General features: G+C 41.7%; 1 protein-coding gene and 1 long non-coding RNA gene across 3 annotated transcripts; one reads left to right on the top strand and one right to left on the bottom strand.

Moving 5' to 3' along the window:
• Positions 1–47841: 47841 nt before the first annotated feature.
• On the top strand, positions 47842–51949 carry LOC129207240 (uncharacterized). Its single transcript, XR_008577412.1, has 3 exons — positions 47842–47949; positions 48618–48678; positions 50874–51949. It is a non-coding gene; the product is annotated as an uncharacterized LOC129207240 (long non-coding RNA).
• Positions 51950–58518: 6569 nt separating this feature from the next.
• Positions 58519–140394, bottom strand: ANO6 (anoctamin 6). 2 transcript variants are annotated; one of them, XM_054846347.1, is made up of 20 exons: positions 140256–140394; positions 110069–110145; positions 99273–99401; positions 90552–90617; positions 88639–88917; positions 88168–88281; positions 86160–86275; positions 85555–85689; positions 84128–84233; positions 82803–82863; positions 79339–79484; positions 77854–77931; positions 76163–76388; positions 75106–75275; positions 74444–74541; positions 71464–71594; positions 70465–70670; positions 64417–64616; positions 63826–63931; positions 58519–62878 (listed from the first exon to the last, which is right to left on the bottom strand). In XM_054846347.1, exons 1-20 carry the CDS (start codon positions 140344–140346, stop codon positions 62672–62674), a joined length of 2742 nt encoding a protein of 913 aa, XP_054702322.1. In that variant the 5' UTR covers positions 140347–140394; the 3' UTR covers positions 58519–62671. The 2 variants fall into 2 exon arrangements, with proteins under 2 accessions (XP_054702322.1, XP_054702331.1); XM_054846356.1 differs by having other exon boundaries at positions 58519–58894.
• Between the last annotated feature and the right edge of the window lie 3785 nt (positions 140395–144179).

Genomic DNA, 144179 nt, shown 5'->3' with positions numbered 1-144179 from the left:
TTCCCAAGCAGAATATTATCCTCCCAGCACCCCGGCAAGCTCATTAATAGTCCCGTTATCCTGTTCAGTGGGACTAATCCATCAGCCCCTGAAGTTGGTGAGGACATTCAAGTTGCCTTTAGGATGCTTTGAATAAAGCCTTAGATGAAGTTTGCATAATTTAAGTCACACCGGTGGAATTATTTTCTAAAGTTATAAATGTTAGTTTATTTGCCACTTTCTTTATTCCAAGCTACCTGTTTTCTTCGATCTTATCAACAGCAGTGATGTGAAATGGAAAAAGGAATATGGTCTTATAGAAAGATTTGAATTGTGTACGTTACTGTGTTTTTCCAGAGGACAGGAATAAGCTTGCATCGGCATTCCCTATAATAATAACTCAAATGGAAATTTATACGTTGATCTGGACTTTCCTCCATGATCAGTTCATGGGAAAAACTGTGGAAATTTTAAAGTTGATGTGGGTAAAGGAAGCACCAGATTAAACTATTGTAGTTCTCAGTCAATTCTGATCATTCTTTATGGCTTTCTGGTCACACAACAAATTTAATAGAAAAATCATCTTTTGCAAAATAACTTATTATATGTACGAGAAGAAGAATTGGGCTTTGCAAAAAGACACCACCCCCCACCAGATCCCAATATTTTTCCTGACTGTATTTCTTTATATGCTGGAAATTTTTCTTTTCACTCTCATTCATTTTAACAGCAGATTTTAGTTTTTCTTTTGGGAAAAGAAAAGAAAAGAAAAGAGAAAACAGAAAACAGAAAACAAAAGAATAGGATGTGTGGGGAGTGAGGAAGAATAAAACTACAAACTAAACAGACAAAAGACACTATTTCAGATGAGTATATTTATCATAGTGGGAGGGAAACTTAGACCAAACAAGAAGAAAAGACTAGAGAGGACCTCTGGATTCCACTGATGTGGTAACAGCTGTTATTACAGTATCTGGCTTTTTTAATTAAATATTGATAGAAATAAATGAATAAAAAACCAAGTAAACTGAAATGTGTGTTCTGCCTTCCTAAAGCTCTTTTTCAGCATCTAGAGTACCAGAATCGACACCCTTTTATACAATTAATAGTATTAAATAATGACATCAGCTGACAGGAAATAAGAAAGTTCCTATGGCAACTAAAAATAAGCACAGGAGGAAAAACGCATCAAATGCTGTCAGCAGACAGCATAAAAGGTGGCTGTATGTAGATAATAGAACAAGAGCATACACAGAAATATCCCTTGTAAGCATATGCATTTTGATAGCTTTTACTAGTAGTTTTTTTGGTTTGTTGCATTTTTTTTCCCCAAAATGGGAACGTGATACCTTGGTTACAGCATCTACTTATCAATATCCCAAACTGTTTTGCTGGGATCAGCTCCTGGCTTATGGCCTGTGAAAGGTGGGGACAGAACCCCACATCTTCCGGAGAGGAGATGTATCCTCTCGGATTCGTACACTGTTTAGAAAGCCTTTGGGTGCTTCAAATCTTGTGCGCATCTGCTGCTTTCTCTCAAGGTTACTTTTTGCTCCCTGCATGCAAAATGTTTGAGAGAAGCTTTTGAGAGAAGCAGAAGCGCAAAATGTCTGGTAGAAATGTGGCTTGTGGAAGAAATAGAGCTGTACACGTCATGTAGACACTACTTACACGTGCAGCTGTGTTCATTTAAAGTTATACTTAGCTTGAGAAGGTGTAGAAGATAAAATCCCTGGTGGAGGGGAAACCGGAGTGTGCAGCTGCACCGCTGAGGCTACAGCTGGGCCACATGCGAGCTGCTCCTTTCATCTCAGTGGGAGAACTAGTTTTGAAGACAATTCAACTCTTGAAATTCCTGGGTTATCTGCTTTTCCTACCTATCTGATCTTCCTACCTTCACCTCTCTCGTAAAAAGCAAAACCAACCCCCCTCCCTCCCCCACCAGACCTGCGAAGGGCAGAGAGCGCTGCACCATTTCCCCTTCGCTCTCCGTGCTCTGAAGTTGTCGTGGCCTCTGCAGACCCACCTAGGCTACAATAGATGTTGCTGTTTTCATAGTAATACTTCTCTGCTGAGCAGTGCTGCATCTCCACGCAGGACCACGCTGGAGTGGCTCTGCTCGCCAGGGCTCGGTGAGGAGACAAACCCGCTGTCGGTGTCTTGGCCAGCTCAGGAAACTTGGTCTCTTCTTGCAGGAGAGCATTCAGCCCTGCAGATAGCAATGGGGTTGTATTTCTCTCCTGTTAATTCTGTCCTGTTAAGTGATAAAGATGAGTTTATTAATGTCAACTCTGACATTATGAGGTGGTGTGGGAGAATGCCAAAGCAGGACCAAAAGCCAGGCTGGGAGAAATGTGGTCAGACTGCCCTGATGCCAGTAGGGGCTTTTATGTTTACTCAATTTCTGCTTTTTTTATGTGTCTATGCTGATTGCTGACCCAAATTTTGAATTCACCACTCCAATTGAAAAAGGCAACTCCATTGTTCCAAGGACAACTTCATTTTCAGTCTTAATATTACACAGATGAGAGGACCTCCTGGAGCAAGAAGCCCACTGCTCAGCTATGGTGGGCAACTATATCATATAGTTGCTTCCATAAAATTAATTTGGATGTGTTCATATATATATATTTCTATTCATATATTTATATATCCTTACCACTCCTGTTGTGCCATGCTTATATGATACTGTATTGCAGATGTAACCCATCATTATGTGACTCAGGCTGCAAGTCAACACATGTAACCACAGGCATGCGGAGTATGAATAGATATCAGCCACTGATACGATTATAGCTGACTCTGCAGTTTGGGTATGTACAGGCTGTTGTGAACAGTACCCCATCCCTGCGTGGACTATACTTGCACTGCCTGCGAGTAACCACGTGCACAAGTCCAGAGAAATTTAGGAACTGATCGTTAGGTAGTCCACAGCGAAACATCAGAAACTAGGTGACAGAGTCACTGCAAGAGAACCACTTTCTCAAACTGGCTGACAAGAACAGGCGTAAACATGTTGTGTTTTGCTCTGACATAATTAGCACAGCAAAGAAATTAGCTGTCTTCTGATTGAGTAAAGGTGTATACTACACATAAGTACTCCAGCAAACAAAATGCTTCTGAAATTATCTGAACCAGGATGTCACTGTAAAGGGAAATTGCACATTATATTGTAACAGAAATTCAGGGGATGGCAGCTGAGCGTTGGCAATTACCTCTGGATCCATAACAAACTAATTCTCATTCGTGTCTTGGCTACAGGAGCAGAGCAGCCTGCGTCCGTGGGAGCCGCGGGTCTCGCGTTAGGGAACATTTGGTCTCTGAGCTGTGAGTTCCCAGCAGCGGCGTTGGGCAGGTACAGCCCGGAATAGGAAGGCAAAGTGGATGGCACAACTCGTTCTGTCCTTCCCTCTGTCTGTGAGCACCCCGTGCTCTTCAGCAGCTAGAGGAACTTACTGACCACTTCCCCGGTGCTGCTACAGAGCTGGGTAATTACAGTGATTACAGTGATTAGATTACAATGCAGTTTTTCCTACTCTGCTGGTGAAATGCTGCAGCTCATCCCACCTTTTATTCATGGCAGATGGTAGTAGATTTGCAGACTGTATGAATGGGTGCTGCAGGAGTAATCCTCTTTCCCCCACCCCCCGGCTAGGATATATTCTTCACCTTGTGTGAAGTATCAGGGCAGTAAAATAGACAGCACGTCTACTTTGTGCCAGTCAAACTTGACATTTAATTTACCCTCTCATATTCAATAACTCTCTCTGATAACTGAGTTGAAAAAAAAAAACCAACAACCAACGACAAGCAAACAGAGCATCAGTGACCTCGTAATTTTTGTTTCTTGGGTGAACAGATATTCTGGATTTGTTGAAGTATTAAGAAAGAAATAGAAGGAAGTAAATATATGGTTTGAATGTTCGTACCAAACAAGCTTTAAAGAAGACATTGGGATTAAAAAATTTAGGTTAGGTTTTGTTTGTGGGGGTTTTTTCAAATACATTTTTTAAAGTAGAAAATGCCAATGTATCTCTTAAAAAAATTAGTTTAGATGTAACACGAAGGCATTGTACCTAACACCTGTAAGACCTGTACTAAAGCCTGCTTATAGTGGCTCAGAACGTGACTGCTGAAATGCTAGCTGCTCAAAATGCTGAAATTTATGGAGGTTTAGATTTTTAAAATATCTGCAAAGCACAAAAATCAGTTTTCATTTGGAAAATGTGCTTCAAACAATGCAAATGCTCAAAGAATTTCAGAAGTTTCGTTTGTGGAACCGAGAAATGAAAGGTCATTTTTCTCTCCTGTGACATTTGTCATCTTTTGCTCTAATAAAGTCTAGCTCTGTTGAACCTAGTGAACGACAAAAGTATTTGGCTTACCTGCTCTGATGTAAAAACCTTTCCTCCAGCAACAGCGACAACTTTTTCTGCAAGTGCAACTCGCTCAGATTGCTCGATCCAACACTGGCCGCTGGGTAGACCCGAAAGCTGAGAGGGAGCCGGTGCTGATCATCACTATTTCAACAAAGTCAGTTGTTGAAACTGTGTGTCTGGTGTAGGCTAGAGGAGGCAGAGGCACTCACACAGGGTCTGAAGCTCAAGTAACTCCTGTTGACCAAGTACGTGAGCAAATTCCTAAAAGGAAAACACTTTTCAGCTGGAGTGAAGAAGTGAAAATGGGAAAAAGAAAGAGAAAATGGGAATGCCTTTGCAATATTAATGTGTAGTGTAATGGATTTTTCCTTCATAGAATGACTTACAAAGTGCAAGCACTCAGAACAAAAACTTCAGAAACAAAATAAAATTGGGCAGCGTACATACAGCAAGGCAGTCTCTCTCTATATGGGAGATGTCTCAGAAACTGAAGGAAATTCTGACATCAGTGGGTCAATTGTTCAGTTGGTGTAGCTGTCCTATTCTGTTGGAAAAAAACTTTACTCATGAAAACAAAATGTAAAAAACAAATGTAAAATTTCACATCAACCTAGTTTCTCAGCTAATTTAGAGCAGGCTTTTTCATGCATTTATTCCTAAGGGATGCAAAACATTCTTGGCTACTACTGAAATGAAAGATGAAATTGTTTAGTACCTTGCAGGACTGGGCCACCAGTAATCAAGGCTGATTGCACATTCTTAGGACCTCAGGCAATGCAGTAATGCCATCTACTCAGTGACCTGCTATACTTAATAAATATAACCGTCTCACTGGAAAGTCAATGCATGGGTTTAACCTGAAAATAATCAGAAATATTTTATTTTATTAGTGACTTAAAAATATTAATTCATTGCACTTTCAAAATTGAGAGTACATTTCTTTTCGCTTTGAGTACATAGTTTTTTTCCTTGTTCAGTACGTTTCTGTTTCTTCATCAAGTGTAATTTGGAAGAGGAAGAGAAATATATGACTGATGCATTAAAATCAATCATGGTAGCAAATTTAATATACAAAAAGTTCTTCAGATATTCTGGAAAAAATGTTGAAGTGATGAAAAAATGTAGTGTGATGGTTAGTACTATATTAAAGTCAGAAATGCACTGTAGGTTAATTTTTCTCATGATTATAAATGGCTCTTAACTTTACTGGCAAGCCCAAACAATACCACAGCTTTTGAGATAACCAGGTTATCTTGCACATGCAGCTTAAAACGCATGTGGCAGAAGGGTATATGACGTGCATAAGTCACTGTCCAGAGCCCAGTGCAGTGCATAAATATTGTTCACATAGAACAGAACATAGTTATAATTTTATGCTAATGTACGATAAGGAAATGTTTCGAAAAATCTAGCAGGAGTGTTTGAAATCTTCTCATTGTAAGTCACAGGATTAATTTATTAAGTGTGGACTCCAAATCCCTGTTCCGAGTTGAGGCCCTTCAAGGCTAGGCACGCAGGGATGCCTAGTGCCCGGGAATCTCCTGATCACAAAGGACACACGGCAGAGGGGAAGCTGCCAGAAACCTCCTTTTTGTGGAAGGCTGTGGTGGTAAGAAGAATGAAAACCTTCGAGACTTGTATCCATAATGAACTGATGATGGTTTGAGCTGAGGAATGGAGATGCCAAGGGCCAGCTTGCCCAGTGAGAGGCTTGAACTGGAGGAGAGGAGCTAGGAAGCCCTCAGAGGAGCAGTCTGGTCCCTCAGACAGGACAGGTCCCTTGGGCTACCCCTGCACTGCTAAGCAAAGCGAGACCAGAGAGGCTTCTCAGCGCTTTGCCACGAGGCACAGGCAGCCCACGTCTGCCCTACACAGCCCTTGGCCCTGCATCTCTTCCAGATGTCCTGTGGCATCCCCATGACCCTAGTGCAGAGCTGGCTTGCATTTGTGAGGTGGAAATGATACCGTTACAGTGGTGTGAAGCTGAAGGTACGCCTCGGGTTCCCCAAGCCACGGCGCGGGGCAGGTGGGGACACCCGGGGGTGCAGAGTGTGCTGGGATGGCCGTGTTGGGTGGAGGCAGGGCTGGGGGACATCATTGGAAAAATTCAATAGTATGGATGATCTCCAGCCTGGAACCTTGGCCCTCTTATTTACCAGGCGAGAGACTCTAAACCAAAGTGACTTCCTCAGGTAAAGGCTGAGCCTGACCTTTTTTCCAGCTGTCGCTCTGTTCAAAGAAAACCTGCTGTTAAAGAGGACTGCTTTGTAAAATTGCATCAAAGATGGATTTTTACTGTTTGTCATTGGATTGTGTTTCAGTGCTAAATCACATCAACCTCAGAAAGATGTCAGGAAAAAATGGAAGACATGTTGCTGCTGTCGTCCCGAGTTTTGTTTACATTTCTTTAGATTAAAGCTCTGATTTCTGTAGGAGTTTTGAGGTTGATTTTGTTCTTGTCTTTTCTAGGTTTCAAGAATATATTGTTAGGTACTAAATCAGGTCTCGGTGTTGTTTGTATTATGTTTACATATTGTAAAATCATATGGTCTAAATGATGCTTCTAGGAAAGCATATCAGCACTTAAAGCCATAAGTTTATAACTTTCAGTTTAGCATTGTGTTATTACTTGCATGTGTTAACATTATATAGTAAAAAAATGTTAAAAGGACACAAAGCTTTGAAAGTCAAGCAGTAAAACATAATTCTGGGTTTTTTTTCCTGGCTTCAATCTGTGCAATTTTAACTAGCTTCCTTTGAGTTTGTGCATTGTGATCAGTCTTTAATTAAGGGAACACGTACTATTTTTTTTGCCCTTGCTGATGGACCTCTTCTGCTGAAACTCTTTAAAGTCAGACACCTGGCATGGAAACATGCTTCATATAGATGGCCCGTTAATGAAGTCGGTATTAGATTTTATCCTTGTGTCCACTGAGCATCCAATGCGTTATTCATTTCACATTGTGCAAACCTGCTGTAATACAGAATTATTTGTTTCCTTATGACTATTTCTCTCATGTTCATCATTAGTGTACCCAGCTGTTTTGCAAGCAGTAATGAACTTATTGCCATATTCCTCTGCTGCAATGAAGAGTATTACTAGTCCCATTTTTCAGATAATAAGCTGAAGAGGAAGAATATAAATAATAACTTTAACTACAAATTTTGGACATTGAGTAAGAACAACTATTACTCAGACTTTATTTGTTCACAGTACAGCCCTCCCTGATGCCAGATGTGGGTGTGAGGGCTCCGCGCTCCTGCAGGACAAATGCAGCTTCCTGCTCGAGGCGGGTGCAGAGGGAAGGCTTTGGGGGAATGGTTTTGTGAGGTTAGCTAGGTAAAAGGGCTTGAAAGGAGACCGACGCCTTTCCCCTTCTGATTGCAGGGATCCACGCAGCCACAGTGTGTAACCTCCACCTTGGTTTCATGTCTGGCTCCTGGGCCGATGCATCTGGGAAGAACAATTGTAGCGAAAGTCTTGTCTTATCCTCCTTTACCCTGCGGTCAGAAAGAAAATAGGCTTAGCATGGACAGAATCCTTGGAAATGCTATTTATCAACTGCTACTAAGCACATGCAACCAGATATTTTCTCAATTATTTATAACTTGGCTACATTTGAGCATTATACCCCTCCACACACATAGATGCACAACAAAAGGCTTATCCATCACACAGACTATTCAATGCCAAATTTCACTTCCTTGCCTCAAGTCATCATACTGCCAGAAATTATTGACGAAACTGTTGTAGTAATCACTGGTAAATAGTATGATTGGCAAATAATATATTTTCTGCTGACTTTATTATTGGAAACAACTGGACAATTTATGCTGACACTCTTGGAAAACAGACATGGAAAATTTCAGCCCCAACAGTTAAATTCTGGAAGAGTTTTGAACTGAAATGAAGGGTTTCTAATGGGAAGAGTTTGGCAGCATTAACTGCAAAGAGCCTTAGCCATTTCAGTTTATTAATCTCTCTAGAATGAGTAGGAATAGTGTTACCTGTTATTTGCATAGCTGATAACTTCCAGTTGTAGAATCAGTATAAGGTATTTACAGTAGCAGTTTTGTTTTGGTTTTAGTTATGTGAATTTGATGTGAGAAAGATGCAGGCTGTAACATCATATTAACATGAGTCCTGTCCACAGATGGAAAAATCAGTAAGTACTTGTTAGGGCAAATAAGTTAGCGAGTTTGTGATTATGGTACAAATGCTGTTTCTTTGACTTTGCTCAAAGAAATCCCAAGTGTAACAATGCCATAACTTATCTTATAAGCTTATAATTCTGGTAGCATGTGTTAAAAAAAAAAAAAAAAGCCAAAGGGCCTTGTCTTTGAAATGTTTCTTCAGCTTCAAGTAAAGACAATACATTGTAGGATCTGTGCAGGAACGCCTTTAAAAACATAGGGTTAAAATGTGCTTATTTTTACATCTTTGGGAATTGTCAGACATTTTGTACCTGTTTATTTCACAGTCAGATTCCAATTACAACCTGCTGCTAGGAAACCTGGCCATAAAAGTCAGAAAATACAGCATGGAAGACATTATTATATACTGAGGTATCATCAGAATAGTTGGTGTGTGTTTTTGGGAGGAGTGAGGGAGAGCAGCAGCAAGGAGATCTTTTTCATTTCACTTGCTAGGCATGACCCAGTGAACTTCTTGTGACTGGGAAGATTATGCCAGCACATTGCAGAAAACAGGTTTTCACTATGAGCACATTCATTCCCCAACTACATGTGTCAAGGGGAAATAAAAAAGCCATATTGTTATGGTTGATAATACGGAATTGATTGGACATGACAAAACTATAAGAGCCAACACCCCGAGGCATTTTTTACCAATGTGGTGGTAAAATTATTAATATTTAAGACTTGAGAGATCTGGCTAAGAAGTTTATCCTAACTAAAAGAGCAGTGCTTTTGACTAGGAGCTAGCGGGCTCCACCAAGAGCCATCCCTCCACATCCTCACTTTATTTACTGTGTGAGTACTTCTTAGAGCTGTGGCAGCTAGGAAGGTACTGAAGGAGTCTGTCCGTGCTGGAGATGGATACCTGGCTTTGTTAGCATCAAAATGGTTGGTTTTCTTCACCCCTTTTTTTTTTTTTTTCTTTTTTCTGACACAGTTTATAGGCTGAGTCTCTGCAATGACTTGGCAAAGCGTGGGGGAGCAGAGGGGGGCGATCCTGTCCAAATGTTTTCTCCCTGTGATGATGATTAATAAAGCTCCCGTCTGACCTGTCCCACATTGTACCTGTGTTATTACACACTTGGATTCCCCAGATCTCTGACACCAACCTGCAACCCCAAAATCAGATGGTAACAAGGTTCTTATGAGAGGATAACAAGAAAATCACTTGCATATTCAAAGAGAAATCTCCTTTTTTTCCCTTTTTCTCTTCAGTTTTAAGCCTTTTGGAGGTCTTTGCACTGTATTTCAGTAGTCTTATCTTCAAGAATTCAAACAGGTTTTTTAGCCCAAAAGAACAACTTTTTAAGATCCCTATTTTTCTTAGCAAGGCCACATCCACTCTGAACAGAAACATATTACCTGGAATTTATAATGTAATATTGTTTCTCTGAGTCATAATGAATTCACATTAGTTTATTATCACTTACATTCAGCCCCAACACATTATCTAAATGATGTTAGGTAGCTTGCATATCTGAACATTGAAGTCTTATAAATGGTAGCTGCTACTCTGATTTAGAACTTGGATGGGCAGAATGGTCTTTATAATGAGTATTTGTTTATTAAAAGTGATAAAATCTTAGACAAGGCATTAAAGCAAGATTGCGACAATAGAAACACACACTGAAGGACTGTGGGAAATGAATATAATTTCACAAAGGGGCTGAAGATCTGCCCCAGCTTTTGGATGGTGGCGGAGTGCCCACCCGTTCTGCTTGTCCCGCTGCCTTCCCAAAACCTGAGGGCCTGGAGGAGACCCAGCGCCACCATCCGCTCTTTCTACCTGAGGTGCCAGCAAGTCACTGGCTGGCTGTGGCTTTTGTTGGGCTGAGCTCAACAGGGAACGCGCATGCCCTCAGAATCACTTGTTTTAGCCACTGAACGGTGGTCGTCTTTTTATAGTGGTCTACCCCACTGCTTCTGTTGTCATGTCCTGTGTTGCTTAAGGTCATAATTGCTGCTGCTGCTGGACTAGTGCAGTTGTTACTATACATACACCTGTAACTGCATAACATCATCTACTCAGACAGTGTGGAATTGGGCATATTTCAGATTTGTAGGTATTATCACATATGATGGAAATATTTCTAATCTCAAGGTACAATCCATAAACATTACAGTTTATGTTCATGCTTACCAACATAAAAAAAGCATCCTTTCTTCTCTAAATTGGAAGCCTCAATTTAAAATGGATACACTTGTATTGTGGTTCAGCCCCAGCTGGAGCTGGGCACCACACGGCCGCTCACTCACTCCTCCCCCCTCGGTGTGATGGGGAGGAGAATCAGAAGAAAAAGGTAAAACTCGTGGGTTGGGATAAGGACAGTTTACTAGGACAGCAAAGGAAGAGGAAAATAGCAACAATACTAATAAAAGAATATAGAAAGTGAGTGATACAGAATGCAATTTGCTCACCGCCCGTGACACGATGCCCAGCCTGTCCCAAGCAGTGACTCCTCCTCCCCGGCCAGCTCCCCCCGTATAAACTGAGCATGATGTCATGGTATTAAATATCCCTTTGGCTAGTTTGGGTCAGCTATCTTGGCTGTGTGCCCTCCCAGCTTCTTGTGAAAATTAACTCTATCCCAGCTGAAACCCAGGACAACTTGTCTTTAAAAATACTATTTACATTCATGGCAATGACAGCCTGTTCTAAGGCCTAAATTTACTTTGATTATTCTCAGATGTTAATGAGTTCAAAAGTGCTTTTTTCCCGATGGAAAAAATATGTTCTGAATCATTATGGCCAACCTGAGTTAAATAATTTTGTCCAATATTATGTATCACATTATATAAGTCTCCACAATGGATCAAGAGGGGTTTTTTAATTTTCTATTCTTTTTTTTACTTTGGAGCTTTTTCAGTTTCTGCTGTATGGAAGAAGCTTTTCTGAATTACTTTGTTCAGAATTAAGTGGAATTTTTAGTTGTAAGATGCAAACATAATATTTTCTTCATTTGTGCTACTTCATCTAAAACTGAGAGACTGAGTTAAAAAAAGCAGAAAAAAGTTTCTGTCTTCCAGTTTACAAACAAAACTCCAAATGGACAAGAAAACCATCGGCTGAATCTGAAAATTAAAGAATATCTGGATGTATTTACAAAGATATACTTGCACGTATGGCTGCTCTTCAGAAGCGCCTCAGCATCTTAGTGTCACTGGTTTCGACTGAGACGAAGCAGCTGGCCTACTGCAGTATTTCTGAAATCCCAGAAGGTAATGAACTGCTTTATTAGGCACAAAATACCTTTGGAAATCAGGCCCATGATGACCAGAAGCAACCTATCAGTTCACTAACTACAATTAATATTTCTTTTGTATAATAAACTAGTTTTAAATACAAAGCATAGTTTACAAACTTTTTTTCCCTGTAAACAGTAGATAAAAGGTCATTTATTTAACTGCAGAAACAGTTTTAAAAAGCTCTTTTTGTGCATTCTTAAAATTTTAGTTCTAACTTTCGTCTGAATACTGCTCATAAAACACTCAAGACAAAAGTTATCACTAGAATATATGCCCATCACTATCTTCTGACAAATTTATATGTAGAACTAATCATCTGAATAAAAGTATGTGTGACAGATGAAAAAAATATGAACAGGTATTTTAAAAATACCAAATTTAGCATAACTATAGCGAAAGTTGCAAATGATCATGCCAATCAATGAAAATTCAACTTTACTCGGGGAATAACTGAGTGGTCTACCGTGACCGTGCCCATAGGCAGAGCCAGCAGGGCGATGCAGAACGCAGCCCAAGCAGGGCGTGAGCCCAGCTGCGCACCCAGCGAGCCGCCACGCTGCCAGCTGCAAGCCCCTGGGCACGGGGGGCACAGGCTGCCATGTGGAAGGGCTTGGGGGGGGGGTCTGTTCTCTGCCCAGCCAGCGACACTCACCTTCTTCTCAACTGACTGGTTAGCAGAAAGGCGACTGGTGAATGCCACACTTTGTGAAAGGGGTGAAATGAGGCCGTGAGTCAGGGGGATGGCTTGACTCGATGAAATGAAGGCCTAGACCTTTTAACACAGCACCTAGGTTCGTCTTAGCGAGGTTGGGGAAGGGGTACAGAGGGTAAAGCCGGGATCTGCTTGTAATGGAAATACCGTTGAAGTCCTGCTGGTCATTTGCAGCGATGCTGGGGGCTTATCTGACCTGCAGACACTGTGAAAGACAGTCCTCTCGCCTAGAGAGGGGCAACCGCTCTTCAGGGACTGGCACAGCGTGCGGCACGTGAGCAGCCAGGGTGTGATCTTCGGGGAGGGAGCGGCGGCGTTGGAAAGCCTCATCAGGACAAAGGTGGGACCTGCGGGGGTTAGTATCACAGCATGGGTCGCCGTGGCGAGGCAGTTACTGCAGCAGGACTGACCGTGCTAGCTTTAAACTGCCCAGTCTGTAGCTCTGCTTGTTGCTGCCGACCCCTTTTCAGCCCCTGGTGAATGTTCTGTATCACTGTTGCAGGGAAAACTTCCTCTGAGGGAAGAGGAAGAGATGTGTGAATGCTTACGGGGATGGAAAGCGGCACCGACCTGCTGGTGGTTAATGCAGGGAGGTTTCCCACCAAATCCCTGTTTCTCGTCACCTCCTCCCACCTGCCAGCATCCTGGTGCTGTTGTCCCAAAACTGGAGGTTCGTTTACCTGATGTGCAATACATCAATATACACACAGAGCAGAGGTATTTTATTGCATATTTGCGCAGATATGGGTGTCTGTCCCAAGACAGCACACCAAAGCACCAAATCAGTGGTTATTTTTACATGCAACATTAACATATTCATCTTTCTAATATATATGCATTGTTATTCTATTAAATGATTGGTTTAGATTTCTTCATCTAGCATGCAAACTAGAATGCATGCTCAGTTCTTTTCTCCGCCTTTATCTTTTGAGTAGGTGGTATAATTGGGGTGGTCCATGGGTCGGTGGTCACAATTGCCCTTGCCGGAATTACCTTTCCCCTAGTTTCCCAGTACTTTTGGCAAGTCCAAATGGTTCTTCAAGGCTTGTTGGTCAAACTGACCATTTATCAGTTGCGCTTCTACTTCCTGACAATCACATCTTCATTAGTACATTGTTTGGATAAACATTAACTAGGTAGGACTATACAATGGTCATCCTTAGCAGCAATAGGCTTGGTTACATTTGATTTTGCTGTAACAGTGCTGCTCCCAGCGAGTTCTCAGTGCCTCCTCCAAGTCCTTGCCTGATGCTTGCTGAAACCACTGGAAATATTCCTGTCGACTTCAAGAGTCTTTTCCTTCCCCAAGTATGTATCCAAGGGCTGTAGCCTCTGAATCTCTGATTTTATCTATTATCCTGCATCTTTTTTTTAAAGGGATGGGGTAGAAGAGACCCTATATCCTGCATGAAAACCCAAACGGCTGTAAAGAATTATTCTCTTCACCAGGTCATGCCCTGATTTCACTGCCATAAAATCAGCCTTTCTCACACTTCTCCTCTATCAGCTCCGCTACATTTTGGAAAAAAAGATTACTTGCTTCCCTGACATAGCAGAGGCTGTTTATCCCCAAAATGTTTAACACAAAAATGTTTCCATTCATGTAACATGATTTGTATACACACAGGCTATAGTATACACAAGCATGTTGAATATCAGGCCAATTTTCACTTTTTAGCTTCAAAAGAGACTTTCTTGTCAGTAAATCACATTGAATTTTTTTTTCAGTACTTTATTCCTAGTGACATATTTGGAGGGGGGCACAGAAAGGTAAAAATCAAGAGACATTTACTATTTATACAAATACTCCATGCTTATTGCTCATAAGGAGCAATTTAGAATGACAAATCACTATTCTATAAATCAGATATAGACAGACAACTTACTGGACTCCTTCCAAGATACACTGAGACATGTACCAAAATATCAGAGTATAATTACTTTCATTATGTATTCCAATTAATCTGAAAACAACTGAGACTGTAAAGATTGCATTCTGCTAATTTTTACTGACATAAACCCCAATATTATTTATAGAATTGGTTGTCCTCTGTTTACTTGATTAAAATATGGACTAATCAGACACTGCTTTTCTAGAAATAGTTCTTGAGTATGGTAATTTGCCATCTTCTGAAATTTTCTTTATTTAGCCAAAACACAAGTGCATATTTTAATTCTTGGCAATATTTTAAACTTATGTATGTTTTAGAACCAAAACTTAACTAAAAAAATTCCTGAAACTAAAAGACGATTTTTTAACGCGTATCTGAAAGGTATAGTCTCTTGTGTGAACCCGTGTTCTACTTCTGATATTCACAAGGTGTTTTGTTGTTTGACCACAGCCCTTTTCCAATAAGCATAAGCAATTATTTTAAGTTGAAAATTATGTTGATAATGAACTCATCTTCACCTTTGACATTGCTGGGAAGTGGTGGGAAGGATATATGGCAGTTGAGGGCATATAACCACTTCTGACTCTGTATTGTCAACTAATTTAGACATCCTTCTTTGTCTGCAAATACAGTGATTTATCTGTCTTTATTATTTGTTTCAAAACATGCTTCCTTCTTCCTTTACAGTGGAGCTTTATTTTTGCATACTTGGACTTCTCCATTGAAGGAAAAGAAATAGAATGAATCTTAAAATATTGTAAGACATTCCAAACATTAGCTAATTAAATACTATTATATAGCACATTTTAATAAAAAACCCTTTAGCTCTCACAAAAAATTGGGAAGTTAAAGGGAAGAGCTTGATCACAGCTTCCTGGAAGTGCAGCCCATGTTGTGAGTAGATTGAGGAGAAATCTATTGCAAAACCTGAGCCCTGGGATTTGAAGCACCCCAAGTGTCTTGCTGGCTGTCAGTGTCACCTTCGTGGCCTCAGGAGGACCTAGGGCAGGAGGTGGCCTTTCATTACTTCCCTTTTTTCTGACCTTGGGCAACAAGATATATTTGTAGATCAATTAGAGAGAAAGCAAGTTGTCCATGTAGTGGATGAGTATACCATGAGTCCACAGGCCAGGGCTTCCTCCCAGCTCCTGCTGCTTTATTGGTCTGCAAGTTCCCCATCCCGCATTGTGAGGGCACTCCTGCTTCACCCTTGGGTTCCTGCCGCTGGTGGCTACGTGTGTCAGGTCACCCCCTCCTTTTCTCGAGGAGCTCTTCTGGCAAGCTGGCATCCCAGCCCTCTCCCACTATTACTCTAGGCACACCACTCTCTGCATACCAGCCGAAGTTTCAAAACAGCTCCACTACCAGTTTCCTGTACATCTCTGCTTTGCAGATCAGTGAACTTGAATTACATATTCTACATGGTGACGTATCAGATGAGGTGGTTTGGGGTTTTTTGCTAATAATCATAGCGGAGGGAGCAAGTTAAAGAATGAAGGGTTCCTGCTCTGATGCCTGCCTGGGGTGAACATGATGCTGTAGCAAACCAAGAAATTTTCTCGACCCTTGGGGCAGCTCAGCAGGTGCAGACTCGCATGGAAGTTGAATGCAGTGTGAGGGCTCGCGATGGCCAGGCTTTGGTAGGTTGGTTCTTCCTGAACAAGTACTACCTGCACAGAGAAGGCCACTGAAGACAAGGATGTCTTGCCTTGGTGGGCAGTGTGCAACAGGCTCCAGAGCTCTTCTACAGAGAGAGGAAGGATATTGCTGTTGCCTACTCCTAATCCCACAGCTTCCCAAAAACTGAATTAATTATGTTTGTAATCCTCTCTTCCTCTATCAGTTTAAGTCTTCTCTTCTGACCTTGTTCCACCCTCTTGGCCCCTTCTTCATTGGCACCATGCTCCATTCAGGGCTTAATTACTCCACCACTCCACCGCACTTTGTGTTCCCTAGTTTGAAGACACTACTTTTTGTTTTGTCATATTCTGATAATGCGAATAATCCTCTTCCTTTGAAGGTATTTATATTCTATGATCTTGTCTCCCCTGAGCCTTCTCTTTGGCAGACTGTAGAAATTGAGTTTCTTCTGTCCAACCTAACTCACTAGATAGATACCTTTTAATGTTGTTTTCTCTCTGTGTGTTTTCTGTAGTTTCACGGCACTTCCAAGCTGTGGGGAGCAGAGTGGATCCAAACTGAGGTCCCAGTGTGCTTACCCACATAAAGCATGGTATAGCCCATATCACCTTTATGAAAGAACAGTGTACAATCAGCCACCCCTTCTAAACTTTTTCTTCAAATATTTAGGTGAGGGAAAGTATCAAGGAAAAGGGATATCCATTAACCTGTCATCAATTCGTGGATTTAAAAACTGTGCCCAGTCTAAAACCAATAAGGCTATGATTCACCACGCGAGGCTGTACTGAGACTGGATTACAGTTAAGAGCCCTTTTGGCTGAGCCTTATCTAAACTGCACTGGCTGAATACATTGATTCTAATGAAGTTATTCATGGCTTACATTGACTGATTTAAAGCCTTTGTCTTTCATACGTAAATCTATTCTTCCAGATGTAAGGTAGATGGAAGGTCTTGTGATTATCCGCAGTGAGGATACATTAGAGAAGATAACAACCAGAAGTGCGTGGGCTCCCTCATGTCCTGGATCCTTCTCAGCAAGGGACTGTGTAATAATTTACAGAACGACTTAATTGAAGAAGCTATGGATGTACAGTGATCAGAAAATTTACAGCGGTTTCTGATGTACAAAAGTACTGTCAGCAAGCACTAATGCCTCAGCTGGTTTTCCTCCATCATCTTGTCTGTATTATTTATTTTTAGACCCTGATGGTTTAATCAATGCCACTGGGGCTCAAGGATCCACGTACCTGGGGATCATTGAGGGCTACAACTGCAGGTTGCAGGAGCCTCATGGCAATGACTGCCATTCAGCCCTGTGCAATCTCATTTTATTCAAAGTTGTTAGTTAAAGGCAGATATCTTGAATTATCTGACATTTTAAATCCCTCTTGGTCTGAGACATCTCGCATTCGCTAGTCATGCCTCCAAAAATAAAAAGAATAAACCTGTGCACAAAAATACCTCACATTGTTTAGTGAGTATCTCTGGAAAAATAAAAGTAAACTTAAAGCAATGCTTTTTCTAGAATCCTTGTTTATCTCAGGATATTTTCAGTACACCACCTTCTCTTTTGCTTTAATTTAGTAAGTGATAATTGCACCCCTTGGGTGCATCTTGGCTGATGCCTAAAACACGTCTAGAGCTGTTTTCATATTACTATGAAAAACTCTTTGAAATGAGAGGCTACAAGCACTTTAATACCAGGAGCACAAAATGAACCATCAAAACCCCTCCTCTATCATTTAAAAAAGCTAAGGAGGTCTGAGATTTATTAAATACCAAATATAATTGTATTGGCCTACAAAATGCCATAGCCCCATTCTGTTGCATTAAAAACCATGGAGAAAATACAAAATTAATGAGTTTTATGCATTCAGAAATCTCACATAGCCCAGATCATAACTCTGGTCTCGACTTGGCAGGACACAAAAGATCTACCCTGTGCCACAGAATTTCCCCAAAACTCCCTGGTACTAATTGTGCTTAAAGACTTCAGTGGAACTAGAATTTTTCCCTAAGAAAATTACTTTCTCCTGCCATTATTGCAAAGGAAGTCCAAACCAAATAATATAATTACAATTATGTTGTGCTTCCTAGCACAAACAATGCTATATTTTGTAGGCTTCTCCATAAGAGGGAAGCAGCGTGGATCTTGCCTAGTACTTGCATGAGAGACCGCCTGGGAATCCCACAAGGTGCAGTAGGTACGAGAAGTCACGGCTAACCATCTGACAAGCAGAACGCCACAGCAGACAAATAAACTGGAAAACACCGTTTGGCTGTAACATGGGACCTCAGGAGACAGGTAGGGGAAAGACGAAGAGGGCACAGCAGGTAAATATGTGTTTGCAAAACGATCCTCTTCCAAGCCTGGATCTCATGTCGTAAACCAGTTCAGGCTGTCCACAAGCCCCCCATAGGCTTTGCGCAGGCTTTTGCACAAAGATGTGTTTGGTGTGAAGAAGGTACACTAAAATATAGATACCGATAATCATTCTCAGCCTCTTTCTTCTAAAATGATAGACATTTCTAACTAAGCAGAGTTGAAATATTCTTTACATGCTAGTCTAAATAAATTCAGATTTACTATGGAAAAATGTACAGTAGCTTTTCCTTATGTACAAGACCCCCATGGATTCCAAGACAATGGGGATCAAATTCCAGAGCAGTGATCTTTTAATTTCAAGACAACATTAATTTATTAAAACATCTTGCAATAATCTTCCTTCCCATCCTCCTCCTGGCCCAAGAAGAATCTCATGCAAGCAAAGTTTGCAGTTAAATGTATTTGTTGACATGACATTTGTTAATGATTTTTCCACCATCCTTCACTTTGAAGATAGTTTTTTCTTAAGATTTCTGTACTGCCTGGCTTCAATTCCTAATCCTGCACCAAAGGCCCCATGCACAAAAGTGGGTATTTCTGTCAAACGCTACCTGGCACCGTGGACAAGTGCGGAACTGTCAGGTTGTAGGGCTGCGATGGAGAGGAGCACAGGGTCGCAGCTCTACAGACCACATCTCCAAGCTGTCCAGAGTCAAAATGCCTGTTTGTGCTGTGCATGAAAGAGTGGGACAGGGATCCTCGAGCTTTTGCCTGGCCAAGACAAGAGGTTCACGCGGCAGGTGAATGGGCAGAATTACTACCTAATCTCTGGAAGCTGTAGGCTGCGTTTCCCCGGAGCACTGAGCCTGGGGCTCGCAGGCTGCCAGGCAGCTCAGCACTGCCTGGCACCACCCCGCGGTCCCAGCTCAGGGTGCCCACAGGGAGAAAACGTCTCAGCTTTTTACAGCTAGTTTGTGCTCCTGAGGTTGTATTTATTATATATAAAAACCAAAACCAAATGAAACCAAAACCAAACCAAAACAAAACAAAAAAAAGGAGAAAAAAAAAAAGTACCAAAACCAATATTAAGTTTTTAAAACATTAGGGTTTGGTACACTGAATTACCAGGAAATTTGTGGATTCTTGCAACTTATTTCTTATGCAAGAAGATGGAAACTTGCATGTATCTGATGTCAGCCTTTAACAGGTTGCTTGGTGGAACAGGAAAACATCATTGAAAGTGTCCCTAGTCACAAATCTCAAGAATGCAAAGAACAATGCTAACAACCTGCATGTGTGAAGCAATAGCCCGTTATCTGCTTGCTAAATAATTATATGTTTTAGAAACTAATCCCATACAGCATACAGTTCTAAGAGTATGAAAGGAAAGAAACAAAACTGGTACAGTATGAAATGTATGCTACACGGCCTTCTGAGAAGTGGGGAAAAATGTAAAGACAAAATACAGGTTTTTATTCTGTGAATTCCAGTTCTTAAAAGCTATCTGAGCAAAATATCTACTTTTAGCTGCCCTATAGAGAAGAATGGGAAATGGGTAGCTGAAATATATGAAAGGTACAGTAGTCTAAAAGCTAATTGCTCTTGTTTCCATATAATGCAAAAATATGAAATTGCCTGAGCAATATGACAGGAGAAGTAATTTACTCCCAGTCTGTGAATAATCTAAGGTTTACATGTTTCCAGTAAGCTCAGGTATGCATTTCTTTCCAGGGTGAGGTTTGCCATTTAAAGATGGTATGTAGCTCTCCAGCCTGAGCAGGGACAGGTCTAATCCAGAGAAGCACCCTTCCCCTGCACAGGGCTCACGTCCCTCACCACATCTTAAAAATGAGCACACACCCCCTTTTTATACTAGCAAGAACTCCTGCTGTCCCCAAAAGCCTCCGGGAGAGTGTCTTTGTGGTTCATAGTGCCTGACTATTTGTTGTAACTGTCTCCCCACAGGAGGGGGGCATGGGGTAGCTGAGAAGCAGAAGGTTCATAGTGCCAGAGCTGCACTCCGTGCTGGTCCATCAGCCTGACCTGCTGGATCTCTGCTGCCGTGTATTATGAGAGCAGAGGACAGCATCTCCTGCCTTAGCAGTAGACTCCAATAACAGGGAACACTGCTGTAACTGGAAGTAGCAATTAAACTCAATACTGGCAGTGCTATGTAACAGGATTTCAAGTTTAATAGCTCAAAAGTTAGGACAGTAAAAGTAATTATCATTCACACAAAAGCACACATCAAAATGTATTTCTTTGAAAAACTAAAGCAATTAATCTAAAATCACCAGGATAGAAAAAAAATTAAATCCATAGCAGTGAGTGAAAGGAAGTATTGTTACCACTATCATAGTATCATAGGCTCATAGGATAATTCAGACTGAAAAGGACCTCAGGAGGTCACTAGTCCAACCTCCTCCTCAAAGCAGCTCTGAGCCCAGACCAGGTTGCTCAGCGATTTATCCAGTCAGCTCCTGAAATCCTCCAGGGATGGAGACTGCACAGCCTCTCTGGGCAGCCTCTTCCATTGCCTGATGGGGGAAAAGTATTTCCTTTCAACCAGTCTGAATGTCTCATATTTCTATGTATGCCCATTGTCTCTTGTTCTCCTGCCATGCACCACTGTGAAGAGCCGAGCTCCATCTTCTTGCTACCCTCCCCATAGGTACTGGGGGACTGCTGTTGAGTCCCCCCGAAGCTTCCTCTCTTCCAGGCTGACCAAGTTGGTTCCTTCAGCCTCTCCTCACAGGGTAAGTGCTCCAGCCTGGGGGCCTCTGCTGAACTCACTCCAGTTTGTCCACGTTGTTCTTGGCTCAGTATCTAGACGTGGTCTAACAAATGCTGAGAAATGGGGGATAATCTCTTCCCTCAATCTACTGGCTAATGCAGCCCAGGAGTGTTTCCAGTCACCTTCTTCTCCTTCACGTGCCCAGAAGTGTACTCTGAGAGGACTCACTGAATGATTTTCTGAGGGAACAAAGTGAGGCTGACCAGCCTGCAGTTCCCTGGGTTGACCTTTGTGCCTTTTTGAAGATGGATGAAACATTTGCCTTTCTCCAGTTGTTGGGGACCCCACAATGATCTCCATGACATTCCAAAAAAGATAGAGTGCAACCTTGCAAGGGCATCAGCCAGTTCTCCCAGCAACCTTGGATGTAGCCCATCTGGTCCCATGGACTTGTATGGATAAAGTTCTTAAAAGTAATCCCTGACTTGACTCTTATCCACTGCTGGCAGTTCTTCCCTTTGAACCCTGGGAGACCTTGTAACTGAAGACTAGAGCATGAAGACACTGAGAACCTCACCCTTATCTGTGCCTGCTGTCACGATTCACTGACTCAGGCAGCAATGGGCCCTCATTTTCGTTGTTCAGCCTTTATCATTAATGTCGTGCCTGAAGCTCTTCTTGTTGCCCTTGACATCCCTTGCAAGTCTCAATTCCAGCTGAGCTTTGGGTTTCCTGATATCATTGCCTGGGCAATATTTCTAAACTTCTTTTTAGCCTGTCCTTCTTCCACCTCCTGTATGCTGCTTTTCTGCATTGGAGCTCTGCCATGAGCCAGCTCCTGTTACACCCACCTGTCTTCCTGAATATTAAGGTGGGCCACACCTGTGCTTGGAGGATGCTGTCCTTAAAAGCTTGCCAGCTCTTCTGAGCATCTTTCAGAGCTCACCCATGGGATCCCACCTACGAATTCCCTGTTGACCTGAACAAGCAGCAGTCTGCTCACCTGGAGTCCAGGGTCTGTGCTGTGCTGCACTCCTTCCTCTTTCCCCACAGGATCTTGGACCTCACTATTGAGCAGTCACTACAACCACGGATACCACTGACTATGATGTCCCCAGTCAGCTCTTCCTTGTCAGTGAATGGCAGATGCTGGGGAGCAGATTGGATGTTAGGAAAAATTTCTTCACTGAAAGGGTTGTCAACCACTGGAACAGGCTGCCCAGGGAAGTGGTTGAGTCACCGTCCCTGAAGGTATTTAAAATATGCATAGATGTGGTGCTTAGGGACATGGTTTAGTGGTGGACTTGGCAGTGCAAGGTTAACGGTTGGACTTCATGATTTTAAAGGTCTTTTCCAACCTAAACAATTCTATGATCACCCTCCTTGGTCCACCCAGTACCTCTGTCAAGAAGGTCTCGCTTGTTCCAAAGCAAAACGTTAAAAATAGGGATTGAAATTATAAAAATATGAGCACAATTTACAAGTTGGCATTCAATAAACCATCTCCTGTATTTCAAGCCATCTCTGATCACAAACTTATGTATTACGGGAAGAAAGAAAAAATAAAACTTTTATTTTATGTCAAAGGCACAGAGTGGAAGGAATAGAGTAAAAGAATGGACCATTTTAAACTCTGGCTTACTGCATGAGATTTTTCTGCTATTGAAAGGGCAGAAAGAACCCCGAAAGATCCATGGGTTGTCTTCTGGAATGTGAGAGCAACCAATTAGGTCAAATTACATCTCTGTCACATAATGCTGAATCTAATAGTGATCGATATAGGATGCCTAGGGTTTAAGTATTAGAAAGAATACAAATGAAGGATGCTCTTGTGTGAAATGCCATCTGGTACCCCAGGACACCATCTCATCTTCAGCAGTCATTGGGTTTGAACTGTCGGGGCTGCAGATTGCACCTAAACCATGCTGCTAAGTAGTCCTGGTAATCCCATCCTTTACAAACTCATCTAATTTTCTTTAGAGCTCATTTATAACTTTGGTAACAATAAATTACGCGATTAATTTGTGTGTTATGTCAGAAAAATGCTTCCTTTTGTTTGTGTTAAACATACAGTTGAGGCTGTCCCCTAGCTCCTGTGTAACAGGACACAGTGGGAAACAATGAACAATTCCCTGTTCACCTTCTTTCCATAGTTCTCATAGATCCCCATCAAAGCATCTCTCAAGCATTTTCTTTCCTGATGAAATTTCCTTGGGATACATTTCATATGTCCATCTGTCTTTTATCCCCTTCCCATGTGTCTCTCCCACAAACACCAGTTTGAGAACTGTTTACAAAACAGTCCACAGATCTCCTGGCAGACTCTTAAGCAAAACACAGTCTCTAGCCAAAGTCTGTGTTTTGGAAACTGTGTTTCAGAAATTGTGTTTCTTTAGTAGGTATAGTTTCATTTTTATTTGATTATCTCCATTTGCTAAATGTGGTTAGCTAGCATTTTACAACAGCTATATTTCATCAGCTGGAAAGATGGGAGGGACTCTGATGCTGCATTTGGAAATGGGAGTGGGAGAAAGATGTCAGGAATGGCCTTCACCGAGGCCTTTTAAGTTTTATGTGTGCAGAGGGCTCCCTGCAACCCGTGTCAAGGCAACTGCCCCAGGGAGGTCATCTCTGCCATGCAGGAATTCAGGTGGAAGGCTTTGGAGGAGGAATTGGAGACTGCTAGGGAGAGGCAAGACAGGGACGCTGGGGTGTTTAGGCTGTGGCCATCCTACCAGACCGGTGTCCTGGTCACCATCCTGGCTGCCTTGTGCCCTCAGGAGCTGGGTGTGTGCCCTTTGTGCCACCATCGTTTGCCTCCATGTGTGATGTTGGGCAGGGAGCAGCACATCTGCCGTGCCAGCATCAGGACACAACTTTTCCTCTGAGCCAAGGCTCCTTGCAGAGCATAAGGCCATCTTAAAATATTACCCTTGGTGCAGTCAGTGGGATTTTGGGCATTTTTACCTTGGCTTTAGTGACCTTAGGAGCCGTAGTCTTACAAATCAGTGCCAGAAAATTATTTCTTGTCATGGAGGTAGAGCTTCAGCATGCAGCAGATGATGAAGTTGCATGTCACAGACCAAACTCCTCCCACAACTGCTTGATGTGTGAGGCTTTACAATTCTGTATGTGGCAGAGCACCTCCCTCCCATTTTTTCCCTCATGGAGCTGGTTAATCTGCATTTTACCCTTTTATTAGCTAGCCAGCTCCACTAATAATTTTAATTCTCAGGGGAGGACCTTACTTCATCGAATCATAGAATCATAGAATGGTTTGGGTTGGAAGGGACCTCAAAGATCATCTAGTTCCAACCCCCCTGCCATGGGCAGGGACACCCTCCACTAGACCAGGTTGCCCAAAGCTTCATCCAACCTGGTCTTCAACACTTCCAGGGATGGGGCATCCACAGCCTCTCTGGCAACTGGTTCCAGTGCCTCACCACTCTAACAGTAAAGAATTTCTTTCTAACATCTAATCTAAATCGACCCTCCTTCAGCTTAAACCCATTACCCCTTGTCCTGTCACTACACTCCCTGATAAACAGCCCCTCACCATCTTTCCTGTAGGCCCCTTCAGGTACTGGAAGGCCGCCATTAGATCTCCCCAGAGCCTTCTCTTCTCCAGGCTGAACAACCCCAACTCTCTCCGCCTGTCCTCATAGGAGAGGTGCTCCATCCCTCTGATCAGCTTCGTGGCCCTCCTCTGGACTCGCTCCAACAGCTCCATGTCTCTCCTGTACTGGGGCCCCCAGAGCTGGACGCAGTACTCCAGGTGGGGTCTGACAAGAGCGGAGTAGAGGGGCAGTATCACCTCCCTCGACCTGCTGGTCACAGCTCTTTTGATGCAGCCCAGGACACGGTTGGCTTTCTGGGCTGCAAGCGCACACTGCCAGGTCATGCTGAGCTTCTCATCAATCAATACCCCCAAGTCCTTCTCCTCGGGGCTGCTTTCAATCCATTCCTTGCCCAGCCTATAGTCGTGCTTGGGATTGCACCGACCCATGTTCAGGACCTTGCACTTGGCCTTGTTGAACTTCATGCAGTTCGCAATGGCCCACTTCTCCAGCCTGTCAAGGTCCCTCTGGATGGCATCCCTTCCCTCCAGCGTGTCGACCGCACCACACAGCTTGGTGTCATCAGCAAACTTGCTGAGGGCGTGCTCGATCCCACTGTCCATGTTGCCGACAAAGATGTTAAACAGTGCCGGTCCCAGTACCGACCCCTGAGGAACACCACTCGTCACCGTTCTCCACTTGGACATTGAGTCGTTGACCACAACTCTTTGAGTGCGACCATCCAGCCAATTCTTTATCCACCGAGTGGTCCATCCATCGAATCTATGTCTCTCCAATTTAGAGACAAGGATGTCATGCGGAACAGTGTCAAATGCCTTGCACAAGTCCAGGTAAATGACATCAGTTGCCCTGCCCTTATCCACCGATGCTGTAACCCCATCATAGAAGGCCACCAAGTTTGTCAGGCACGATTTGCCCTTAGTGAAGCCATGTTGGCTGTCACCAATCCCCTCCTTATTTTTCATGTGCCTGAGCATAGTCTCCAGGAGGGTCTGCTCCATAATCTTGCCAGGCACAGAGGTGAGACTGACCGGCCTGTAGTTCCCTGGGTCTTCCTTTTTACCCTTCTTAAAAATGGGGGTTATGTTTCCCCTCCTCCAGTTGGCAGGAACTTTGCCAGACTGCCAGGACTTTTCAAATATGATGGAGAGTGGCCTGGCCACTTCATCCGCCACTTCCCTCAAGACCCATGGATGCAATTCATCAGGTCCCATGGACTTGTGCACCTTCAGGTTCCTTAGATAGTCTCAAACTTGATCTTCTCCTACAGTGGGCGGTTCTTCATTCTCCCAGTCCCTGCCTTCTGTGACCTGGGCAGTGTGGCTCAAGCATTTGCCAGTGAAGACTGAGGCAAAGAAGTCATTGAATACTTCAGCCTTCTCCATATCCTGGGTAACCAGGTCACCCGTTTCATTCCGGAGGGGACCCACATTTTCCCTCGTCCTCCTCTTATCACTGACATACCTATAGAAGCTTTTCTTGTTGCCCTTGACATCCCTGGCCAGACTAATTTCTGTCAGGGCTTTGGCTTTCCTAACCTGATCCCTGGCTGCTCAGACAGTTTCTCTGTATTCCTCCCAGGCTACCTGCCCTTGCTTCCACCCTCTGTAGGCTTCCTTTTTGTGTTTGAGTTTGTCCAGGAGCTCGTTGTTCATCCATGCAGGCCTCCTGGTGTTTGTGCCTTACTTCCTCTTTGTTGGGATGCATCGCTCCTGAGCTTGGAGGAGGTGACCCTTGAATATGAACCAGCTGTCTTGGTCCCCCCTTCCTTCCAGGGCTTTGTCCCATGGTATTGTACCAAGCAGATCCCTGAAGAGGACAAAGTCTGCTCTGCTGAAGTCCAGGGAAGTGAGCTTGCTGTGCACCCTCCTCGCTGCCCTGAGGATCCTGAATTCCACCATTTCGTGGTCACTGCAGCCAAGGCTGCCCTTGAGCTTGACGTCCCCTACCAGGTCCTCCTTGTTGGTGAGAGTAAGGTCCAGCATGGCACATCTCCTCGTGGGCTGCTCTATCTCTTGGAGGAGAAAGTTGTCATCGACACATTCCAGGAACTTCCTGGATTGCTTATTGCTTCTTTGGGGGTAACTCTTCTGGTCATTCAGTTCAGAGCCATGCTCTCTCCTGTAAACACAAAACCCACCAACCAAAGATATTATTCTAAATATAGCTGAGACAGGACAATGTCTTTTCTTTTCCTTACAGTGGCCAATAATGCTGATTGAGATTGAAAGAGGAAAGAAAAACAAGGCAAGGCTATTGATTCTTTCCTTGGTGATGTTTGGTTTTGGTCTAGGCTTTGGAAGAGCTAGAGAAGTTTCCTCAAGTCTATAATATTTTATGTCTATCTAACTTTTTTCTCAATTTTGAGTTTGAGCAGAAGTCTTGGCTGCCAGACACACATTGGTAGTTTGTGTATGGACAGAAGTGGTGGGAAACTTCCTCAGTTCCTCTGAATTTTCAGTTTAAAGAAGAGTCACACATTTTTTAACCTTTTTTCTAAGTAGTGTAGTAAAGTAAATCAACACTCATGTTTTCTCTTCCACGAGTAAAGCCTTTTGTTTTCTAGCAGCTCCGTTTCTGTAGCACACCACGCAGCCGGCTAGTTCTTTTTCTAGCTATTTTCACATCACAGTAAAAGTTGCAACCTGAAGGTACTTACCAAAGTTGATGGGCATTTCCTTTGGCAGTAGTGTCAATAATCTCAAGACTTTTTGCTTTCTTTTGGTTTAATCATTTAGCACATTGTTTTAGTTTTCTTTAGTGCCATAATGCGCTAGACCTTTTCCTCTTATCTATCCAGACTTCTCTGCTAATGGCTGCAAGCCTTAATTGGGTAAAGTTAAAAAGAGAAAAACATAAAGCATTAGTTTTGCCAGTACAGATAACATACAGGAGATAACAGCATTTACCTATGACTTTCTCCAGCATAATCTCTTACAGAGTATACTGAAAATGTGCAGACAGGCAATCTGCGTAAGGTTTCTGTGAGTGCTCTGGACAATATTTCTGACTAGATCCTCAGCTGATTTAAGTTGGCATTAGCATGTAGACTACACTTATAAATGATTTCAGTTATGTGCACTGAAATCGTGCACTCAAATTTAAACAAAGTTTAAAGATGGCTGAAAATCACAAGCTCTTCTAACCAAGAGCCCATTTATTTCTACTTGAGTGATGGAAATGTTAAAGCTGGTTAAAACCGCTATGCAGCCAGATGCTTTTCACTGGGCAAACTGAAAATCCTGGTTCAGAAAGGCTTCAGCATATGTTCCATCTCTTCAATACTCTGTAGAAAGAGTTGAGATGGTACAGAAAAGTTCCAGAAGTTTTCAGAGATTTTTTTTCCCCCTATTTATTCCAGGGAACTCATGGGGGGGGGGGGGGAAGATTTAAAATAAATTTTTATGTGAAGCATTAAATTACGAACTTACCAGTGAAAGAACTTGACAAATACTTAAAATGTGCTTTCCACAGGCAGTATTTCAGATTATGATACTTTATTTCAGAACTTATCAGTACAGAGTTACAATTCCTATGTATCACCAACAAAATGTACTGTTACTCTTTAATGTGATTCTATTTTAACTATATTATACTGAATACTAATAGGAACACCATGTGTATTTTGACAAATTTTTTCTATAGATGTCTTTCTTCCATATTTGTATTACAACATCAGGTTAAATTCAGTTAAATTCTGTTTCAGAACACTATAGATGCTCTCATTTTCATTTATGATTCAAAAATATTGATGGATTCTGTTTTTAAAAAAAAATTGAGAAATCAAATTTATATACTTTAGTTCATAGTACATCTTAATCTCTAATACAAATTTGTAAATCATTAATTAGAATTAATTAAACATTTCTTTTATATATTATCTAATTGCATTTACTTTATACTATCCGAATTACACGTGCTACTTTTTTTTCCTCTTCCAGATATACATAACATTTAGTTTCCACTTTGTTTAGGTTTAGTTAGCAAGTAACTATTACAGTTCTTATTGCTTCACTCCTCTTTTTTTTTTTTTTTTTTTTTTTAATGAGGGCATTTTCCTCTCAAAAACATACTCAGCCATTTTTCCATGTGTAGCCGTAGATGGACCTCCACCTCTGGAGAAATTGGAAAAGTTGTGGTGTTCTCCTTCATCGGCGATCTTGGTGGGCATACTTTATTTTTATAGGACTTGTAGGAAATGTGGATATAATTTAATAGGAAACATTCAGTTTAGGATTTAGACTTTCAGGTAGACCTTGAAAAGAGTTTGAGGAAACTACAGTACTTCATCAAAGTGCTTGAAGATCCTATTTCCTAACGCACGAGAAAAAAAAAAAAAATCAATATTTTATTAAATAAGCTGTTAACCACAAAGGTTTAGATCATCCGGCATGAGTTTTTGAACAAGGGACAGGCCAAAAAAAAAAAAAAAGAAAAAAAGAAAAAAAAGAAAAAAAGCAGAGACTTTGTGCTCTGTGTCCCCATGGAGGGGCCGGGCAAATTCCTGCCCATGTGCTGAACGTGTCAATGTCAGCTGCGGCGCGGTGGGATCTGGGGGGAAGCGGAGCCGCGGCGGCCAGTGCCACTGCTGTCCCCCTGCCTCGCCTCTACTGCTGCTCCTGCCCCCAGAACAAGTATTATTGCACGGTTTCATAAGGAAAACTGAGCTTGTGCCTCTTTCCAGCAAGAAGGATTACCTCTGCATTTCTCCAAACACCGCAAAGGTTGTGGTTTAACCACTCTGTTTAACCCCGCATTACTACAGGTCTGTCGATATTGAGTCAGCTCTTTTATTTTCTTTCAAGCAGGACAGAATATCATCTGAAGCATTTCTAAGCGGTTGCAACAGCTGGAAATACATCTGCTTTCTTTCCTGCACGGAGCTGTTGTATACCCATTGTGAAGGACATGGAAGAAGATTTCTATTTCCTTTTCATTTTTCTTCTGTCATTTTTCATAGTCTTATCTGTGTTTGGAAGGTCTCCAACACAGAAACTGCTAATTCACAATTTTTTTTGCATGTTATTGGATTTGCAGTTTTGGCAGTTCTTAAGAATCGATCTTCAATCAGCAGCTTAGACTTTTTCCCAAATGCCTATATTCAGACTGTTAAAAATATTATATATTTATATAATGTATGCTATATATCAAACGTAATTCATTTTTGCAGGGTTTTTCTGAGGTCACTTGCTGTGGAAGACTCACAGTTCTGATCAATCTGTTAGATCTACAGGTATTTCTGTGTTTCCTACCCTCTGACACAGTTTTCTGTTTCATTGTACATTATTAGGACCCTTTTAAACTTTGTCCTCTAAATGATGCTCCAGGTGATTACTCACTGGCCTTGTGCTAAAGGCAGCTCCGGATAATCTACCTATAGCAAGGGGACATGCTTCCCTGGGATTCACAGTCAACAGCCCAGTGAGTATGCCGTCTTTCTACTTAGACACTATGCTGTTAGAGGATTAGGAAAGGTTTAAGAAACCACATGTTTATTTGGCTTATCTTCCATTACGCACGGGGTTTCTTCAAGCTTTATGTTTCTCTCAGCTCTCTGAGACCTTCACTCTGCACAGTGTGTCTCAGCAGTCCCTTCCCTCTCCGTGTCGCATGGTGCGTGATAACCCTTCTTTTAGCTTTTTGTTTGTTCTCTCATCTGTAGTTTCCCCTAAAGGTTGCCCTTGAACACCTTCCCACCCACACACCACCTCGTGGGATCTGGCTGCAGTGCAGTACAGTTTTATGGCTTTCACCTCGTCAGGTTCAGGCTGATGCTGTTGTCAACATGCCTGTGATGACAAGCCTGTTCTGAGACTTAATTTTCTTCCTTCCATTTATGTTGGTAGAATTACGACAAAGAGTGAATAAGCAAGCATCTTCTCCACACCACTCGTGATTTTATTGACCTTAAATGTCTCTTTCCCATATAGTGAGTCCTGCTGATTTAATTTTTCCCCATTCAGAAGGTGTTCCACCCTTTGGACCATCCCCTTTGTCTTTCTCCTACACCTGTACCATTTCTACAATGATTTTTCAAATGATGGGACCTGAACTGTCACCAGTAAGACAGGGTAAATTCACACCATCTGCACAATGCCATCACTTAATTTCTGGTTTGTTTTTATTCCTTTCCTATATACTGACACAGTCTATGTGCTGGGTCTCTGCAATCCATTGGCAGCGTACAGGGGAGCAGAGGGGGCGATGCTGTCCAAATGTTTTCTCCCCGTGATCATGGTTAATAAAGCTCCCGTCTGACCTGTCCTAAATTGTACTTATATTACTGTGCACTTGGAGTCCTCAGATCACTGACACTTGACAAAGCCGTGTGTCTTTCTGACCGCTGTTAGCAGTGAACTGAGAGCTTTCCACAGACCTACCAGCAGTGACTCCTAGTTCTCTTTTCTGAACGGTAATAGCCAATTTAAAATCCATTAAGTTATATATGTCTAGTTAAGGTTGTTTCCCTCCATATTCATTACTTTACATTTATTGACATTGAATTTTGTCTGTTATTTTGCTGCCTGCATACTCAGAGTGTGTCCATCAGACTAAATGTAGATGAACGGCATCTGAACCAGCCACTGTGCTCCTGTTATAGGCAGAGGAGAGAAAGAGGCATCTCTAGGGTTGTGATTCCTCCGATTCTAATGTATATATCCCAAACAGGCCAGGGGAATCTAGCCTTAAAAGTGTCTGTTTCTCTCTACTGAGTACAAAAGGAGTTTAGGTGACTTTTGGTTTCTCTAACAGCTGTGTTGTAGATGGCCGTGGTTAGTTAAATGAATCCCACGTGTGTCGTGTTGCGAGCTGTCTCTGTCACACTGCAGTCAGCTTTTGTTTATATTGCCCCAAACTATTTTGTATCATCAACTAACTCTGCCATGCTGCTATTCACTTTTCTCACATGATTTATGGGTAAATGGAGCACACAGCTTCATAGGTGCTGGTGGGACTCCTCTGGAAATCTCCCTTTTTTTTAAAAAAAATGACCTTTTGTTCCTACCCTTTCTTTTTGACTACAAGAGCTTTATTTATTTAAAAACCTTTTGGGAGGGACCTTGTTAAAACCCTTTTGGAAGCACAAGTATGCTGCATCAACAGCACCACCACAGTCTGTGCTCTCAAGGAGCCTCTTTCCAAGGAGCTCAGAAGATTTATGAGGTAAGATTTTCTCCCCATAGTAGTCGTAGATTTTTTTCCCAATTGTACCGTGTTTGCCTAATGCCTTTTAGTTCTCTTTAGCTTTATCATAAGTTTCCCAGGCCATTGTTCCCAAGTCAGAATTACAGGTCTGTAGATCTCTGGACCTTTTCTAATTTTCTTTTCCAAAACTGGGATCATATCTGCCTTTATATTCCCTTAGCACCTTTTAAGTGGTGGGTTGTGCACTGCAGTTATCAGTTCTTTTACAGTCCTGGGGAAAAACATTACGGTCTTGCTGATTCATTTCTCCCTATTTTATTGATCTGTCCTGAATCTTCCTCTACTACATTTGAACTGCTCCTATTTGTTCTCACCAGGAAAGCCCATGCAATGGGAATCTCCCTGAGATCCTCTTTCGTGGTTACTTAGCTTTTCTCTTTCTGGAAGCCCTGTGGGCCTTATTGATTACCTGGCAGGCTCCCAGCTCACAGCACATTTGAGAAAGGTTTGACTACTTTTTGATTCCTTTAGCCAGTTGTCTCTCAAAATGTTTTTCTGACCTGCCTCCTTATGATTTTGCTTTTTGCTTACCAGAACGTATTCTTTACCCACCTCCTAGTGACTTGTCCTATATGTTGTTTATATCAATCAAATATTTTTTCTTTCTTTTTGTTTGCAAAAGAAGAACAATATTCTGCTCATAGTGGATTAGCTTAAGTGAAGCAATGACCTACATTAGGCACATATTATTTCCCGATTATTGTGGTGAAGAGACAGTTTGCCCATTTCTGCTTACAATCTATACTTTCAGTAATGAGAAGAGAATAATTTCCATTAGTCTGAGATAGCCAAATGTAGGCAGCAGTGGTATTTCTGCTCTGGTACCCTTCCTTTCCATGCCATTTTTAGAATGCTCTCTACTCCATTAAAAAAAAAAGAAGAAACACCTTCCATTTTTAAATTAATTGAGTTAATACTGTTCTCACAAGAGAAGAACTTCCTCAGAGGAAGGTCAATAACATAATTAGCAAAACATAATTAAGAAAGTGGTGTTGAAGAACCAAGTTGCTGCTGGCCACATGCTTCCCTCGGTACGGCTGGTGGACCTGTGGGGCTGTGGGTGAGGTGGGTGTATCCCTGACACCGAAGGCCAAAATCTGCCCTTAGAAAGCACAGCGATGCAGGGTGAGAGGCAGGGTCTGTCCTTTGGCTAGGGTGGTGGAAAAGACAGAATTTGGCAAAAAAAAGCTCTTGGGGCTGAATTTCTGGCACTTGAAATTCAACACATATAGTACAGTTTGATTTTATAAGCACTTGATCTTTTCCAACTTTGCATCACAAGTGTGCACAAAGGCATCACTTATGTTCTTTGTTTCAAAAGTTAGTTTTTCATCATGTATTCATTTGTAATTTTCAGTGTTTTCAATTTGTACTTTGATATTTATTTGCAGATATGAGCCTGTCTGAAGCCTGAAACAACATAGAGCCTACTAATTTAGTCCACACTCTCAAATTCCTGATCTTAATGAACATGCTGATCTCTGGGAGGTTATTATAGAGGGAATCACAACTAATTTAGAATAACAGTCATATTTGAAAGTTTGAATCTTTGTCTGTGACAGTTCATAAAGAAAAAAAATCAACAGTTATCCAATAAATTACTGGTGATGAATTGTTGTCCTTGCTCTATTAAATACCAGAGGAACAGAAGAATTACCGTATTTTAACAGACCACTAGTCTGATGAGTCCATTACCATTTCTTGCACAGTGGCCAATACCATATGTTTCAAAGAAAGAAAGGTTCAACAAATCCTATGAACTTATTATGTAGTAACCCACCCACAGGAGCAGTTCTTAACTTCTGGCAGCTAATGCCTGATTTATGGCCTCAAGCACGGCAACAAAAATCCTGAATAGTTTCACACATCTTTTCCCAAAATGACCCCTGTGAGTACCTGAAGGACTACAGACCAGCACCTGGGTTCCACCTGCACATTATGTTTTTTTAAATTATTATTTGTTTTTTAAAGAAGAGTTAATGGCATTTGTGGTATTTACTTGCTATCTTCAGAAAAAGAACACTTGTATTTATCTCTGTAACAGATACTGGAAAGGCAGTGGAAAAGGACATTTCCCCATACTGTTCTATGGGGACAATTCAACCACAAGATTAACAGAGGGAATGAAGTCTACCTTACCTCCTCATTTTGGCTTCTCAAACTCCAGCCCATGTTCCATCAGAGCACAATAGGATTTAATATTACAGACCCCTTCTCATTTCTGTAACTGGATTAAGACCAACAACTAATTTTACATACAGGAATGTCATTTGCCAATTGCTAAACACTATTATCTTTCAGTCACTACTATGCAGAACCATTTTCATTAACAAGTCAAAATTTCTGGGGATTTTTTATTACTTGTGACCCTTTTCCCTCATATGATTCAATTCTCACCTGGGTACATAATACCGGTGAGACTGTAAACTCTGACCACTTGGTCACACAGAGCGCATCTTTAGGTGTTTGAATGCTCTAAGTATGGTTTTCCTGATGGTCTTTGACTAACATGTGATTCCAGGTTTTCTTTAGCGGCCTGTGATTGTTTCTATAAACACATGTTTGGGCACAGGTTGAATTCATTTGGCAACACTACTTAGGCATGGATGACTGATGGACCATTACAAGTCATTGGCTGTAGAGAAGGTTAATCAGACAAATGTTCTCATTAACCTGATTCTGATTCTCCTCTTCATTATTAAAAGTCAGATCATTTTCATTTTCCCTCTGAAGTTAAGGAATGAGTTATCTTATTATAAAATATGTTTATATACATATTGAGTGTGTGTGTGTAGTTTCTATGAGAGCTTTATAAAATAAAGAATATATTGCACAAAAGCATTTTGTAGTGCTCTGCAATCAGGAAAAAACCCTACAAAAACAGTACATGTAAATGAATAGAAGACTGTTCTCTTCCAGTGCGCAAATGCATGAAAATGCTTTTCAGAGACTTCTTTTATCAGCTGATGACCTTGATGGCGGCTCTTCTTCTTTTCTACATTTTTTCTATTTTCTGTGTGGTTTTTTGGTTTGTTTTTTTTTTATCCTGCCCAATTTTTCTTCATTGTTTTATGTTGATGTTTCTTTTTCCTTGGGCTGCTTCCTTGCTTAAAATACATGATTTGCTATTCTCATCAGTGGTGTTTGTCTTATTATTTTGTCTAGCCTCTTTCCAGTGTTACATACTACCTTAGCAATCTCATAGGTAGCACATATTTGTCTCCTAGTAGTGTATTTATGTTTTTAAACCAGATCTGCTCATTGTGAGCTTTATTTGTCAGACCACTATGTAAAACCCTACTTATTTATCTTATTTGGCAAACATGCTATGCCAATATTCCATGGTGACTGGTATGTAGATAGCAGGTCAACTCATTTCTTGTGTCATTAAAAAATTACACGGTTATTTATATAATTTTGCGTTATTAATGACAGTGGACTACGCGTATGCCTCCATCTACATGTGGGAGAGGGAACAAAACTAAATGAGACCAGGGTGTCATCCTTCTTGGCAGTCATTGGACTTCCCCATAAGATTCATGTTGTAGAGAAAACTGGAAGCAGTAGTCTCTCTAGCACATCCTACAGGCATATGGGGATGTTGGACCATAATTTAAATACTTAAAATCTTGTCTCTGCTGCTAGATGACCCTGGAAGGATCTTAACTCTCTAGGTACCTACATTTCTGAATGATAGGTTGGGAACATGACCGACACTGTCTCACTGCTGAGAGTAACTAGGTATTCTTAGATACCTGCTAAACATCATCATATCTCCAACCAGATCAAGGTTTTGATTTCTTCTCCAATTAATGTTTCATCTCAAATAACTGAATAATCATGAGAGCAGAAACCAGAATGCAGTCCTTTTCCCTCCTACTCCAAGTGCCTAGATTAGAGAGTAATTTTCTGGCTTGCCAGCCCAACAGACATGTAATTCTTTCATAAAAACTGGAACAATTTACCAGGAGAAACTGGGAGAGTGCCATCCAGTTATATGCTGATGGCCACAACAATATCTAGGTTAAAATTGCCTTGGGCAGAGAAGAGCGTGGAGCCAAGGCTCCTACAGACCTGCATGAGTGTCCTCACTGCTCCTAGAAAGTGAGAAGGTTGCATCAAGCAGCTTCCTGGGCCTGAGGGAGAAGAGGCTTTCACCACCCAGCTCCCTAGTGACAGCTAGGTGAGAGGGTTCCCCATTCCTTCTGGTGGCTTTCCTATGTCGTAGTTTAACCCAGCCGGCAGCTAAACCAACCACACAGCTGTTCTCTCACCTCCCTCCCACCCAATGGCTCGGGGGAGAGAATAAAAAATGAAAAAAAAAAGAAAAAAGTAAAACTTGTGGGTTGAGATAAAGACAGTTTAATAGGACAGAAACAAAAATAATCATAATCATAATGATCATAAGGATAATAATAATAAAAAACAAAACCAAGTGATGAACAGCACAATTTCTCATCACCTGAAGTCAATGCTCCACAAGACCCTGAGCTGCTGGTGCTGGGCTGGACGTTCAAAGGGAAGGTCCCCTCTACACATCGTGCCACTGATGCTGCATGGAGTAAGTGGGTTGCACTGATCACACAGCGGGCCCGAATAGGAAACCCCTGTTGCCCAGGAATTCTGGAAGTGATCATGGACTGGCCAGAAGGCAAAGATTTCAGAATATCACCGGAAGAGGAGGTGACCCATGCTGAAGCGGCCCCACCGTAGTATAAACTACCAGAAAATGAGAAGCCATATGCCCTGTTCACTGATGGGTCTTGTTGCATTGTGGGAAAGCATTGGAGGTGGAAGGCTGCTGTATGGAGTCCTACATGATGAGTCACAGAAGCTACCAAAAGACAAGGTCAATCAAGTTAATTTGCAGAGGTGAAAGCCATCCAACTGGCTTTAGATGTTAGTGAACAAGATAAATGGCCAGGGCTCTATTTCCGTACTGAATCATGGATGGTGGTCAATGCCCTGTGGGGGTGGTAACAGCAGTGGAAGCAGAGCAACTGGCAGCACAGAGGCAAACCCATCTGGGTTGCTCCATTATGGCAAGATATTGCTGCCTGGCTAGAGAAGATGGTTGTAGAAGTATGTCATGTAGTTGCCCACATACCCAAGAGTTGGGCCACTTGGTTAGTCAACACTAGAGGGTCTACCAATTCAGCTGCCCTGCCTCCTGGCTCACCCCCAGTTCCACATATGGAACATGATGTCAAATGGTGTGGAATATCCCTTTGGCCAGTTTGGGTCAGCTGTCCTAGCTGTATCCCCTCCCAGCTTCTTGGCACCCCCCACCTTCTTGTTGGCACTTGAGAAGCTGAAAAGTCCTTGGCTGCTTGGCAACAACTAAAACATCAGAGTGTTATCAACATTATTCTCATCCTAAATCCAAAATACAGCACTATACCAGCCACTTGGAAGAAAATTAACTCTATCCCTGCTGAAACCAGGACACCTAGATCCCATTCAGAGGCATGTGGATGTCTTCATATATTTAGCACTGAGCCTAGGTACATAACCCAGGGCTGGTTATTTCTGTGGGTGCCAAGATCTTGGATTCATCCCATGTAACAGTTAGCCTAAATTATTGTCTGGAGTTCTCCATTGACTTCAGAGGACCCTAGCAAGATTTTTCTTCCTGGCTAAGGTTCCCAAAGTTAGTGGGATGAAGCCAGCCAAAAGTGCCAGAAGTTCAGAATTGCAACATTCTATATTGCAACATCTAAAGCCTTTTGTGGATGGATCTACTGGGGAAATTCTGGTTAGGTAAATGCAGTGGTGTTTTACAATTGACTTTAATGGCCCTAGAATTCATTTAAAGAATTCTGTACAAAAGCTAATGCTGCTACTCTAGAAGTAGGTATTAACTGCCTTTGCTCCAATAATATTGAGGGATCAAAGGCATTCCTCCTAGGTCTTGCTGTAATGAAAGATGAGTTTTAACCGTTCTTTAAAAGCAGTGAATCTTTTCAATTCTTTTTTTCCTAAAAGCTCTATCAGATGTATTTTGATAGAGTTAGAATCATGTCCCTGTTTTCTTACTAAATGCTCCTATTTATATTTTAAAAAACCTGGCAGGTTTGCAAGTACTGAAAAAAAATCTCAAGGGGACAGCATTTTTGAAATGGAATAGGATTTAAAGTGAGAATTCATGAATATCCCTTTGGCTGGCTATGACTGCAAATCTTACAGAGATCTGTGACATGCTGTTATTCAGCAGAGGTTGTGTCTGCGCAGCCCTTTGCTCTCTGCCTCGAGCCTAGCTCAGCCCAGCCCCACAGTGGGGAACGATATGGGTGCTCTGGTGCAGGTAGGAGAGGGGGCCAGCGCTTGCATGGTGGCTGTGGCTACAGCTGGAGAGTTGGCTGTCAGCAGGGGTTCATAAAACCTGGATCACTTTCATGAAACTGGGCTACTGTCAGCCTTTTGGTTTGGTTCTTGATGAAGAAATTTAAGATTGTGGAAACCTTTCTGAGCTCAGCACTAACACACGTATCGCTAGACATCTGTTTTGGCTTTTGCTGGTTACTTCTCTTTTAATACTGACTCTACAGACATCAGAATACAAATCACCGTATTGCACCATGCGTCCTTAATATAGGAAGTAATTGTAGTCACTGCCAAGTAGAAAACATCTGCCTGAGGGAAGATCTTGCAGGCCTGGGACATGAAGGTGTTGCTGTTAGACCAGCGAGGAGTTATTCCAGCACTGCCCTGTTAAGTGTCTCAGCTCAGTTCACTTCATCTGATTGTGACTCCGTCTTACTTTTTTTCTACAGTGCCCTTAAACCAATGGATGAAAATGGCCCCAGGAGCTGAGAAGGGCTGGAAGAGCTACTGTCAGCTGGCATGGGATTAGATCAAGCATTGCAAGGGCTATAGGGTGGTAGGAAGGATGGTACTACTCAAGATACTGGTCCAAATTTGTATGCCTTATTGAAAGTTACTAAAAGCCAAGAACATATACAAAGGTAACTCACTATTATACTTAATGGGATGTTGGTTTTATTGCATGAGGTTTCCTTTATGTTACAGAGTAGTTGGACAAAGCAGAGTCTTGCCACACCAACAGGCATCATCCAAAACCCTGAAAATATTTCTGTATAAAGGGAGATGGAGGGACCACAGCTGCTCAATTCAGAAAGTAGATAAAAAAGTAAATGTATGAATAGAGCCAATATAGAGTGGAAGATGCACGAAATAATAAATGTTATAGAAAATCAAGGTCTTCTATTTACTCTTGAGCATAATGCCAAAATAAGGCAATTTGAAATGGAAGTGAAAAGCAGCATATCCTGAGTGGTGTATTATTAATTTATGGTATTGACTCATGCATCAAAATGAAGGATTTAGTAAAAATAAAAACAAGGAAACGTCTCTGTATGGAGAATGAGAAGATCTAAACCCTTTTAGACAGCACTGGACGACACAAGCCATGGGAACAAAAGGCAGGCTCCTAATTAATTTGGTTTCTTGTCCCTTCCTTTTGGCAGAGATCTGAACAGGAGTTAGATCATTTCTCTGGTCAGGTGTTGCAATGCTGTACAGACAGGTTTAACACGCTTGTGCTAAAATGCTCAGCACGGCTTGTGTGTATCCACATTTCCAGCTAAAATATGTTTGACGTGACTTCAGCTGCATGCACTATGGATACCCTGTTGTCAGCAACAGTTGCTTTTCACAGACTAAGCAATACTAAGGAAAATGAATTTGGCAAGAAACTTAACTGAAGAGGAGTACGCTCATTCCTGAGGTAACTCCACTGACCTCACTAGAGCTGCTCCAGAGTTCAGTCTAGCCTTGACCTGTTTTTCTGTAGTTCGCAAGTCGTGCGGCTGGAGAACTGCTTCTGCTGTTCCATCCATCTTTGTTCAAAGTAATAACAAGAGAATTAAAAAGGGTTCAGGGAAGGGTGACAAACATGATTGGAGCAGAGGAAAACTCTCATATCAAGGGAGATTGATAAGGTTGGAGTTTTTTCCCTTAGAGAGGAGAGAAATATAAAGGACACATAAAAAAGGAGACGAAATAATAAATAGTCTAGAAGGACTCATCCACACACCCCTTGTGATTCGCTGAAAGACCTGTAGAGGTTCATGACAACGTAATCAAATTAAGCTGCTGCTACCTGCCTCTCCCCGCTGGCTGGCTGCACACTTGGGATCTCTGTCCTGTGTCTCTTTTGCCTTTTGGGGTGTAAACGCTGAAAACCATTAGTATAGGGAAGGTAGGGCAGGGGCAGCTGGTGTGCCTGTTTCTTACCCATGAAACAGGGGTAGTCACAGAAAGTCAGAGAATATTCCAAACCAGAGGAAAGGGAGGTACTTTTCCACATAATACACAAACTTCCACGGAGCCAGACAATAAATAACGTTTGAAGAGATTGTGCTTTGTAAAAAGACTTTCCTGCATTGTAAGAGTTGCTGGTAAAGCTAGGTGCAGCTGTGCATGCTGGGGGAGGCTGCATGCTGGTTTCTCCATCTGTGAGCCAGGCTGGGTGCCCTGGCGGGTGGTGGTAATGAGAGGGCTACTGCCCTCCCAGCCTCTTGCTGTAAATCTGCCCCTGGCTGCTGCTAACAGGTATGCTAGCATGCTTTCAACAGCTTACAGCAGTTGGGGTTTAGGAGGAGTCCTAATGTGGCACATTCATTATGCCACCCCTGCTTAACGCTGGGGATCTCATCATGTCTCATGCCGACCGGCTGTCAGCTGTCCAGGTGGGATGGACAGGGTGGGATGGACCATGGCTGCCAGCACCAGGGCCATGTGGCCACCTAGTAATTTCTTCCCCAGTCAGGAAATAGATCCTACCTTGACTCCAGAACCAGCTATGTGTTGTTCAGAAGAGAAGCTTTTGCAAATAATTTCAGAGAGGGATCCATGTTTGTAAAAGGGGTCCTCCTTGTGCTCTTTTGAACTTCATCCTTTCATAGTTACATCTCTGGCCAATCCCTTCCTATGGCTGAGAAGACCGTCTAGTACCTTTTTGGATCAGTTAGAGACTAACACAACACCAAAGTCACCAAAGTTTGAAAGCCATAAATGGAAATAGGCTAAAATTACATGACATGCCTTGAACTTTTCTAGCAGCTTGTTGCTTTCAGTAAATGAAGGAGTACTCCATGGCCTGCTGTTCCCACCTCCACCTCGTGCTTACCGCTGGTGTTTGCCTTGGGCTCTGTTGAGCTGATGTGACTTGCCATGCGGGGAAAAACCTAACATGACAAAAACCAGGAACAGTGCTCTGTTGGGATGGTGACTGAACTGGCTGATTGCAGCTCAAGGGAGTGATGGCTGGGTGCTGCTTTTAGTTGCAAGACACTCAGCTTAGGGTTTGGGGTTGTTTGGTTTTTTCTGCTTGAGATAGTTTAAAATATATTTTATATATCTGTCTTCTACAACTGCTTTGATAAGCAGGTAGGTAATAAGGCATTGCGTGATGCAGCTTTCCCAGCTGCAACTAGTCCAGTCTCTTGATTTAAAATATGCATTGATCCCAAAGGAGCACGTACAGCCCAGAGCAGGCTGACTGTACCCGCTGGCTGGGCCACTTGCCTGGGCTGGCAGAGGTCTAGGCTACTGCTTCTGTGCCAATGTTTCAATACTATATAGTAAGCTGCTTTTATTTGGCAGAGCAATTTGATACCTGATGGACTGATTAAGAATCTCTTGCTCTGTTGGCGCTGCTTGCTTTCCAAGAACAAAGTTTGGACTCACTTGCTCTTTTACAGCTAGGAGCACCCCGTTTCATGCTACAGGGTTATAATGCACAGCTGGGAAACAGTAGACCTCCCCTACGCTGCTTTCACTATTAAAGGAAAAGTTCATTTCCCTTAATTGCCTCTCACATACTGAGAGCCTGTGCCAGCACGTGGGAAGATGCCTGGCTGCTCCTGCGGGATGTGCGGTTCCCTGGACAGGAGAGGGGATGCGCAAGAAGAGGCAGCGAACGTGCTTCCCAGGGAAAGGCAAGGCTGAGGTGTCTGAGGCTTCAGCCCCATCGGGGAGTTACCTGCCTGAGTCGAGCCGTTATCCTGCGTCATCTGAGCTGCGAGAGTCAACCTAGCATGTGTACGTACCCTGTGGTCAGCGTCGAAAGCGGTATCTCGCAGAGTGATGAAAGTGGGTCAGGGCGAACGTGGTTTCTCACACATTTGCAGTAGACTGGCAGCAGAAACACATCATCAGTTACCACAGTTCAGCTGGTGTTTGGTAACTCGGAGTGATGGTGAGATATCACGGGACTAAGTCTAGAAACATGCCACCTCGTGCCTCTGTATTTCATAGGAAACAACCATCACTACAATCTCTGAGGACTCACTCAAACGAGTTCCCTAAGCAGTCGATGATAGCGCTGTACTTTCTCAGTAAATTCAATTTTGTGTCAGTGTACTTCGTTCTATGAATTTTTCATTTTTTTGCTGCACGGCTTCAGCAGCAGCAGGGATGGGGAGAGCCACGTCTTTTTGCCTTTTGCTCGGTGGTTCGCTCACCGCACACCTGCGTGTGTAACCCAGCAAGCCCCAGAAAAGGTAAAAATGCCTCTCTCGTGCCTGGGCTGGCCACTCCGGCTGCCTGCAGGGATACACACGGTCATTTGGGAAACGAGAAGGACCAAGGCAGGTGACCTCAGGGACCAAGCCCTGGAGGTCAGCAGCAGATCCCCACTCCCAGCCTCCTGTGGTTTGTGCTGGGATGTCTGAGTCTCTGGGGCTTTTCTTTGTAACTTCTCTTTCTTCTTTAGAAAGTCTTCGAATTCCAGGAGTTTATTCTTGTCTTAATATGAAGGGATTTACACTGATCATTCTTGTTAACAGCTGCTAATGGGAATTTTATTCTTAAATCTCTTGTGTTTTGAAGTATCATTTAGTTTTCAAAGCAAACTCAAATTTGTAAGCGTTCATGTGAAGAAAAAACCTACCCGAACTAGCTTCTGCACTTCCTAGCTGATGTTACACAGCCTTCTCTGACTGGCTTTTAAAAATTGTTTTTATCTTAAGTATGTAGTGTTGAGCCCTAGACACAGAGCTTTACGGTGCTTATCACTTCAAACAAGATATCAACAACCTCCTCCCAAAAAAGAGCAGATTGTAGATGTGTAAGGGACTCCCTTTTTTCCTCCTGCAGAGAGTTTTTACTTTTGATATCAAAAGGCTTGGCTGCAGCGATTCCCCCAGCTATACCAGCCTGACTCCAGCGACGGCTGAGGCTGCAGGTGAGCGCCCTGCAAAAACTGGGGCACCCCCCAAGTTCAAAGAGAAGCAGCTGGAGCTGGATGGGACACACTCTGCAGACTCGTTTCCTTTCATTATTTTTTTTAATTCCTTTTACTATATTATTTTGCTGTATTTCTATTTATTTTCTAATTTTTCTGACCCAATTAATGTCACTTGAAAAGGTTTGTACACTCCTTAGAGGGGATTTGGGGAGAGACAGCAACTGTAAAGTAGATGCTGGGATGCTTTATCTAATAGCCCTCTGTGGCTGCCCCTCTGTGTTCTCCAGGCCTTTGTACATGCTAACCTGACTTAGGTGAGTTTATCTAAGGAATCTAAGCAGTCCTACAGATCTCAGTTTATGGGGGTTGGGTGGATTTGAGATGCTTATGTGAAGATTGAGTATGTATGTGGACAAAAATAATAGTAGAATAGAAGATTCTGTAAAGGAATTGCCTTCCTAACACCCAGACAAAAATAGTAGGTTTGTGTAACCTAAAGCACATAGGATGAGCTCGCTGATGACTGAGTTTAGGAATGCTTATTTAGGCCCCAAATATCAGGTTGCCAGTTTTTTTTCAATTTTAATGTATGTGAAGAAATGAAAGATCATTTGCAAAGTCAAGTGTAAAAGTAATAGCATCATGCAACAATTGCAACATTTTTTCAGGTGAACTTCTGAAATTTAGTTTGTATATTTTTTTTAAAGCTTTTTTTTTTTTTAAAGCTATAATTAAGAATTCCTTTCCCATCCTAACCTCTGGCTCACATCTATTGACCTGATGTCTTGCTTATGTATTCTTTTCTAGAATAAAAGTCACTTGCTTTTAGACTGAGCAAAATTTTCTCAAGGGGTCTTCAGTAGGAAAATGATAGAAAACATGGTATAATCATCTTTGTATCTTGTGAGATTTTCCCAACTTGAAAGATTCCTAAACCACTCTTTAGAATATGGATGCAAAGGTTAATTTATAAAAATATCTGGCAAATTATTTTTATAATGGCATTAGAAAAAGGTCCTGCATTGCTGCAAGTGAGAAGGGATGGCTATTTACCACTCCTGCCATACCAGCCAATCTCTAGAAATGTGTCTGGCCAAAACAAAAGAAGGAAGACAAGTGTAACAATCTGTATTTGTATTTTATTAACATTCAAAGTGGTTGCCTTTTCATGTTAATAGGCTTTTAATGATTTTGCATGGGAGAATGTCCTGTTTAAAGAAAGAGGGAACAGCTGATAAGTTCAAATATAGGAAAAATAATTTAATGTAACTCGTGTAGCATGGCAGCATATTGAAATTTATAATGTAACTTGTGCTGCCTCAGTTGTGAAATGCCCTCATCTTTATTCCACTCCATACAGTTTAGTAGTCAGCTGAAAGACTGTTGCTAATAACTGTTTATCTTTAGTACCTTCACTAACAGCATTATTTTGCAGCCCATTTTCAACATACACTGCATTGTAGAAATAGACCCTATATTAGATCACATCGTAACGGCCTCTATCCCAGAGGGCAGAAATAAGCTGCTTAAATAACTTCATTATTGCCTTTGTGAATGCTCGTACGGGCAGCTCTGAGACTTGTAGCTTGTTGGACGATGGGGCTGGATTGCTGAAGCGTGATCGCAGGCCGCCGTGCCTGCTCACTATTAACAGCAGTGGCGGGGTCTCCGGCGTGGCGGGGGGAGGTTTCCTCCCATACCCCTGGGGAAGACCCACTGTCATGATTTGGGAACGTGTTGATGGTTGATGGCAGGTTTGCCTCTGACGTATAGGCAATTCTGAACTTTATTAAAGCTGCCTTTCACTTGAGCTAAAGTGGAGGAAGGATTGAGAGCTGGGGGGGCTAAATTCACTAAAAAGGAAGCACCTGTAATCAGAAGCATGATAGGTAAATGAGTATAGAAAAAATAATTCAGTTGCTGCCTTGCTCCTGTTTACCCTTTCTTTTGAAAGAGCAGTGCAACTCCATACTGCACCTATAGATGCAAAGCAGAGTGGTATGTGACTTAGGGGCTTTACCTTACACAAGGAGGCATTGCTCTCCTAATCCATCAGACAGGTAAATTGCATTGTATTTAGCCAGTAAAAGGTGGATATTGGAGGAAACAGCCCATTAAATTACCATTTACTAGTCCTAGAGAGATGTTTCTGAAGAAATAGATCACAAAGATGTGAAAGAGCAACCAAGTCTCTCATCAGCTCCTGGGTTTGAGTTTGGAAAAAAGACAGTGGCGCCTGTCTCTGAGTGAGTCACACAGCTTAGAGTAAGTCCCTTTAAAATCTTCTTATTCATTACTGCACAGACGAGAGACATGTGCAAGTGGTAACTTGGATGCTGTAGGGGACTTTTCCACAACTCAACCCCAAAAATTCCTCCTGGTAAGCGGGGTCAGACCCAAGGGCAGAGGAGAAGCTGCCTACACCCCAGGACAGCCCGCGGCAAGTGCATGTGCTCTCAGCCACCCCTGCACCAGCCCTGGAAATAAAGTGGGGTTATCCACTCTTTATTCCTATTTTTGGTTTTGCTGGCATATCAAACCCTAGCACAGGCTGGGTGAGGCGGTGGGGACTTGCACGGCTCGGCAAAGGCTTCGGGCCAGGCGTTGCAGGAGAGCCGGAGCCGGGCTGGCAGCGCGGGGCTGCCTTTGTACCCCAAGAGGTTTCGGTCCCGGGAGCGCCTCGGTCCTCCAACCCACTCTGCCTCTCTCCAGCTCCTTCGGGAACGGCTTAGCTCATTAACACAGCAGAGGACTAATCAAGCAGCAGTGTTGACTACTTTTCCAGCTACAGAAAAAAACCCCAACCCTAATTTGGATTCTGGTTTGAGGACTCAACCTCAGGCTGCCTCCTGCAGATGAAGTTGCACGCTGTGGAGCTGACGGCTGTTGCAGATGAGGGTGGTGTGTGCGGGGCCAGGGCTGTCTGTCTCTCGGGGCTTCAGCAGAAATCCCACCTTCTCAAGAGGAAAAAGAGTTGTGTTTTTTTTCTTTTTCTAATTTCTTCCACTCTGCTCCAACTGACAGATTTCTGCTTGAGGTTTCCCTTTTGATGAACTGGTATTTTTTTCCTGAAGAAAAATAGATGCTGTTGAAAAATTCCCAGTCAGTTGTATCCAGGACAACTTCCCAGAGAGCTGGTACTGTTAGCAGTGCAGCGTGTGGTGAGAAAACCGGCTCGCAAATGGCCCTCGGGACTGGACCAAGCCTTCAGAAACAGCCCAGGGGTGTTGTAGATACAGCGGGTGAGCAGAGGGAAGGAAACCCAAGGGCTGGATGTCAGCGGTGGTGCTGGATGAGGTCCCACCATCTGCCAGCAGGAATGGGGGTCCTGGTGGGTTTCTGGCTCAGGGTGGGAGTGGGGAGGGGCAGTGGCTGTAGGGTGACTTCCAGCGCTGGGTCTTGTGGCGCTGATCCCTCATATGAGCCCATAGTGGCCATAAGCTGGTGATAAAGAGTTTGCAGGGTGGGACCTTAAGTTTGGAAAAAAAAAAAAAAGAGAGAAAGAAAAAAAAGTATTAAAATGAAAGCTTGACTTTGGATGGCCATATCTCATGGAGAGAAAATCCGGCTGCTGGAGCACTGCCCTTCTGCTTTTCCTCATTTAAAATTGCAAGTTGAAGTGGGAGCTGGCGGCTCAGTCCCTCTGCATGCACCCATACTGCTGTTCCCTGTGGTGGGACCACGCTTCACCCTGCGGCTTCCCGAAGCAGTGAGAATACTTCTGCTAGTATTACTAAAAGTAGTCTGGTTTTACAATGAAGAAAGTAGTTTTAAAATAAATCCAGGCTTTAAAAAGCAATGCAAATCAGTACTTTATTTCATGCAGTATCGTACATCTCATTTTATTTCTAAGCTAAAACATCAGTAACAAATGTAAACTAGATATCAGAAAATATTGCATACCTTTGTAACTGAAGTAAATATCCAAGTGGTTTTTTTTTTTTTTAAATTGCAAGATTCGTTGTATATTGTGCTTTTTTCTAATTTACAATCCTGAAAATTTGTTCAGTCACATTTGGTACATACCTAAGATCCAGTTCCAAAAGCACTCAGATGTCTTACCTAAAAATTCCTCTAACACGTTTACGAGTGTGTATCTTAAAAACCTAGCATCTATGTAGGTTTTTTACTGATTGACACAAAAGTGATGGAACTTTTTCTACTCTTCTGCAAGTTATAAAAAAACATATAAAGCACTGATCAGGTTTTCATCAAGCATCCCAGCAAGGATAAAAGCCAAACACACTTGACAGATACACTGAAAATCAGCTGAAAAGCAAAATGAAAACAATCTTAAAATCAACTCTGTTTGACAACTAAAATTTTTAGTCCTAGCCAATATCAGCTTTCTGGCTATAAATGGTCACAAAGCATATGTTAATGTCACTAGTGGGAAAGGGTCACATAAATTCTGGATTTTTTTATTTCAGTCAAATTGCATAACAAAGCTATGAAAAGTTAGGCTTCTGGTGTTACCTACTCTATGTTATGGACTTAGATGTATTTTTGCAGCAATACTTCAGTCTTAGTGCTTTGCAGAATTATGTTAATTTTCATACTGTGAGATCTATAGATCAATATGATCATATACATGTATATATTTGCTCATCGACACACTTTCTATGGAGTGAATAACTTTCACTGTTTTTTGTTATCACTAAGCTGATTAATCTAAATTGAATCTGTTAATGCAAAATAATTTATTTTTTTTTTTCTACTAACACATACAAATCCTTGCAGAAAGGTTCCTGGCTAAAGCATAGTGTTTCTAGTCCAAGCTGGGAGGAAAAAGGAGGAGGGAAAAGAAGATCAAGGAGGAACATTTCTTCTCTTCCTCCCGCAGCGCGTGAGTATCCGGGGCCCATCCTGGGATGCTGAAGGCCTTGATTCCAATCAGACCTCCCTGGCTTCAAACTTGGCTGGAGTGCACCCAAATACTGGATGGTAGCTGGGATAAGAGTTAGCTGGGAAGGACTTTCTGAGTTTCTTCTAATGAAATAATTTTATGCTGTCATTTTAGATAACTGTGCATTGACATAGGGACCCCAATCTGCTTTCCCTAAATCCCAGGTGAAATGCTTTACTCCAGCCTTTTCCAGGCTTTTAAATCTGTTTGTGGAAAACTTCCCAAGGTCATGGGTTTGCCTTGGGTTATGGAATATAAAACAGTTTGGACTCTTAGAAACTCTCTGGGGAGGGAAAGTATTTCCCATTCAGCTCTATTAAAAATAAATTAAAAAAAAAAGATTTCTTTTCTTTTTCACTCAGTTTTAAAAGTAGCTAAGAGATTGATAATTCATTCCTGACAGTTGTCTTTTCATGGAGCAATTGATGTACAAATGTTAGCAGATTAAACAAGCTGGTCTTGCTGTAGTGGAAAGTGCTGCAGACAGCAGGCCCGTAAATAGATTGAAAAGAAAAAAATGCTGGGAAATGCCTGCCATGAAATTAATTATGTGTTTAAATAGGAGTAGATGATTTCTGTAAAACCAAGAGTGCTTTTTAATCTTCCAGAGTGGTTCAGAGATTCAGTCCTCAAGTGGAAGAAGTCCTAGAGGGCAGCTCTAATGTGTTGGTAAGCAAAGGACACGGATCAGTGAATAAGAAGGCAGTATCTGTTTTATAAATACATAGAGACAGCTTCATCTCTGTAATGTATTCATCATGAAGCAGTAAAAGCACTTTGGCACCATGTCTTGAGGAACATTCAAGCTTTACTGTTATTGCAGTGCACTGCATGTCCCGCTTGGTGTTGCTGCACACTCAATGTATCTTTTGGGCTTGTAATTGGGGTGTGTTGGGGGGTTACTTCTTTATACAGACAAGATTTTCACGCAGTGTAAATATATCTGGCTGCAATTGAGTCAAAGGGACCAAACTCCTTTATACCAGCTAAGGATCTGGTCCTGTGTACTTAAAAATAGCCTAATGAGGGAAGGACCTATCTATCTACTGAGAGGTTTCGTGACCTACTTCTGCAGCTCTCCTCGTTGTTCAGGAAGGCTCTGCTTCTTCATCTGCTTGGTATCCCCCAAATCACTCACAAAAGCAAATTCCACCAGAGAGAGAGACAGCTGCTTCTGCATATATTAATAATACGCAGCTCTATAAATGATTAATAAAAGATACCACTGACTTTGAGTTATGGTGCAGTAATTCACACTTGGCTGTTCAGATGGCTCTCAGCCTTCATCCTGGCATTGCACAAGGCACCCGGGATGAATGATTACCCTGTCATGCAGACTGTTGTTTCTAGTTGCTTAAATTGAACATTGCACATGTCAGACGGGATCATACAGCTGATTATGGCACACCAGAGAGACCTTGCCCACCACATGGATGGTCAAAATCGAAATGATCAGTTTTTCAAATTGCTTAATGATTCATCTGTGGGAACGCTGTTAGCCATAGACTGCAAGGCCTCCTCCATCCTTTGGCCTGCTGCGGACCTAAGGCTGGTCCAAAGAGGTGTTTAAACATGTGATCATATTTAATCACATGTGCAGATATTTTGGTGGATCCTATGATGTGCCTAGTGCAGACCAAGGTCCTGCTGCTCCTCCAGTGATGGATGTGGTCATGTTGTCTTTTTCCAGCTGTTCACTCTACAGGAAGTCACTGCACTTTCTGCTGTGCCTCTCTGTGTTCTCCATGACGTTTGTGTTTGTGTGAGACCTATCCCTAAAAAGGGAATACTTCTTTTTTAAAAAGCTTTGCAAAGATGAGATTGTATTAAAAAAAAAAAGAAAAAGAAAACTGAGAAGCTGGGGACTTAGTAAATCAAATTGTCCATGTGTGATAGAGAACAGAAGCAGAAATACAACCTTGCCTGGTCACCTGTAGACAACTGAGCCAGCTCCCACTTACCTCCAGGTGATTCACTACATCCCAATGTCAATCAAAATGGATTAGAAGGATCACACCTGAAAAGTGCCAAGATTTCTTTGTTAATTACAAAGGGATCCTAGGGTGGCTTGCTCAGATATAGATGTCTATGCTCCAGAGCCCTAAAACTTGGGGAAGTGAGGCATAGCCTTTAAATCCCTGTTTTCCCCATCCTCTGTCACATTCTGTGGGGGTGACAGGACACAGGAGTTGTTTTATATGCTGTCTCCTTAGCACTGGTGAGTGAAAGGCTGCAGTCATCACTAACATCCTGTTCACCAAATAATTTTCAGTGTTAAAATGCTGCAGTTAAAAAGTGACTGTGCTGATGTGGAGCTTGTAGGGGTGTAAAATCCCCACAGAAACCTTGTCCCTGATGATGGTCTCAGATGGGAAATGGAAAAATCTGGTTGGGTTGTCCCAGATGGAAGGATAAGCTCCAAAGTATTTAGATCTGCAATTGAAGCCTTGCTCCTCTTCAGAGGAGAAAATGGGGCCTCAGGAAAGAGTTTGGTGCCTTTGTGCTGGTTTCTGAGTAAAAAAAACCGTTCAGGGGAAACAATGCTAATAGAGTCATCGCTTTGGCACATGAGCCCTGCTGGAAAGAAAGTCTGTTAATCCCCTCTATAGTCTCTCTATTTATACCCTTAGGCTGCACATAAACTGGCCAAGTACAAGAACAAAAGCTGACTAGAAATATCTCCTGTGACTGTTGTTCTCATGAGCTATTATCCCCTTTATTAAGGATCAGGCTAAGAACAACCTCTGTTAAGGACAATGTTCTGCGAAGAAATGTGATTATCATGCTGATTTAGGTGAAACTTGGCCCTGTGGCTTGCCTCTCCCTCTGCCCTCACTGCCCATTTTCCTTATTGTGCTTTTAAGTGGTGGTGCCATCAGCCAGGCTGGAGGAATGTCCCGACCCCAGCGAGCCCGAGGATCCCTGGACTTGCACATGCACCCAGATGAGTATCAGCCTAGAAGTACAGTTTGTCTTCTCAGCGACTAAAGACATTCAATAATATGGGGGTTTTTTCAATACAAAGGAAAAAAAATATCTTGGACTATGTATTTGTGTGTCATCTTAGAGACAGGATCTTCTAGAGAAGGGCAAGGCATGGGACTGTTCACCAGATCACTGGTGCCCTTTATCATGTTTCTTTACTTACGATCATTTTAGAAATTAATGTATCTGATATTTCATTTGTTTGTTTAATGTATCTGAAGCTCATTAACAATTGTGATTATCTTGTCTGCAATTTTTATTTCATGAAAATAAAAATCCACGCCAATGTCCTGTTTCACCATGACTGAATGGAGATATACCTTCTTGACCTGGATGGCAGTATAGCCCAGGTTCCTTTGTGTCAGTCATATCCAAAAAGGAAAATAAAAGAAAGATGGCTTTTCTCATCTTTCTGCAAAGTACATTTCCAGAGACTTTTGGAGAACTCTGTGCTTCATGGGAATGCACCATCGATTGGGAAGATGCTTTGGAAATGTAGAGTGCAAACAACCCCAGTGATTTTGCTAGAGAAAAAGGAGGGAAATTCATCATACTCGGCTGTACTGAACATGAGATTTCCTCTTTGGAAAGCTGTTTGTCTGCATCAAGAATAGCTGTGATGTACCTTAGATTCCTGCAGTTAGAATTGTTGAAAAGATTTGATTAGACTTATCTGTAACAGTTTTACAAATGGTGACCAAATGTAATGTTTCCATTCACATATTAGCAGTATGACTGAGGATATATCATTAGGTAATGTGGACTTAAGGAATCTATGAACAGAATGATAGAGATTCTTGAAGTAAAGTAATAATTTACTTTTTCAGACTACGTGGTTACAATTTTCTAACCCTTCCAGTATTGAACAATCAAAAATTTTATCTACAGGATACCCTGACCTTTCAAGTCATAATCCCATTTAAGGCCAGACAACAGGAATAAATTAAATCAATGCAAAGAATGACACATTAATTTGTGGGATTTTTGTACTTGTTGAGCTATGATACTCATTTGTGAAATGAAAGTAAGCTACTCTAACAACAGCTTAATTATATATAGGCCAGATGAGGCTGTTGGTATTGAAAGACAGAGGATGTTTATATTTAAAAAGATAAAACTCCTGTCACAGTGGAAAGATAAAGCAAAAAAGGATAATGAGATGAAGAGTGGTAAGTGTTTAGGCTTATGTCTGAGGCTGACTGGGGCCAGATGTTGGACTTAGATGTGGTGGTGCAGGATTCTTATGAGCATGCTGCTGCTTTAGGATGTCAGCCTGAGAGAGCCCACCAGCATGGGGCAGAGAAGAACTGCCCGGATGCCATTTTGACCATAAGCTACATATTGCAAGTATAGTCAATCCTCATTTTTTTGCAAGACCAAATGAAAACCAGAAGCAACAGGAGAAAGCAAAGATTTGGGAATTTTTTCTCATATGTGACTCATCCTGGGATTTGGATGTTGGTGAATCCGGTAGTCCAAATTTTTTATAATAGCAAGACAAATCAGAGTATGTTTATTAGGTGTGTACAAATCAGGCAATCCTGAATCTGGAGGAAGGAAAAGCAACCCACCTCAGAGTCAAGGTTGAGGCATGCTTTTATCTTATTCCTTGGTGGAGAAGAGGGAAGTTGAAGAGCCTATTGTCCACCCTGCTGAAGATTGTCTCTTTGGGCTTGACTATCTGAATCCACAGCTTATCTCCTGCTCATTAAAACAGGAATGATCTCCAAGGAGGGTGCTGTACAGAGCCACTAACACTCATGTAGGAACTACAGTAGCAAATACAGGAGGAGAACCTTTAGGAGTGTCCTGACTGGTTATTGTAAGAATTCCTTTCTCTAATAAAAAAGTCTACTTAAATACTTCATAAGGGGTTTTTTTGTTTGTTTGTTTGTTTTCTTTTCCTGAGAATTCAGCTTTAACTGAAGAAGATACCTGGAAAATGGAAGTGGTCTTCCTGAGCCAGCTGTTTGCCAGTGTTGTTAGCATCTCTTTGTGAAGCCACTTCTGAGAACAAGCCTTCACAGGTCCTCCAGCATCCTCCTGGTGAAACCTTGGTGGCCGTTCAGCTTCCTCAAGGGGTTTGAATTCAGCACACTTTCACTTTCCTTCTGGCCTTGGCCTTGCATTTTGAAGGTGCGTACTCACAAGTTAAGACATCACATATTGCTCACTCCTGCTCTAGCACAGACAGGGTTTAATATTAATTTTTGTTTACTCAACAATAAAAGTTGTATGTAATCTAATATCTTTTAAATTTAATACTGATAAATCGAGCACTTTCTTAATGTATGTTCACATTCTGTCTTAGTCTATTATACATGTGCTGTACAAATGTGATGCATTAGCTTTGTAAACACACAAATAAAGAGGAGAAAAAAAAGCATTTGCAAACCGAGTTACTTTTCTGTGAAGCAATGAAGCTCTGAGAGCTGCAGTTCATCCCGTGCGAGGCTGAGGATGGCTCTGCTGATCTAATACATCCTTGCCCCTGAAAGGGCAGGTCCGATCCCACAGCTTCTGGCTGTGTGCTCCCTCGCTCCTTGCACTGGTTCTGGTGCAAAAAGCCAGTTTGACTCGCTGATCCAGAATAAAAGTGAACAGGTAAAAATGGGAGTAAAATTTCTGCTGGGTTGGTAAGTTGAGTCGACTTCACGAAGGGTGTGAAGAATGCTGTGCAGAAGTGCACGGTGAAGGTTGATGGAGAGGGGGAGCGAGGACCCTTTTGGTAGCAGGATCTGTTAGATCCACTCAGTTGCCTTTTCCACCTTCCCAGCCAGGACATGGATCCATGTTTAAAGCAATCCAGGTGGGTCCTGCTGTCCTGCCCTGCTGTGCCGTGACGCGATACCCCGCTCTTTCCGTGCACCAGCAATTGGGTCCATCTGGCCCCACAATGAGCTGGTTTGGTGTGTTAGACTGGCAGAAAAATATTCAGTATTTATGTGATTTTAGTTAGGTCTATCCCAGTTTTGCATTTTGAGCTGGTTCTCCAGGATATCAAATGAACACAAGCGATAGCAGAGAAATGTGCAGGAAAGTTTGCTTGGGGACACAGGAGGTGGTTGAACTATGGCAGAGGTGGCTTCGATTAGTTGAAACTGTAGGCTGCAGTTCTACAACATATCTGTTTTCTGCATTTCTGTTTCCCCTTTGCTTGGATGAATTTCAGAGGCACAGTTACATTTTCTGTCTGACTGATTTTTCATCTGTACAAAGCCCTGGGTATACAATGGACCTAACTCTGATACCTGGTTTGCAAAAATCTCTTCTTACCCACAGGACACTGAGAGAGGCCTACAAGAAGGAGAATCTACCTAAAGAACAAAGGTACATTAATAATTTTAATAAGATCATACACAGACATGAAAACCAAAACCTGAATCACCAACTCATGTTTGCTTGTCAAAAATGTCCACAGCCGCTCCAATTAATTTGATGAGGTAGGGAAATTAGCAAATAACTTACCTTAGACTCTGATAAGGCTAAACTGGGTTGTAAGAAATGGATGGACCAGTATTTCCATCAAGTACAGCAGTGAGAAAAAGTTCCAGCACCATTCCCATATGTACCATAGATCATACTTTAACTGCTTGCTACTTTGGGCATCCTTCTCATAGTAACGTCCTTGTACGTGATTGAGTTTGTAGTGCAGGTGATACCTCGGTGAGCTGTGCACACCTTCCGTGTGCCTGGGACTGCTAAAGGCCATTGGAGAAGTAGAACAGTCATTGCCTTTGATTTAGCAGCAAAACCTGTTTTCATTACTTGGTCTCAAGTCCTGAGGACAGCCCAAATCCTCCAGCACTGGAGCTTTCAATAAGACATTGTTTGTCCTGCCTCGCTGTCAATAAGATGTCATTACTTTAGCTGCAAGATAAGAAAGGATTTGTTAATGGCTCCTCTTGGGGGATGGTGACATTTTTTTCCCCTTACACATCACTGGGGAAAAAATATGGGAGCAGGCTGACAAGGAAAGAAAATCAGTTTGGCTTATTTTTTGTATTTATGCCTCCCAGTTAAAGCTTTAAGTTATGAAGAGCACAAAGACAGCCTTTTTCTTTTATTTGTAGTCATGTGTGAAAACAGTGGTATAATATGCAATGTGCATATTGTATATACCTTTTTAAGAGAAAAAAAAAGATATTTTCATGTGTCTTTAAAAGAAAACTGCTGTGAGCTGTAATAGTTGTACAATCTACCGCTAATCTGGAAGTGCAATACTGTATGAGAGACAGATCAGTTTTTGCCTTTCCCAGATCTAAGTAGTTACTAATTAACAGCAGATACGGCAAGAATTTTTCAGCTCTTGCTTTGGCACAGCCGTCAGCACCGGAACCCGGGGGCTGCGTGGCTGGGGATGGAGCTGCTCTCGCCCTTGCCCCTCGACCTCTGCCTCTGGCCGAAACCTCCTGCAAATAGTCCTGTCTGGTGTCACCTCTGCCCCCAACTGCACAGCAGGCCTCTGCAGGCTGCCATCACAAAATTCCCTGCTCGTCCTGGGGTTTTCAGAGACCAGGTGACATTTTGGCAATCTCAGAAATAACAATGCCATATTCTTTGCATTTAAGACAATGGTTAAGGGCCTGATTCTGCTGATTTTTAGCCGCCTGTGTAGTCTTCTATGTAGTTAAAAGACATGAGCACCCAGAGGGCATGTCTGAACTTGAAAAATTGACTCGGCTTCAGGTGAAGCATGAGCTCAGGGCAAGATATCTACCCCTGAATAGGGATATTCAGAGGACGCGGACCAGGTGCCAAGACCAGCCCTGCCTGTTTGCAGTTGTATGGGGGACTCTTAAAGGCACAGCCCAGCCCGGTCAGCTGGATAACCAGCTCAGGCAGGCAGGGAAGTCCCTTTTGTTTTTAGCTTATTAAAATAATCATGAGTTGAGGAGCACATTTGGTTGCATTTTGTTAGATTTGTTGTGCTGCAGAAGTGAGCCCAGGCTGCACTGGTCCCTGGCGGGGGCTGCCCGGCTGCCTCTCGCACTGTCCCGTCCCCCACTTGCCACCCCGTGTGACCCTTTGCCAGGCCGCCCATGCCAGCCCAGCCGCCCCCGCCGCCACAGCCGCCCGTGCCGCCGCAGTCCCCTGCCCGGTGCACAGCTGCGCAAACAGGGGGGTTGGCACGAGGCAGCCCTGGGGTGGCTGGGAGGGGGTAGACCCCCTGCCTGCGTACGCTGGCACGGCCACCGAAATATTTTCACGGGACAAGTAACCTTAACCCCTGTCTCACCTCTTGGCAGCCAGGCTGCTCTCAGCTCTCAGGCCCAAGAATGTGACAAACCCCAAGTGCCATCGACCCTTGGTGGAGGGGATGGGCCTTCAGGGTTGGATGCCGGGCCGGGGGGTACGGTCACTATTTCCACTGACTTGTGGGCTCCAGCAAGCGAAGGTCCTGCAGTGCCCTTGCCACGGAGGCTTACATGTAAACTCTGCTTGCTCTGAGCAGCCAGACCGGTTTAGAAAGTGACTGCGTGAATGAGCACAATGTGGCTGTAACAGGAGACCTGTTGCTGGGAGCCAGCCGGGATCCCAGAGAATGGGGAGGTAAGGCGATAGCCGCAGGTGGCTGTGGCTCCCAGCACAGCTTATTTAGCCACTCGTGTGACGTCCACACGGAAGCAGAGCAATTATGTGAGAGGCTTACATGCATGCTACATGAATATCTAAAAAAATAAAAGACTTGATATTGCGTTAATGCTATCAGAGTTGGCTGTAATTTCTCTTGTGTTGCACAATTTAAGAATTCTCCTATAAACTCTCTCTTGCTATGTTAGAGGTGGCTTTTTGGTGTCCTCAGTGCACCATGGAATGCAGTGGGATTTTCTCCGTGGTCTGTGTCGCATACTTTTTCTTCTTTTTCTTTCTCTTCAACATTTAGGATATTACCATAGCCCAGGTATTTACCGACAATAATGTATCTTAATACAATTGGATGGAAGGCTTTTTTTCTTTACTGGAAAAGAGCATCTTGCATTGTGAGGCAGGCCGGGAGTTACGTTCCTTACGGTTGGCAAAACACCCATCAGTGTGTGCATGTGTGTTTGAAAGAAGGTAGAGGATATGTGTTCATGGGTGCACTTCCATACCCTGTGCTAGCACTGCCTGGAATAACAAGAGAATTGGTGAATCCATTCTAAAAGCAAGAGAAGTGATTTTATTTCTTTACATCTTTGCTGACTGATAAACTCTAACTTTAATCCCAGTGATTAGAATTGCTTTTACAGGATAGTTGTATCAGAGAACGCAATAAAAATTGAAGAAAACAACTTTAAAAGGCTCTTGTTTTGATGCATTTCCAGCTTGTAAATAAAAAACACTTTCTTCAGCTTTCCTGGAAAGAATTTGTTACTATTATCAGGCTATTAAGAGAAATTATTTTTTTATAAGGAAAATATTGCCCCAAGCCATGTGGATGTTACTTCTGACTAACTACATACATATATTTTCAGCGCTTTTGTGTACCTGTTGCTGAACCATGGTTGAAATCCATATAAATGCAAATAAAAATAAAGCCTGCAGCCACCAGCCCTGCTCCCCCGTATAGCAAACTCAGCCTTATTTAGTAGATTGGAAACGACAGGTGGGCATACCAGAGAAAAATCTAGACTTGGTGTGAATTGCTCATACCTTTGCTGACCTCTCTGGTGATGTGCAGTGACAAGGTGGGGTGTACCAGGTGGGGCAGAGCACAGCTTGTGGTTCATCTGGCACATACTGGGTATCCGAAATCAGTGCGATTCATCCGCACTGTGACAGGAAGAATTAAAACTAAGCAGGCTACACCAGAAGTAATATGCTACTTTGGCTATTTGTGTGTTAAGTAGAAAAATACTAAAGCCTGTTCTTAGAAGGGCTTTAAATGTATCAGCCAATTTAAAAACACACTATCCTCATATAGATTTAGCCTGTGATATTATATCCTTCTGCTTGTAGGAAAAGAACCCTTATTCATGCTTCATCATGAGGTTCCTTTTGTTCTCCCTCTGAGAAAGCCAAACTGATACAAGAGCGGCAGATCAGCCTGGGCACTGGCATCTGCACGACACATAGCCCTTAGCAGAAAACAGGTTGGAAGTGGTGGTACCTCTGCTACCACAAAGCTGCACTTAAAGCAGATCTTGGGAATCCCTCAGGGGAAAAAAAAACCCAGCAGACCTCAATGCAAAGAAAGTCTTTGTTCAAAATGACTCTATAACCTTCCTGTTCTCTAAGTCTTAGAAAAGGATTTCCTCAAAGTAGAGAGGAAGAGTCAGAGCAGAAGGAGAACTGATGCCTGGGTGGCAGGGACAGACAGAGTGGACTGCCCGGAGGTGGGAGCATCACAGACTCCATCCAGATGAAGAAATAAGTGATGACTCTGAAACATAACACAGGGTTTATCATGACAGGAGTGAAAGAGTATAAAGACCTAAACTGTTTATTTGTATGAGAACATAATGGTCCTTGTCATCGACTTGGTGTTGAAAGGAATGACTTCCATCTAGAGGATGCAGAAAAAACAGGAGATAAATTTCAGTACTGTAACAGTTTAATGGGAAAAGATTGAAAAAGAGGAGGAATATGGAAATTAGACAGGGATGACATTCTAAGAATTTAAATGTGGCATTTGGCAGCAGCAGTATTGTTCATGGAAAAACAAACAATGCTAATCAACATCAGATGTATTGTTATTTTAAAATAGACTTTATGTAATGACAATAAATATAAAGAAAACTTAATATTCGGGAACTAATAGCAAACATTCTTAGAAAAAAATACAAAAAATACATTCTTACATTCTGAATTTTATCAATATACACAGTCTAAAACAGTGGCGACGGTCTGTAATTCATGGTGCTTCTTAAGGCAATGAGATGGTCACTGGTCCAAAATCACACTGACTTCAACAAATCTGTACAAAGTAAGAGTCTGGCTTACATATAAAATGTAAAAAAGAGTAAAATTGATTCATAGTTTAAAACAAATGTTAAGTTTCCCTTCAAGCAGATCTTTAAATATTATTAAAGTGACCTAGCCTTAAAAAAAAAAAAAAGTTACAAATACTCATTTGTTGGCAACTGCCCCCCCCAGCATTTTGTTCTGCGCAGAGCTCCCTGCGTACAAGCAGAGCAGATTTCAGCAGCTGGAGGTAGAGGCTACAGAAATTGCACAGCTTAAGAGATCCAACTATTAACATGCAATTATTAGGCACTCTGTTGGTTTTCCTCTCCTTTCTCTCTCATTCAGAACTATGCTGTGAATAACACTGTGCATACGGCAAAACAAACTGAATTCCCGATATAATGTCTTCTGAAATGAAATGTTACAGCTACATTAGCAAGGAGCGTGGCACTTCAGAAGCAAATCACTAGAGCAAAAAGTTGATGTTGACTAGCTGATGCCCACGCAGTTCTCGCTGCTCTCTTCAGCCTAGCTCTGGTTTTAGCTCTCTGGACTAAGTGCCTGTCAGAGACCATTAAATGCATATCTAAAACCTTCCTTCTGGTTCAGTTTAAATCAAGAGGAATCCAGTCCATGTGCCTTGAGACCAGTCTGTGACGGGAAGCACCGCCCAGAAAGTGGGGACAAGTGGAAGACTAGTTTCAAAAGCACACTCTTGATCTGAACAAAAATGTTAATGTAGAAACACACCCAACGCTGATTAGGATTTTATTATGGGAGGAGCCCAAGATACACACGCTTTGCTGATGTAGCATGTTTTTTAATCATTATTTCAAAGGCAGGAATGTAAACTCTCTATGACGCCGAGGGCAAACTCCCCCTTTAGGAAACGCCGCCAACTGATGTAAAAAGGGGCAACGCAGAGAGGCCCCAGGAACCAGACGAGGAGCAGAGGACCAGGCACTCCAGAAAACCAGCATTAAGCTCTGCCACTGCTCACAGTGTGACCCCAGGCAAGGCACTTAACTTCTTTGTTTCCTAGTCTCTTTACCTCTCAAAGAGAGCAGTAAATGCTTCCTTAAGACCAAATCATTACCTGAAATGGTCCATTTCGTGATGCATTTTTTTTTGCCTTTGTCACAGGATGCCTCCTTGCCTGCCCCAGCCCTCCCAACACCGCACCTGAAAGAGTGTTTAAGGCACATTGGCACTGTCATCACTGATGGGGGCATGAAAATGGCATCTCCGCTGAACACAACTGCAGATGGGGAAGAGCCAGTTCAAAGCTAAAATCAAACCTCCAAGTCTGCAAGGAGCTGACTGGCCTTTATAATCAAACTCATTTTGCAGAGGGAAGTCCTGAGTACTTCACTAAAATTGAAGCAAAACAGTTTTTTGGACAAAAACTTGTTTTAAACAGAAGTTTGGTATAGCATGCAGTGATAGGGCCAGAGGCAATGGGCACAAACTGAAACACAGGAGGTTCCCTCTGAACATCAAGAAACATTTTTTTTCACTGTGAGGGTGACCAAGCACTGGCACAGGTTGCCCAGGGAGGTTGTGGAGTCTCCGTCCTTGGAGATATTCAAAAGCCGTCTGGACATGTTCTTGGGCTGTTTGCTCTAGGTGGCCCTGCTTGAGCAGGGCAGGGGGGTTGGACCAGATGACCTCCAGAGGTTCCTTCCAGCCCCAACCATCATCCAGTGATCCAGGGAAAAGGTCAAACCAGTATTGAGGGTATATATTTTGGTAAGAAATTCTGTCCTGTTTAGAAACTTCCGCGTGTTTGTCCATCTGCCCAATTTCTATTTGCTTCCTGGTAAATTAAAGACTTGTCATCCTTCTGACTAAACGAAAACAAATGGCAAAGGGTAGAATTCCCTGTGCAAAGAAGCACTGGTTCCATCGCTTCTCTGGATGACTGTCATTTAATGTTATGGTCTATCTTGTTTTTCTGCATCTTTTTTTGTCTTCAGGTGGTGTCTACACAAAGTTTTCTGGGCATTATAATAAGTAAGCTTCAGTCCTTCAGTGTCAGAAATGATTCTCTGGAACCTGTGAGTTTCTCTGTTTCATCTTTCCCTGATTTTTGAACGAAGCTTTCCTTGTATGTTCTTCCATGCAATCATGCAAGGTTTGGCTGAGTGAAAGCTTGTGTATCATGACTGCTGAAAGGATTCCCCTTATGTGCCACCTCATCTGGTTTAAATGTTGCCATTTCAAAGGATAGGCTTAAGGTACACGGCAGTCAATATTTGGAAGTTTTGCTACAAAATTCAGACACTTGATTCCTTCTGATTATTAATGGCATAAAATACATCTTATAAATGTTACTTAGTTTCTGCAAATGAACTTCTTAATATGTAAAAAGCTATATGAAAAATCTGCCTAAAAATTCTGCATATCTATTACATTTAAGAAGAATACAAAATCACAAACCCAACAGTAATCACCTGGTTTACAGACTACAGACATACTTTTACATTTATATCAACATTTTGGTTTTCAGAATTTGTAGAAACACTAAGGCTGTTAAAAGAGAAAGCAAGTTAATAATATGGACTATCATGGCTGTAGACACAAAGCGGAGCTCTACATACATGCTTAGTCTGTAATTCCTTAACTCCCAGTTTGCAACTGGAGCCAAAATAGCCAAGCAGATCTGCAGCCTAATTTGAAGATGATTGATGGCTCTAGCACATGCATCCACACCTTTAACATCCTTCCTAGTTCTTTAAAGCTTCCTAACATGGTTAAGGCATATTAAATGGTTTATTCCAATCTCCAGTTTCAATAGATTCATGGTCTTGTCAGAAATCACTTTATCACGCAATGTTGTATCACAACAGGTCCAGCTGCACATTCTTCCTCCATCGAAATCTATCAGGCACGTGCCTCTGGTGTGGGAGACATGTAGAAGACAGCCCTCCACAAATATTGATTTAGTATGTGAAAAGACTTTTAACACTCATTACTGTTACAGGTAGGAGACCTTCAAGGCTATCTATGGTCATTCAAAGCAGAATAGGCGTACATTGACCGGGGAAAGACAAAATGCCCGAGTTTTCTACTCACTCAGAGTGCTGTAAAGTCAGTTTGTATGCATTGATTTCAAAGGCAATTCTCCTGTTTACACAGAGATTGATGAACAGGATGGGCTTACAGTCCTGCTGCTTCTTGTGATCCAAGTCCATGATTAATTGAAATATCTTGTTATCCATTTAGGTCTCAGTATGCATAGCTAATTCAGTGTAGCACACAACAGCGCTTAGTATGTCAATTCCAATGGCTTAACAACATGATTTTGAGTTGTATTTTCCTTTTCTCTCCTTCATGTTTTGGCTTTTCCTCTTCATTTTATAGTTGAGGTTTGCATTAGCAAGTAATCAAAACTCCCTCAGAAGACGTGATGGCATTCTTACAACAAATCATTCTTGTTCTTAAGGTTTTATTCAAGTCAAACAAGAGATCTAATAACCGACGCATAAATAAAGTGGAAAGCACTTTATGTATTTGAGAATTAATCTGCATTGTCTTAAGGTGATAAATAATTTTTATCTTCACGTGTTAAAAAAATAAGTCCTACTAAAGCTGTTAAAAAAATTGATAACTCTTATCTGAGTTGCAGTGGTTGCATTTGTCCAAGGGAAACAGGTAACTGAGCAGGTAACAGTTGCAAGAAACAATGTTTAGTAAAGGGAATTAATCCAAAGTGTTTGATTAGCTATTGGTAATATCTGGACAGGTATTAGTTGGCTAAATACTGTTATTCCATATAAAAAAGTACTTATTCAGCTTTAGGTCGGAAAGTGCTGTCTACTCCTTTGATAATGTTGTTGGCTATTTTCCCCATGGTTTTTTTCACAACTTTGAGATCATTCTCATGCAAGAGTTTCTGTGTTAGGTACTGCTCTCGTTTGACCTTGCTCTTGGTCTTTTGTGATACATCCGGAATTATGTATGAAATAATAAACTTCACAAAGTATATGACATGCTGGGGAAGGTGAAAATGAAAAAAAAATGTCAGTCAGGCTGAACAGGGCATTATTATTATTATTATAAATGAAATGTCACATTATCTCTTAAGACTCTGAGCTGGTTCTGTACCAGTATCTTTCACAGTGGAACAGTATTTTAAAAAGCAGACATGACTAATGAATAGAATAATTGTCTGATAAACAAGAATTTCTGATTTTCTAATCCTGATTTTAACAAGGACTTCTCCACCTGCTCTGGGGGAACCCTGGTACCCAGTGCTTCCTCCCCCCCATGGAAATATTGGTTACAGTTTCTTTTAAAATTTTTTTAGGTTTGTTCAAATGACTCTGGGGCAATGGACTTTTCTCTGCTATGGGAACTCTGATCTAACCAGTTGTACGTTTCTGATGACTTCAGTGGTCCCTGGATCAGGCCCTAAGTACATTTTATAATGAAATAATACCGAATATTCCTCTCCCTTCATCTTAGACCAACTCCTGTCTTTCATAAGCCCAGATTGTAGCTGCAGAGGAACGAGCAATTGCTTTTCAACGCTCATCTAGAGACTCACCTCTTGCAGTGACTGTCTTCTTTACACACTTCACTCTGCTACTGCACATGTATTATGTATATGTATTCATGAGGCTGTGCACAAACTTCCTCTAAGTATATGTAAAAATATTTTTGGTGCAACTGTCCCTTCTATTTCTGATGCTAAAAATAATTTTACAGTTCTTGAGAAAAGAAACTGCAAACGTGGGGCAATCCTTCGCTGATGTTGTGACTTCAGAGACTTCTTTTTCTAATGGTGCTACACGTTATTTACATCTCCCAAGCTTTTGCCCATGCTAGCACACATTGTCAGCTCTGATGGCTGTGCCTAGACAGAACATCTTTGAAGGATTTTCTGCATGGAGGGAAACGAATTTTAAGTAAGTAATGCTCAAAACCCTGTGCGCTTACCTCCATGACAATGATGAAAGCCAGCTTGGCTGCAATGACATGCCAGTAGTATATGTTATGCTCATACTGGTGCTGGTGACCAGGAGGGTAGCGGAGATCCCGGTATCTGAAAGCAGCGTAGGAAAGTCAGGAACTAGTCCCCGGCATCTCTGCAGTAAGGCGCTGTGGCCAGAGGATGGAGCAAGACATGTTCCTGCTTAACGCATCCAGGAACAGCACGGAACTACAGTAATGGGTAAACTTCATATCTGCAGAATAAGCTATATTTGGCTGAAATGTTCTTTTTTTTTTTTTTGCCACTGTATTAAGAATTACCTATAAAAAATTAGACAGTGTGGGGTGGTTTTTTTTTGTTTGGAGTTTTTTGGAAGACTGTCAATTATGAGAAAAACAAAATAAAGTAAGATTTTTCTGAGTAGCACAAACTTACGGATGAATACTTCCACTCAGTTCTGCCATTCAAAATACGCTGGCTTTTACTGTGTTTTAACATTTCTTACTGGCTATTGTTAACTGAATTAGACGATTTAGGTATTAAACCCCCCCACATTTATTCTTCTCATTGGAAAAGAATGGTCATTTGACACTTGCCTGCATGTCGTTTGGTTCCCAAACCAAGGGGAAAACGGCTCGCTTGCATTCTTGAAGTCTGACACATTGAAGACAGAAAGCGTGCTGTTTATATACCCTTTCATAGTGTGACTGCTGTGACTCCCATAAGGAGGGACCGAAAAGGACCAGTAATAAACCAGACGAGGAATCATGTCAGATGTAAAAGCAATTATCATAGCCTGCATTTCAGAAAAAGAAGACAAAAAAGCAGAGTAGCATTTAAGAAATAAGCCTTAATATGTACGGCTTTGGCATATACTTAGTATCTCACAACTTACAGTATAAGCTAAAAATAGAAAATATGTGCTTTTCCAGTTAGTGGTTCCCTCTGTAAATGAGCACGTAGTCACGGGCATGAAACAATCTCTTTCTGGAATGTGCACTCTGTATGGTTTTTAAATTACGCTAGCTCTGCTGGATGCCTTAAAAAAGTTATACTAGAATACACTTTTTTCCTCATGAGCCTGCAGTGGAGGTCAGCAGCCAAACTCACCTTAAAGTACTCTAAGGTAACCTTCAGCAAATGTGCTTGCTATCAGATGTACTGATGAGATGCTTAAAAGAAATCCTGCCTGATAAAACTCATGGGAACAAGGGAAGAGTCCTTCAATAACAGAAAATTAAATTTCACAAGGAACTCTGAGGTTTGAATAAAAGAATTAAATAAATTATATATATAGCTGATCCATCTCTGACCCTAGAAACATCCCACTCTTTCTGAGGTGCTAGCCAGACCAAATTCATCTTGGCAGTTGTTGCCTCATAAGTTTCAGTGTCAGTACATGTGGAAACTGCTTTTGATGCCAAGGTAATTTTTTTAGTAGCAGCTGCATAGTGCTGTTTTACATATGACGTGACCATTTGTTTTTATCTTGCTCCCAAGAGAGTCCCTGTCCTACTCAGTCTGCTAGTCACAAACTGGGTAGGAAATTGGATCGGTGGGTTTGTTGTGGGAAGGCTTTTCTAAACTCATGAACTTCCCAAAACATCCTGTTCTGGAGGACAGGTTAACTATGTTTAATCCAATGTCCTCCTCTGCTAGTGCAAATTCAAAAGGTTTCCCTGTGAGGAAGACTTTCCACTGGCAAGATCTGCAGCTGAGCGCCTGGCAAGTGGCTGCCCGGCCGACTCGTGACGACAGGCGTCTCTGGTGCCCGGCACCCAGGAAGGAGTCAGAGCTGCACTCCAGGGCTGAAAGAGAAGTCTTTTGTCCCGTGGCACGGGGGGAGAACACCTGACAACACGGACGGAAAGAATCAGGGCAGAGACATGGAGGAGAAAGGTGTGAAGTAGGGATCTAATGAGATAAGGAGGAGGGGGTGTAGGTAGACATACGTAAAAGGGGCAGAAAAAAGCTGTGGTAAAGGTGTGGGACAGAGGAAGGCGCAAAGTTAAGCAGTAATGGGTGTCAGAGGAGCACAGGAGCTGGTTAATATCTGTATTTTATTCCCCTTCATGCGAGTCTGTAATTCATGCAGTCTGTGTTTCCTTATTTTCACGGGATGGGGCAAAACCTGTCCACCTTCATGCAGCATTCCCAGCAGGAGATCCCCAACCTGAGGAGGTATTTGTAACAGTTGTAAAAAAAAGGGAAGGGGAGAGAGGAGAAAGGGTGAAAAAAAAATGCCGACGCCTCTTGTACAGTTCCTCAAACAACACTTTGGTGGCAGTGCTGGCTAAAGCAACCACCGTCCCTCCTGCCTCTGCACCTAGCAGTCACTCATGCAGCTGTGCAGCAGATCAGATCATGGCACTGATCTGGCGGGGAATCCCGTCCGGACCCACTCCTTGATCTGGTTCATCGTGGTTTTGTCAAAGTGCTGGTGCCAGCACATCACAAGAGACAGCAACGGGGGGAAAAGACAGGGAAGGGAAAGGGCAAGGAGCTGAAAAGGGTGCAAGACCCACCTCACCTCAAGCAGCACCACTGCCAAATGTTGAACACTGTCCTCATGCCTTACCTTTTGAGCTGGCTTACTTTGAGAAACTAAACTCTAGTTCAGACAAAAGTTGCAGAAAAAAGACTTAAGACTGAGACTGTGGTCCAAAATCTATATTTGGTTCTCCAGAATACAGTTACATTTGAGTTCAGTCGAGAGAGGGTTAATTTGGTTGATGAGGAAGAAAAGGGAGGCATCCTAAGACTAACAAAAACTTGTTTAAAGTTTTCAAGGGTAAGGTGTTTGTGTGTGTGCACTGTACTCTGGCTTAAATCAAATGTAGTTGGCATGCACGCTTAAAAACTGTTTTTAAGCATTACATGCCAGTGTACAATGAAGTGAAAATTATGTGTTGTTTATATTTACACGCAGAGTAGGTGGTTTTGGCTGACAAAAAATATATATTGCTGTGTCTTGCAGTTGCAGGGAGAAGACCTCACACCTAAATTACTCTGTTTTTAACTGAAGTGTAAGCACAGAAAGTTTTAGTTAAATATAATTTCCTTCTGTTCGTTAGCTCATCCAGTCAGACCATAAATGAACTAATAGCAACGGAACATTAAGTCAAAAAAATCCCTTCTCTCTTTGGACCAAATGAGTTTGATGCTGCTTCTGTGTATCATTTAGAAAGATGCCGGAATATGGTATTTACACAACTTAATACTTGCTCTTACTGATTTTTTTTGCAAGGCCCCAGGTCTCTGATCATTCTAAATCTGAACCACATCCCACTCTCCTCCCTCCCTCGGAATGATCTCCAGATGTGCTCCAGAGAGCTGCAAGGACAGAAAAATACGAAAACTAATCCTGCGGCATCCTCTCAAAGGAAAAACTTTTTTCCTCCTGAATTATGGGCTGCATTTCAGAGTATTGCACCGGAGAACTACAAACAAACAGCACATTCTCTACTTCCCAAGCTTTACTGCACACAGTTTTCCATTTATACCATAACTAATTAAAATCAGTCTTCAAATCAACAACAGATGCTTTGCTATCATGCCAGAGCAAGTCCAGTGCCTGAGTAGCAAGTTACAAAACTGATAGTTTTGTGCAAAAGTTGCTTGCAAGCTACTAACAGGTGTTCCAAAGGTAATGCGAGAAGGAGAAGATGATGCACTACCCGAGTCTAATCAGCTATAACAAGTCGCACAGAAGAGAAGAAACAGTTTCTGTGTACTAAGGAAAAATCAAGGAAAGGATGGTAAAGGAAAGACTGATGGCCTATAATACATCCTGGATGCCAAAGAAGAAAAAACCCCGTACTTAAAGGAAGAAAACAGCTTCTAGCATTTGATCTAGTGTGTAGCTTTATAGCCCACACTTCATTAGCAACAAATATTGATCTCTCTGAGGTCCTTACAACACCTGCAGCGGGGTGTCTGACGGTCTCTGGTGCTGTGCCCCTTGCATGCTAATAGACCCACCGATGCCAGTATATTTTTGCACATTGAGGACTCCATGTTTTTGGTGATGCCTTGAGGAGTATAGCACGTAAGGAGGAATTTGCAGTGAAAAAAGGTTACAAAGCCTCAGGTGGGTTGTGGATGGGTAGCAACAGACACCTAAAAATATTGCTTGGTCATTTTTCTGCAGAATCTAGAGCAGGGCATGAACACATTCCTAACAAAAGCCTACACATGTCTGAGTCACCATAAGGACACCAAAGCCACTTTAACTCTGCCTTGAATATCGTAAGGACTATGACTAAGGTACTCGTAACAATATTTTAAAGTAATCTTAAGATGTATATCCAACTTTTTACTTCATAGTGGTATTACCAGACCCAGCTGGATTGACTAGGAAAGACAGTTAGCATATCCAAGAGCATAACATATTTTTCTTCCAGGGCATCAGAAACTTCTTTGCCTTTTATTTTATAAGTTTTGTAGCAGCACAGTTAAAAAAAAGATATTGATGCACCAATAATGTTACCTCTACTTTACTATAGCTATGCTTCATCTGGGAATTTGCACTATCTCCATAATTTTCTGGGAGAGTTATCACTAGCAATTTTTTTACAGAGGCACTAAAACAGAAGAGCCTCAAAGTATCTCTGACATTTCTAACAGTCTGAACGTGTGTTACCAAAGTTGCATCATTTTTGTTTTAAATTTTAACACCAGATTTACTAGTAGGCCTTGGATGTTTCACATGCCCATGGAACAGCTGGATTTATGTTTGGCTTGCCTCAGCAGAGCAGTGTGAAACAGCTGGAGCATACGCTCTAGCTTGTTGTTTGTCTCCCAGATTCTCTTGCAAATTTTCCATCTTCAAATCGCCTTTTTTCTTCTGACATTTCTCTGTGCTTAATTCTCTGCCTTTATGTCCTCCTGAGTCTCCTCTCTACATCCTAGCTATGTTTACCATACATGTTGAATTGCTATAGTGCGAAATAAAGTTCTGAAAAAGATTAATGGCCATTTTGGGAGACCTTCAAATACCTGAAAATACATCTGGTAGCTGAGGCTGACATATGAAATTTTTCTAATCACTGAAATCCACCCTGGACTCCTATTTCTATATGGTACCACCCCCAACCCCAAAAATTACGAAAACAAGCTACTGAGAAGATGACAGCTCAATAGGCAGTCAGGTCATGGAAGACCATCTTCCCATTTTTCAAAAAATAGCCTCATCCTTCCAGAGGGAAAACGAAGACTTTTTAAAAGAGAGGGAAAAAAAGAGAGCGCAATATGCAGGGACACTCACCTGGGTGTGGGAAGAGAAGGTGCATGTACCTGTCTCATTATTTCTGAAAAACAGAACCCCTGAGGTTGAAAGCCCAGACCAGTCAAGCACCCAATAATGACTGTAGAAGGTGCCTGAGATACAGGAAAATAAGTTCATGCCCTTATTTAAATTTGTATTGCTCTTTCATTTGAAATAAGTCCCCTAACTATCAGGTTAGTTTCTATAGTAGAGTGCTCAGCTTCATCTCCCTCCTCTTACGCAAAGTCCACCATTCTCCAAACAGCCAGAGCCTCCTGTGAAAGCTTGGGCTAAGATCAGCTCTTGTCTTCAGACTCAAGTGCTTTTTCCAGAAACTCCTACTGAGCACAAGAAAGTGCTGTTACTGCAAGGACTAGGTCCTGGAGGAAGTGACTACTTTTAAGTGTGTTAGAAGGAATCCCTAATCTCACCCATGGCAGAAAACGTGACCTTGCTGAAAAAGGCCTTTTAACCGTGGACAGCCTGTGGTGTTACGGCCCCTGCAGAGGAAACCAGTGAACGCTGCTTTTGTGAGAAAGGTCAGCAGTGGGAATTTTTTGAAAGGACAATACATATTAGCTACTGTGTAAGAATAAGCAGTCAAATAATTCACAGCAGTAAAGCCCAATGGATTATTTTTCTCCCCACAATGCAGCCTATGTATAAGATGTTTGTGAATTAACGATACGGGAAATTTGAAAGGTCTAATTTTCATTGGTAAGAGTATATGAATCAGAAAAAAAAAGTTTTTCTAAATATTTTAAATAAACTTTTAAAATTAATTTTAAATCCAACCGAAAACCAGATTAATTTGCAAGTTCTCAGAAAATTCATTCTGCTCTCAAAAGGTAAGGGCTGCAATTTTGAGTACACATTGTGTTTTTAAGTACAGAAGAAGGAAGCTGAATTTCTGTTTTAAGCACAAGATTGCCTAAAAGCAAATTCAGATACAAAGGAATGACCATAACAATTCTAACAATTAGAAACAACAATCAATTATAACTTAGCTAAGCTGCCACCTAATTTTTTACAAAAGTCATGTATTTAGCTGCAGACTGTCTGAAAAGATCTCTGTATTATGCACTATGATTTTAGGAAAGGTAAGCTATAGTCCTCATATGTAACATTTTTCCGAAGACTCTAGCAACTCTAAATAAAATTTCTTTTCTTTAGATATAATATTTTAGACGGTAGCCATATACTGTTTCCAAAACTTCTAGAAAGTAACTGAGGGGGGCTGAAGTCTTAAGGGACTGATGCTCGTAATTCATTTAGGATCATTTAAGTGCTCCATTGCCACACGTGGCGTTCCCCCGCTTGGATGTAACACCTGCGGTGAAAGCATTTTACCTTTTGCGGTTGTTGGCCCCGTACTTACGTTGGTGACCACCGCCAGAATGGCTATGCCTTGCATGATGGGCTGCCAGGCGCCGATGTCTTGTGCCTTCTGTGGAACCATGCGCCTGAACTGGGTCGTCAGCTTCCACGCATCCAGCCGGATTTCCAACATGTTGTTAATAAGAGCCAGAAGAGGAGCCAGAGGGAACGACGCCACAAACAGAGTGACAAAGCCAAACTGTATAACTGTCAAAGGGAGAGGTTACATACATTGATGAGGCTTTCACGTACTGGAGATAAGCATATATGAGCACATATACTTTATATACTCCAACCGTGGGAGAGAGAGATAGGAAAGAGTAGCTGAATTCCTAGCAGATCTTATGTATGAGGAGACAGGAGCACAATAGTACTGAAAAAAACCTGCTAGGTGGAGGGACAGGAAAATGTTACAAGTCACAATGTACCAAGAGGAACTCTTCAGGTTATTTAAACATCCATTCCTTTCTTATGTCTTCATCATGAAGACTTGGAAATCTAATGACTATCTGTCTCAGTGCTGTGCTGGAAAGCCCGAACTAACAATCATGTTATTGCTGCCTGGGTGCTGCCATGAGGACGCTGGCAATGCTGTGACGGAATGGATGGTGGCAACAAACCACAGATCTTCCAGCTACCAAGAGACCATGACTGGTGACTGCAGATCCCTGTCAGAGCAGTCTGACACAGGGCTCCGCTGTACAACACCCGAACATGGCAGCGGTCTGACTTCTGGATGCATTTCTGAGAGGATGGGGCAAAGAAGCAGCAGTTCTCCTTGTACAATCATGTGCTGGTTCCTAGTTACAAATTGGATTGAGGCGTAGCTGCTTAATAAAAGCTTGGAAAACTATCTATAATGGCTCATCAAAACTTGTCTTGGAAAACATTCATGTCTCCTCTGTCTATAAACTTATTAAGCACTGCTTGTACGAAGATTTTCTTTAGAGCATGTTTGTATCCAGCAGTGATAGCGAATCCGAACTAAACTGCCACTTACCCATTTCAAGATACTCATAAAACAGTCCAAGTTTTCCAATGGGCTGCAGGTGGTAGTCCTGTTCCCAGCGTGGAACAACTTTTTCTGATCTAGCAGCTGCACAGTATCTTCCGATTAGATTCTTAACCCAACTATCAGCCAGGGAGAAAAAGACCACTAACATTGGTAAAATAACCTAGAAAGTTCGGTAAATGGAAAAAAATTGACATTTGTGCTGTTATAGCTTTGAACAGTGGATTTAGTTGTTCTTGAATTACTGAAAACTTCCTTCAAACATGAGTATAATCTTCTGTTGCCTTGTCCTGAAAGCAGTTATTTACAACCATAAATAAGAGTGTAAAAGGGCAATATATCAGAATCATAGTGATTGAAAAAATCAAGTTAAATATAGGCCTGTGGTTAGACAGATTAATTTCTTCTGATCACAAAATTCACAGAATTGTAGAATGGTTGAGGTTGGAAGGCAGCTCTGGAGGTCATTTGGTCTAACCACTCCTTGCACAGGCAGGGCCAGCTAGAGCCAGTTGCCCAGGACCATGTCCAGACAGCTTCTGAATATCTCCAAGGACGGAGACTCCACAACCTCCCTGGGCAACCTGTGCCAGTGCTTCGTCACCCTCACAGTACAAAGGTGTTTTCTTATGTTCAGAGGGAACCTGCCATGGTTCAGTTTGTGCCCGTTGCCTCTGGTCCTGTCACTGGGCATTAGTCACTGAGATTAGTCTGGCTCCCTCTTCTTTATTGTCTCCCTTCAGATATTTGTACACACTGATGAGATCCCCCTGAGCCGCCTCTGCTCCAGGCTGAACAGTCCAAGCTCTCTCAGCCTCTCCTCATATGTGAGATGCTCCATTCCCTTCATCATCCTTGTGGCTCTTTGGTGGACTCTCTCCAGTATGTCCACGTCTCTCTTGTACTGAGGGGCCCACAACTGGATACAGCACTCCAGGTGTGGACTCCCCAGTGCTGAGGAGAGGGAAGGACCTCATCCCTTGACCTACTGCCAACACTCCTCCTAATGCAGCCCAGGATACCATCAGCCTTCTTTGCTGCAAGGGCACATTGCTGGCTCGTGTTGAACTTGGTGTCCAACAGGACCCCCAGTCCCTTTTCTGCCAAGCTGCTTTCTAGCTGGGTGGCCCCCAGCATATACTGGGGTTGTTCTTCCCCAGGTGCAGGACTTCGCACTTCCCCTTGTTATATTCCACGAGGTTCTTATCAACCCATTTCTCCAGCCTGTCTAGGTTCCTCTGGGTGGTAGTACAACCCTCTGACTTATCAGTTTGGTGTCATCAGCAAATTTGATGAGTGTATACTCTGTCCCCATCATCCAGATCATTAATGAAGATATTAAACAGGATGGGGCTCAGTACTGACTCCTGGGATACACCTCTACTGACTAGCCTCCAACGAGGCTTCATGCCTCTGATCACCACCCCCTGGGCCTGGCCATTCACCAAGTTTACAGTCCACCTCACTGTTCATTCAGCGCACGCTTCAACAGCTTCTCTATGAGGCTTTTATCGAATACAGTGTCAACAGCCTTACTGAAGTCCAGATAGACAATACCCATTGCTCTCCCCTCATCTACTGAGCCAGTCATTTCATCATAGAAAGTTGGTCAACCATGGTGAATTCATGCTGAGTACTCCTGATGACTTTCTTCATGTGCCTGGAAATGGTTTCCAGGATTAGCTGCTCCTTCACCTTCCCAGGGATAGAGGTGAGGCTGATCTTCTCAGCTGAAAGGCTTGCATGAGAATTTAAGAAAACTGATGAATTGGCTGTAACCATTTGCAGAAGTCAAAGAACCGTATTAAAAAAAAAAAAAAGGAGTGGAAGCGAATGTCTTATCAACAAAGAAAAACAGAAAATGGTTCTCTTTGTACTTGCAGAGATGCAGAATGAGAGGGCAGTTAAGAACCAGATCCAGCAGTGATACTCAGTGCTTCAACACCTAAATGTTACTTGTCACCCTGGGAAGTGAATTAAAAATTCTGGTCAGATGAATATTTCCTGTACACAGAAGGAGGAGTCAGTTGCCTATGGCTGGAACTGACATCTGCAGGCACGCTCAGTCTAGGGACCCTTCCCCAGGTAAAAGAAGATGTTGAAAAGAAGGATGGGTCTACAGGTCAATCCTGCAACCAGTAGCGTATACGTAGCATTTGCGTCTGGAGGAACCACATCTCAGCAGAGCACTGTAGCCTCAACCCTATACAGTATTTACAACACACTTTGAAGGGGGGTCACTGTGCAGCAAAGGAGCACAATTCGCGGGCTTGACAGAGCCACAGTCAGAGGGAGTACAACGCCGTGGGCTGGTGCTTATGGCACTCAGGAGGGCGTGAGCAAACTGGGAGTTCCCTACTCCAGGCAATATAACAACCACCGAGCAGCATAAAATAAAGACCAAGTCCCGGGAGAAGGAACAGACCCCTGGATAGCATCTTAATCCAAATTAAAATGGAGGGCATTCGTGGTTAGCACTGAGCTTATTGTTTACATTAAAACATGACCTTCCAGAGATCTGCCCCACTGAAAGAGAATGTATAGGCACTATGAATGTCATATATGACAGTAAAGATAAGTGAGTTAGTTAAATTCGTAACTTATGTATGACTTTTAAAAGCCCAATGTATAACAACAAATCATTCTACTCAATATTAAGCAACAGTCTTTAGTTTAATATTTTCAGAGCTTCCATTGCCTCTGTTTTAAATGTCCAACCTGAAACACACTGAGTCTGATTTGCAGAGGAAGGAAGCATTTCTGATTAGAACTAAAATCAGTCAGAACAACAGAGATTTCTGAGACCAAAAATATCCAAACTGTCTAAAAAGGCCCCAAAAGACTGGTCTTATTCTTTTAGAATACAATACGCGCCTATCAAATGTAGTGACCAAATGCCTGAACGCATCAAGCAAAAGCAGCATCTTTCAAATGTGAAAGAGCAGATTACTTAATAGTTTGAACTTACGGAAGAAACACTTCTTGAATGTTGTTCCAGATTGCTTTACCTCCTACTATGATGGCAAGCTGAGTTGTGAGTTCGAGGAGGCATCCACCTGGATCACACTGAAGATTGGGAGAGACATGAAAAATGGTTGAAGTTGGATAACTTTTCAGGTATGAATGAAGCATTTAAAATAATGCATTCCTGGTTTATTATGGTAACATTTCTTAAAGCAATACAAGAAGACTATTTAGGCAAATCTTTCCAGTAAGGTATGCAGAAGCCAATTCCAGGCTGCACATGGTCACATGTGATAGGTTGACAGGACAGTAATGAGTGAAATACCAAGTGAAGTCATGCAGCTCTGCACCGTGCTGTCACCAGGTGAGGGTCACCCAGCAGAACAGGAATGCTTCTATGAATGTTCTCCTTCTCCTGTGTGCCAATTCAGACTGGTGGACCATGGGAAAATAAGCTTGTCTAGGTATGCGTCACACATTTCTAAGCCCAGCTGGTCTTGTGTCATTCTTTTATGCTAGGGGTTACTAAGGAGGGTTTGGGAGGCAGTCACTTTTTGAACTCTCATGTTAAATATGTACAGCTATGATATACACTCCTAACTGCAACAGAATAACTGGACTAATGGTTCTTGCTGTTTAAAAACAAACACTACCGTACATTCTTACCTCTTCATTGCGATACTTCCCTAGCCAATAAACTGGATTTCCAGGGTGACCTACAAATTTACCCTTAAAGAAGGCTATGTAGAAGCATGAAGAATAGTAGTTGACGAACTGGAACAAGAACATCTTTGTGGTCAGACTGTTTTCATAATCGGTCTGTGTCCTTGGAAGCTCTGCAATTAAAAAAAATAAATTAAAAAACCAAGCCGACCTACAAGTAACCTACAAGCTGCTTTAGAGCCTCAGCTGGAATAGTATGTGTATGCCTTGTATTCCTTAATATGGCTGAGAGCATTATAAATTAGACCGTACATAATGCCCATGTATAGTGTAACTATTATACTAATTCTAAAACTATACGGGTTGTAAAAAGGAAAAAACTTGGTCCCTGACAATAAAGAAAAAGAACAAGCAAAAATTCTGATAACTCAGGGAAAAAAAAGTACTCAAATCCAGCACACTCAGGAAAGATGCAAATGTAACACTTTGAACTGATGAAACAGTATTAAATGAAACTATATTAAAACACCGCACTACTTCACACATCTAAACTAAAATAGCTACTTTAATGTTGATGGCCTGGATATAAAGAATAATAATATTTGTGACTGTTTATCTATTTAATAACATGGGAATGGTATCTAGCTTTGGAACAGTGACCTTATTTCATTTATTTACAAGTAAATAGCTATTTTCCCCATAAACAAAAGCTAATGTAATTGAATGTGTTATGCGTTACTGATCTGTTTTCATGAAGCTTGGTTATTACAGTAATTTTCTTTGCTTTGTCTGTTTCACAAACACAAAACTGTAAACAATTGATCTTTCATGCTGGCTATACGAGGGGGTTTCAGGCAAAGAGCTGAATATCATATTCTTTTGATATTGAGAAAATCGGTATTTGAAAATTTCTAGGTGGTATCGTGTGATTTGTGGGAAAACTCTGAAATATGTGGTACAGGTGTTAATTTATTTGAATTCTTATTATACATATAAATGCTATTTTTTTCTTGTTATTTTACCCCAAGTTTCTATCATCTGAGGTACAGCAGCGGCATACCGAAGTCAGTAATCAGGATTGCCACTTTTTCGTAGATGACATTGAGAACCATAATGACTATAAAGCTGATGAGCGAAGCAGTTACTGAAGTGGCCGTCTGCGGAGTCAGGTACTTGCGGATCGCCTCCGTTCCACTAATGTGCTGTGGCAACGTTGCAGAAAACACCAGGAAAACCGAGAGCCTGTAGACAATGATTCCGATAACTGAAGCAATAATCAAAAGAATCTGCCAAGGAAACGCAAGAAAGATGTTAATATTGAACCATTGGCTTTGGGGAAAAGGTGAGTGTGAAATACTTTTTACAATAGGCAAAAGGAAACTGATTGTGTGCTTGTCATTCCATTGAGTAAGATAAGTGCAAGAGGATGCTCAAATAAGATAGAAAGCAATAAATTTAGAATCCGTAAAAGAAGCCTTTTCTTCATGCAGGAAAGAAAAGAGGTACTCTGGTTTATGACTAATAACAAGGTTTGTACTGATGTGAGTGAAGATAATGAGATGCATAATCAAATCTTACAGCTTGAGGCATGCGATGGAAGAAATCTCCCTCTTTTGACATTGGGCCGTTGGCAGGATGGCAAATGTACAAGCAAGTCTGCATTGATTACGGAGGGGGCCGTACCGTCTCTTTTACATGATAGTATTACAGACTACAGACCTCTCAAAGGAAGAGACAAATATTAAGCCACGTAATCTGCAGGAGTTGTAGTAATGATCCATGCATCCCATCTTGCTTGCCATCTCCTCTCTTTCTGCTTCTGTTCTTGCTTTTATTTCTTGCTAGTTCTCTAGCTATTCAGATTTAGGTCCTCAGAGCTGCGAATCTTTTTTTCACTACCTCTGCGAACTGCCATGAATCTGCTAACTGCCCCCCACCCTGCATATAAGAAGTGAGTGCAGTAACACGAATGACAAACCCGGACCTTTTAACCTGAAGTCCTGCCTAACAGCAACCTGGTATCCTTTCCTTTGCGTTTCAGACGTTAACTCTGAGGCTCTCCTGGGCTGCCAGGCACGACTCTATCTCCCGTCTGTCTCCTGTCACCTAGGATGAGGTCTCTTCCAGCTGCTGTTTGTGCCACAGCCGAGCAGGACACGCAGCATGCTAAAACACTGAGCTTTTCAAGGCGACCTCTCTGGGCATGCTCACCATGTTACATATTGTTTCACGGGTGATTGGACTGCTTTCCAGTTTTAGTTGTAATTAAGGCAGCAGCTCTGGAAGATTAGAGAGCACCCAGCTTTGCTCTGTTAAGTGAAACAAAAACCCTGAAAGAGGCCCAGGACTGTGAGACACGATATTGAAGCAAACAGCTGGAACAAGTAGGACAGAAACTGGCAGGGAGGAGAGCATATTAACCAGTCTTTCCCCTACTCCCCCTCCCCAAAAGCAAAGGCATTTATCTTAAAATAATGAGGAGAAACCCAATGGACCGCATTCGCAAGCATAACTCACAAGCTATAGCTGCAGGATATTTTGAGACATATTTTCTACTGACTGTACACTTATGAGTATTCGGGACTAGAGCTACCTTCCTCATGTGGGTCCATACCTTATCGGCTTGCTTTATGCATCAGATGGAAATCCGGCTGAACCTGTTCCATTGTTAACTTTTGTTCAGTTCAGGGGGATCTTGTTTTCAACACTTACTAAATAAGTGAATTCATAAAGAATAAGAGGAGAATTTACCCAGAAGACGACTGCGCTTGTACAGAAAGTCATCCGTATGCACTTCCCACAGGCAGTGTATGGCACATGTTCTTCTTGCTGTAAAAGATTTAGAAACAGATCAACAATGCACCCTATCTTTTCTTTATATTTTTTGTGTGCTCCAATTAACCCTTTATGATATTGAGGGCAGAAAAAAGAAAAGAAGCCCCCGGTTTTGTTTCCGTTCTTGCTTTGTTATACTGGAAACTCACATTGATTCATGATTTCAAAAGTCTTGCCTGATTACATGTGTCTTTTTTTTTTTTTCCTGCCCATTCTAAGATAAAAATTACTTCCATAGAGGCTGAATGTCCTCAACTTTTACTGACTTCAGCTATGACAGCGTGCACAGTCCTTTTCAATGGACTCATCCTTCTTGGCTGATCATGGTGTCCAAGGTCATTATCTTTCAAACCTCATTGGCTAAAATTAGCAGGCACTAAAATTTTGGTCCCTGATCTCCATATTTCTCAAGTTACAATGGGATGGCTTTCCCAAGGAAAATGCCTACCTCATTATGTTTTATCGTATTCTTCACTCTTTGAACTGTCTGAAAGGAACTTTCTAGCTCTGGCTTTATAGATTAAAGGTGGCATAGGTTTATAAGCTTTTAAACAGAACCAGGTTTTTTGTTATACAAGATATAAAAGAAGATCTATATAGGATAGTTTCAACCATGGCAGTTAATTCTGAAACTTTTCAAGTGCCCTCTAATAAACATTAGTATAATGCCGATGGAATGTGAAAGCAATGCAAATGATCAGATAAATGCCAGAGTAATATATTGACAGAGAATAATAAAAAATGAAGCTGAGCTGAAGTGAGCTACAGAAGCTAAAGCTACTCAAAATGTATAATAAATAGAGATCTAAACTGAGATCCTCATAAATATGAATCCTGCTTCATTGAAATAAGGATTATCCTTGCCCTTGTGAGTTTGCTGTTATTAACCGTAATTGCATCCGCATGCACTTAGCAACAATACCTATTTATACATGTTTCAAACAGAAACATCTTTGGTTAAAAAAAACAGTCTTGGCGTGATATATAATGTAACATCTTTCCCTCTATTTCACCCTTTTTTCCTAATGCATTCTTAGGCAAAGATAGCAAATGCGCTGTGATCTTGGCCTCTGGCAGCAACACTGAATCATTTCTTGGAGGATTTAATAAAGTAGACTTAGTCTCCTAAGCTGGGGACGATGCCTACTTCTGTTTGTTTGTGACACAGGAACCTCAGCAGTCCAAGCTCCTCAAACAGGCAACTACTTTAAGGTGCTTACAGTTAGGTATAAATTCCCTCCAACGCATCTGTACTTTATAAGTTTACTATTTCCAGATCAACTTTTCAACTCTCCTTGGAGCACTGCTGATTTATACAGCTCCAGTCTAGATTCACCATTTGCATTGCGTCCAAACATGTCTATTGCTGTAGCCATCACCAGTTACCAAAATATTCCTTACCTGTGTGATTTCATTCATTACCACATGAGTGCACCGAGCTTCGTATTCCGGCCGAACTTGCTCTTCTTGCTCTAAGTACTCAACTGTGTCCCATTCATACTCCAGTTCAGCCTGCCGGCGCTTCCAAAACTCCAAAAACAAAGTAACTGTTCAGAAGAAAAACAATGTGAGCAATACCATGTGAGTGTTGGATGCTGCTTGTCGCCTGAGCTATAACGTGTGAGATTTCCACAGACGTGGAACAAAACCCTTATTGGCTAATGTGATCGTGAAAATAGCTGGATCTACTTCTTTATGCAATTATTGCTTTGGATATGTAGGTACGTAAATAAGAGAAACCTGGGGTAAATGGTGTTGTAAGCACATGCTAAAGAATACAGAGAAATTAATATGCTTTCTGCTAGAATCTGAGCACTTTGGATTTCGTATGATAGTCTGCTTTTGAAAACATTTATCACGGAATGTGTAAGAAAGCAAGTTGGTTGAACAGGTGAAGATGAAATGCTGGAGAGTGCAGGACTTGTAGAAAAGAAGAACTGAGTATGCCAAAAATTGCCACAAAGAAAAGCTCACGTTCGTTCAGCCTGCAATTTTTGTGTGGACAAATGATCAGTTTGCAAACTACAAGAACCAATGACGGTTCAGGTAAAGTGGTTAAAACACAGCTATCTTTCCTCTTCTGCTAGCACAAATCTGAAGGGGCTGCAGCTCTTTTTGCATGGCATGGAGCTTAGAAACTCACTGAGCTGGGTCATCAGTTTCCTTGGACTGTGCTCCTACGACTGGAAGCACCGGGCGGCCAGGTACACAGATGCCTAAGTGGTACTGGCTAGACATGAATCCAGCCAAACTCATTCCCTTGGCCTGAGACATGATGCAGGTAGATCAGGCAGCAGAGGCAATGACAGACCCACCTGAGAAGGCCAGGAGGAGCTCAGGACGATGGGTGCCAGTACCATGCTCCCCAGTACACGTGGATGCTTTATCGCTGAAGACAGTACATCCTCAGATTAAACGAGCGTTGTGGCTCTGCAGCACTGCCTCCAGGAGGAGCGAGTCACTGCACTCATCGCTCCAATTGTCTGGGAGTAATTAACCCTAAAAGTGGTTTTTTTTTTTACTTAAGATTGGCCCCTCATCCTCAATGATGAAACGTCAATGGCATGCAGCTACAAGTCCAAACATTAAAGGTTTTTTCCAAAATCATGTGTGGTCAATAAACCCCAACGTGAAGTGTTTTAAACCCAGAAAACTCCATGGGCTGGGCGTGAGATGACCTTGGCGTCTGCATGCAGGCAAAACCCCAGGAAACCCTCCTCCCCTGATTGTTCAGGGGCCTCTCTCACAAGGATTTCTCCACTAGTTCATGCTTAGAAGCACAAAGGCCATTCCAAGCAGTGGGCCAGAGCATCACATCTGCCTTCTCCTGCAGAGCAAGATTAGTCTTCCATAAACCTCTAACTGCTGCCCAGGCTGCACTGATTTGCTCCAGCTGCAAATCCAGCTGCTGCTGGGGAGTCCAGAAGCACAGGGCCTCCTTGCTAACAGCGAAAGAAGAGCACATAACACGGGGACAGCTGCCTTAGCCCCAGTACAAAGAAAAGTTCTGCTACCTAAAATGAGCCAGCAGCCAAGTTGCATCTGTCAGAGCAGGGAAGGAGCTGCTGCTGGATTCCACATTTTCCTTTTATTCTGAACCAGCATTTTTTTTAACAGTGGAAACAGATAATGTTCCCGAGTCAGGAGATCCAAGTGCTAATTCCACCTCACATTGGTAATTTGTGGCGTTCCCTTTCGCATGTCCCTTGACACTGCCAGTTGGTACGGACCAGGTATTCTGCCTCTGAAGCTGTGTCACCAGGGACTCAAACAAGATGCCTCCATTGGAGAATATTTGTTTGTTTAACTGATCTTGTTCAGGGAGGGGATCCAGTGATGGCAGCAGGTGAAGTGGAAGCTGCCTCTTGTTCATGTCCTTTGCCAATCTAGTCATACCATCATGGGACAAGTGCCAGAAGTGTTGGTCCAGAGCATTAATGTATAGAGGGCTAATTCCTGAGGCCAAACTCCCTGGTGTTTTACAGTGCTTTAAGATCTTTGAAGGGAATACACTAAAAAAAATGCAATTATTAAAAGTGTATTGATGATAACAATGCAACAATATATCTAAAAATCTAATATTATTTTAATTGTTTTGGACCAGGAGGTCTACAAAAGTATTAGAGCAAGATGGAAATTACAGCTGGAATTGCACCAGGACCATGGGTCATTTGGATTTAGTACAAGTTTGACTGAATTTCTGTAATACAATCCACCTCTTTATATAGTGGACTTATGAAGACAAGAATACTAATAGGCTTTGCAACCATCACTATAACCATGCAGCTTAATTTTGTAATTATTACTCTTGGAACCATTCTTCAAAACAGGAAGCACATTTTTAATTAAAAAGCAAATTGAAAATAAATTAACTATTCAAATGACAGGAGAAGATTACATTAGTATCAAACTTCTAATTTTCTCTTATTTAGAGAATTTCCTGCTGGTATTTTGATTTTAGTGCATATTTTGAAAGAAATCTTCTTTTTGAAATGATATGTTTCATCTTATATTTCTTTAAAGCAGTAGCTATTTTGAAGCACTTTAGGTCATCACAGGAAAATAAAAATACGATGTGTTTTACAAAGAAAGCAAATTATGCATTCTTGTCAGCCTACATATGAATTCAATGTGTTACATGTGTTATTTTCTCTACAGTATCCTGTATACAGACCTAACATTGAATTTATTTTGGTAATTTCTGGATAAGACAGTGCAATAAAAGCTGGTTAACAAAGTTGCTAATATGAACAAATGAAACCATTTCTGGGAAAATAAACCTTGCCTAATCCCTTGAATACAGCACCAAGTGGTTTCACCCATGGAAAACATCCTGGTTTCAGATACATTTTCTCTGCTAAAAGATAAACCTAGTGCTTGTAACTACTACACTTTTTACAATCAGTTTCTTGAACAAAGTCAGGAGGAAAAAAATCCCGGGAAATATAATAAATGACTATTTTTCAGTTGCCTTGCGCAGTCACACAGCTGTTAATAGGCACAGGCAGCTCCAAAGCTCTTTGGAAAAAACCCAGCTCCTCTGCCAGATAGATACACTTTAGCATGTGGCTGGCTCCTGTTGGGTGAACATGAGGCAGCTCTAATCACTTCCCTCAGACTTTTCTCCAAGTCAAATGAAACAAAACAGACACTGAAGACCAACTTTAAGCCCCACAATTTTTTGTTTTCTTACGATGCTAAAAAAGAGTCCCCAAGAATGTACGTATCTCCTACAGAACTACCTACTAATGAATTCCTGAGTGCTAGAAAATGAAGTCATTGCAAATTTATCCATGTTTTCTTGGCTGAAGCTAGAGGCTTGGCCAAAATTAGATGACAAACCACAGTTGTGGAAATCGACTTACCCCATATTCCCATAAATACTGCAAACACCAGTGTTCCAAAGCTATCAAATATACAGAGTTTCTAGAAAAATGGAAAAGAAAAAAAAAAGGCTTAAAATATAATCGACCTTTTTTTTCTTCTACCCTGACCCAGAACAGAAGACGCTTGCTGAACATGTTGACTTTTAGCTTTTATGTAGTTTAATAAACAATCTTTATTGATAGTGTTTCCTCAATTTCTGTCAATGTACATCACCCTCCAGTAAATTAAGGAAATTGAATGCAAAGCCCAGAATTAAAAATATAAGCCAAATATGCAGCAAGAGGATAGTAAACCGGTGTGCTATCAAAGTTCCTTCCATCTGTTGCGTAGGAAGAGGAAAAACAGTGCTTCTGGTCTGGGAACTCAGTATAGAGTTAAGTATTTTTAATACAGCCACAAAAAGGCAATGGACACATCTGGTTCTCATGAGCAGGATGACAACAAATCAAGCTAGTTAGTAAAAACACATCCTGATGAGATACCTCTGTGGTCACAATTTGCCTTTTCTTTCGAGCATAGCCTTTTCCCTGTATTCTTATTTCTTTTACCCTTTAAGTGTGCTGAAGCAACATGTTAAAGCTGGGCAAAATATTTTTGATGAATAGCTGAAAATTTGCTGTTTTGGCAGTGACTGAACCTATGGAAAGGCATGACAAAAGGCTAACACTAGCCTAGTGAGACAAGGCAATGGAGAAAGAAAGTGAGGTTCCTGGAGACAGGAACTCAGAGCAAGAGCCTGGCTGTGTCACGGCTAACAGGACATGGCTGTGTCACAGCTTCTGTCATGGCCAACTTCAGCCTCCCCTTGTACCCATCTCCTCCGTGACAACACAAGTCAAATTCAAAGCACGGATCCAGATAACTTCTTTGGGGAGGAGAGGCAGAATTTAGAAATGTCAAAACCTGCTTTAACCATTTCCTTTGCAAAATTGATTCAGAGCTAATGAATCAAGACTTTAGTAACTGAATCTTTTTTTTTTTCCAAAAAGGAAGAATTACCCCCAAGTGAAACCAAAGTGTTTATTTTCAATTAAAAAACCTTAGTCCTGTATAAAATATTTGGCAGCTATGTGAAATTAAAAAAAAAACCCACAATTTTTTTCATCTTAGATCAAATTGAAGCAATTAATGTTGTTGTTTTTACTTTTCGAAGTTCAGTCGCTGTATCAAAAGGAATAACTGTTTGTACAGTTCTAGCAATTCTGCAGGACATTAGTGGAGGAACAACATCATTTTACATGTAGTACTAGAGAAAGCGCCACTACAGTTCAATAGTGAGTCTATAAGCTGTGAATGTAGTTACCTTGGACGATTCACAAGTGATGGTGAGGTTCCAGTAGGTACATACTTTATCACACTGAGGGCACATTATGATATTACCTCCTATGTTGGGGTCACATACTTCTTGGCTAAAAACAAAACTAGTCAGTCACACACCAACACTAAATTCTTTAGTCCTTTTTCACACATGAGTACAATGCAACAATCTTAGGGAATTGAGAAATAATTTACCAGTGATCTGCTCTCAAGATTTCCCCCCCACACCCCCCCACACCCCCCACTTCCATTCTTAGTCCTCATCTCAGAATGACATAGGAGGAAAATCATTTCCATCCCTTGTACGTGGTTCTCAAAACCGCTCACATTAAAAATAAAACAACTCTTCAAAGATCTCACACTCTTCAGTAGGAAACCCACACTTGCATGCTTGCACGCGTTATCATAGCGAGTCCAAGGGGAGAAGGAAGCGGAACACCGGCTACCAGAGCAAGAAATAGCTGCAGAACCGGAATGGCTACCTACTCCCTGTGGTCTTCTAAAGAGGATCAGACTGGAAAACATGCAGAGGGAGGCTGCTAGGGTGATTCAAGGAAGGGCAGATCTGTCTCCTAAGAGATGGCAAAACAGTTGCCATCTAACTAGTACGTACTAACCTAGTATGTATGGTGGAGGCTGAAAGGTGATGTAATTGCTCTCTGTAAATACATCAGTGCGGTAAACACCAGGGAGGAAGATGAACTATTTAACTAAATGATAATACTGGCATAAGGCTAAATGGGTATAAATCGGCTACAGGAGTGGAGCTCTGGAAGAGCCCTTCAGCATGTTTTATAAAGACAAACACCCTTCCAGAAGGGGGTATACAGTGTGATGGCCTGTAGACGATTTGGCACAGTGACCAAGGTGTTTTTTCCCGGATTGTTGTGCCATAGTTGAATTTTGTCTTGTTCTGATGAGGTAATCTGTGTCATAGCAATGCCTCTCCTCCCAAAGTATCCCAGGCAGCTGAAGCCCCCTGTGCTGTTGCTCTTCCTCTGTTCTTCTCTCAAAACAGAGGAAATACATGTGGGGGTTTTTATCAAGGTCTTTGGATATCTCCTTTAAGGATTACCACAGTGAAAATGACGTGTTATGGCAATTTGCATTGACTTCTGATTGTCACTCTTTTCTTCGTGTTTCTATACTACATGTGGTGAACCTAGTGCAAAATATAACTAAAATGATAAAATAACAGACTCTCAGATGTCTATCACTGTAGTGGTCCATGAACTTTCATTATTCTTCTTATCTCATATTTTATGCCTTCACCTTCAAATCCACAACCGTTGTTGTTCTCAGGCCCCTTCATTATTATCATATTATGCGGTGTCTTGCAAACCCTGTACATTCCCCCTCTGTAGGGGATTGATCAAAACTGCACATGATATTAAAACAGGCTTGATCAGGTACCTCCATGTGCAGTTGTCCCTTGTCAGGCATCCATACAGAAAACAGCCAACTCCTACAACCGCAGCCACGATCAGCATATTAGTGTAAAAGCCCAGCCAAGCAAAGTAGATTCCAATTTTCTCTCCATAGTATTTCCTGGGGAGGGAAAAGGTTTTGGTTTTGGTTTGGTTTTGGTTTGTTTTTTTTTTTTTTTTTCTGAAATGCAAGTAAATTCACATTTCTGTTTCAAATGGCTCTTAATTTCATACATTTTGTGCCAACTTGTATTGTCATATTCCTCTGATTTAAACTTTGGGATTGCAGAAGTATTGCAGCTTGGTATTTCTATCACCACTTTTATGCTTTTATAAGAGGATAGGAAGGGGGGAAAAAAAGAAAAAGAGAGAAAGACCATATCTCTCAGAAAAATTTAAAGTGGTTGCCTTTTCATGAATTGGCTTACCATGAAATCAAGCTCAAAGTGTCATCCCCATGCATGACCTGATACAGGTGTATGTATCTGCCCTCAGAACTGAGCTGTGTCTCTTTGACACCCCCAAAACCAGACCTGTTATGTCTGAAATTCCTATTTCCCTCTGCATTAGTCCAGCCCCAGTCACACCAACCTGACAAAATCCAGGGGCTGCAGTTTGAAAATGTTTTTAGGATGAGCCCATTCTCTGTAGAGAAGATATCGTTCACTTGGGCAGTTGGGATCGGTTGACGGGTGCCTAAAACTAGACTGCAAAACAGAAAGAGCATGAGAAGAAGATAGCATTAATCTTGAGAAGAAGATACCATTAATCTAACCAGCACAGATCAGCTCTCCTCTCCACAGACGCTGTGCCATGAAGCCAGAGCCTGGACTAGCCTTTCAGCCCAGTCTCACTGAAGCCAGGAAGAGGAGCAGGAAGGCAGCTCTGGGAGTGCACCAGGATTCAGGATAGAAGGTTGTCAGAAAGGCACCGAATGCTAAAACAAACGTTTTACATATGTGAGCTGAAAATAACAGAGACTCATCATGAACTGAAATCTAAGCACATGTCAGCGTCTTGGCACTTAGGAATAGAAAATAGAAAAGGATCCATTCTAATTAGAGAACAGGACTGAATTAAAATGGATTTTAAGTAGCTTTACCATGCTAACATGCTTTGCTTCAAAATAGTATTGTACTGGAATGAAGGCTGGAAAGACTGAGGGATAAATCCAGGTCTTCTAGTCTCTGCTTTAAATTTAAAAGAGAGTTCACATGCAGATAATCCTTGTGGTTTTCACTAGGTTATTTAAAAACCTATTTCAATAAAGCCTATTTTATTTGAGGGAATTTTCTATTCTATATCTGTGATGCAACAAGACAAGCAAAATTTGCAGAAATCTATAGGCTACTTTTGATTTTCAGAGTAGCTGTGATACATAATTTTAATTGTACAAAAAGACAGTCATTAATTATTAGTCATACTGAGTCCAAATTTCCCCATGATAGAAATAGCCTGCAAGACAGGTTTTAAATCTTTAAAAGAAAACCTTAAAAATGAATACTCATGAATGATATTAATTCTACCTTGTAAAGCTTTGGGTTACTTACAAGAAACATGATTTGTCTTGATTCTGCCTTAAAGATTTCCTTGAAATCCTTGGAGGCCTCCTGAATATTTTAAGCCAAGTCCAAACAGCTGAAGCAGTTACCATTCCTGATCTCCCATGTTCTCAATGTCTTCTCAACAGAACACACCATGGGCACAGAATGGTGGCTCTGCCGGGGAGGAGGTGCGGGGGGTGTGTGGGTATATAATAGATATAATGCAGAAAATCAGCCCTCAGTCTTTGCTTACTGTATCCCATTTGCAGCCTTACATGGAGTTTTTCCTTGGCCAAATACTCTGAAATCTGATGCATTTCCCCCTTCATTTTCTTTTTCTGTGCTATTGCTAGCCTTTGCATGCAAAACAATTTTCAGTATAACTTTCTTCTTTAAATGATAGAATTTAAAAAGCTTCAGCGGTGTAGCTACAAAAGCTGGATTTCTTATTATTGCAAGGTGAAATTCGACCCAGTTAAGCTTCTCTCCGTGCGACTCTGACATCATCTGTGAGGTGTTGGACTGGCTGGCCAGAGCCTTCCTGCAGAAACCTGAATTTCCCTGCACATGTGTGGCAATGTTTGGGAACTGTGGGAATGTTTCTCACTGTGTGAGACTGTCATGCATCCTAAGCTGAGATTTGTAGTCTACATCTTTATTAACAATGCCGATATTGGATAGGAATTTTAATACTGAAAAAAATGAATACTAAAAAAGGGGACAACGTTAAAATTGATTTAGAACTGATGATACAGTGTGTCATGGGAACTATCATTCAGGCAGGCAATTTACTGAAGTACATCTCCCAGAGAATGCAAGTTTAACACCTCCTAAATGAAATATATTGTTTTTCAGTTATGGAGCTACATTTTTAACCAACAGTGCTTTGGATGAAAATCTCTTTAGCCAAACTATGTCCTATTCTACTATGTGGATATAATAACCAGTCAATGAGTAAGGCAATTAATAGCGCTTTTATCTTTTGATATAAAACACACAGATATAGTTCAGACCTCTATTTCAAAATATATTTTAGTTACAAGCACTGGACTTACGTCATGAAGGGGAAATGCTGCTTTGTAGATTCCAGTGTCCAGTAATTTGTTAATGCCAAACTTTTTCACATTGTTTTTGGTTGCATATTCCACACGGGACAGGATAAAATGAACCTGGAATTTATAAAATATTGTTGTGTCTCTTGCAACCTGAAAGTAATTGTACGCAGCTACACCTGTCTCAGCATATAATCGAGTTAGGAAAGGTTAAGCAGTGCAGACAAAATTAATTGCACAGGGTATATGAACCATTCAAATCCTTTCTTTAAATTCAGGTGAAACAGATATGGGACAAAGGTAAGGAATGTTTTCCTTCTGGATTGTCCAGGCTGTTTCATAAATGACGCAGGACTATTGCATCCCAAATATTTCTAATTTTTCAGAATACTTTCATAAAGGTAATTGCACTGCTTTGATTAAACGAATCTTTTCTTTTTAAGATTAAATGCTAGAAATACTCCATGGACTTACAATTCGGCTTCTAGTTGCAGGATTGAAAAATGTGTCTTTGTCTTGAATATAAAAGTTGGACAAAAGTTCCTTTTGAAAAGGGGCAGTGAAAAACTCTTGCTCAGGTTTGATGATATTTTCATCCACTCTGAAGAGTCGACTAAACCAGTTGAAAGCTGAGTCTCGGGTTTTCAGGTCATTGGGTTGCAGAGGCAATTTGATGTGCATAACCTCGGCGTACATGCACAGCACTTCCCAAGGTGCATGCACTTTCACAAAAATAAGTTTTTCATCTAAAACCTGAAATGAAAGAATATTAAAAATATGTGTGTAAGAAAATGAAAGCAAAGGACTTTTCATAACACTTCTTAAACTACCCAGAATTTTCTTTCTCTTTACAGCTCATAGATGACCTACTCAAAGTCGCGTTCATTGTCCATCTTAGCAAATATATCATTAGCTTCTCTAAAAGCACTGACATGAGGTGGAAACATGTGGGCATATAAAGGCATATAAAGGTATATTAAAAAAACCCAGCTAAATGTTCCCTTAATGTTTAATGTTTACATATCTGCAAAGTATTTTACAAAGCAATTTAAGTTGAAAAATGCTTCCCCCATACGGGTTCATTAGGAGTGTTCGTACTTGTAGCCTGGCAGAGCAGCTTGGCTTTGGAGCTGTCAGTGAGTCCCCAGCAGCTCAAGTAGAATCCCAGGGTGACGTGACTTGATGGACTCAGGGTAGGTGCCCATGGGTGCCTGGGCAATACAAATTCCCAGCTTCATAGGGATAATGGGGAGAGGGAAAGGGAAATCAGCTGAGACTGATGAGAGAGGCAGCATGGGGCACATTTGCTCCCAGTTGCACACCCAAACCAGCACCAGTATGCAGTGGGAACCGCGACAGCCACTCTTGTCTCCTGCCTACACATCGCCTGTAGACCTTCTATTGACGCCCTGTGTTAGTCTCAGCCACATGAAATTACAGTATGTAGCTCGTTGGCTTAGGAACATCGGTCAGATATCTGATCCACCCTGGGGAAGCTTCCAGTTTCAAAATTTTTTCAGTCATGATCGGGGCAGAACTATTGAAAACTTCAACATGGAAGTATAGCAAGAGGGCCATGTCAGGCTTCTAGCAAGCGATTTACTTTCTTATCAATGTGAAGAGCCAGACTGCATCCTTGGAGGCGCAGCTGGAGCCCTCACTGCAGAAATCAAATAAACACCATGATGCCATGGATTCTAATTTGGGAGGAAGGGGCAAAGCGACCTTTTCTGGAGCTCATTATAGACTACCAAACAACAAATTTAGACTGGGAGTGATTGTCCTGGATACGGAGACCTGGACGGAGCGCTGCAGCCCTGCAGGGCAGGGACAAAAGGGTCTCTGGGGGGCTCCAACCCTCCCTGCAAGAGACAGCAGCTCCAGCAGCTGGTGTGCATTATCACTGTGCTCTTGAGCTGCCCGCAGGCAACATCACAGCCCAAAATATACAAAGCATGTTAGTTACAACTACTTGCATGGTGCCAGGCCTTGTGAGGAGCAGGGTCACGTGCAGGAGCCCTGTGCTGCTCTTCTGGCAGGGGTGTTCTGCCCCGGACACCCACTGGCTTCCACACGTCCTACACAGCCAGAGTAGGGGGAGAACCTCTCCTCGGAGTACAGCCAGTAATTTTTATCTTCCAAGTGCTGAGCAAACATGACCTATGTAATCTCCCAGCTTCCCATCTTTTATTTTGCAGAGGAAGGAACGGACATAGATTAAAATATTTCGCATCAGATCACAGAGACACTACTGATAGAAAAGAAGTGAGCCTTTTTCTCCCGAGAGGGGAGAAATGTTACAGTAAATTCATATATCCAGTTTCCTTATTCCCATAGGGGCAGCTTTGCTCTCAGACACAGCCGTTCACACAGAGAAGAGCACTCACCGATCTTGTTGCTTCAAGTTGCAAGCCATTGTTTATCAGGTTTGATTCATATACTTGTCTCTTCCTCTGTTAAAAAGTATTGAACACTGTAAAACATCTGTTCCAAATTTCACAAATACGTATGCATAGAAGAATGGAATTGCCTCTCAAAGAAGAATCGTTGGATCGTTCTCTCTGTAGCCCACTTGACAGCTACTGTGGTGATAGGTACAGTCTTTCCTACTAATCCTGATCAGTTTTTTTGTCTGATATGCAATATTGCCCTCAAATGCAATCGTGGAGAATTCACCTTCTTAGTTTCTGGTACATTACAGAGGTAAAATTGTGCCCCAAATTTTGACTTTTAAGAGCAACTACCCCTGCAACTTGTCATCTCCTTCACATTTAGTCACTAATTGAACTACTGACTGCAGCCTTCCTTCCCCCATTAATCTGCCCTTTAGAAAGTCTTCATCTCAAGGGCTTCCCATCCCACTTTCCTTCCAGCAAACTGTAACTTTATTCTTCTTTCACAGTAATCATATGAGTTCACACAGTAGTTCAAACTGTAGTAGTGCTCTACATTTTAGTCCATGGGTAAGCATTCCCAGACGAAGAAGCCAAGAGCTGTAGCATTTGTAGAATCAGTGGTGCTATTCTAGGAGCATTCAATGTCCCCAGAAGGACATGACAAGTTTCCTCAGTAAAGATTAAATTCATGGATCATTTTAGTTTCACTTACAGTTACCAGCACTTGGCAGGCAGAGAGCTACAAAAAATCTGAAATGCCTTTGAAATCTTGAATTTGCTTCTCCACACACGACCTCCCCCCCAAAAAAACACACAGAGACAAGCAGCCCTTCTCCCCTTAAAATACAAAACATACAACTCCGTAAGAGATTTGTAAGAAATTTTGGAACTTCATGTGAAGTAATCCAATTTAAAAGCTATCTGCATCAACTGAACTGCTCCCCAATGAGTTATTTGTTTATGTAAGTCAAGGGTAGCCAGCTCTCCTGGCCTACAGACTGCATGTCAAAATATCAGCATGGGGGGGCGGGGGGGGCACCTATAGGCAGCTGGGGCTGCGGGGGGAGCTTCTGTGAGCAGTTTGCCAGAAGGAGATGACATTAACGCACTGGGGACTGATGTCTTTATTCCTGAGCCAGGCTAGGCTAGGCATGCAGTGAGGTTCTCAGAGTGACCTGGTGATACTAATTTCTTACTCCCAGATTGCTTTCATGCCCCTGGCCAATTTTTTGGTTGTTTATATGCCCTGTGCTTAAAGGATTCTGCACCTACCACTACAGGAACTTAAAAGAAGAATGGCCCAATGGTTTCTGTCGCCTGGTTCTCTATAGCCAGACTAACTGCATTAAGATCTGGGCTTAAGATCCAGGCCTGTTGCTACTGTGAAGGTCCAGAGTCAATGAATGACCCTTTAGGTAAAGTCTTAGGAACTTTGATAGGTACATGGAAACTGGTCTTCAGGACTAGACCCAAGATCCATTCACTCTAGGGGGCAAAAACCAGATGCTTCAGCAAAAAGGGCAAAAATCTTCAGGCGGTCCACAGGAACAGGTCAGTTGTATCTCCACATGAGTTTCACCCAGTTCTTTAATGTTTAAAGGCTGTTTTAAGTCCCCAAAGCAGAAAAAACTATTTTTCCAAAACTCTAGTAAGTCTTGGAATTAATAATTATAAAACTGAATAATAATATAAACAGCCTGCCCCATTTATACTTTGTTAGTTCTCAGCTGCAACACTTGCATCTGGCAACGGTCACGATGGACTAATTTCATATTTTGTTAAAAGGTATTTCTTTTATCTGTTTTGGGTTTTCTGCCTTTTTATTCCAGTGAATATCACCTTCTTCTCGGGATAGGGACAAGAAGAGCCAAATCTTTCAATCGGTTTTCTTCTTTTGTCAATACTTATTTCCCCTTACTCCTCTCTTTTCAAAGAATAAAACCACAATCCCAAACTTTGACAGCACTCTTCATGGAGGTGTCTCTCCACATCCCATTAATCTACTTGTTTATTGGTGACATGCTCTTCAAATTTTTTTCATTGTGTATATAACACTGTATATATATATATAAAAGATGCACATTAATAATATATTATATATGTCTAATACTTTCTATTATCTAGAATTTCGATGGTAGCTGAACCCTGAAGAGGACAACTTAATATAGCTGTTTCCTGTGACATCTAAGTCTCATCCTTGTACTGAGAGTCCTAACTTAGAATCCCAAATGTGAACACATTGTTTCCTTGCAGTAACGTATTTCCTTGCATTTTTCAACTTTTCATAGATAATAGTGCTCTCCATTCTCCTTCAAAGCTAAAGGTTCACAGTTCTCTTGGCTTCTGAGTAAACTACATGATTTCCTCTGCAATTTCTTTTACATCATAACTCAATCCCCTTACCAGATCACTAATATATGTAGTACACAACACAGGAGTTGTTTATTACTCCACTATTAACTCTTCTACCATTTCATCCATTTGTTTCTTCCATATTCATGTGGTTCTTTGTAAAGTGAATAACACTGAATCGTGAAAATATGTCAACCTGAATTCTGCTTTGTTTCAGCAAGTGGAAAAGGCAGAAACTAAATACTTGTTTAATTTCTTCCTACATAGCACAAAGATGGATGCAGGGCAATTCTCATTTGTAGAAGTCTAATACTTTTTTTTTTTTTAATCTTACCATTCAGATTGCTTTAATAATTTATTATGGCAAGGAGTTCCCCAAATTAATTTTGCCTGCAAAATCTTAGAGGAATGTTGACAATATTAAGGTTTCTAATAATGTATTAATGCAAGTAGTGAGAAACAAACCCCCTGGGAGGCTTTGCTAATTAGGGGCTTTGCTATTTTATATAAATGATTGAATTATGCGTATGATGATCTATGGAGGAACTAGACTTTTACCCAGAGGAGTCTATAGAGGTTTTGTGTTGACTGGGGAATAAAGCATAAAGATATCATAGTTTATTAGGCTGGAAGGTAGAGATTGTCCAAAGATTATTTTAGTATCCGGCATTTTGCTCTGCTATGTGCATGGTTAAGTTGTAATAACAATGTAATCATGGCAATGCTGCTGATCTAAATCTGACATAGATTTTGATGATTGAATGGCTAGCCAATAGACTAAGACACTATGTGATGCATAATCATGTACAATCTTAAGAAACTGAAAGCATAGTGTAAGTAAATGTCAAGTATTATAGGCATGTAGAAGGGTTAGCTTTTGGGAGCTGCTTTTTCACCAAAATGTTTTCAATGTTTGGTGATTGTCTTGCCATGCTGAGGAGACTAACAAGATTGAGGGTGTGGAAATTGGCAGACCGCTAGCAGTATTTTTCTCTGTGTTTTGTAAATGGTAGGGAGCATTTGCTTTGATTACAGCGACAGAAGAACGCCAACTCATATCTTTGTTTAGTTTCTTTTGCACAAAGAGAAAAGTTCTGCACAACAATATCCGTGTGGCTTCAGGGGAAAAATCCCAACAAGGAAGGAGTGCTTGAATAGCCACCTCTGCCTTACCTGACAGGCAACAGATAAATCAGTCAGTAAGAGAAAGAGCATGGGGACCAAAGCCTTCCCCATGGAAATCAGCTAAAGGGAGTGGAGAGGATCACTGTATCAATATCAGCTGCCCACTCTTACAGTTTCTTTGATGGCATTTGGAAGCTTTTCTGAAAGTCCCAGCTGTCAACATCAAGAAATTAATTGATTGAGAAGTTCTGCTTCTGTAAGCTTCTTTCCTTTATGTTTCAAGATAATCATAAAAATGTGAAGCAGAATACGCTATAAAGGCTGACACAAAAAGAGGTAAACCCAAAGACCTCCAAATACGTATTGTCTGAGATACCATCTGATTTTAAGCTAGCCTCGTGATTTTCTGAAACCTGATTCGTGACCACACAGAACTGGCAATACTGCAGTCTACCCCTGCTCTCAACACTGGCTTCTAGTTACCCTATTTGGAAAGATCCATTCCTGGTCCTATGAATGTATGCAGTAACTTCAGAGTAACTCCCTCCTTCCATTTGTCTTCCCATCCCTCTGTCATCCTTCCTGCCATCGATTAGGCAAAGAAGTAAAATTTGAGTTTGGGGTTGCCTCAGGAACAGAGATTTTATTTCATTGAGTCTCAAAACCAATCTCTCCAGCAGACACCAGGGCAGGTGTGGTCACCCTCCTCCCAGTGTCAAAGGTGCCTTTCATCCTTGTTATCCTTGTTCCTGGGTAGTTCGGCTGAGCACACCACAGGCATGTAGAGCCCGCTGTCCTGCCTCAAATCACCGCACACAATGGCACCGAGGTACCCTTCTTTCTGTAAACCCAGGTATTGTTCTCTCACTGCAGGTATGACACATGGTAAACACTGGGAGAAGTACAAGTAGCTTTTGAAAAGTTATCCAAGCTTTTTTTTTTTTTTTTTGTTTATCTAAACTAAACAAGCCTAGAGGCAGGAACTGTTCATTGTTTGCTCATGAGAACAAACTTCTCTAGCCCTGCTGAAGTTCTCTGTAAGACCATTCTTAAAAATACGTGTGTAATATTCTCTGTGAATTATAGTTTTCATTTAATTTGAAAAAAAAAAAATTAAAATCTAACTATTTCTGTGAACCATAGATTACTTCATGGCTGGAAATGAAGGTTTTGCCCACATTCCTACTTAAATTACTGACAGTCTTTCTGCTTATTTCTGTTGGGGGGAAGCAGATGGACTAGAACGACATTCTGAATCGATTTATTTTGAATTCATCTTTCTGGTGCTGACCCTTTAACTTTCAACAATTAGTTTCTTGAGGACCCCAACAGATAAAACTGGCATTCCTGGAAAGGCTGGTGATATTTAATTTCTATTCTGATGGTAACCTATCCTGACAAATAGGATATGTAAATTGTAGGTTTAAAAAACATGCACTGGGCAGGAATTTCAATTGCTTGCAAGATGTACTTTCTGGAATCTGCTCCTGACAGTTTGATTTTAGCTAGTGCTTGCAAAATTAATTGTATACCAACTTACAAAGGTTTGGAGTTCGAATTGAGTTGCATACATGAACCATATCTGCTAACTTCTGGATCTGTAAATTATGTTAGAAACTTCCATGAGGATGTAATTTCATTAGTTTGACTCCACCTCCTTTAAGCCAAATTTCAGAAACACATGAAAATGAGGGAAGCACAGCACCACTGTGCATCTCCAAGAACTTCAGAATGCCATATTTTTGTTCCTTCTATCCAAATCACCCTCATGTTTTTAGTTATTTCCTTCTGTCCTCTGAGATGTTTTCTCAAGAATACTGCTAATTAATATAAATTAATGCTGGGCCATTTTCTCAGTTACACTCATGCAATTCTTTTTCAAAAGGACAGAAAGCCATTCAAATTAAATAAAATGATGGTCCCCGGACCCGATTCTCCTCCTGCTGCAGAAGAATAGATGGATCTGTGCCCCATTTCTCTGAATCCAGTAAATTGGATACCTAGGTTGAGGTTTCATTTTCAAATTTGTTCCAGTGACTGCACTCCTGGTCCCTACGTTTCACAGACCTGCAACATTGCACATCGCCAGTGGAGACCTCGCTGCTGATCTCAGTGAGGTGAGGATTTCACTCCACGAGAACAGACTTCACTGAATCTGCTACTCTTTAATAAGCGGGAGTTTCCAAATTCTGCAAACAATAAACCTCTGGATAATATCTCTATAAAACTGTCAGGAGACTCAGTGAAAGAGTAGTATGAGCAAGGAACCTATTCAGGCTTAAAGCACCTTGAATTACACAAGATACTGCTTAGAAAATTTGGCATCTTCAGTTAATCATTGATCAGAGACAGACAGTGATGTATGCAGTATTTAAAGCTGACGGTAAATTGCAATACTCCTCATTTTGGTATCTTATATATCATCACAAGGGCAGAAGTCATTTGCCCCAGAAAAAAACTATAACCAAATAAAAAATGGTGTCAGAAAAGACCAGCTATCAACTAGGTTTGATGCCAACCCTGATGAAACCTTATGTATCTTATCTTGGGCAACATCATCTCCACACCTCTCTGGGAACTGTGGTAGGTGACAATGTTAATTGACTCCCTGGAATCCCAAGGATGAAAAACTGTACCATAAATGTAATTTTCCTTTCCATCTCAGACATAAGGTATATGTGTTTTGCTTCTTCTTTTTAAATATTCTATTAATTTTTTTTTTTTTTTTACTTCTCAGTTTCTCTCCTTTCACTCCTAGTATGAGTGTGAGGTAGGTCCCAAGGCAGTGTCCTGCATCGCGCTCAGGACAAGGCACAGGAAGAAAAATGTTACCAGTGCTGCCAATGTCTGTGCAGCATTTGCTTAGGGAATGAATATTTGCAGTGTATACAGCTTCCTCCACCTGCACAGCAAGTGATCTCAAGTGAGATGAAGGACCTCTCTGTCTTTGAGGTGACTAAACTGTTTGTGTGCTTGGAGCTGACCTGCACCTATCCCATCCTAAAAAGTTAGAAAGCTTACCTCTACTCACATTTTAAAAGCCTGTTCCTCCAACAACAGATAAAGGAAATGCATTTCTGAACTGATGACACCTGTATGTGAGGCATTAGGAGGGAGCCAGTACTTCTGAGTTGTATCACAGGAGTTTGGTTATGACCAGGTGACTCATTTCAGACTCACTGAACAAAATCCTCTCTTCACTCCCTCTCTTCCTTCCTCCACCTCTCAGTGCCCTCTGGTACTTTACCCTATGTGTAACGTTTTGTCTGTTTCATGGTCAGCTTTGGATTTTCTCATTAGCTCTCCAGCTCAGTGCCATCACACTTGTAACCTTTGTTCTTGCCCTTAGAAGTCCTCTGTAACTGCCACTTCTTCATCCTTGTCTCTTTCTATGCTTCCTACTGCCCTTTCAGCACCATATGTGTTCCCAGAATCAAAATTCTTGCCTACACCTTCCACAGTACCCCTACGGCTTCAGATTCTCCCTGTCTGTGGAAATCCTGGCTCTGAAAACTGCTGTCACTGCTGGTTTTGGCTTCCTTCTGACACATCCATGTCACCCCAATCACATGTCTCAATCTCCTGGCCATACTTCTGTCCATACAGCCACACAGCTGGCTCTTGTTCATCTTGCTGTCCACCAAGACCATGAGGGCCTCTTCCACAGAGCTGCTCCCCAGCCACCCAGTCTCTACCTTATCTGATCGTTAGTCTACTCTCGTTCTCACATTCGTTGCGTGCAGGTAGACTGCTTCCTCTTCCTCAGCACGCCACAGATTCAGTGTGGTTGCAGATCTTTGTAGGACTGAGACCTTTGAAAGTAAACTTTTTTTGCAAGCACCTAGTGCATTACCCATAATCTCCTGGTTTCATCTGGCTAATGCCCTAACATTAATACTGCACTAAAAATACTACTCCATTGCTCACATTTAATTTCCATCACTGTTTGGAAAAGAGACTCATTATATTTTTAAGTACATTTGGGCAATGGCCAAATATTACAAACATAAATGTAAAATGTTAATTGATAAAACCAATTGTTTCCAAAGGGGCAGCTTTTTGTTTCTAATTACCTCTTTCAATTAATTTTTATTGCTGATCCTGTGATCATGTGTAATGCAACATCCACCCACTGCAGGACTCCCTGAAACCCCACTAACGACATTCCTTATGGCTGCCCCGTGAATGCCAATGACAACACTGTGTAATGAATATCAACCAACTTAGCTACAGGCCTTTTTACTCCTACACTTCTCTTTCCTAACTGCAAATCATTATTTGTATATGAGCTGCTTTCAGTGATATCTTTGTCCTTGCCTGTCTCTACCAGAGGCTGCTGCTGGAACATGGAGAATTGCTAAATCAGAGAAGGAAGTGGGTGGATGGGAGCGCACAGATGCCAAGGGGACTACAGTCCCGTGGATGGATATTTCTCAGGCAGTTCACAATTAAAATAGCTCAGTGGCATGGCTGAGCTTATTTTTGTGGCCCTGGGTGCCCTAATGAATGTAGTCCACTGATAGAACTACTGAATTAATTTAAAAATAATAGTTAAAAATAATCTATGATTATTGTTCATAGTTGCTAAGGAGCATCAAGCAGTCACTGGCTTGAGTCAGAAATTTTTTTGCAAGGTCCCTAGGGAGGGCCAATCTGTTGAAGTGTCAAGGGAAGGAGTGGTGCAGGGAGAAATTCTGATGACAAAGTGATGTACAATTATTTCCCATAAATGACCTAGGTACTTTATTGGGCAGAATGTCAGCAACTATGTTCATAACTGTGATCTGGAGCACCTGGTCAGCTGCCTCCTTCTATGGGTTCCTCTGAATACCCTGATTTTAATACAAAAGTCCACTAGGGGCCTAATTCAATCACTGTAGTACAGAAAATTGCCCACATCTGAAGATCTTGGTGTCTAATTCTAACTGGGAACCTGATACCAGCATTCTTCTGCTCACATCTTCTGAAGGGTTCCTTCCCAGGAGGATGCTCTGAGGTCACCTAGCACACACTGACAGACACAACGTGCAGTGGTCTGACATTTTACACAGCAGTCTACTGGCTTGAGCTCACCCCTGTTCCCTGCTCAGTTTGATGGGCTTCGGTCTCCCAGCTCCCGAGAGTACTCCTAGGACAGGGCAATGCCATTGCCATTCTGGGTGCGGGCACTGTCCTTTCTGCCCACTGCTCTTAACACCCAACCAATTATTTAGATTTATACTGAAAGTAACCTACCTTTTGCTTTTTACGATCACTCCTCTTATGAGTCATTTTTTTGCTTTCATCTTCATACACCAAAACAAAGTCAATTCTTCGCTGCCCATCGCTGAAGAACAAGGAGTCAGGCTTATCATCAAAATCAGCCTGGAATGCAGGTAGGATAGGTTAATATGAAGAACTTTACTCGTTGATTCCTTACTTGCTTCCTGTTACACAGTATTTCAGTGAACAGAGAAATTCAACACATCAGACTCATATATTTTGAAGACCAAAGTGACAACAAAAGTAGCGTGGATTAGAACGGAGAAAAAAACACTTGGGAAGTCTCTGTCAGACATAAGAACAGTAGAACTTTGACCTAATTTTGTTTTTTAAAAATAGCATATTAGCTTTTGGCAATGGGAGGAGCATTGGGATGCAGCACCATTCCCGAATAACACACCTGTCAAGTAATTTGCATGCAGTCATGGATACAATGTTAGACTGTCTACAAGATATGTTGTCGCCTGATGGGATTCTCAGAATTAGTCCATTCCCATCTGTCCCCTTACCTGCCAGAAGTTTAAGCATCTCTGCAATTAAAACCAACCCAAACCAGAAAGTCCAGTAGTTTCATGCACCCTAATACCCAAACCCACCATTGCCCAGAAAACAAAGACATGACCAGGCTGCAGATGAACTCTCAAAATGGACACTACCTATGTGGATCATAGAATCACAGAATATCAGGTTGGAAGGGACATCAAGGATCATCTCGTCCAACCTTTCTTGGCAAAAGCTCGGTCTAGACAAAAGCACCATCTAGACAAGATGGCCCAGCACCCCATCCAGCCAAATCTTAAAAGATTTATTTCTCTTTTTATTTGCAACATTTCAGCAAGCAAAAAAGGTTGTGTGCCACACATCCATCATCTTACAATATATGTCAAAATCAAAAGGATTAATTGCCCATGCAAATCTCATGAAGTTCAACAAGGTCAAATGCAAGGTCCTGCACATGGGTCGGGGCAATCCCAAGCACAAATACAAATAAAGGCTGGGTAGAGAATGGATTGAGAGCAGCCCTGAGGAGAAGGACTTGAGGGTGTTGGTCAACAAGAAGATCAACATGCGCCAGCAGTGTGTGCTTGCAGCCCAGAAAGCCAACTGCATCCTGGGCTGCATCAAAAGCAGTGTGACCAGCAGGTCGAGGGAGCTGATTCTGCCCCTCTACTCTGCTCTCATGAGCCCCACCTGGAGTATTGCATCCAGCTCTGGGGTCCTCAGTACAAGAAGGACAAGGAGCTGTTGGAGCGAGTCCAGAGGAGGGCCATGAAACTGATCAGAGGGCTGGAGCACCTCTCCTATGAAGACAGGCTGAGAGAGTTGGGGTTGTTCAGCCTGGAGAAGAGAAGGCTCCGGGGAGACCTTAGAGCAGCCTTCCAGTACCTGAAGGGGCCTACAGGAAAGCTGGAGAGGGACTGTTTATCAGGGAGTGTAGTGACAGGACAAGGGGTAATGGGTTTAAGCTGAAGGAGGGTCGATTTAGATTAGATGTTAGAAAGAAATTCTTTACTGTGAAGGTGGTGAGGCACTGGAACAGGTTGCCCAGAGAGGTTGTGGATGCCCCATCCCTGGAAGTGTTCAAGGCCAGGTTGGATGAGGCTTTGGGCAACGTGGTCTAGTGGAGGGCGTCCCTGCCCATGGCAGGTGGGTTGGAACTAGAAGATCTTTGAGGTCCCTTCCAACCCAAACCATTCTATGATTCTATTATTCTATCTATAAATATATCCATAAGCCATTATCTAGTCATATCCTGGTCCCCAGAGGAAAGTAGGATAGATTGTCATACCCACTAATAACATCTTTATGTGTTATTTCATGTGTGAAATGATACAGACACATTGATGACAGGGGAACCTGAATCCTCAAGTAATGATTCTGTAGTTTCTTAGAGTACTCTGAGGGCACTATCACATGTAACAACCCCTCCTTTCAGGAAATATATATCAGGAAATGTAATGTTACCAGAATTGTCATGTAATGAGCACTGAACTCTCAGGTACTTGGCCAAATCCATCCATGGTGTTAATGAGAGCAGTGCCACTGGAGTTGATAGATATCAAATGTCTGAAATGGGACTCAGCATTGCATTAGAGGTTATAAGATCTCCAAAGCTGGCAAGACCCCCATGCAGAACTGCTGAGGAGGCTTGGCTTCCAGATGGGTGGGCATGCAAGGTGGCCCAGGGCAGGATCAAGCCAGGCAAAATGACCCAGAATAATCTCTTGAACATGCTGTGCCTTTGGGGACACAGAAAAGATTCCCAGATGTCCTATCCCTGAAATTTCCCTGTCAGTGCAGACCAAACTTCATGAGGGATGCCAGGTCCAATTTTGGGAGCTCTGGGATGTCTGGTCCACAGAAAGGCACATGGAAATGTGGATATGGTGTCAAGAGACCCCTGAAGAGTAGACTGAAATGGTTGTTCTTCAACTGTGATAAAACCGAGGAGAATGCCAGTCTTCAGTCAGGAGCACCCCAGTTCCGGGGATCATACAGTGTTTTAGGAACCACATGTGTCAGTGTTTCCAAAACAAAATTTCCCACCAGTTTTATTCTAAACCTCTTCCTGTAAACTGTTTTGCTACCATTTATTGGCTGAGTCAAAACAGTCGACCAAGATGTGTCTCCCCATAATTATGACAAAATTTCCATATTTTAAATAAACTCAGGGGAATTTAAACTCACTATTTTTTTTCCTGTTGTATGTGCAAAGGCTAGGATCTGCTGCAAAGAGGTCCTGTTAACTTAGTTGCTTCAAACAGTCTGAGCAGATTCTTGTTTAGAACAGTTGTCTTTGAATCCTACCTGTGCCTAGAGATTTGTGACAAGCCTGACAGCAAGCAGCTGCTATATATATATATATGCTGACATATGGCCAATATACATATATATTCTACATTAGTTTCACATCCTGGCCTCAGATTCAGAAACTACCTAGGCGGTGACCAAATCAACACACAACTGCACATTGTGAATAAAATTTTAGGAAAAAAAATGCTTTAAACTTTCAGATGGCATCACCAGACCACAAGGACATTGCGTATCTCTATCACCCAAAGCAGGTCACAGATGCGAATTTCTACATTCTTGAGAGCTAGACTTGGCATAGCCCCATCAAGCAATCAGACTTGACCCTGACAAGTTTTCCTCCTGCTGAGGACTAGCCATGGGTGTAAAATGCAGCCCTGCTGTGACCATTTCCAGTCTCATTTAAAACATAATCATGATGATTTCGTGTTGACTAGATTCCCATCAGGAGGAGAGGATGGACAACAGCCAACAGCCCCTGTTGGGAGACAGCTCGGGCGGTGCTGGGGCAGCAGCAGAAGCGAGGGCGCGGGGAGCGGAGCCCAGCCAGGCGCAGAGCGCAGCCCCGCAGCCCTGCTCTCCCCTGGGACCCCAGCGCGCTCTGGCCAGGGCTAACATTGCTCCGTGTTGCAATGCTGGAAACATAGAGCCCGAACCGCATGATCATGATTAAGGAGAGGAAGTGTTGCCACTGCATAAACCAGAAGGTTTTTTAATTGGGTTTCTTTGTCTTGTGAATCTGAGAAACAGCATTATAATAACTTCTGTTTAAAGAGATAGAGTTTAGTCGTGAAATTCAAGCGCTTGAAGGCATAAAAGTAGTAATAGCTTTGAGTTTTTTTCACTACAGCTTTTAGCTCTTTTTCCTGTATGACCTATCCACAAAAGAAAGAAATTGCAGACAGCAAACATCAGATCAAGTTTTGATCTATCAAGTTTTGATCGTAATTTGTGATTGCATAATTTCACCATTTAAATAATTTTGCTTTAAATGTAGTCTCCTTTAAGCTTACAAAACTAGTATGTAACTTGGCGATAACTGGCATAACTGGATTGTCAATAACCAGATGCAAAGACTGCCTGTTAATCAGTATTCTCATTCATTAATTTACTTACATACATGATTTCATTCACATGAGTATATACATCTTACCATATACATACATCTTTACTTATATACATATATATCAATATATATCTCACTTAAACTTAAATTATGCATATATATAATGGAATATGGCTGAAAGATTAATCAATATTGGATTACACAAATACAGATAGACAGAAGTTCATACTTATGAAGCTAACTTCTTAAACGTAATCTCTATTGCTTTTAATCATGAGGACATTGTTCAATTGACCTATCTGTCGACACTTTATATATCAATAAAATAATAAAGAATTGAGTCATTAAGCCTGAATACTTAAGAGATCAAGATTAAGGCCCACACAAATGCATTGTAATGTAACATTAAATGTTGCTCAATTAAAAGTAAGAAGTAAAATGCAAATGGGAATGCAATAGTTAAGGTTCCGACAGCCACGTTAACTGGGATATGTGGTGTATCTTGTAATCCCTACTGGTTAGTTTGTAATGAAAAATCATATATTATTCAATATAATTACCAGGGGAAAAACAAGACTGGAAACCAAAAAGATGTGCTGTACTCTGGAGTTAATATTTCCTTTGAGACAATAGTTGGTTTGGCTTTTTTTTTAATATGTAATATTATTTGACAATATTACAAATGTTATTATCATACAAATGCACACAAGCTTTTGTGCATAGACACATAAGTTAATGGGGCTGAAATTCCAATACATAATTTTTCTTAAGTATCAGTAGCGAATTATAACCCAAAATAATGAACAGGCCCATTGATAGAAACAAATGTGGGGTCTACTTACTGCACTTTCTAATTTTCTTAGCCTCACCATAATCATATTTTAAGTACTGATGGAGGCAATCGGTTGTGCACTCTAATGTTATAATAATACCCTAGTGGACAGCAGGTTAATATTGATTAACATCATTAATAAATAAAAAAAATGTAATTCATTTAGCTGTAAAATACTAATTATATTTAGCACATACTCTGAAGCGCTTCTGAACTCTCCAAGTGCCGTACAATCAACTGCTTGCCTACCACTGGAGACGGGGAACTATTAGCTGCTTTATTAACAGAAGGAATCTGAAGGAGGGGAGGGCCAGGTCGTGGATAAAGCTTTTTGAGACACTCAGGGTACACCTACGTGGGCTAGCCTAGAGGCAGCATGGCCACGTTCATGTGGGTGTGCCTCTGTGTTTCAGTTCAGAGCAGGGTTAGATCAGGTGAGCATCAGTGGCTCTTCACTCCAAGGAATGAGACGGGAAGTACTTGACGGTAACAAAAAGCCCAGAAATGTGTATAATGCAGCCACCACCTCCTCAGCACCAAATGCCTTGTTCTACAGACCCACCACCTGGTCCTCACTACCAGGTGATGTATGCACAGCTGGTGGGATCCTGCCGGAGCTGGGAAGTGCTGCACTGATGCAATCACACTGAAGGTCCCCGGCCAACCCTGAGCAGCCCTCTGCCATGCACACCCCCCTGCTTACACACCTTCTCTTAATCCTCCCCGACTCTGGCCCCCCGTGGCCACCTCCACAAAGGAACAAGGAGCTTCCTGCGCTTTTGCTAATCCAGCACAAGCAGTCATTGGTAAACAGCATCCGCTCTCCCAGCCCTCGGGACAGAGCGGCACTTGGAGAAGGGACAAGTGGGACATGAAGACAAGCTTGCCCCTCCGCACAAGGCTGTAAAGGCTGAGGTAACTGGTTTGGCTCCAAGTGACCACATCATGGAACCAACCCTCAGCCCCTTGACTCAGAGCTCCCCAGGAGGGAGACTACCGTGTGCTCCCCCTCACGTATAACCAGGCTTGCTGGAATCTAAGGGGAGCTGCCCTGTCTCACTTTTGATACCATTCCTGTAGTCATGGATACACGTGATGCCTGTAGCAGAAGATGAAAGGAGACCACTCTAGTGGGAAGCTCCCTTCAGCAACAGCAATGCTCCATGCCAGAGAAGAAAAAACGGTGGCGTTACAAAAGAGACCTGCCTTCACTTTTCCAGCCTTCTCTGGGCATTATGTTGTTAAACATTCAGTGGAGATAACGGTGGGAAGGGCAGCACGGAGACAAGCATGAAGAAAAAAGTGTGCATAGGAATTGCAGTTATTTGTTGTTTACTATACCCTGAACAAGCACAGTATTGCAAGCTGATTTTTTTTTAGAAATAACAAGAGATTCTGCAGGAATGACTTATCTAACTGTAAGGACAAAGTAAGTGCTTTATTTTGTCCGCACGAGCCTTTGGTGTGACTATCAATAGCACCAAATGTAATTATTACTGGAGGGATAAACTACTTGTCTGCAACCTCACGTAATTTTCAGATATGCTTCAAAACAGCTTCCTGCAGCACGCCAGGGAATAAATCAGTACTGGGAAACAAGAGAGCAGAGCCGAGCCTGTGTAACATCGCCTCTGCTGACAGGCACCTGCAAAAAATCCTCCCACCGGAGCACAGCGACAGTCTTGTGGGGGACCCGCAAGTTACACTTCAGTTGTGGGTTTTACGTAGGTGAAAATTTCAGAGTGCCTGTTTACAAGCACAGCTATTTCTCTCTACAGGTCTCAGGAAACTTCAAATCAAGTAAATAAAAAGGAAACAAATTGTATTACCAGGATATCATGAAACATAATTATTTGTGAAGTGCTTTGAGATTATCTGAAGAAAATGTTACAGAAATATAAAGTTCTTCTTACTATCATAGCTGTATAACAAGATCTTTTATTACTTTATGTTCTGAGTGACCAATAGAGACAACTTTCTGACATTAAGACCAACACAAGCGTTTACTTCCATAAGATATGATACATATAATATATAAGATACATCTGGAAGATATAAGTTTATTTGCATATCACATACAAATGTTGGTCTGTCTCCATAGGGCCATAAAACTGTGGTGCCTTTAACATTTTCCCTTGTGACTCATATTTGCTAATAACAACAGAGGACTGATTCAGTTCTGGTTTTAGCAACAATGAGCTTATTAGCAAGCACTTAATCAGAAGGGTTTCTTCTCGCTTCCTCAACATGCAAAGACATTTTTGATATGTAACAAACTGAAATAAACTGAGACTAAAGACAGAGTAGAAAAATGCGGGGTGTCATTACAGTCATACCTTCCTGTCAGCAGAAAGTGGTTAGTAACCGGCCAGGCATCGGGATGCCTTGTCCCCTGCGCTAAGTTTGGACCAGACACCCACTTGACTTCCTGTCTGAGCGTCACCTTGCTGCTGGCTGCAGGAGGAATTCCAGTCACTCCTGATTAGAGACCAAACGTCCCTACTTATAAAGAAAGGTGAAGACAGTACTCTGCTGAAAACCTGCTGCTTTTCAGCACCACCCCGGATGCAGGAGCTGGGAAATTCACTCTTTCAGACTTCCCTTAAGCTTTCTCGCTGCAGAAATTGTATTTGAGGGGCAGCAAAATAGACAATTTGAAGAAGTTAGCCTCCCCTTTCACATGATGACTCTCAAAAAAAATCTTACTGTTGCATTCAAATTCAAACTATCTACCTATAAAGCAGATAAGACTGCAAAATAAACATCTGAGAGCTGGAAAAGGCTTGGATTAATGCTGTCCATGCAGTTTTGTCTTCCTTGTACATACTGTTTACAATACATGAATTGCACAACCACATACCATACTTCTACCCTCCTTGTAGTAATTATGGAATACTCCTTATTATCTTCTTTATTCAATGTCTTTTTTTGTTACACCTCATCTAAATAGCCCAAACACTTAAAATAGGGATTTCCTTCTGACTATGCCTGTGGTACTCTCCTTGTTGAATCTCAATGTTCTACAAATGTTGAGAAATTTAATTTTACAAGATCCCCCAGGAGAGAAAGTAAGGGTATAACCCTCATTTCAATAGTGATCACATAAGGTATCTAGAGACCAATGCCAAAACCTGTTGACTGTCTCCTAAATTTGGAGTTCTAGCTTGAGACACCAGGACCGTGACATCTTTCCAGAGAGCTCAGCAACTCTCTCTCTTCAAAGAGCAATGCACTCACTTTCGGGTCCGCAGTATGCGACTATTTTCAACTGATGCAAACAGGGTCACTCAGGAAATAAACGAAAGCTGGATGTGACTTTGCAAGTCTTGCACAGAAACTCTATAGGAGAAGCAGAGATAAAATCCAATTATCTAGGACTGCACTCAGTTTCTCTTGTCATAAGAACCTTTCATGTTTTCCCTGCAATTTCCTGCCACATTTACACCTTGTTGAAGTACTACAAACAACATCCTCACAGAATCTGGGCTTTTTGGAGATTAATGTCCTACTCACGTGTTGAATGAGGCAGGGATCTTGCGGCAAACTTAGCATGTGATCCTATAATTAGAGACAGCACCAGAAGAAGAATGGGACCATTTCTATTAGCCAATAACTTACTCAGTTTTGGCTATTCCAGGACAACTTGCAAAATCAAATCAAGTTTCCAGAATACTTCCAGCTGCAAAGCATGATCTAAGTTTAGACAACAGGCACAGTACTTCCCTTCTATTCAATTGTTTAAGGTTAGGCTTCCTATTCAGTTTCCATTTCTAGCTACAGTTAGCACTCATCCATTTCACAGACAGGCTCAGTAGATTGCAATTTTATCTTTCGCCCCTCCAACCCACTGAAACTGCCCAGTGGCCGACAAGGAGGACCTGACATGGAAGCAGCAGTGCAGGAAAGATGCTTCTAAAACAGCAGAAATTCCAACTGCTGGTAAACATGAGCAACCAAAAATAAAAATTGATTTTGACAGTTGATTTTCAGTAGAAATAAAAATAAATTCTACCAAGACTCTTGGAAGAGACTGTTCTAACCACAAGGTATATGACATTCTGGCTGGTTTGATGCTATTTCACTTCATATAAATGCATAAAAAAATTTTTCATCAAACCACAAGGAGAGTCTAAGAAGGACTTTTTTAACATTCTACTCAGGCCACACAGCTGGGAAATGGAAGCTCTTGTTTCCACTTCATGGTCCAAAAAATGTTTAAATCTTTTTCTAGAGACCGAAGCAGCTTCTAACGAAGAGCACCCTGCTGCAAAACACTGGGGCAAGGGGGGGTGAGGGTATCCAGCTCCCAGAAGGAAACTAATTTCCTGGTACTTTGGGTATTTGTTTCCTACAGCAGAGGCAAGAACAAAACCCCCTGACCCATAACTATGATACGTACTTTGCCAGCTAAGCTGCTAGAGCAGCTCCCCAAGGCTCTGGTGCACCTTGCTGCAATGAAAACCGAATCTATCCCTTCATTTACACCGCTTTTGAAACACATTAACACTATGGAAATCCTTTGCCTCTTTCTTTTATGATTCTGTTTCCCATTTCAGTTTGATATGAATCAAAATAGCTTTCAGTTTGACGGCCAGGACGAAAAATAAATTATCTAGAAAGCTCCCATCATAATATCTACATATAAGACAGGGCTGGCTTAATTCATCCCCTTGAATTTGAATGCTCATTTTTCAGTGTATTGTATGTTCTCCTAGTTATATAAAGAAAACAATGTATTTCCTTATAGACAGAGAAATCAGCAGGATGTGGACCTCTGCAGTCATAACACAGACCTTCTCTGTGTAAACTAAAGGGATAACTGGTAGCAGCAGTAGGTGGCTGTCATTCCTGAAGTAGTATCTAGTAGACAGCGGTGAATGAAATGCACAGGCAGGTTCAGTTATTTGTAAATAGCTGATATTTTAAATGTCACTGCCTTGGATTGGGCTAACTGGGAACTAGGTCCAGCTCTCATTACTTGGTGCCACCATTACAATAGTTTCTTGAAAGATTTCTCTATGTGAAAATCATCATGAAGACCTTGGGTGCTGAAAATTGGTCCAATGAGCAATTCTTGACACTGTTGAACCTGTTTCTTTATGCCTTGCTCTCCTGTAACACTGAGCCACCTGTAGAAGTAGCTTGAATAGCAACCTATACAAACCCAAAGCCAGTGACACTAACCTCTGTCATTAGAGTAATGAAACACAAACCAGACTTTTTTTTATTTATATGGAGTTGCTCTATTAGCTTTAGGATAAGTATATAATTTTACACCTTTTTGAATCCAGGTTTATATTTATCCCATTGTGCAACTGCAGACCACACTTGTACCATCCTAGTGGAAAAAATAAAATTGGACACATCAGCACGCCAGTTGGGCATCACATTGGCACAGTGTGTGCCACGGCAGGGCCTGTTGGGGTCAACTGGCCAGTCCTTAGAGATAAATGAGATCTGAGGCAGGAGATCTTGAGCTAGAAGAAGCCTGTTTGCCGCAGAAAACATTAGGCCACACAAAACATTGGGGAACTTGAACTTTGGCTGAAGGGAATGGACACCTCCAGGTCTTTTTCCTTCTTGCCACTTTAGTAAGGAATTCCTTGGTGTCTCTAAGCTTTCTGTAAAAATGAATCCTGAACTACCGTGTCGGCCAGCTAATACCTGAGCGTGTATAAATCTATAGGGTATGTGTGTTTATACGTAGCGTATGTTCATAACTATTTATCCTTGTACGTACACACACAGAAATCCTATACATGTACAAAATTATATAGAGAGAGGAGGTGTATGTGTGTGTATCAGTTTATAGTGAATATATATTGGTCACTTTTAATTGAGCCCAGTGCCTGTGTCAACCTGCACTTTCACATCTGACTCAATGACTTCAGGTACCTTTAGGGAAACAGAGATACAGCAACTCATATTCAGTCACACAGATGAACTGCATGTGCTGCAAATGCAAAGGAATGCTAGTCTTCTGGAACAGCTACTGACTGTTGCATATCTATAAGAGAAAAAAATTATAGGTAGTCATAGTTAAAGTAAAGAAGTACCCACCCATTCAGGAGTATGAAGGTTTTGCTGATCCGGCACAGTTCCGTAAGTGGGAATAATAATCTGGTTCAGTTCCAAGACTAAAAATAAACATAAAAAAATTAAAACATTTTAGCATTTTGTGTGGTAGGTGGGGTTTTTTTTCTAAAATTTTATTAAGGGTTTGTGGAGAAGCCACTTTATTGCATTTATTTAGTGTTTCAGAAAGAGAACGTGTTTCATACTTCAGTTATAATCAGCAGGTGGCAAGAGAGCAAAACATAAATTTCACCAGGATGACAGGTTAATGTTATAGGAGAGCATCCTGGCCAAGCTACAGTGATGCAAAGCATTCCTTTGCTAATTTGTGTTATTTAGTGTTTCAGAAAATCTATCCACACTCTAGCAGTAGTTACGTTTATCTTTCAATGAATAAGGATACCAGAACTGGCTCCGCCTGCACAAATAACCCTAGCTCATGCTGACCATACTTGTCAGGCAATAACAAATAACAGTACCAGGGAATTCTTCAGAAATCCTGGAATGGGTATGACAGAGGCAGTGATGCTGTAACATTGACTCTATAACAGGAATGATTTTCACATAACCTGATAACACACCTCCACATTCAATGTGTATTTCCCTAATACCTGTTAAAAACCAACAACCTGCAAACTGAATTGCTGTCCTGAAAATACAGCATAAAATAAAGATGATCTCGTGAAGTATGCTACTCCATGATACCATTATCAAGCACACTGGGAAAACTGGCCAATCAGATCAAGCACAAATTCATCCTAATAAAGCTGCTGGAAAGAAGTTACAGAAGGTCTACCATTGCTGCAAGGTATTGGTTTTAGTGTCTTAACAAATATTTTTGGGTCTTAAGAAGAAGTCAGATAACATCCTCAGGCTGAAGATAACATCAAGTGGCTGAAGGGAGAAGGCTGCTTTCTGCCTATGCATGGCACGCAGATGGACCCCATGTGTTATATTTAGATCCTTAACATAGAGAGGTATCTTAGTCAAGCAGGTTCTGCACTGAGGAGAGGGTCATGGATATCAGTGATACCTAAATGCCAGTGTTGTCTGGAAAGGATAGCCTCAACTTATCAAAAAATACTATAATACTAAAAGCAAATCCCCAAACTCTAAAATAATCTAATCTGTAGTACTCTTAGAAGGATAGCTAAATGCCAATGCCCGTTAGCTACAATGCCAGGACAAACATAACTGATGTGCTTGGGGGGGGTGGGTTTGGTTTGGGGGTTTTTTGGCTTAAAAACTTCATTGATATGTGGCCAAATTCTCAAGAATTTTAAAGAAGTTTTCTTTCACTGATGATGCTCATTTATAGCAGCTGAAAATATGTCAAAACACTTAGAAATAGAGCACAAGACAACTGCTCTTTGCAAATCAACAGAATTCTCTCATGGCCTCTAAGCAGCTAAATTCTCTGGTTTAAATACTCTTTCACAGAGTTTGGTAGGGATTTTGTTCCAGATGTTGAGCTGTCAGTTTCCAGATCTCTACTGTGGTGATAGTGCACACTCTAGGGAGGAGACAAAAGCAAGTCCATGAATTTTTCCATCAACATCGCTTCAGAAACATTTGAGTCATAACCCAAAGGTTGGCCCAGTTGAATAATCAAAGTCCATGAGCTCTCAAAAACATTAATATCTTTAGAAACATTTCCCAGCATTTAAAAAAAGAGCAGAAAAATGTGGACTAGTTCAGCACACAAACATCACATGCTGAGACCATAATATGAGGACTCAGAAAACATGAGCGTAGCTCAGCAGTTACTGCAAGATTGCTATATATGCACATCATTATATTTTAATGGGTTCAGCTCAGACTAGTGTGAGAAGGGCAAATACATATCCTTGATGTCAGTGTAATGGGCATCACCCTACGTGCTTTAGGGCATTCTTTATTCTCTATCTGGACACAAAGATATCCAGATACAAAGTGCTTCTGAAAGCCCACAGAAGAGGGAATGTTTCTGCCCACATATAATGGACAGGGTGAAGGAGAAATATGAGCATCCTGCTTTGAAATATAAACATCTGCCCTGAAACTCTGTGTGCCATTACACGAAACAAGCAGATGTGGACACAGACATGAAGACTTCTGCCAGCCACTGAACTGCAGTAACGAGAACCATGAGCTAAAATGGCCTTTTTGCTGAGTCCTCACGAGGTGTAACTACACCCCCCTCACCAGTGCTGTCTAGAAATCCCTTCAGCCAGACCTGAAGAGAAGGGGGACATGTGGCATTCACAGCAGGAAGGATAACTTCAGTCCTCCCAAATCCTGATGGATCTGGGGTTGGCCAGGAACATCCTCTGTAAAAATTTATGTGACTACAACTTGCTTATGCCTCAGTGTCTCTGGCCAGCATATTGTCCCCATGATATGGTGTCATGCACACTTTAATCAATATTTATCAATATTTATCATCCTAACACATTTTATTTTGAAATACCATTCAGTACAGTCCCTGGACCATTGCAAAAGAGACCTGCTGCTCTCACTTCTTCTGAGACATCAGCCCAGAACTTCTCTCAAATTAAATATAGATTAATGTTTATGTGAAGCAAAAAATACAGAGCCTTGACACTACCTGAGTGTATACTTAGGTCAGGTTTGTTCTAGCAGTGGTTTGCAAGGACAGCTGTGCCAATTTGTGCAGTTTTTAGCTGGAAGAGACCATTCCAGTTTCTCAGAGAGACACAAATGGTACCTGCAAAAACTTTGCCAGAAAAAGCTGTGCCCACACAAAGTGCTATTCCTACCCCCAAAATCACTTAATGTGTTTCTCCCACTTCCCCTCCAGCATTATAGTAAGGTCAGTTTGAAGTAGGGAGGACAAGAAAGAAAATTGCAGCACAAAAGTTTCAGTCTGGACATCAGGAAAAATCTTTTTAACAGGGAGAACAGTAGAAGAGACTGCCCGGGGCAGCAGGTGATGTCATGTGAGGTCTTCAACATCAGAGATGCTTCAGTGCAGATTAATTAAATAAGCTGGAACAATCTAGGCCAAGTTGAATCAGGCATGAACCTTAGGAGGATGGCCTACATGACCTTTTGAGGTCCTTTCCAGACCCAGTTTCCTCTGAGTCTAAGTCTGGCCATAGTGTTCTCATAGTTATGTGCAAAAAAGACCACCATGCTGACATTTTATAGTAAAATAATATTCCTGATAACCTCTTTCTTCTTCAGAGGCATTATCACTCCTGTTAATGTTTGGGTCAGAGCATATCAAGTGTAGATGTTTATTTTCTACCACTTAGTCAAGTAAAGCAAAGAAGGTGTAAAGGAGCAAAGAACTCTACTGCATTCGTGTTGGCATGCTCTGATTTTAACATCAAGTGCTACCTTCAAGTAATCCTGGCAACGTATGCTTTTGTCAGAATATTTTATCAAATGTCTTTGAAATGCTTCCATAGATTTTGAGTTCCTGCACAGTGATACAGGTTGGTCTTTGATCTAGTCCTTACAAAAGATGCTGTTGTAAAAAATGCAAGCACTGAACCTGTGCATGCTACTTTACAAGAACGTCTCAGTAGTATCTGAGCTGCCAATGTATCAGTGGTATTCCCAGCTGCCCAGAGACCATTCTGCAATCCAGGACACTGAATTGCACTGTCAGTATTTCACAACTTACCTCAAATATGCCTATACACAAGTATTGTCTATGTTAATCCCATGCTGCTTCTTTATAACCTGTGTACATCCCACACTTTAGGCCAGGCCATGGGACATGAATCCCACTGTTGATACTACCAGTGATTTGTTTTAGGAGTTTTCTCTATGGCTTTGCTTTCTCACAGATCAGCCAGCATTTCTGGCTGGAATGAATAAAGATTCTAAAATTCCTTGACAGCCAATGGAAAATGTCCAGTGTTTTCATTAGTTAATTGATATTGACAGTGAACGGTTTTGTAAGATCAGTGATCTTCCCTTTGAATAATTCAATTTTAAAGGCTTTCCTGAAGATTACTACTAGTAAACCCCCCTAGTTGGGGGGTTGGAACTAGATAATCTTTGAGGTCCTTTCCAACCCAAACTATTCTATGATTCTATTAGTGACAGGACAAGGGTTAATGGGTTTAAGCTGAAGGAGGGTCGATTTAGATTAGATATTAGAAAGAAGTTCTTTACTGTGAGGGTGGTGAGGCACTGGAACAGGTTGCCCAGAGAGGCTGTGGATGCCCCATCCCTGGAAGTGTTCAAGGCCAGGTTGGATGGGGCTTTGGGCAACGTGGTCTAGTGGAGGGTGTCCCTGCCCATGGCAGGGGGGTTGGAACTAGATGATCTTTGAGGTCCCTTCCAACCCAAGCCATTCTGTGATTCTATGATTCTATTACTAATCTCTGCCTATTGTTATGGCAGAGGTGAGAGGCTGTGCACACTGATAGGCATGGAAGCTGCTCTCCCTTTGGAATAAATATATAGAAGAATTAAACCTTTCCTTGGAGTGAAATAATAGAAGCTGCCCAAAGCACAGGCAGTAGGGATGAAATAGATTTTTTGTGACTGTAAATTAAGAGGCCTGAGAATGGAAAACATGCAGTATCCAGAAGCGAAAAGAAAGATGCTGTCCAAAAAAACGTTAATGACAAGAAAATCACAAAGATATTGGATAAGCTGATGTTTGAGAAGACCACTGGGCTTGGCTCTATAAGCAAGGACATTGCAAAACATGCCTGAAGTTGCCAAGCTTTGTGCCAAAGAAATTCTTGGCTATCATAGGTAACCTCTCTAATGGAAATAATCAAAGGTAAAAAAGGGCAGCAGCACTCTTTAAGCTTGTAAATCACCCACGTAAGCCAAATTAATAGGCACAGAATTATTCTGAGATGTCAAAAAGGTTTTACAACACCTAACTCATAGTACCTGGTACTCACTTCCCTCAAAAAACTTGTGAGACATTGCAAAGGACAAGATCTCGGCCCTGGCACTGAGCATGGTACCTCATGAGCAATCATGAATGCAAAGCCAGAAAGTGATGCCTGGAACCCCCAGGCATTGCTGCTTTGCTATAGATATCATACCACCTCTCACTTTCCTCTGAGTATTTTGTAAGAGTACTGACTGTCTGTCACAGAAGTTTTAAAAAGTGTAAGTAAGTCCCAAATTCTGTTCTTACAGGGGGGAAAATAAATGAATAGAATATTGTGCTCTCCTAAGTACGAAGCTGATGTGCTCAAGAATATCTGCTCAGCCCCTCGGTGGGATCTGCCTGCTGCATAGAGTGCCTCCTCCATAAGCAGGGAAGTTTATAGTATGGTTACAGAAAACGAGTTGTTGCAAAGCTAGACCGCAGCGCTGGGGCCCATCAACTCATCTGCATTACCCGACTGCACGCACAGTGCTGTCCCACAGCAAACACAGGTGGAATGCATGGGAGGAGAGGGCAGCAGGCATTTACTGAAGGAGAACACAGTAGATGATGCGCTGCAAACCCACACTCTGTCTTAGCTGACAGCACTGCCCTCCAGTAGCCGTGCCTTAGACAACAACCTTCGCTGCATATAAAAATGTAAAAATGTAGGCACACGTGGGTCTTTTAGACAGAAATAGATTGCGAAGAAAATAAATACAACAAAATATTTCTCTGACTGGAAAACATCAGGAAATATTTACATGCAATTTTTATCTGAATCAACATTCGACATTCAGGAATCCTGAAATGTTTGTTTGACAGCCCTGTCTCCACATTAGAACAGAGAAAAATAGTCATTAATAAAGTCTATTTGTCCTAATGAAAATCAAAATGAAAGATCATATCAGATTTGCCACCATGAGGCTCAGAGTACTGGATGGAGTCAGATTGTTCCCATCTGCTGGGATAAACAAGAAGATCCAAAGATGGTGGGCTTTGCCCAGATACTGCTTTCTAAGTAGAGCTGATCCTGCATCACAGGAAAACAGACCAACACTGTGGTAGTGTCTCCTCACCTCGGCAGGCTGCAGTCGTGCTAGCGGAAGATCGGTTTTGTGATACCATCATGCATGGCGCCCAAGAGGCAACCAAGCAAGGAGCCTCACCTCACAGGTTCTGTCTCAGAAGCCACAAGGAAGCATGAGGTAAAATACTTGATATGAACTGAGTCTGGACTGAATGGAAACTACTCTGAAGCCCATCATCTAATCAAGTCAAATTGCTTTCATCTTATTTCATAAAAAAGAACAAGCTACTGCTGTCTGGAATAAAACTAATATTTCGGAGATTCATCTTCTCAAAAAGGATGAGTATTGACACATCCAAGACAGGGTACCACATGAGGAAATGGCAATCACTGTATCAAAACTGAGGAAACAATAATGAGGGGAGAGCATCATTTTCAGGTGAATCAGTGTAAAGATCTGGAGTCATTCCTGAATATCAGCTGGGGACTGCAGTAAAGCCACTGTCCTAAAAAGGACTTTACATAGATAACAGCTCCCTTAAGAATGCCCAGCCTTCTGTCTCTTGGTCCAAAAATAATAAAATTATGATACTATCCTGGCCTTTGGGGAGACAAGGAGTGGAGGAAAGAGATAAATTTATTCCATGTTGTTTTAAATGCCCTACAAGATCAAAATGGCGGAGAGCTGACAACACAAAGTTTCCCTACTGAGCAAAGATTTTGCTTTTCCAAATCTTAACACTTACCCAGAAAGTGAAGATGTTGTTATAAACATGACTACAAGCTCTGGGGCTATGAACAAAGAAAACTTTGAATATATACTATTTAGACTAGGCAAAACAACAGCTTTCCTTCCTGTTAATTCATATCAGATATTACATATTAATATATAAATTATATATAAATGTATCTATAAAAAATTAATCTAATAGTTATGACTAAAAAAAGCCTATCAGAACAAATCACAACCTGTTTTAAGGGCTAAGCATCGAACAAAAATTTTTTTCAGTTAAATGTAAACTACTCGAGCCATAGGTAATGCTTGCTGAAATCTGAAGAAGTGAAGTAAAACCATTGCGCAAGTCGAATTTTTCTGGAAAAAGAAACTTTTGGACTGATATACTGTTTTTTGACAGCCACAATCTCTTTTGCTGGTGCAGAATATTTCTTTAGTTTATTTTACATGTTCAGTTCATTGTATAGGAGTACTCTCAGAGCTAAGAAACTACTGAGGAGCTGAAAAAGCAATAATATGTATTTCCCTTTTTAAATCTATGAATCAAAGACAGAAAGAGACAATGAGATCCACAGCTCTAAAACAAAATTAATCAAGGCCATGTACTTCCTTGAGCTACTTCCTTTGTTAAAAAAATCAGTTTTAAATGTAAAATATCCTTGATGGTCTTATATATCTTATCTATCAAATCGCATATAAAATAGTTTCATTTAATAACCTAAACAATTTTAAAACAAAAGAAAAAAAAAACCTTCCTTAGTGAGGATGACATGTTAACCTAATTTCTTTCACTTCGCAGGGTAAATGAATAAACACAAAGGGTTAAGAAAAGAATGTCTTAGCTTATCCTTCCAAAATGTAGGTCTGATCTTTTTACCTTGCTCCTTGCTAGGTGGAGGCATTATTATTGGGATCTTTGTGATGGTTAAAGGTCTGTCTGGGTTGAAGTGACTTTTCCAGACTTGCTCTTCTCTGGGATACAGCCTCATCTCCACTCTACTTATGATGGCAGCCATTATGAGCACAAATTATCAATGGTTTCACCTCATTCCACCAAAATACAATGGGCTTGCACTTAGTAGCATTCATGTCTTTAAGTAAGTTCAGTCATTTTACTGGAATGTGTTTAAATTAGTTGTAGATTAGATTTTATATCTGTAGACCTTATTTGAAGAATACAAGCCACTAAACCCGGTATTCTGCCCTTTTTGAATATCTATGTACTTGAAGTTAAATTTAATTATTTTTATAACAAACTGTATTTTATAACCTATTGTTTATAGTTAATAAGAGATCTATACAGCTCCCTTCCATGTGCAAGTCTTGGTCTCTTCTTAAGGTCACAAGCAGTCTTACAGCACGTGAGAAAACCAATGACAATTAGTGATGCCAAAATGGCTTTCCAAGCTGTCAGTAAATTACGTTCTTTGTGCACTCACACAGAGCAGATCTACAGGTATCGTCAACCCAAAACCTAATCTATGCCACATAATAAGGACAACATTGATTTTAATTTCAGATGCCCAAGCATACCCAATATGAAGCTACCGATGCTGTTGGATCACAAAGGAAGTGAAATGGCTGTCTTGGAAAATGATCCTTTCTCGTTTGAAAGACTGTTCTTGCCATTAAGTTATCTTCTTTTACAGCTGTGCAAACAAAGGATTGGGAACGCGTGGTATGACTTTCAAAAATAAATACTCTTTCGTGACTAATCTTAAACAGGAAAACATTCAGTTGGGAATATAATACAGAGTATTGCTAGTCTAACACCCCATGTCCTGAAATGGCCAGCCCAGAGTCAGGGTAGCTCACCAAATACGATAAAGTAATTAGCAGGGAGTTATAGAACAAGAAATTAGATTTTGCGGAAATGATTCTGCTGATAGCAGTGCCTAAATATTTAAGAGGCACTGAGTTGGAAGGTTTAAGGGGCTCAGTAACCAAATTGACAAACAGTTCTTACGTGTCCAGAACTCAAAGTGGGACACTTGCCCAAAACCTGTGGCAAAAATCCTAAACCATTTCAATGAGACCTGGACTAGCCCCAACTTCAGTTTTTAAAACAAACAGTGGGCTAATGACTTTTTAGTTACAGTTCTATGAATCCAGAGTAACCCGCAGAAATGCAAATGCTGGCTCCTGGTTTTCGCTGCTGCAATGCACGCCAGAACCACCCTGCCTGCATCAGACACCAGCTGACTGTAAATCACGGCAGAAATTCAGTTGCTAATCAGACTATTCTAAATGCTTGTTCTGAAGCTAAACAATTTACCCACCTTCAGTTGAAATGGCTGTCAGAAAGAATTATTTTGGCTCTCATCTGTCAATGGGCAATATATAGATAGAGAAACAATTTTTGGCTTTAGAATGTATTAACACGCCTACCTACTATAATTTTAAACAATATCTGGTGTGCTTTTTGGTTGTACACTGAATGTAAACATGTCAAACAGCTAGCTAGCTTTGTCAGAGTATAAAATACTGGAATAAACTGATTAAGCCAGAAGGCTTCAGACTGATAATCTTTTCAGGCATTAATCTCAGGTTGGAATATGGGTTTGAATCATTCTTTCTTCTCCACATACATCTACTTATAATTTATTAAGTAATTTAAATATATTAAAATAATTCAACAAATGAGCCTTCTTAAATTTTTCAATTAAGGGCTGCTTGTATTAATTATATATGGAATCAGGTAGAAACTGCTGTAAGGTTGACTGCCAAATCAGCCTGTTTCATGATTGATTCAACCTACGTCACATTGTTACAAACCGAGGCACACAAACATATATATTTTACTTCTTTCGTTTTTAACACCAGTGCAAACATTGTCATTCCTGCTGTCAGAAATGCAAGTTCTTTAGTTTCTAGGGTTAAGAAAAATAACTACCTCAGTTGCATTAAGAATTTACGACATAAAGGATCAGCTGGGTCACTGAATCCAGCACCAGATTACAGAAAAGTTTGATTTTTAGTTTTGCTAGTAGGTTCTGAGAGAAAAAAAATTCTTTACTTGGAATAATCTGTTTAGTCTGAAAATGGGATCAAGAAGAACAGGCTGCTGTTTTTCTCTTGCAGTAAATAAAATCCAGGTGGCAGAGGATGAGATCCACTAATTCTAAAAACCCAAAGGGCATTAGGACAGATTTGCAGAAGGTGTTAGGCGTATAAAGTTACAGATAAATTCCTGCTGAGGTATTCAAAGGTGTCCAAGCAGACTGACAGTTTTTATGCCAAATTATATCAAACGCAGCGCATGGCTCTTAGTGACCAGAATGAATCCATCAATTTCATTAATCAATCCATCAATTTAATTAACTACACTTAATGATTCCCTTGCTTAATAAATTATTTTAAATGCAACATGGTTGATAAATGCACTTTCTTACGTGTAAAGCCTATTTAAGAAAACTAATAAACATGTTTGCATGCTGTTTTTCTCTATGGTTAATTAACTCTACTTCCCAGCAAGATGCATCTAAATAAAAGTTCAGAGTAAACAGTTAATATGTAGTAGATAAGAAGTCATTCAACAACAAATTAAAAATCAGAGTAAGTGTATATTGACCTATATACCTGCTGAAATACATGTGTGTGTATGGAGTTAAAGAAGGGATGTAGGCACCTAAAACAAGATTTGGGAGTAACTAAAACATTCATGTCCAGAAGTACGAACCAAAACCACAGCACCGCGGGCATTTCCCCTGGGGGTCACCAGGGACCAGGCTGGGTGTAGCCCCTGTGGTGCCCTCAGCACCGTCATTATTCAACAGAACACAAGGGGTTTACTGCCTTAGCTGCTCTACCAATCAACAAGAAAAACCTCTTTCTCTTAACAAGCCTTTAAAATAAAAATTCAAAACATGATTAAAAACGCTATACAGGTTGCTACTTAGTACGACCTGTAAATTAAATCACTAGCTTCAATCATTTCACTTTGGTTAATACTGCTCTACATGGTAGAATCTGGTTATCAGGGCTCTTAAAAAAAGATCAGAAATTTATAGCCAAATGTGGCAAGTGAGCAGATCAATAAGACTCCAAACTCAGACTCACAAATTCTGAAATAGTGCTGGTTCAAGACTCGCTGTCACCACTGACGCTTACTTTAAAGAAGGAAGGGATTGGATCCTGGTCTTCCCATTTCAGAAGTGGTTCTTACTACATAAAATGTAAAAAGTACACAGCGATACCACTTGATCTAGCACAGGAGATGCTGGTGGATTTTAAAGCAAAGGAAGTAATTTTTCATTATAAAGCCCAAATTGTTACTCTTTTTTCTTCAGGACCTGACCTTCTTTTTGTATACAAGATGGGGCTGCAATAAGGATGAGTCCGGGTTTGGCCGAGGAAGAAAACTTGTCTGTGTCTTTAACTTGTTTTTGCAAAAGACGGATAGGATATAGAGCCTGTAGGAAGATTGAAAGGAAGAAAGATTATCTGATTCTCAAAGAATTTGTGTGCAGCCTTGGAGAAGTGGCCTATGCCCTAACTTCAGCATTTGATACACGTGATGCTGAGCAAGCTGCTTGAACAGAGTTTTGCCCAGCTTTCCACGTCAGCGTTTTCAAGCTAACTGCCCAGGCTGTTACGGCCGCAAAGCTCAGCGCTGTTACAGCAGAGCTGGGCATTTATCACTAAGTTAGCTGGAGAAGTATTGTGCGGTACTTAGAATAGCAAGTTTGGAAAATGCTCTTATTTCTGAAAAATCAGTCCTGAAGCTTTTGTCATTGATGAACTTTTTTTTGGACAGCTTTGTGTGAAATGCAGAGAGTTTATCAGCCATTAGCCCAAAATGGTGTAAGACCTAATTGTACAAAAGTGGTTGAAAATGAATGATTTCCTTGTGGCCCTGCAGTAGATGTGTTCTAGGGAGACCTGAGGGTGGGGTGTGGGCCTCTCTGTTCAGTGCCTTGTCTTTGCACAACCCGTTCAGAAGTGCTTTACATTCCCCGCATCTTATCACTTCAGCAGCCTGCATTCCTCTCAGGAGGGTCTGGATTCCTGAAACTCCAGCTCTCCCTAAAAAGGGAGTTAAGGCAACCTGACACTCGCATCCCTGTTGGATATAGTGCTCAGATGTGGTAAAAACACTATAGGAACACAGAGGAGGAAAGGAAGGAAAATGTATGCTGTGCAAGGCTTGGATAATTCGAGTTAAACAAGGCTCGGAGCCATGCTCTTAATGAGGAAGATAAAAAGAAATCTGCAATTACTACCAGTTTACTGAATGAGGCAGTGGACTTAAGAGGAAAAAAGAAAAGTGATTGCGTAATTAAAAACTGTAACATGCATGCAAACAAATGGCAGGAAAACTGAAGTTCCCTGGGCAACGTTAATGCTGACTTTGCCCAACTTCTAAGTGCTTGACTTCGCAACCTTAATGTTAACATTCTTTAGACATAATATATAATTAGCTGCAGCCATTTAGGGATGCTATGGCTCCTGTTGGTAGCTGGTAATATTTACGTTTAAATATAGAGAAAGATTACTGCTGGCTATTCTGTATTATTTAATTATAGAGTCAGTTTAGAAATGAAATTATATCTGAAGCATTTGAGAGATTCCCTTGAGCAGAAGTGATGGAACAATTATTGCTGCAATTTGGCACGAGGAAACTTTGCTGAAAGTCTAGAATTTCACCTAATTAGACAATTTGATTAGTGGTCCATGTGCAGGAGCACTCTGTGCTGCTGATGAGTAATTTCAAAATGCACTGTAAGAAAAGTAATCATAATAACTATATACACTTTTCCTTAGCAACTCATGTATCAAATTCATTAACTTTTAAAAGTCAGTCCAGAATAATGTAATTAGTGTAAATTCAGTACCACGATGCAAAAAAATCCCACAACCAACCAACAAAAAACAACCCAGTGTGTTTTAGCTTATTACAATCACTATGAATAAAAGTTCTGGTTTCTGCTGACAATTCAATTCATGATGCCCAGCAACTACATCTGGGCAAGGTCTGACAGCTTCATGCCAAACCGCTGTGGCTTTGAAGACACGGAGATTTCTAAATTACTTTCTGGGAAAAGAGGCATTAACAAGAAGGACGCGCGTGTGCACACAGCTGTCTAGTAACAGTGATGTGGGCAGACTGATGGAAAATAAGAATATGCTCTCTCTGCCTGGCATTGAAAAGTCCATTATATAACTAAAGGAAAAAAAGAGAGGCATGTGAAAATACCAACTCAAGAAACTTACACACAAAGACATTTGGAAAATATTAAGGCAATCAAAACAAACTCCAGAGTGATCAAAAACATTTTTCCCTAGACTTTGAGAACCTGGAAGTAGAAGGAGGTAAGATCTCAACAGTCATTACAGTTCTTTTATAAGACAAGGATGGAAAAACGCAGTGGATGCCTTTGGAGAGAGAGAATGCTGTGCTGAAGGTCCTGGTCATTTCAGTCACTGGCAAAGAGCCCCCAGCTTTAGGCGACACCAATGCACAGATCAGGCATTGCACATTTACCAGACCAAGCCTTGAGCTTTGGCAGGGTCGGTGATGCTACTAGCTTTCCAAGGTAATGCCACCATCAGACCACACCTCTGGCTGCAATCGGCCTCTTGTTGGGATGGGTGATCTGTCATCTGGCTTGTGAGCCTGATGGGTGGCTTGTCCGTTCTGTCAGACGTAAGAAGGAAACACACTGAGCCCTCATTCAGCCGCAGGGCTTAGCGCTAGCTCCTGGCTTTTGTCCTTGGACAGACTCCCTGCTCCCAGTCCTCAGCTTTATGTTATCATGGAGTCTTTGGCCTACAGCTTGCCTTCTGTCCGTGTTCTTGCCTTGCCTTTTGACTGTAAGGCTGTTCACCGGTTTTGCACAAGGTCACTGGTTTTTAAGAAACAGAATGTGTGTGCAGCCAGAGAAGAACAAGGCCACATAAGAACACAATAATGTGCTTATGGATCATCTCAGCGGTCTACCTAGCCCAGCCTCCTGTCCCCAAGAGTGACCCAATAGTGCTCTGGGTCAAAACTACCATTCAATGTTGTCAAGTGTAAGATGAGGGCATGGAGGCAGTGAAGCTCCCACAGTATACAATCAGACAAAACCTGTATATTTCTCGGTTTAGATCATCTTGTGGCTTTTTAATTCAAAATTTCTCTCTACAGCTTTTGAACCTGCAACTGCTTCTTATACTTCTTGGCACTGGGAAGGGTGAGGAGCAGTAAGTTTCTATTCACCTCCACTCCATGAGGTGGCACATTAGAAATCTTCTCAGACATATTACATATTACTACACACTCTGAGGCAGATGCCACAGATACCTGAGGAAAAGTATCAACAGTGCTGCCCGTGGGTTAGCGAGAGCTTTTTGAGTGCTTGATGTGCAACGATATTAATAACATATTTGGTATCTAGGTATTATGTCACCTTAAGATTTGTGCTTATAAGCAATATATATAGAAGGATCATTCCCTGGGTAAAGTCATACTTCAGATTTCAGCATGGTCACCCACCACCATTGTGAACAGGTCTTTCAGAGCAGGAACAGAGGCAGCTTTAGACCCACCAAAGTAAGCACATGATAGTGTGGTGTCATACTGTGTGTGTGTCATCTCTAGATTTCTCTAACAATTGTTGCACCTTCCTAGGTTAGCCATCCCAGAGTGAGTAAATTCAGTCTAAGAACTTGTCAGGAAAGAATGCAGGTGAATTTTAAAGTACAAGTCTCCTTTTGATTGGCAGGTAGCATAAAATATGGAAAATAGGTATTTTGATAGCTTATCTCAGGAGGAAGCAAAAAGAAGTCAGGAGTACACAGTAATAATGCTGATAAAAAAAGGACTGGCTTTGAATCTTAGATACCTACCGTTCAGCTATAACAAAATGAAGCAGCAAGACTAGCAAGGAGGAAAAAGCCAAGCAGACATTCTCTTGTTTTCCTCCTATCTCACCTAAACCACAGTGTAATTCCATGAAATCTTAAAAAAAGCCTGCAAAAGAGGAGATGCAGGCTTTGCTTTGGAAAGTATGGAAAGACATTTTACTTTGGTGTCTATAAAGAGTCCCGCTAAACTGTTTTACAATGTTATGAACATACCAGATGGCAATAACACAGGAACAACCGTAGAGCTTGCTCATTTCGTACAACATTACAGCTCTTCATGAGAGTGTAAGCAGTGCTGAGAGACCCAGCCATACCCCTCTTCACAAACTCGTTTCCACTGAGATTCTAATAAACTTCTTCAAAACTGTGGAAGCGAGAGGATGTAAAAAAATCAGTTTTCAGATGAAGAAAATCAAGGAGCCTCTACAGAGTTGATTTTCATTTAAGCTTAGGTAAGGTCGTTTACACATCTCATTATAACAGTAGGGAAAAAGCAAGTGTGATGGGCTGTTAGGAGGCTACTCAGAATCCCTTGACATTGGCTATGCTGAGTTTTGTTTTGTTTTTTAAGAGGAGACCACAGTGGCTTTACTGAAGTTTCTATTTTTGTGTGTCAAAGGGAACAAAAATGATGTTTTGAAATGTGTGAATCCAGCTCATAGCCTGTAATGCAAGAATGTACCAACGAGGTCACGCAGTCTCATCCCTGTAACACAAGCCAGAGGATTTCACCTCCGATCTCTTGTGTCAGCTCCAACTTCTGGCTGAAGGCAAATAAACTCAGTTCCAGAGATTTTACTGAATTGCAGACAGATAGAACAATATCAAGGAGACCTCTTAAATCAGACAACAAATTAGGATCCAGTAAATCCACCAAAATTTTCTCTTCACACTTTATCCTAAGTATGGACTTCATTTCACTTGACATATGGACATACTCATTTATAACTTACTGCAAAATGACACAGGCTGTAAAACAAATGCTGCAAGCAAGCATACAGAAACAGAAGAATCCAAAGACGAACCAATATCCACTTTCTCTATACTGGTTTGGGGTTTTTTTTGTTTTGGTTTTGTTTTGGTTTTGGGTTTTGTTTGTTTGTTTTTGGTGGGTTTTTTGTTTTTGTTTTTGTTTGGGCTTTTTAGGCCTAACTGTATTTATAAACCAATACTCACAGTGACATTATATTTAGAGCTGTAAGTTTAAATCCAAACTCCATTTCAGAAGGATTTAATTCTCAGCCTTTCTAACTGGTTATTAGGTTCTTGAAAGTCCTCAGAGTAACAGGTTGATGGAGATGTTGTGGCACATGAATCAATCCCAGTATCTTCTGCTAGAAGAGTGAAAACGTTACATGCTGCTCTCCCTTCACACAGTGGAGATGGGACAGAGAAGGAGGAGAGAGCTTCAGGAGTAGCAAACACCAAAAAACGACAGCAAGGAGGTGACATTGTCAGTTGTGCCACCCATCCTGTAATGCACATGGAGGGGACTGAGAGGGGCAGTCCCAGGCCTCACCTCTGAGCTTGCTGCAAGAGGCATGACCTAGCCTTTAAGGAAAAATGAAAATATCACACACTTGAGGAATATTTGAGGTGGGCCAGCTAAACTCCAAGCCATATTTTTGTGCCTAGAATGAACAGTGCAAAACATCACTGATTTCAACAGCAATGTACATTCTGAAAAGCAGGGATATACACCTGAGACCGAAACCTTGAGCTGAGATTTGCTTTACCTGACTTCTGGCTATCTCATATCAAGGGGACATGTTAGACAACGGTCCACAGACATGGAAAATCCCACATTTAGAAAAGTACTGGCATTTTCTTTTCCCTTGTATTATGAAATGAAGCAAGCATGTTCAGTTAAAAAAAAAGAAAAAGAGGAAAATTCCACTCATATACCTTCAAAGACAAAAAGGGCAGTGCTGATCCCCAGAAACATGTATAATCCAACATTTCAACTTCCCTGAAAGTAAAGTTTGCTTACAAGGAATTTTTTTAATATCTAATATACATTTTCTCACTTCTGTAGACTTCAGTTGCCTACATTAGCACAGTTAGAAAGCTGCCTGATCACGTAAAAGAAAAGCTTTTTCATCTTACTTATGGTCATATTTTTGACCTGCATTCTACACAGACAAAACCTTAAAGGTGACAGAATAAAATGGTGAAGAAAATAGTGAAGGGGATGAAAAACAGCTGAAAGACTCGTCCTGAAAGCAAACAGTGTTTCTCTGGAGTTTATTTTTGCGTGCAAGGTGTTCCTGAGGAACATCCTGTTGAGGAGAACGGTCAGTGGGTTTGTTCAGTGAACTGTGCACAGTGAGAGATGCAGAAACTCCTCTGAAAGACACATGGTTTTATCTGAGAGTGCAGGATAAAGGTCTGTCCCCAAAACATTTCAATAAACTCAGAGGAAACAAACAAAAAAAGAAAGATGAGGATACACCAGCCACAACTGATAAATGGAGTACCGTTGTTTGGACAGGTATTTATGCTTCCATCATGAGTAGCTTTGCAAGATAAACCACTGAAATAAAACCGCTAAAAAACCCTCACTCTGAACAGCAATATAGAGTGTCTGGGGGTTGAGACTGCAACATTTACACACTTAAATAACTTTATGGATGCTGACGGTTCCACTTAACTCAAAAGGATTGTTCTCGTGTTTGTGTCATGTTTGGCTTGTAACACGTCCCTACGCGACCGGCGTGCAGAGGTGAGCAGCAGCCTGCTACCTCAGAAGCTTATGCTGTTGTGTGAGGACTACAGAAGCAAACTGCAGGTAATGCTGTAAAAATCAGGATTCCTACCATGGGCTGAGTGGAGTATGTGAAACTTGGGCAATGTAACAGCTATCAGAAGCACTACACTACTTGGGTCCAAACATCATAAAATGTCATTGCTTATACAGGGTTTCTTTCCCCGAGAAATTTCAGACGAGTTGTTAGTGAGATCTGACTTAAATCAGCTCTGTTAAACCACAATATTGCTGATATTTTAAGAGGTACAAAGGATAAAACCAAGAAGCAGCATAAGCTGTTCATCATTTTTGTGCAAGCATTCTACCCCCCATCACACGTGTGCCCAGAGCCTGGCCTAATACACGTGCGTATCTCTGAAGGCTGATTTGCTGAAGGACTGTGACCTAACGCTTGAGCAGGGACTGTAGAATTAACCCTCTGGCCACGAGTATGATAAGGTGTTTTTCCACCTGATCCAGCGCTGACGCACATCACTGCACAAATGCACCCGGACTGCTGCCAGTCCCCGAGTGCCTTCTTCAACCTGAGGGAGTTGAGTTCTCTTCAGTGCTTTAAATAATGTGAGGTTGCTTTGTTTTCCTATCCCAGAGCAACTGACCCGAATCAGTTGTCCTTAGGCAGGAAATATAAAGAAAACAAGCCACTTTTGCTTTTGCCATGAGACAGACTTGCCAAGATCAACCCCAAGCATACTGTCAAAATTACTGCCCAACTACATGGGGAACGAGCGTACCCTGCCCTCCGTGTGTTTTACGGGAGGGCAGCCCATGCGCGGTGGTTGCCTCAAGCTACAAAACCAGCTTTTTTTTAGCAGCCAAGTTGATCCCATGGTGCTCCTCACCAATGCCAAGCCTCCAGGCAGCTGTGGAGCCTTCTCATTGGGAACTGGAATGATTAACCAAAATTGTAATTGCAAATTGCTGTTTGGTTAGACTTCAATGCCTATGGATCAATGAGTTATCTAATTAGAAATCTTAAGTTTGAAATATGTTTATAAAATTATACCCATCGCTCTTAAATTTACATGTCTCCAAGGAGATATATTTGAATTTCTGTAATGAGTTTCTCAGAATGTTTGCTTTAAAGTATTTCCTACACTCAGCTGTTATATGGTGTGTTTACAGGATGGACCCAGAAAGATACTTTTAATTACTTTGGCTATGAAAATATTAAGTCTCAAGTCAAAACCTACAGGCATTTTTGAACTACTTTGTGTGTATAGGTGCAAAGGCTCATGTCTGTAAGCATTCCCAGTGTTGGACTCAGAGTTTAGAAATAAGCTCTACACTTTTGTTTCCTAATCAGGAAATACTTTGCAGTTTTAGCAATTGGAGGACTCTTCAGATTTTCCTTCTAACCGCTGCAGCTTAATAACCAACTTCTACCTAAAACCACCTTCTTCTGTGCATAAGAGGACTAAAAGAGAGCTTTGCTCTTTTTGGCAAACACCAATAAACTTACAAAAACATTTGGAGCTCTGTTTGGCCGGTCTGCATTGCCCTTGAAGCTTTTTCTCTCCTTACTTTATTGTCAGCAAGGAACAAGTTAAAAAAAAATAAAAATCCAGCAATGACTCATTTATTCTTCAGGTCATATTGATTTCTTCTTTTTTTTAAATAATACATTACATGTTTAAGTCTTACCAAACATTGTAGGAGTTTTTGCTGGGCTATTTGTCTTAAGCACAGCCATCAGTTTATAGCTTAAACTGTCCTTTTGTGCAAATTCCTTCTTGTCTTTTACAGACAGCAGAATAATTAAATGAATTTAATTATTTTTCCTAGAATAAATCAGTATATACAGAGATGATGAAAGATTTAATAAAGATATTTCCTCCATTAGGGAGTAGTTCTGCATTCTCTACTATGAACAGCGTTTACAAAACTAATGCTATTCCCACTCTAGTCAATGGGACTGCTCACAAGGGTAAAGTGCACATTGGTTGACCTCATCCTTGTTCATTAACACCTGTAAAAACTCCATTAGACTACTTAAGGAAAAAACACATAGAAAGGGAACACTAATAATGTTACTAATATTGCACACAAACTAATAAAACTCTCTGGCAATGCTAGAGCCCTCTGGATCATCATCTCAGTCTTGTTTTGTTAAATGTTATCATCTCTAACTGCAGTGACAAACTTAGAGCAGTGGAAATTTTTTTTTTTTGCAAATAATTAATGGTATAAATACAGTCTTTTTTTGCTGCTGGATAAATTACCTATGAACACATTGTGGTTTTTACTATAGATTAAAAAATGCATGAGAACAGCACAGATGAATTATTTCAGTTCACTACACCCACGGTTGTATTACCTTAGTCCCATGCTGTAGCTTATTTTCCTGATGAACTGCCTTGGAAGAATCTTAACGCCACTGCTTATGAGTTACTGACCAGATAAACAGGTGAACAGTTGCACTGTGAAAACTGTCAGAGTTCTTCCTCTTTCCCATTTACTTTCTTAGTCTGTACGCAGGTCTCAACGGATGTTTTGCCTTTACTTCCATCTCCTTACTCTTTCCATCTCTTTGACACTCCTTATTTTAGCAGACCTTTCAGTCAAGACCTCGGTTTATGCTGCAGGAGTCTCCCCACTGATCTAAGTTCTAGTCTTTGGTGCTTATCTCAGGCTCCCTCCACTGACTGCAACAGACCCCAGCTCCTCCACAGGCAGGACATGGCTCTTCTTCAACTCCTCCACTGTGCCAAATCACAGCAGCACACCCTCGGATTACTAGTATCAGTTCCCAGCATTGTTAGCAGGGTTGCTACACTGACAACATCATATAATCGGCTCTCATATTTTCCACCCTGCAATCTGCAATCCAGATGACATTTTCTCATTTAAACATTCCTCCCATGAAGGAAGGAAAGAACTCACAATCTTTCACCCACTGAAAAGTCACTAATCTCATCCCCTCCTCCTCACCAAAATGCATTGGCTCTGACACCACCATAGACTCAGTGCATATCAACACAACTGCTTCTTGCTCCCACTCTTCATTCCAAATTCTCTCCCCTACCCAGTGAAGATTACTCATCTGACTGTAACTTCCCAAAGTACTAAAGGTTGAAATCACGGGTCTCTGCTGCAGCAGTGGACCAAGAACCAAGATCTTCCTGTAGACACAAAGTCAGATGCCTTAGCGAAAGATCCACCCGAGTTGGAAGCCCACAGGAAAGGAACACACCATGGACACTCAGGCGATCAGACATTCAGCCCACTGCAGAAACTGCTCTCAGACAGTGGTAGAACAGAGCAGAGGTGGTGGCTGTTTCCTACAAGAAGAGCACTGGCGCAGCAGCTCATTCGGATGACTGTACTATAAGCAGTCTCCTATACAAATATTTAATGTCCTGTGACAAATCACATCTAAAAAATGCTGGAGAACCTGACTAACCAGATTAATAGGGTCAGGGGAAATCCAGCAACAAAAAAAACCCAAAAACAAAAACAAAAAAAAGGAAGGGAAACTATAAAAGCAAAGCAAAATCTGCTATTGGTGGCAGTTCCTACAAAACTTTGATTTTCAGTTATGTCTAAAGAATATTTATGATTAGTGGTTTAGCTGGAAATTATTTAATGTAAACTAAATTGAAGGGCTCAGTCTTATTCAGCCTTTATACAATATTTTGAAACTCAGCTGCAATTTCTACCACATGAGGCATAAAATCAATTAAGGAATGTTTATGCTCCAGCAGACTCGTAACTACACTGCTTAAAGTTACGTCAGTTTGTGTTTTAATACATTTTTGTTAATTTTCCAACCTGAATCTGATATTCATTAAAGATGTTTAAATGTGGTCTCTTTCCAAAACCGCTTGGTCTTCCTGGGTCTGCCTGCTAACAGGGTCTATGCTGGTCTGACTCTTACCCTTTTACAAACAGAACACGGACGTTTTATTAATATGGCTATTTCTATTGGCAAAACTAGGTAGGCTCTGCCTATTTTGCATTCAGTAATACTATGCCCTTCAACAGGTGGATTTCTACATAAGAGATGGCCCATCTCTATTGATAAGGTTTGGAACCGAAGGCTTGTGAAGAGGAAGCTGCTCTGACAAGGATGCAGGATAGGAATGGGAAAAAGGGATCACACTCCCATTTAATGGTGTCATGCGATGGAAGAATATGTGCTGGGCTGCCTGATGCTAATGGAAGAGTAAATCTTTGCCATTCCCTACCCTTTGCCACTCAGTAGCCCATCCTTGATAAACCAACAACTGCCATAGGTGAGTTATCTTCCCATAGGCAGAGTATAAATAAGGTATACACAAACATGGGGCCTGAGCACACCTCTTGACTTCCTTGGGGAAGGTATCCCATGTGTACATAAGGAGTTTGGGGAGGGATTCTGAACTCTGTAGAGGAGTAGGGACTGTTCAAAGATTAAATCAAGCCATCTTGAGGTTGAGGACTTTTTTTTTTTAATTAGCTCTAGTGATGCTTCAGGATCTCACTTCCGAAGTCCATGCAGGGAATCGTGCCTACATGTCTACTGTTGTTAAAAAATGCTTGAGTTTGGGATAAGTGAGAACAACGGTTAGAGATAATTCGATGGAAGCAAGCAAAAATATAGTTCAGATGCCTGTATAATTCCTCAGGAAGCAATCAAGACACTCCTCCTGCCACAAAGCCTTCAGAGAGACGTGGGATGCCTGAGTAAAGTGTGAGGGGTGGAGAAGACAAAGGATTCTGTGCTCAGATGTTTGCATTCTTAGACTGACTATCAAACAAAATCTATTGTTTGATGCCTATTCGCATGACTGCCAGTTTCCATTTCCCACAGAAGACACTGGCAGTAATAAGATAAAGAGTACAGTGTCCTTCTTTACAGCCTTGCATTCCTACCACGCTGCCACTGATATACCCCAATGAAAAATAAGGCCAAAATGCCATGAAGACATAAGCTGCCGCTGTAAGGTGGTTGTGGGGGGAATACTTCTTTTGGTAGCCAAGCCAATTTATGCTGGTTTGACATGTTTGTGACATTATGGCCTACGGCTTTCACTTCAGCTTCCGGATTCATCAGACCTGAACCCTAACATAAAATGTTAACAGGGTCCTAGCGGGCTCTCATTGCGGCCAGCGCAGCAGATGAACGCATACGCTCCTCAGTGGGAAAACTGTTCTACCTACACTCACAGTGAGCCTGGATTTGAATTAAAAACCCTTAAAAAGTTACAAGCAATATTAGTCCTGTGCCTTGGTGAAATTTTTTTAAATTTTATATTAAAAACATCAATCAAATATCAGTTTAATAACATGACTATTCTATAGACCAATACTTCAGACTGTTAGAAAGGCTGGTGCCAGAGACATGCACTGGAGCAATAGTCACAGTCCAGCAGAAGTAAGCCGATTTTTTCTATTCATTAGGATACAGAGCTCAGCACTTGCATATTTCTGTCCCCACCTTTGTTTTCTGAATATAAGAACAATAAACAATCTAAACCCATGGCACTATTCTTCAGTGCCCTCCTCCGTGACATTCACACCCTGTTAAATGCATTATCTTGTTAAATACACACCTGCAGCGGCTCCATATCCTTAAGGCCCGCAGCACCTTTTTTCAAAGATCTTCTCATTTCAGGCACAGGATATTTGGCTTTATTATTTGTGTATTATTTATAAAGCACAAAAAGGAGCAACCCTTTTTCCTGACCTACCCCAGTTAATCCCACACTTAGGCTCATGCTTTTTTATTTGACTTTTTTAGGGAGGTACAAGAATATATTATCTCAAACTAAAAATAAACAATAAAAGAAAAAATCCATTGTTCTTTATAAGGGATAAGCTGGAAGGCATTACAAACGCTATTTAATTTACAACAGTTAATTGCACTCATACAAAATCACCGTTGTGTTTTGTATTTTTTTTTTTTTTTACCATGGCAGAAAACATCAGTTTTAGTATCAATTCCCCCTTGGGGTTTGCCACACACCTAGTGGCAAGCTAGACCTTAATTCCACAGCATGCAACCCATCATTTCCTAGGAAATGGCAGGTACCAAGAAATACTAGGATGAGGTGATCTAAATAACAGCTTTGTTGAACTTACCATGCGTATAGTAACAGATCTTATTCATAACCCATCTTTAATTACTTTTAAAAGGTCCACTTGTGTGACGCGCAGACTGACACGCCATCTGTTATGCCATGCATACATCACCCCCTCCACGTCTCTGGTCTCCTGAAATTTAAGCTGTCTACCTGCAATTTTCTATACTGCCTAATTTGCAAATCAGCTGATACTAGGACATTTTTTGTGAGTTTTTGATTGCATTACTTTCATTAACTGTAACACTACAGAATTGATGAAGTTCTGTATAATGTAACACAAGCCTGGTTGTTTCCCATATATCGATTTTAGTAAGTTTAATAAGTTTTCTTTTTTAAAAATGATAATATTTGAAAAGTAATTTAAAAAATCTAAGATGTTGAGCATAATGGTGTATAGAGCATTTTTCCTTTTAAAAGTATTTGTGGGCTGTGTAAATAGAGGAAAAACTTTAAGGAATCACCTGTGATAAATATCTGACATAAAATTAATGACTCAACCAGGAAAAGAATCAAAACTATTACCGTTAAAGTTGTGCAAATGGCACCAGTTAATACAATGGCAGATAACAAGTCCATCCTACAGATTGCAGATTTATCTGTAAACTGCACTCGTGTTCAGTACAGCTAAATCTAAAATACAGGCACGAGGAATACTTCCGTAGCACAGGAAGTTTCTAATAGACAACTGGCAATTCTGTTATAGTAGAAAAACTTTAAAAAGAGAAAGATCTGCGAAATTTGTGAAGTTTATCAGTTTCCTAAATTCCTGCCTGATTCTTGAAATACTCTGATCTCCTCCAGAGTTTATGAATTATAAATAGCTGCAAAACAGTAATTATATTGCAGTTAAATATTTATACTCTCACTATGTATTTTAGCAGTTTTGTAGAAAAAGAATTAAATCAGAATTAAAAAGTGAGTGGTACCAGCAGTGCACTTTTCAAAATGGTCTCAAGTTGTGTCAGGGGAGGTTTAGACTGGATATTAGTTTTAGACTGGATATTAGGAAAGATTTCTTCACCAAAAGAGTGGTCAGGCATTGGAACAGGCTGCCCAGAGAGGTGGTGGAGTCACCATCCCTGGAGGTGTTCAAAAAATGTATAGATGTGGCACTTCGGGACATGGTTTATTAGACATGGTGATGTTGGGTTGACGATTGGACTTGATGATCTTAGAGGTCTTTTCCAACCTTAAAGAGTCTATGATTCTAAATGCAATCATAGTCAGTGACAAGGCTGTTACTCCTGAGTAGCTTGGATTTGGTGAAAGTGAAGTAGGCAGAAAGTCAAACAATAAAATTACTGAAGTACAAAGAGAAGAAGAAATGTAGGTAAACCATCAGGGTAACAGATTTAAGAGGAAGGACATGAAGGCATGAAAGGTAGTTCAAGTTTTGAGCAGTATTACAGGACAGCGCTTCCTGGACCTGTACAAGTCGCAGTTCACCATGAAGAGTCTCTCGCTGCCTCAATAGCAAATCAGAATAAATGAGATGTGTCTACATTCCTGCTTGCTCCTGTTCCTCATCTCCTAGATCCACACGTACAAGCACAGTGTCACAAACACAGCACAGAATCGGGGAGCAGAAATCCTTGATTCTCAGCTCATCAGACATACCCATCCCACAGTCTTCTTCAGGACAGTGGGTGCCTGAAGTGTGCCCCAATAATTTTTAGGTTGACTACAAGACAGAGAAGAAAAAGAGAGGAAAACTAGGTGTGATAAGAGTGGACTGGGGCAGTCTTACTCATGACTGTAGGTAGACTGAAAAGCAAGATATTGTCCTTTCAGAAACAAAATTACATTTTTTTTAATGAATCTGCTTATAAAGCCTTGCATGTTAGAAAACGCCTGGCAAGATTACGGAGCAGACCTTCCTGGAGACTATACTCAGGCACATGGAAAATAAGGAGGGGATTGGCGACAGCCAACATGGCTTCACTAAGGGCAAATCGGGCCTGACAAACTTGGTGGCCTTCTATGATGGGGTTACAGCGTCGGTGGATAAGGGAAGGGCAACTGACGTCATCTTCCGGGACTTGTGCAAAGCATTTGACACTGTCCCGCATGACATCCTTGTCTCTAAATTGGAGAGACATGGATTCGATGGATGGACCACTTGGTGGATAAGGAATTGGCTGGATGGTCGCACTCAAAGAGTTGTGGTCAATGGCTCAATGTCCAAGTGGAGAACGGTGACACGTGGCGTTCCTCAGGGGTCGGTACTGGGACCGGCACTGTTCAACATCTTTGTCGGCGACATGGACAGTGGGATCAAGTGCACCCTCAGCAAGTTTGCCAATGACACCAAGCTGTGTGGTGCGGTCGACACGCTGGAGGGAAGGGATGCCATCCAGAGGGACCTTGACAGGCTGGAGAGGTGGGCCCATGCGAACCGCATGAAGTTCAACAAGGCCAAGTGCAAGGTCCTGCACATGGGTCGGGGCAATCCCAAGCACAACAACAGGCTGGGCAGAGAATGGATTGAGAGCAGCCCTGAGGAGAAGGACTTGGGGGTATTGATTGATGAAAAGCTCAACATGACCTGGCAGTGTGCGCCTGCAGCCCAGAAAGCCAATCATGTCCTGGGCTGCATCAAAAGAGGTGTGACCAGCAGGTCGAGGGAGGTGATCCTCCCCCTCTACTCCGCTCTTGTGAGACGCCAATGGAGTACTGCATCCAGCTCTGGGGGCCCCAGTACAAGAGAGACATGGAGCTGTTGGAGTGAGTCCAGAGGAGGGCCACGAAGCTGATCAGAGGGCTGGAGCACCTCTCCTATGAGGACAGGCTGAGAGAGTTGGGGTTGTTCAGCCTGGAGGAAAGAAGGCTCCGGGGAGATCTAATCGTGGCTTACCAGTACCTGAAGGGGCCTACAGGAAAGCTGGAGAGGGACTGTTTATCAGGGAGTGTAGTGACAGGACAAGGGGTAATGGGTTTAAGCTGAAGGAGGGTCAATTTAGATTAGATGTTAGAAAGAAATTCTTCACTATGAGGGTGGTGAGGCACTGGAACAGGTTGCCCAGAGAGGTTGTGGATGCCCCATCCCTGGAAGTGTTCAAGGCCAGGCTGGATGGGGCGCTTTGGGCAACGTGGTCTAGTGGAGGGTGTCCCTGCCCATGGCAGGGGGGTTGGAACTAGATGATCTTTAAGATTCCTTCCAACCCAAACCATTCTAGGATTCTATGATTCTGTGAAAATTATCAGATCTGTTCCCTACACCTACTGCTGAGCAGATTGCTTTTAAATCTCCCACAGTGTGGGCATTACAGTTAATAAATTTCAGGACAAAGCCACATTTATCAGTCAAGGAATCTAACTGCTGAGACTTTCCATTGCCTTTAGAAGACTTCTATAGAGAACTGACCATTTCACAGCATCGTGGAGGCAAACACTGGAGTAATTTATAGAACACCATTGGTATACTGTACATTCATACTGGAGTATAGTATATGATATCAATAATATTTGCAGGGTCATATGAGAAGCAGGTCAAGTTAATGAAGTTATTGGATAGGAAAAAATAGAAGCTCTAGGAGGGCAATATTTTAAAATTGAGTGTATGCCATGAGGAAACAAGCAGAGAACACAACAGTGAGCAAAAGTAATGAGGTAAAGAATAGCTACACTTGCTCTTCGCCATGCAGATTACAACATCCCCCCTTAGGACAGCATTCCAGTTGCACAGTGGGCTCCTCAAAATTGGCTATTTTAGGTTGCAACTCCACAAGTAATATTGCTTGAATAAGCTAGTACTGTTGTAAAGTTTTATTGTAGTTGGCAAAAATGTGTGCTGAACAACAGCATGAAATACTTTTCAGAAAGAAGAACTGGAATCCTCATCAGCACAGTATCTACATTGTGTGACAAGAAAAAGGTTAACATATGAACATCCATTTCTTGGTCATCTATAAAGCATGGCTTGCAGATTACTGCAGCAGTGTGAAAAGAAGGGAAAATCTTGTACACTCGAGGCTAAAGGAACAGCTAGGGGATATATTTGAGCAAAACCAAGACAACACAGAGTGAGAAAGATGCTAACATATCCCAATGAAGAAAGAAGTATTTCACGTGGAAGGGTTAGTCAGATCAGATGCCTCTGGATATTGTCTGCAGAAGTTAATTTTACTGGAGAGCACACTCAGATAATCTGTAAATCCCAAAACACAAGGAAACTAATTTAGATATGGTATGAGGTTTGGCACCAGGGAAAGAAAAACTTCACAGTTTATGGAACTGTCTGACAGTTTCTAGGCAGAAAATAATGGGTTTGGAGAATTTTAAATGCTGTAGCAACCACAGGTTAATGTCCTTCCCATCATTTCTGGCTGGTAACAAGATATCTCAGAAACAAATTGATGTCACTAATGTAACGATCCTCTTGAAAACAGCCTGACTCCAAAATAAAATGTTGCCCATCTTGTTTAAGCACTGGGGAAAAAAAGGTTTTCAGCTTGTCAAAAAAGCCTAACCTTGGGACAAGATTTTCTTCCTTAAGCATGAGTCTGACCTCAACAATCCATTTCAAAACTATGTATGGCCGGCAGCGTGGTTGTGGTGCTTTCCTGTGTTATAGGACCACTGAGCCCAGCTCTTTCTCTGGACTCCTGCCCACGTCTGCTTCTGACGTGAGTGGTTTGCTAGTCATCAATGTGGATAACCAAAGCCAACTATAGGCCAATACAAGCCAGAGCACTGCCTTTATGTGCCGTGACTACAAACTTTGATATGCCATAATAATGCTTTCCTGATGAGCCATAAACACTCAGGATTGATCTTGAATAGAACTGGAAAGAGTTCAGAAGTCCTGCCTACTTGCTAAAGCAGGGATGGCTTTCTTGGGAAAAATGCAGATGCAAGTGGTACCATAAGACTGGAGGTAGATGGATGATTTAGAAGTTTCTCAGACTAATAAAATAGCTCTCCTGTAATTATACCCAATGTAAAAACCTCGAGACTGTTATCCATGCATTTTGCAAGGCAGAATAACAAATGTGACAAATGTGAGTTGGGCGCTGCGTAACAGGCTTTGCATGACAACTCAGGAAATCATCACTGCTCAATTTTTAGTCAATTTTGCCACATAGCATGTGTTTTCCCAAACTGCTGTATCCTGCAAGCAAAACATGCAGCTTGTGATTTGCTGGCTCTGGGAGCTGAACTAACCCCAAATTTGATAGAGACTCATGAGTAGGAAACAATTTAGTTGTTCTCTGGGGTGAAGAATGGAAAGAAAAAGGCATCTGTTGATTAATACATTGCAGTGCTGATCCACCCTTTAATTCAGGGAGTGGAGTCAAACAATTCTTCCGCCTCACTTCGTATGGAAAACTGAACTTGTCTTTGGACTATGACTGCAAAAAAAGGATACTCCCACAGCATCTGAAACAAAGGCTAATAATGTTGGAGGAAAGACATTCCCTGATTTCCACAGACATTGGGTGAGGCTCAAACTTTATACACTTTTGGAGTGAGCTAACTGAATAAATGAGGCAAACTGTATTGGCCATTATTAAGGATTAGTATTTAGAGGCAACATAAGTACCAGAGAGAGTTAATGCCACTAGAACTTTTTACTAATGCAGAAACTCAGTCCCAATATTAAAAAAAAGTAAAAATTCATTACTCGTCAGTAAAAATGTTCACAACCTTTTGAACACTAATTAGCAGGAACTCTTTTTATTTGGTAAAAGTTATACAAATCTATCTTCTACTTGCTGGTCAAATTGACATTTGCTTGCATTCCTTGTTTGTTAAATCCATTTTAACAAGTTAAGTAGAAATAAAAGACTTTAAAGTATCTGGGGTACTGCAGCTGAAACCAGCTTCTGAATTGAAGCAAATCTGTGTCTCTGTAGTGAAATGAATAGACCCCTTCAGTCTGATCCAGCTGAGAACCAGCCCCTTTTGGGCTGTTTTCTAGAAATACTTTAATTGAATTCATTCCCACAGTACATACAATGTCATTGTCCTGGGCTGGTGCTGTTGGGACAAGACTAACATACACTGTCTTTGAATTGAAAACTCTCTGTTAATTTTACTGTCCGCATTCCTGGCAGACTTAATATGCATTTTTTCCAGCAAAATTACTATATTTTTATGCTTTGCCAATTTTCTCCTTTTTTTTGGGGGGGGGGGCAGGGGTGTGAAGGGGGGTGGGAATGGATGTAAAGGGGGGTGGGAGTGGGTGTGATTTCCCCCCTTCCTTTCCTTGGCTGTCAAATTAAGGCACGCAGTACAGGGAGAGCTAGCTGCTGTCCTTTGAAGCTGATGCCAGCCTCACGGATCAGCCCCGGGGGATGCTGCATGCACGGGGGTGTGCGGAGGCAATGGCATTCTTCGCATTTTCCAAGGGAACAAGGCACCCTGGCACAGGCAGGTCTCCTCCAAAGGTCTCCAGCATCACACTTAGTGCAAAGCGCTGGTTCTGTGCCATCTCGCGCGGTTCTCTCCCAGGGGAGGGAAAGGACCAGGTAAAGTTTTGGGTGCTCCTCTGCCAACTAAGCCGTGCTGATGCTATGAAAGCAGGAGCCGCTTCGCGAGGAAGCCCCACCTGGCGCACACCGCCAGCACAGACAAAGAGATCATGTATTTTCCACGGCAAAATCATCAGAAGTTGTAGCAGAAGGAGGCGAGCTGTGGTACGAGCACGCAGTGCCCGTGCCCCGCGTGCCGCCCTGCCTGCCAGCCCCCCCCGGCCCCCGGCCCGGTCACTGCCCGGGGCGCGGCGCCCGCAGGTGCCCTCCGCACCCGCGACACCGGCTCCGCCGGGAACTTCCCCAGGCTGCAGCCCCGGCCCGGGGGGCGAACCCGAGCCCCCGCCGCGGCGCTGCCCTCGCTGTCCCGGGGGGACCCTGCCCGCGCCAGCCCCCTTACTCACCGATCTCCCCATCATCATCTTCCTCCTCCTCCTCCTCTCCCTCCTCCTCCCCCTCCAGATCCAGCAGCACATCTTGATTCTCCGCATTCATGTTCCCGAAGTCGCTGCCCCCCGCTCCCGCTCTCCCGCCGCCGGGGAGGCGAGCCCGCCCCGAGCCCTCCCTGCCCCGGAGGCGGAGCGGCGGCGGCAGCGGGCAGCGGGGCGGGGGGTGGCGGCGGGGGGGCGGGCGGGGCGGTCGCCGTCACCTTCCCGGCCAGGCGAGTCCGCCCCTGCCCTGGCAGGCTGCGCGCCAGGCTGCGGGTCGCAGCCCGACTTGTGGCTCTCAGCCCGGCACGGCTCCTGCTGACACCCCTGAACTTGGGGATCGGTGAGCTCTAGGTGCGATTCAGGACAGGCAGCGATGTATTTCCTTAGCCCTTACGTCGTTGTCACCTTCTAACGGGCAATTTGCTGTCGGAACGGGGAGAAGGCACTTCCCCCTTGGAAAAACATTATATTAATCATTGTGCGTTTTGTTCTGGTTTTTGCAGTTGGCCGTATCATGGAGTTCATAGATGTGATCATATCACAAGCTGATCAAATGCCATCTTAAAACTAATTAGGGAACAGTTTTTCTCAGCGGGATCTTAATATATTGTTGTAAAACAAAGATTTTACAAAGATTTCTCTGGTTTCATCCATATGTTTACCTTTTGAAAACTGGGACAGGAGTGGAACACCTAGGTCTTTTTAAAATCTGTCAAATTATGCACCCAAGCATTGAAGAACTCACCATTGCTAAATACTTTTGAAAGCATGAGGCCCACATATGTAAAAAAGCCCCAAACCGGTAAGTATTGGCAGAGTTATTTGGAGAAGGTAGCAGAGGTTGGAAGGGGAAGGCTCAAGGACTGAATAAACAGTTCATCTTTGGAGCTCTGCTGATGTATTCAACTCAGTTGACTGTTTTGCAGGTGAGAGGTTGTCCTCATCTCCATCTTTGTCTGCAGATACAAACTAGGAGAATTTTGCAACACAGGGAATGCAGAATTGTCATTATGCAGAAATGCCGAGGGGGCAAAAGTGCTTGCAAAAAGGGATCTGAGTGCTCGGTAATATACCAATCTACTCACATGTATTGGTTCTGGGGGAAAGTATAGAGTTACTTAAATGGAAAGACATCCGGAGGGATGCCCAGGGAGGAACTGGACTGAGCTTGAATAGTGGGAAGAAATGGAAATAAGGAGATGGAAATAAGGCTGGAAAAATGGATTGAGTCCTGTTTGGGGAAAGGAGAAAAGAGCAAGCTAATCTTTTTTTTTTCTTCTTTTTTTTTTTCTTTCTTTCTGCATAAAGCAATAAATATCCTATAAGCAATCTGTTTTTAATCTCTAGTCTATTGCCGATACCCAAATGTTGCACAGGACCCAGGATGTCTAAAGTGTATAAACAAGAATCTGGAGCAAAAGCCAGATAAGCTTGTCAGGTAAGCTCGTTGCTTGCTAATACAGTTATCTCTTGTCAAGCAGCTGTGGGTTAGGGTCACAGCAGGGCCTGGCAGAACAGTGAGTCTGAGTGCAAGCACTTTCTGACAAAAATGAGTTGAGAAATTTCGTTGGCAAGTTTTGGAGCAAATCTGCTTAGCAGACCTCCCTCACACTGATCACCTAAAAAAGATATGGTCTGTAAGGACCTAAGTGAATTCATCAGAACAGAAACTACCTCTCCAGACCTTATTGATGCCAGTACAGGTATTAGCCAACGAGCCTGCACCATCTGAGACGAAGCATTTTCCTCATTAGATAAAGAAAGCATCACAGAACTGAACCAGAGGAGGGCAATGCCTCGTGTGAGATACTTGATAAGGGATAATGCTACATCATAAGACACATGCTTTCGTGTGTCCCAAGTTTGATACACAGTGCGCTGCCCTGTGACACAGCCAGTTGGCCTCTGACCATCTCAGCATGTGCCTTGCTCATTGTCATGACCACTTGTCAGGTTTTGTACTTGGTGAGGTTACAAGGACAGAGCGAATTACGCAGCTCCTTGCCAGGGGCATTTACCCCAGGCTGACTCAGCCACAGACACCGCATGGTTTCCATGCATCCGGCAAACAGTTGCAGTGACATCCTTATATACCTCTATTATGTAATGTTCAGCTGCCCTTCTTCCTTGTGGGTCTTCCCCAAACTGTGGTGCCGCTGGTGATATCTTATTTTGTAAATGATGGGAGGAGAGCAGGGATACTTTTGGATACACCCCAGGGACATCATTGTTACCTTAGTTATGTGCTCCCTATTTTCATGATTCATGAATGAAAATGTAATAAAAAACCTGCAAAATGCAAAAAAAGAAAAGTGTACAAAAGAAGAGAATTTTAAAATATACATATATTTACACATATATATACATATATACACAACATGTGGGGGTTTTAACTTGATCCTGCTAAAAGTACAGGTAGAGATCTACCTCTTCAGTCCTGCTCTCACTGTAAGATTTCTTCCAGCAATTACAGAACATAAATTCTAGCCTTCATTCAGCCCTCAATACCTGAATGTTCAATGTCACTTTAGAGCTGAGTTTTGCAGCTATCCGAAAAGGCCATAGGAGTACTGTGTCTAAAATTCCCATAAAACTTTTTGAAAATGCATAGCTATTTGTTTTTTAACTTTATACCTGATGCAAATATTTCCATGTGTACTTTTGGCAAATCACCAAAGCATCAGAAGCTTGGTTTGGTTAGTCCTGAAAAACAGAGATAAAAAAAAAAAGCAAATGAAGAGAAAAATGCAACAGCACCACCCTGCTGCCATCTCTTTGTCAGGCGGATAATAACAAAAGATCCGCTCAAAGAATTGCAGTTGTGTAGCCTCTAGCCAACAGATAGTTTTTCAAAAGTCAGCTGAAATGAAAGTTAGGCTACACCAAATTCTTTTTTCCCTCACAGTTCAAGTATGGCTGTTTTCAATTTTATTGAAAAAGAAATAAAAATGGTTTAACATTCGAGGGAGTGAGAAACAGCAGAAGTCCACGGAGCCAGTGGAAAAATTGCTTCCATGAGCAAATGTTTCATAGCAACCATAACAACATAGGTCAGGAAGAGACTAAAAGAGATTGTTTAGTCCAGCGGTGACAAAACTTTGGCGCAGGCACCGAGCCTCTAACTGACACGGAGCTGGGCTGGCACCAGGGTCTCTGAGTCACAGGGCCTTTGACAATAAATCCGGCGCTGAGCATCAGAAACACGCTGTGAATCGCTGGTCTGGTCCAGCCCCAGCGGTAAACCAGGTTTGAACATATTCAGCCAATTGGTGATAAATACTTGCCGGTCATGTGCTTCACAGGCTCCGGTGAGGAGTCCGTGAGGTCCCCAGGTAAGCTGTTGCCAGGGTTTCACTCCTGTCGGTACTCAGCCAAAATTATTTTGCAGCAACTGAAGCTGTTTTCTTCTTGTCCTCCTCCCAGCATCCATGAGAACAGCTGGTTGTTGTCCTCTTAATAATAACACATTACCTGTGGAAAACTATCACCTTAATTCCTCTGATGCTTTTCTGATCCAGACTACGCAAACCCAGGTCTTTCAGCCTTCCAGCACGTATCACTGTCTGTGCTTTCCTCTCTGCTAAGAAGTTAGTGTAAAAAACTCATTGTGAGACTCTATGGAAGGAGAAAGTGTTATTATTTTACAAAAACTAAGTACATTGGCTTTACCCACTCACAGTCATTTTCTCAAGGATTTAGTTCACTTACACTCTCACACCCACGTACTCGCAAGAACCAAGATGTAAGTGTTCAGGTGGTCTGGCCTGGGTCACTTGTGTCCAACACAGAGGACAAGGGGCCACGGGGTCTCCATCCTCGGAGATATTCAAAAGCCATCTGGACATGGTGCCGGGCAACCAGCTCTAGGTGGCCCCACTTGAGCAGGGAGCTTGGACC

This window comes from Grus americana, chromosome 1 (genome assembly GCF_028858705.1).
Source record: "Grus americana isolate bGruAme1 chromosome 1, bGruAme1.mat, whole genome shotgun sequence".
NCBI lineage: Eukaryota > Metazoa > Chordata > Aves > Gruiformes > Gruidae > Grus > Grus americana.
The sequence above is the reverse complement of the archived record's forward strand: the minus strand, read 5'-3'. Positions and strand labels throughout refer to the sequence as shown.

What these genes read in the sequence shown, in the direction of transcription:
- ANO6 (XM_054846347.1), bottom strand. Translation starts at nt 140,346, where the DNA reads ATGAATGCGGAGAATCAAGATGTGCTGCTGGATCTGGAGGGGGAGGAG. An exon ending in AGGGACAACTGCACATGGAG is followed by an intron (nt 84,234 to 85,554) that starts GTACCTGATCAA and finishes TTTTGTTTTTAG; the next exon opens with CCAAGAAGTATGTGACCCCA. An exon ending in TCACTTGTGAATCGTCCAAG is followed by an intron (nt 82,864 to 84,127) that starts GTAACTACATTC and finishes CCATTTTTCTAG; the next exon opens with AAACTCTGTATATTTGATAG.